The sequence below is a fragment of the Pristiophorus japonicus genome, chromosome 1, assembly GCF_044704955.1.
Source record: "Pristiophorus japonicus isolate sPriJap1 chromosome 1, sPriJap1.hap1, whole genome shotgun sequence".
Classification (NCBI taxonomy): domain Eukaryota; kingdom Metazoa; phylum Chordata; class Chondrichthyes; family Pristiophoridae; genus Pristiophorus; species Pristiophorus japonicus.
The window spans coordinates 268,729,553-268,873,731 of NC_091977.1; the positions used below are offsets into that span (position 1 = coordinate 268,729,553).

Sequence of the window (144,179 nt, forward strand, 5' to 3'; positions counted from 1 at the left end):
TTTGGTGTTCTGCAGCTCTACCCATATAGATTCCACATCATTCAAGCTAATGTCATTCCTAACTATTGTATTAATCTCCTCTTCAACCAGCAATGCTACCCCACCTCCTTTTCCTTTTATTCTATCCTTCCTGAATGTTGAATACCCCTGGATGTTGAGTTCCCAGCCCTGATCATCCTGGAGCCACATCTCCGTAATCCCAATCATATCATATTTGTTAACATCTATTTGCACAGTTAATTCATCCAGCTTATTACGGATACTCCTTGCATTAAGACACAAAGCCTTCAGGCTTGTTTTTTTAACACCCTTTGTCCTTTTAGAATTTTGTCTTGCGTTTCTCTGCCCTCCACTTTTTCTCATCTCCTTTCTGTTTTTTGCTTTTGTCTCCTTTTTGTTTCCCTCTGTCTCCTTCCATTGGTTCCCATTCCCCTGCCATATTAGTTTAACTCCTCCCCAACAGCACTAGCAAACACTCCCTCTAGGACATTGGTTCCAGTCCTGCCCAGGTGCAGACTGTCCGGTTTGTACTGGTCCCACCTCCCCCAGAACCGGTTCCAATGCCCCAGGAATTTCAATCCCTCCCTGCTGCACCACTGCTCAAGCCACGTATTCATCTGCGCTATCCTGTGATTCCTACTCTGACTAGCATATGGCACTGGTAGCAATCCCGAGATTACTACTTTTAATTTAGCTTCTAGCTCCTTAAATTCGTTTCGTAAGACCTCATCCCTTTTTTTTACCTCTGTCGTTGGTACCACTACAACTGGCTGTTCTTCCTCCCTTTTTAGAATGTCCTGCACCCGCTCCGAGACATCCTTGACCTTTGCACCAGGGAGGCAACATACCATCCTGGAGTCTCGGTTGCGGTCGCAGAAACGCCTATCTATTTCCCTAACAATTGAATCCCCTGTCACTATCGCTCTCCCACTCTTTTTCTTGCCCTCCTGTGCAGCAGAGCCAGCCACGGTGCCATGAACTTGGCTGCTGCTGCCCTCCCCTGATGAGTCATCTCCCTCAGCAGTACTCAAAGCAGTGTATCTGTTTTGCAGGGGAATGACCACAGGGGACCCCTGCACTACCTTCCTTGCACTACTCTTCCTGCTGGTCTTCCATTCCCTATCTGGCTGTGGACCCTTCTCCTGTGGTATGACCAACTCGCTACACATCTACTCACATCATTCTCAGCATCGTGGATGCTCCAGAGTGAATCCACCCTCAGCTCCAACTCCGCAACGCGGACCGTCAGGAGCTGGAGGTGGATACACTTCCTGCACATGTAGTCGTCAGGGACACTGGAGTCGTCCCTGAGTTCCCACATGGTACAGGAGGAGCATAACACGCGACCGAGCTCTTCTGCCATGAATTAACCTTTAGATAGGCAACAATAATGTTAATGTTTACTCACTGTTAAAGAGAAGAAAGAAAAACTACTCACCAATCACCAGCCAATCACTTAGCCGTTTGGCTGTGACGTCACCTTTCTGTTTCTTTTTACTTCTTTTTTGCCTTCTCCCTGTAGCTGCACAAGCTCCGCCTCACCAACCCCGGACTCGCGCTGCTCCAACTGCCCAGGAGTAAGGGGGAGGAACTGAGGGAAATCCTTATTAGTCGGGAAATTGTGTTGGGGAAATTGATGTGTTTGAAGGCCGATAAATCCCCAGGGCCTGATGGACTGCATCCCAGAGTACTTAAGGAAATAGCGGATGCATTGACAGTCATTTTCCAACATTCCATTGACTCTGGATCAGTTCCTATCGAGTGGAGGGTAGCCAATGTAACCCCACTTTTTAAAAAAGGAGGGAGAGAGAAAACAGGGAATTATAGACCGGTCAGCCTGACCTCAGTCGTGGGTAAAATGATGGAATCAATTGTTAAGGATGTCATAGCAGCGCATTTGGAAAGAGGCGACATGATAGGTCCAAGTCAGCATGGATTTGTGAAAGGGAAATCATGCTTGACAAATCTTCTGGAATTTTTTGAGGATGTTTCCAGTAGAATGGACAAGGGAGAACCAGTTGATGTGGTATATTTGGACTTTCAGAAGGCTTTCGACAAGGTCCCACACAAAAGATTAATGTGCAAAGTTAAAGCACATGGGATTGGGGGTAGTGTGCTGACATGGATTGAGAACTGGTTGTCAGACAGGAAGCAAAGAGTAGGAGTAAATGGGTACTTTTCAGAATGGCAGGCAGTGACTAGTAGGGTACCGCAAGGTTCTGTGCTGGGGCCCCAGCTGTTTACACTGTACATTAATGATTTGGACGAGGGGATTAAATGTAGTATCTCCAAATTTGCGGATGACACTAAGTTGGGTGGCATTGTGAGCTGCGAGGAGGATGCTATGAGGCTGCATAGTGACTAGGATAGTTTAGGTGAGTTGGCAAATGCATGGCAGTTGAAGTATAATGTGGATAAATGTGAGGTTGTCCACTTTGGTGGTAAAAACAGAGAGACAGACTATTATCTGAATGGTGACAGATTAGGAAAAGGGGAGGTGCAACGAGACCTGGGTGTCATGGTACATCAGTCATTGAAGGTTGGCATGCAGGTACAGCAGGCGGTTAAGAAAGCAAATGGCATGTTGACCTTCATAGCGAGGGGATTTGAGTACAGGGGCAGGGAGGTGTTGCTACAGTTGTACAGGGCCTTGGTGAGGCCACACCTGGAGTATTGTGTACAGTTCTGGTCTCCTAACTTGAGGAAGAACATTCTTGCTATTGAGGGAGTGCAGCGAAGGTTCACCAGACTGATTCCCGGGATGGCGGGACTGACCTATCAAGAAAGACTGGATCAACTGGGCTTGTATTCACCGGAGTTCAGAAGAATGAGAGGGGACCTCATAGAAACGTTTAAAATTCTGATGGGTTTAGACAGGTTAGATGCAGGAAGAATGTTCCCAATGTTGGGGAAGTCCAGAACCAGGGGTCACAGTCTAAGGATAAGGGGTAAGCCATTTAGGACCGAGATGAGGAGAAACGTCTTCACCCAGAGAGTGGTGAACCTGTGGAATTCTCTACCACAGAAAGTTGTTGAGGCCAATTCACTAAATATATTCAAAAAGGAGTTAGATGTAGTCCTTACTACTAGGGGGATCAAGGGGTAAGGTGAGAAAGCAGGAATGGGGTACTGAAGTTGCATGTTCAGCCATGAACTCATTGAATGGCGGTGCAGGCTAGAAGGGCTGAATGGCCTACTCCTGCACCTATTTTCTATGTTTGTATGATAATCTGAGTAGACTGGGTCTTTACCTGTTGGAGTTCAGAAGGATGAGGGGTGATCTTATGGAAACATTTAAAATAATGAAAAGGGATAGACAAGATAGAGGCGGAGAGGTTGTTTCCACTGGTCGGGGAGACTAGAACTAGGGGGCACAGCCTCAAAATTTGGGGGAGCCAATTTAAAACCGAGTTGAGAAGGAATTTCTTCTCCCAGAGGGTTGTGAATCTGTGGAATTCTCTGCCCAAGGAAGCTGTTGAGGCTAGCTCATTGAATGTATTCAAATCACAGATAGATAGATTTTTAACCAATAAGGGAATTAAGGGTTATGGGGAGCGGGCGGATAAGTGGAGCTGAGTCCACGGCCAGATCAGCCATGATCTTGTTAAATGGCGGAGCAGGCTGGAGGGGCTAGATGGCCTACTCCTGTCCCTAATTCTTATGTTCTTATGTTCAACTGTGTCAAAGGCTGCAGACAGGTCCAGAAGGACAAGGAGAGATAGTTTACCTTTGTCACAGTCACAAAGGATGTAATATGACTTTGATGAGAGCAGTTTCGGTACTGTGGCAGGGGCGAAAGCCAGATTGGAGGGATTCAAACATTGAGTTCATGGAACGGTGATCACGGATTTGGGAGGCAACACGTTCAAGTACTTTGGACAGGAAAGGGAGGTTGGAGGTGGGGCGATAGCTATTCAGCAAAGTGGGGTCAAGGATTGTTTTTTTGAGAGGGGTGATGACAGCAGATTTGAAGGCGAGGGGAACAGTACCCGAGGACAGAGAACAGTTAACAATGTCGGCTAACATGGGAGCCAGAAAAGAAAGTTGGGTGGTCATCAGTTTCGTGGGAATAGGGTCAAAAGAGCAGGAAGTGGGTCTCATGGATAAGATGAGTTTGGAGAGATTAAGAGGGGAGATCAAAGAGAAACTAGAAAAAGATACAAGTTCAGGGCTAGGGTAGATGGGAGCGTTAGATGAAGTTTGGCCCTGTGGGCTAGGTGAAGGAATTAAATGCCATGAGGGTTTCTGCCTCCACCACCCTTTCAGGCAGAGTGTTTCAGACCCCCACCTACCACTTACTTTAAATCTATGCCCCCTGGTTATTGACCCCTCTGCTTAGGGGAATAGGTCCTTTTTAATCCACTCTATCTCGGCCCCTCATAATTTTATACACCTCAATTAGGTTTCCCCTCATCCTTCTCTGTTCCAAAGAAAACAACCCCAGCCTAACCAATCTTTCCTCATAACTAAAATACTCCAGTCCAGGCAGCATCCTCGTAAATCTCCTCTGTACCCTCTCCAGTGCAATCACATCTTTCCTGGAATGTGGTGACCAGAACTGCACGCAGTACTCCAGCTGTGGCACAACTAGTTCAAGCATAACCTCTCTGCTCTTATATTCTATGCCTCGGCTAATAAAGGCAAGTATTCTGTATGCTTTCTTAACCACCTTATCTACCTGCCCTGCTACCTTCAGGGATCTGTGGATATGCACTCCAAGGTCCCTCTACACTTCTCAGTGTCCTACCACTTATTGTGTATTCCCTTTCCTTGTTATCCTTCCCAAATGCATTACCTTACACTTCTCCAGATTGAATTCCATTTGACGAGTTGATTGATATCTTCCTACAGTCAACAGCTTGCTTCTTCATCATCAACCACATGGCCAATTTTTGTATCATCTTCAAACTTCTAAATCATGCCCCCTACATTCAAGTCCAAATCATGGTTATGCACTACAAAAGACAAGGGACCTAGTACTGAGCCCTGCGGAACCCCACTGGAAATAGCCTTCCAGTCATCGAAACACCCATTGATCATTACCCTTTACTTCCTGCCTCTGAGCCAATTTGCCACTTTGCCTTGGATCCCATGGGTTTTTACTTTCGTGACCAGTCTGCCATGTGGAACCCTATCAAAAGCATTGCTAAAATCCATATACACTACATCAAACACACTACCCACTCGTTACTGCCTCAAAAAATGCAATCAATTTAGTCAGACATAACACTCCCTTAACAAATGCCTGCTGACTGTCCTTGATTAATCCATGTCTTTCTAAATGAAGATTTATCCTGTTCCTCAGAATGTTTTCCAATAATTTTTCCATCACCGAGGTTAGGTTGACTGGCCTGTAATTACTCGGTCTATCCATTCCTCCCTTATTAAACAATGGTATAACACTAGCAGTCCTCTAGCACCACACCTGCAGCCAGAGAGCATTGGAAAATGATGGTCAGAGCCTCTGCTATTATCTCTCTCGCTTCTCTCAACAGCCTGGGATACATTTAATTTGGGCCTGGGAATCTATCTACTTTCAATGATACTAAACCCCTTAATACTTCCTCTCTCACTATGTTTATTTCATCTAATATTTCACACTCCTCCTCCCCGATTTCTTTTTTGTTAAAACAAAGGATGATGCAGACACAGAAACAGAAACTTACAGCACAGAAGGCGGCCATTCAGCCCATCATATCCGCGTTGGCCGACAAAGAGCTGCACGGCCCTTGGTCAGCAGCCCTAAAGGTTACATATAAGAACATAAGAAATAGGAACAGGAGTAGGCCATACGGCCCCTCGAGCCTGCTCCGCCATTCAATACGATAATGGCTGATCTGATCATAGACTCAGCTCCACTTCCCCGCCCGCTCCCCATAACCTCTTATCATTTAAGAAACTGTCTAATTCTGTCTTAAATTTATTCAATGTCTCAGCTTCCACAGGTCTTTGAAGCAGCGAATTTCAGATTTACATCCCTCAGAACAAATTTCTCCTCACCTCTGTTTTAATCTATGAACAATGACAGAAAGGCAAAGAGCACCCAACCCAACCAGTCCACCTCACACAACTGCGACACCCCTTAAACTGAAACATTCTACACTCCACCCCAACTGGAGCCATGTGATCTCCTGGGAGAGGCAAAAACCAGGTAAAAACCCAGGCCAATTTAGGGAGAACAAATCTGGGAAAATTCCTCTCCAACCTATCCATGCGATCAAAACTAGTCCAGATCATCACGTTGGCCATATTCTTTCTATTCCCTGCAGCTTTAAGTGCCCATCCAACCATCTCTTAAAAGTGGTGAAGGTTTCTGCATCCACCACTCTTCCAGGCAACGAGCTCCAGATCCCCACAACCCTCTGCATAAAGAAACCACCCCTCAAATCCCCTCTAACCGTTCCACCAACCACCTTAAAACTATGGCTCATGGTTATAGACCCCTCCACCAATACGCCCTTACTATCCATTATGTCCAGGCCTCTCAATATTTTGAGATCTCCTCTCAACCTCCTGTTCCAATGAGAACAAACCCAGCCTATTCAATCTATCCTCATAACTAAGATTCTCCATTCCAGGCAACATCCTAGTAAATCTCTTTGCACCCTCTCCAGTGCATGTCATTCTTATACCTGGGGACTGGGAGAAATTTAGAACTCAGCAGAGGAGGACAATGGGTTTGATTAGGGCAGGGAAAATAGAGTACGAGAGGAAGCTTGCAGGGAACATTAAGATGGACTGCAAAAGCTTCTATAGATACGTAAAGAGAAAAAGGTTAGTAAAGACAAACATAGGTCCCCTGCAGTCAGAATCAGGGGAAGTCATAATGGGGAACAAAGAAATGGCAGACCAATTGAACAAGTACTTTGGTTCGGTATTCACTAAGGAGACGACAAACAACCTTCCGGATATAAAAGGGGTCAGAGGGTCTAGTAAGGAGGAGGAACTGAGGGAAATCCTTATTAGTCGGGAAATTGTGTTGGGGAAATTGATGAGATTGAAGGCCGATAAATCCCCAGGGCCTGATGGTCTGCATCCCAGAGTACTTAAGAAGGTGGCCTTGGAAATAGCGGATGCATTGACAGTCATTTTCCAACATTTCATAGACTCTGAATCAGTTCCTATGGAGTGGAGGGTAGCCAATGTAACCCCATTTTTTAAAAAAGGAGGGAGAGAGAAAACAGGGAATTATAGACCGGTCAGCCTGACATCGGTAGTGGGTAAAATGATGGAATCAATTATTAAGGATGTCATAGCAGCGCATTTGGAAAGAGGTGACATGATAGGTCCAAGTCAGCATGGATTTCTGAAAGGGAAATCATGCTTGACAAATCTTCTGGTTGGCAGACAGGAAGCAAAGAGTAGGAGTAAATGGGTACTTTTCAGAATGGCAGGCAGTGACTAGTGGGGTACCGCAAGGTTCTGTGCTGGGGCCCCAGCTGTTTACATTGTACATTAATGATTTAGACGAGGGGATTAAATGTAGTATCGCCAAATTTGCGGATGACACTAAGTTGGGTGACAGTAAGAGCTGCGAGGAGGATGCTATGAGTCTGCAGAGTGACTTGGATAGGTTAGGTGAGTGGGCAAATGCATGGCTGATGAAGTATAATGTGGATAAATGTGAGGTTATCCACTTTGGTGGTAAAAACAGAGAGACAGACTATTATCTGAATGATGACAGATTAGGAAAAGGAGAGGTGCAACGAGACCTGAGTGTCATGGTACATCAGTCATTGAAGGTTGGCATGCAGGTACAGCAGGCGGTTAAGAAAGCAAATGGCATATTGGCCTTCATAGCGAGGGGATTTGAGTACAGGGGCAGGGAGGTGTTACTACAGTTGTACAGGGCCTTGGTGAGGCCACACCTGGAGTATTGTGTACAGTTTTGGTCTCCTAACTTGAGGAAGGACATTCTTGCTATTGAGGGAGTGCAGCGAAGGTTCACCAGACTGATTCCCGGGATGGCGGGGCTGACATATCAAGAAAGACTGGATCAACTGGACTTGTATTCACTGGAGTTCAGAAGAATGAGAGGGGATCTCATAGAAACGTTTAAAATTCTGACGGGTTTTGACAGGTTAGATGCAGGAAGAATGTTCCCAATGTTGGGGAGGTCCAGAACCAGGGATCACAGTCTAAGGGTAAGGGGTAAGCCATTTAGGACCGAGATGAGGAGAAACTTCTTCACCCAGAGTGGTGAACCTGTGGAATTCTCTACCACATGAAGTTGTTGAGGCCAATTCACTAAATATATTCAAAAAGGAGTTAGATGTAGTCCTTACTACTAGGGAGATCAAGGGGTATGGCGAGAAAGCAGGAATGGGGTACTTAAGTTGCATGTTCAGCCATGAACTCATTGAATGGCGGTGCAGGCTCCTGCACCTATTTTCTATGTTTCTATGTCGATAATACAGCGACCAGAACTGCATGCAGTACTCCCGCTGTGGCCTAACCAAAGTATTATACAATTTAAGCATAATCTCCATGCTATTATATTCTATGCCTCGGCCAATAAAGGCAAGCATTCCATATGCCTTCTGAACCACCTGTCCTGCTACTTTCAGGGGATCTGTGGACCAATGGTGGAGCTTTTGAGGCGTGGCCTATTCAGTTGGAGCTCTGTTGCTGTGAGAGAAGGAACTCCCTGCTGTTGCTCCTGCCTGGAAAGCCTGTTGTGAGCCCTGTGAAACAGCCCATGAAGAGGAGGAGGAGGCTTTCTACATTCCAATCCATCCAGAGGGAGAGGAGGAGAGCGGAATATTCAACAACCTTTAATACTGCTGCAGAGAGTTGGAGAGAGGGGGAAAAAGATCAGCAACTATCCAGTGTGGAAGGAGGGAGAAACTTCATCAACCAAAGGTGGGTGTGTTTTGGTGCATTCCCCTAAAGACTTTGTTATATCGGTGGGGGGAGGAAAGAAGACTTGCTAGAGGGCCGGAACATCGCGGGGGGTGTGTGTGTGTGGAAATGTGTGGAGGTCTTGCTTACAGCTAGGCCCCACACACCACTGAAGCACCACTCCCCCATTGCCTAGCCTGGGATAGCTGGAGCGACCTGGCTGAAGAACTATTAATCACCTATTTAACCTCGTTGGGAGTGTGTGCCTGGGTGGCTCCAGCTGTCCCAGGTGAAGACATCTTCTCCCCCCTACCCGAAGACCATCGACAAAGACTGTGTTTGTTTTTCCATCATCTGGGGAGTGCACCCCAAGAAAAACACCCACCCATCGCTGTGAGGGGAGACCTCCCCTCACAGCTTCCCTCTTTCCCACCCCCTCTCGCTTTCTTTCACTCACTCTGTCTCTCCCCTCTCTCTCTGAGAGCCCCTTTCCTCCTAATTGAAAAACCAATTAAGACAACTGAGCAGAGGGAGCAAGGCCCCTCCCCAATTGTCAACTAGGGGAGAGGTGTGCCTCTTTTCGAGCTCCCTCTGTTCAAACACCAACGAGGCCATTTGAGACCATTAAGGCCTGTGACTTTGGGGTGGGTGTAGCCCTTAAAGGGACCCCGTGATGGCGACCCCATCCACGCCGGTGGCAGGGCCAGCTAAGACGTATGCGCAGGCGGCATCCACATCCACAGCGCCTCCTGCTGCCCTGCCACTGTTCAGACTCATAACAAAAAAACACAGGGTCAAGAGCTACACTCACCCCACAATGAGCATCGAGGAGTGCGTGCGGGCGATGGCTGGAGTAGTCGGCCCCTCGGCCATTGTCGCAGCCTCCAAGATGTCTGGGAAGGCTGCATTCTTCCTGGAGTCGGAGCGGGCGGTGTCCCTGGCCCTTGAAAAGGGGCTCACAGTGGGTGGGACGTTCCTGCTGGTGGCCCCACTCGAGGCCACCGCGCAGAGGGTCATCCTTTCTAACGTCCCGCCCTTTGTTCCTGCTGGGCTCCTCCTCCCTCACCTACACCAATTGGGGGAGGTAAGGTCAGGGATCAACCCCATACCGCTTGGCCTCAGGGAGAGCAGCCTGCGCCATGTGTTCTCCTTCCACCGCGGGAGGAGACGACAGAGGGATCATTTAATGTGGTGCACGAGGGGGCTGCCTACCGCGTCTTCTGGACGTCGGACGGCGTGCGGTGCCATGCCTGTAGGGAGGTGGGGCATGTTCGTAAGAGCTGCCCCGCCTCCAAGGCCGCCAAACCACCGAGGACGGCCAAGGCTGGCGCCGCCGCCACCCCTCCCCCTAGTAGTGTCCGCGTGCCGGGAGCTGTGGGTGCGCGGGCATCGTCGGGGGCCTTTGTTTTCATGGCGGGGGGGGGAGGGAGAGCGTCCGATCGGAAGGAGGGCGTGGAGGAAGGCGAAACATCTCGAGGCGGGTCCCCTCAGTGCGCCAGACAATTTGATCCCCGCGCTCAGCCCAACCCTGTCACCGGTGAGCGCGGGGTGCCCTGAGCCCGTGCCCTTGATCAATATCACAGAGGGGCTCGGGCGCGGGCAAGATAAGAAAAAGGGGGAGTGGAGCGGGAGGCCTCGGCAGACATGCAGGTCTCCCTGCCTCCGCGCACCCCCAGGAACAAAAGGAGGCGCCGCTCCAATGAGGCGGAGGGGGAACAACATCCCTCCGCGGAGGAGTCGGTGCCCACCGCGTGTCCCGCGTCCCCCACCAGCGCCCCCAAACTGCGCTGCAGGCAAGAGGAGTCTGTCCCCGGGGAGGGTGAGACAGTTGAGGCTGCCCAGCCTCTGCCTCCCGGGGATGGCGTGAAAGATCTGCCTGTCGTGGGGGGCGTGGGGCCAGCGGAGGCCGAACCTGAGCCCGCCCAGCTATTAACCAACTTCCCCCGGGAGTCGCTCGGCCCGGAAGAAACAAAATATGTTAACAATTTTAATGATTCTGTCCACGCTGGGCCGGGGGGTGGCGGCGGGGAGGGGGAAGAACAACAACCCTCGCCCCCTACTTTGGAGCTGGGGGACTTGGAGGATCTGGAACATTTCTTTGGCCAGGTCTCTCCGTGTTCCCCGGTTCCTGGGGTGGAGGAGGAACCCCTTCCGCTGTCGCTTCCTGACCCAGCACCGCTTTTAAAAGAGCCCAGTGGGGACTCCTCTGCCGACGATCCTGGGGGTGGGATCGGGGCAGAGCCAGGGCCGGATGGAGCGGCCGGGCCGTTTGCCGTACCTCGTGCGGTCGACAGGCCGGCTGCTGGCGGCGACCTCCCGGAGGGGGACGGGGACTCGGTGGGGGACGAGGGAGAAGATCTCGAGTCCATCGCCAGGGAGGCGGTGGATCTCCTCGTGCCCGCCGCTGAGTCCCCCCTCATTTCTGCAAAGGAACTCCGGGACTTTTTGGTCCAGAGCCAGGGTCGCCGCAACCAAGCCCATCTGGCCCTGGAAAGATGGTCCGAGCCGGGGCTGCTCATCGCGTTCGTCCGCGCCGCCTCTAAAACCATGGCCGCGGGCGGGCCCTTATCAAAGGCGCAAGGCCTTGAGCTGCGCCGGCTCAAAAGGTTCCTCGCTGGGCTGCTGAAGGAGTGGAGGTCAACAAACGACTCCACTCCTCCCCCGCAATAGGTTAGGTAGAGGTTGCACTCAGCTTTTGTCATGAAGATAACCATAGCCAGCCTCAACATCAACGGCGGCAGAGAGGCACACCGTAGATTTAACAATTTTTCGCTCCTGCGGGAGGGGAAATATGCGGTGTGCTTCCTGCAAGAAACCCACACCGTTCCGGGAGACGACGCCACGTGGCTCCTGGAATGGCAAGGAGAGGTCCGCATGAGCCACCTCACTACTACTTCTTGTGGGGTGGCCATGTTGTTGGCCCTGCATTTTCAGCCGCAGATCTTGGGGGTCAAGGAGCCCGTGCCAGGCCGCTTGCTGCACGTCACGGTTCGCCTGGGGGACGTGCCGCTCCATCTCGTGAACGTGTACGCCACTCAGCCCGGCCCGCAGCAGACGCGCTTCTTCGAAGAAGTGTCCGCTCTTCTTGGCTCCGTCGACGTCGGCGACTGCATTGGCCTCGGGGGGGGGGGGGGGGCGGATTTTAACTGCATCCTCGAGGCGAGGGACCGCTCCGGTGCCCCGCAGAGCATGACGGCGATGGAGAAGTTGAGGGACCTGGTCGGGTCCTTCGACTTGGTGGACGTCTGGCGAAATCTCCATCCCGACTCCAGCGCCTTTACTTGGGTAAGGCCTGGAGTAGGATGGTCCAGAGTCGACCGCCTTTACGTGTCTCGGGCGTACGTTTCCTGCGTCCCGGCGGCCTCCATGCGGCCGGTGCCGTGTTCGGACCACCACCTGGTGTGGTCGGAGCTCGCTTCGCTCCGCGCGAGGACGGGGTCCGCGTACTGGCACTTTAACAACCGGCTGCTGGAGGACATGCGGTTCCAGGACTCGTTCCGTCATTTCTGGGCCGACTGGAGAAGGATGCAGGGGGGCTTCCCCTCCTTGAGGCTATGGTGGGACGTGGGCAAGACTCACGTCCGCGTCTTCTGTCAAGAGTACGCGAGGGGGTCGACCAAGAGGTGGGCGGCCAGGGTCGGCCGCCTAGAAAAAGAGGTGCTCGACCTGGAGTCCCGTCTCGGTCAAATCGTCGAGGACCCGGCCCTGCGGACGGTGTACGAAGCGAAGAAGGCCGCGCTGAAGGACCTGCAGCTCGTCAGGTCCCGAGGCGCGTTTGTGAGGTCGTGGATCCGGTTCCTGCGGGATCTGGACCGCGGCTCCCCCTTCTTCGACTCGCTGGAAAAAAGACAGAGTGTCCGTAAGCAGCTCTTGACGCTGTTGGCCGATGACGGCTCTCTCGTCTCGGATCCGGAGGGCGTCAACAACAGGGCCCGTGAATATTACAGGGCTCTGTTCTCTCCGGAGCCGTCCAGCGAGGAAGCGCGTAGAGTTTTGTGGGAGGACCTGCCGAAGGTCAGCCCGGAGGGCGCCGAAAATCTGGAAGCTCCACTTAGCCTGGCGGAGCTGACCGGCGCCCTCGACCGGCTCTCGAGGGGAAAATCCCCGGGGCTGGACGGGCTGACCGCGGAGTTCCACAGGGCGTTCTGGGACGTCCTAGGGGGCGACTACGCGCGGGTCCTGGGGGAAAGTCTGGCAACCGGGGAGATGCCCCTCTCTTGGCGCAGGGCAGTCATCGTCCTGCTGCCTAAGAAGGGCGATCTCCGCCTCCTTAAGAACTGGCGCCCAGTCTCCCTCCTCAGCACGGACTACAAAATCTTCGCCAGGGCGATGTCTGCTTGCCTTGGCGCCGTGCTGGACCACATGATCCACCCCGACCAGTCCGACACGGTCCCGGGCCGGACAATCCACGATAACATCCATCTGGTCCGGGACCTCATCCATCATTCCCAGGAGGCTGGTCTGTCGGTCGCCTTCCTATCTCTCGACCAAGAGAAGGCGTTCGACAGGGTGGATCACGACTATCTGCTCAGAACTCTGCGCGCTTTCGGGTTCGGGACGCATTTCGTCGCCCGGATCTGACTTTTGTACACCGCCACGGAGTGTCTGATTAAGGTTAACGGGTCCTTGACGGCGCCCCTTGGCTTTGGGAGAGGGGTGCGCCAGGGATGCCCCATGTCCGGCCAGTTATATGCCATCTGCGTGAATCCTTTCCTGCGCCTCCTGCGGACGAGGTTGACGGGAGTGGCTCTGCAAGGGCCGGGCGTGGAGGTCGTCCTCTCGGCTTACGCCGATGACGTGCTCCTCGCGGTAGAGGATCCCGCTGACCTGCGGAGGATGCGTGAATGCCAGGAGATTTACTCGGCCGCATCCTCTGCCAGGATCAACTGGGAGAAATGTTCCGGACTCCTGGTGGGCGGACTCCCTGCCGGAGGAGCTCAGGCCTTTTGCCTGGAGTACGACCCATCTCCTCTATCTGGGAGTCTACCTTAGCCCCGACGAGGAAGCCTGGCTGGCAAACTGGCAAGAGCTGGAGGCCAAGGTCGCCGCCGCCTAGGGCGCTGGACAGGACTGCTCCGAGTGCTGTCCTACAGGGGTCGAGCGCTAGTCATAAACCAGCTGGTGGCCGCCATGTTGTGGTACCGGCTGGTCACTTTGACCCCTCCCCCTGCGTTTGTCACCAAGATACAGAAGAAGCTGGCGGACTACTTGTGGAACAACAGGAAGCACTGGGTCTCTGCCGCGGTCTTGAGTCTCCCGCTTGGGGAGGGCGGTCAGTCGTTGGTGTGCGTCAGCACCCAGCTCGCGACTTTCCGTCTTCAGACCCTGCAGAGATACCTTTACGTCGAGCCCCCTCCTAGGTGGCGTGCTCTGGCGACGTATTTCCGCTAGCAGCACGGCCTCAACTACGACACGCAGCTCCTGTTTGTGAGCTTGGGGGGCGTCAGGACCGCCTTCCAGGAGCTGCCTGTCTTTTACAAGGAACTCACCAGGGTCTGGAACAAAGTTTCCACCAAGCGCAGCTCTCCACCGGCTGGAGTGGCGGCTGTCCTGCAGGAACTGCTGCTTGGGAATCAATACCTCCACGACCAAGGTTTTAGGTGGCGGTCGGACGATAGGGCTGTGGCTGGTGAGGTGACCAGGGTCAGGGACCTTCTCGATGGCGGAGGAGCGGGCTGGATGGTGCCAGACACGCTGGCGCGGTGCCTAAATTCCACCAACGTCCGCCGCGCGGCCGATGCCATCGAGTCGCTAAAAACAGCTCTGGGCCCAGTCCGGACGGAATTACTCATCGGCGCCAAACCCCGGAACCTCCCTCGGGAGCCGGCGCCTCACAACTTGAGCCGCCTCGAGAAAATCCCCTCCGTGCCTTTCAGTTCCACGCAGAGGGGGTTCCTGTACGGGCTGCTCCTGCACACTCTCAACTTTGCCATCCTCGCCTGCCGTCCGGACACGCCATGGCGTACCATCTTGTCGTCCGGAGGAGGTGGGGGTCCCCGATGGAGGGCACTCTACGTGGGAGTCCTCCCACTATTTATCGGGGACTTGGCCTGGAGGGTGGTGCACGGAGCAGTTCTGTGCAATAAATTTTTAAGCCGGTTCACGGGCTCTCAGGCCGCCTGCAATTTCTGCTATTTGGATGAGTCCGTGTTCCATGTTTTTATTGAATGCACGAGGTTGCAGCCCGTTATTATTTAAAGGGGCTGCTCCTGAAATTCTGGCTGCACTTCAGTCCCACACTCCTGATCTTTGGGCATCCTGTGCGGAGGGGCGCGGGTAGGTCCGAGGGCCTCATCGTAGGACTGCTCCTGGGCACGGCCAAGGATGCCATCAGCCGGTCCAGGCAGCGGGCGGTCGTTCAACCTGACTGCCTGCCTCTCTTCCGCGCGTACATCCGCGCCAGGGTATCCTTGGAGATGGAGCACGCGGTGTCCACCGGTACACTCGCGGCCTTCCGCGAGAGGTGGGCCCTGGAGGGACTAGTCACGCTCTTCATTATCAACCACACAGCCAATTTTAGTGTTGTCTGCAAGCTTCTTAATCATACTCCCTATATTCAAATCTAAATCATTGATGTATACCACAAAAAGCAAGGGACCCAGTACTGAGCCCTGCGGAACCCCACTGGAAACATCCTTCGTCACAAAAACATCCATCAATCATGTTTGCTTCCTACCTTCAAGCCAATTTTGGATCCAACTTGCCACTTTGCCCTGTATCCCATGGGCTTTAACCTTCATGATCAATCTACCACATGGGACCTTATCAAAAGCCTTGCTAAAGTCCATATATATACTACATCGTACACACTACTCTTGGTTACCTCCTCAAAAAATTCAATCAGGTTAGTCAAACACGATCATCCCTTAACAAATCTGTGCTGACTGTCCCTAATTAATCGTCTTTCCAAATGTAGTTTTATCCTGTCTTTCAGGATTTTTTCCAATAATTTTCCCACCACAGAAGTTAGGCTGACAGGCCTGTAATTACTCGGCCTATCCCAGACAGATGCAAAGTATTCATTAAGAACCATGCCCACATTTCTACCTCCACACAGAGACCATAAAGGTAACCTAATATGCCCTACTCTATTAGTTATTCTCATGCTCTTAATGTATTTATAAAACATCTTTGGGTTTGCCCTGATTTTACTTGCCAATATATTTTCATGCCCTCTCTTCGCTTTCCTAATTTCACCCCTGCACTTGCGTTTCTGTAGTATGGAGCCCACTGTTTCGGTCATCAGCTTCGCTTTTTTTCTGTATCCTACCCTGTTTGTCCCTGGACATCCAGGGGGCTCTGGATTTGTTAGTTCCACTCTTTTTCTTTAAGGGCAAGTGCTCTGAACCCTCAGGATCTCCTCCTTGAATGCCTCCTACTGCTCGGACAGTGATTTACCTTCAAGTAGCTATTTCCAGTCCACTTTGGCTACATCACATCTGAGCTTAGTAAAATTAGCTTTTCCCCAAATTAGAACTTTTATTCCTGATCTTTCTTTATCCTTTTTCTTAACTACCCTTAAATCGAACTGAATTATGATCACGACCAGCAGAATGCTCTCCCACTGATATCTTTTTCACCTGCCCAGCTTCATTCCCTAAAACTAACCCACTCACTCTCTTGTTGGGCTTGCTATGTACTGGCTAAAAAAGTTCATCTGAATGCATTTTAAAGAATCTTGCTCCCTCTATACCTTTCACACTATTATCCCAGTTAATATTATTACTGCCATACGGTTTTTGCACTTCAGAAATTTGCCCACATATTTGCTCTTCTAGCTCCCTCTGACTGTTTAGGGTCTAGAAGTACTCCCCCAGCAGTGTGATTGCTCCTTTTCTGTTCAGTTCAATCCATATGACCTCATTTGATAACCCTTCTAACATATCATCCCTTCTCATGGCTATAATTGTTTACTTAATCAATATTGCAACCCCCTCCTTTTTTATCCACCTATCTCATCTGAAAACCCTGAAACCAGGAATGTGGAGTTGCCATTCCTGCCCTTCTTTCAGCCATGTCTCAGTAATAGCTATATCATACTCCGTGTCTATCTGTGATGCCATGAGTGTTTACTGAAATGTTTTCACAAAACAATGTTTTATTTTCTAATACAATCAATGACACGCCTTTATGTATTCTTGAACAATTTTATCACCTATGCAATATAAAAAGAATTCCATTCCAGTACAATAAAAGTACAGCAGTTATCATGGGCGACTTTAATCTACATATAGATTGGGCTAACCAAACTGGTAGCAAGACGGTGGAAGAGGACTTCCTGGAGTGTATTAGGGATGGCTTTCTGGGCCATTATGTCAAGGAACCAACTAGAGGGCTGGCCATCCTAGACTGGGTGATGTGTAATGAGAAAGGACTAATTAGCAATCTTGCTGTGCGAGGCCCCTTGGGGAAGAGTGACCATAATATGGTAGAATTCTTTATTAAGATGGAGAGTGACACAGTTAATTGAGAGACTTGGGTCCTGAACTTAAGGAAAGGTAACTTCGATGGCATGAGACATGAATTGGCTAAAATAGACTGGCGAGTGATGCATAAAGGGTTGACGGTTGATAGGCAATGGCAAACATTTAAAGATCACATGGATGAACTTCAATTGTACATCCCTGTCTGGAGTAAAAATAAAACGGGGAAGGTGTTTCAACCGTGACTAACAAGGGAAATTAAGGATAGTGTTAAATCCAAGGAAGAGGCATATAAATTGGCCAGAAAAAGCAGCAAACCGGAGGACTGGGAGAAATTTAGAATTCAGCAGCGGAGGACAAAGGGTTTAATTAGGAGGAGGGGGAAAAGAGAGTATGAGAGGAAGCTTGCTGGGAACATAAAAACTGACTGCAAAAGCTTCGATGGATATGTGAAGAGAAAGAGATTAGTGAAGACAAACATAGATCCCTTCCAGTCAGAATCAGGTGAATTTATCAATGGGGAACAAAGAAATGGCAGACCAATTGAACAAATACTTTGGTTCTGTCTTCACGAAGGATGACACAAATAACCTTCCGGAAATACTTGGGGATCGAGAGTCTAGTGAGAAGGAGGAACTGAAGGAAATCCTTATTAGTCAGGAAATTGTGTTAGGGAAATTGATGGGATTGAAGGCCAATAAATCCCCAGGGCCTGATCGTCTGTATCCCAAAGTACTTAAGAAGGTGTCCCGAGAAATAGTGGATGCACTGGTGATCATTTTCCAGCAGTCTATCGACTCTGGATCAGTTCCTATGGACTGGAGGGTAGCAAATGTAACACCACTTTTTAAGAAAGGAGGGAGAGAGAAAACAGGGAATTATAGACCGGTTAGCCCGCCATCAGTAGTGGAGGAAATGTTGGAATCAATTATTAAAGATGAATTAGCAGCGCATTTGGAAAGTAGTGACAGGATTGGTCCAAGTCAGCATGGATTTATGAAAGGGAAATCATGCTTGACAAATCTTCTAGAATTTTTTGAGGATGTAACTAGTAGCGTAGACAAGGGAGAACCAGTGGATGTGGTGTATTTGGACTTTCAAAAGGCTTTTGACAAAGTCCCACACAAGAGATTAGTGTGCAAAATTAAAGCACATGGTATTGGGGGTGATGTATTGACATGGATAGAGAAACATAGAAAATAGGTGCAGGAGTAGGCCATTCAGCCCTTCGAGTCTGCACTGCCATTCAATGAGTTCATAGCTGAACATGCAACTTCAGTACCCCATTCCTGCTTTCTCGCCATACCCCTTGATCCCCCTAGTAGTAAGGACCACATCTAACTCCTTTTTGAATATATTTAGTGAATTGGCCTCAACAACTTTCTGTGGTAGAGAATTCCACAGGTTCACTATTCTTTGGGTGAAGAAGTTTCTCCTCATCTCGGTCCTAAATGGCTTACCCCTTATCCTTAGACTGTGACCCCTGGTTCTGGACTTCCCCGACATTGGGAACATTCTTCCTGCATCTAACCTGTCTAAACCCGTCAGAATTTTAAACGTTTCTATGAGACCTCCTCTTTCTCCTGAACTCCAGTGAATACATGCCTAGTTGATCCAGTCTTTCTTGATATGTCAGCCCCGCCATCCCGGGAATCAGTCTGGTGAACCTTCGCTGCACTCCCTCAATAGCAAGAATGTCCTTCCTCAAGTTAGGAGACCAGAACGGTACACAATACTCCAGGTGTGGCCTCACCAAGGCCCTGTAGTAACACATCCCTGCCCTTGTACTCAAATCCCCTCGCTATGAAGGCCAACATGCCATTTGCCTTCTTAACCGCCTGCTGTACCTGCATGCCAACCTTCAATGACTGATGTACCATGACACCCAGGTCTCGTTGCACCTCCCCTTTTCCTAATCTGTCACCAATCAGATAATAGTCTGTCTCTCTATTTTTACCACCAAAGTGGATAACCTCACATTTATCCACATTATACTTCATCTGCCATGCATTTACCCACTCACCTAACCTATCCAAGTCACTCTGCAGACTCATAGCATCCTCCTCGCAGCTCACACTGCCACCCAACTTAGTGTCATCCGCAAATTTGGAGATACTACATTTAATCAATCCCCTTGTCTAAATCATTAATGCACAATGTAAACAGCTGGGGCCCCAGCACAGAACCTTGCGGTACCCCACTAGTCACTGCCTGCCATTCTGAAAAGTACCCATTTACTCCTACTCTTTGCTTCCTGTCTGCCAACCAGTTCTCAATCCACGTCAGCACACTACCCCCAATCCCATGTGCTTTAACTTTGCACATTAATCTCTTGTGTGGGACCTTGTCGAAAGCCTTCCGAAAGTCCAAATACACCACATCAACTGGTTATCCCTTGTCCACTCTACTGGAAACATCCTCAAAAAATTCCAGAAGATTTGTCAAGCATGGTTGTCAAGAACTGGTTGGCAGACAAGTAGCAGAGAGACGGGATAAATGGGTCCTTTTCAGAATGGCAGGCAGTGACTAGTGGGGTGCAGCAGGGCTCAGTGCTGGGACCTCAGCTATTTATAATATACATCAATGATTTAGATGAAGGAATTGAGCGTAATATCGCCAAGTTTGCAGATGACACTAAGCTGGGTGGTGGTGTGAGCTGTGAAGAGGATGCCAAGAGGCTGCAGGGTGACTTGGACAGGTTAGCTGAGTGAGCAAATGCATGGTAGATGCAATGTAATTTGGATAAATATGAGGTTATCCATTTTGGTGGCAAAAACACAAAGACAGATTATTCTATGAATGGCGGCAGATTAGGAAAAGGGGAGGTGCAACGAAATCTGGGTGTCATGGTACATCAGTCATTGAAAGTTGTCATGCAGGTACAGCAGGCAGTGAAGGCGGCAAATGGCATGTTGGCCTTCATAGCTAGGGGATTTGAGCAGGGAGGTCTTACTGCAGTTGTACAGGGCCTTGGTGAGGCCTCACCTGGAATATTGTGTTCAATTTTGGTCTCCTAATCTGAGGAAGGACGTTCTTGCTATTGAGGGAGTGCAGCGAAGGTTCACCAGACTAATTCCCGGGATGGCAGGACTGACATATGAGGAGAGACTGGATCGACTGGGCCTGTATTCACTGGAGTTTAGAAGGATGAGAGGGGATCTCACAGAAACATAAAATTCTGATGAGACTCGACAGGTTAGATGCAGGAAGAATGTTCCTGATGTTGGGGAAGTCCAGAAGCAGGGGACACAGTCTAAGGATAAGGGGTAAGCCATTTAGGACCGAGATGAGAAGAAACTTCTTCACTCAGAGAGTTGTTAACCTGTGGAATTCTCTATGCAGAGAGTTGTTGATGCCAGTTCATTGGATATATTCAAGAGGGAGTTAGATATGGCCCTTACTGCTAAAGGGATCAAGGGGTATGGAGAGAAAGCAGGAAAGCGGTATGGAGGTGAATGATCTTATTGAATGGTGGTGCAGGCTTGAAGGGCTGAATGGCCTACTCCGGCACCTATTTTCTATACATTAAAGATTACTGAAGCAAATTAAATACATAAACCTAGAAACCAGCCAATTTTTAATCAAAGTTTAACTGTTGCTATGAACATACATAACCTTAACAAAAACATGGTCAAAATTGGAACAGTCATTAACACCAATTTAACCAGAGTTCTTTTTGTTCAACTTAAAACTCGATATGAATGCAGTTTTCATTACTGGGCTGCTGTTAATTGTAAAGACCTGCATAAGAAATCGTGCAAAAGAAATTCCATATTAAAAATAACATTGGAAGTAACTTCATTGACCCCATTTAGAAACCTCAATGTAAACTATCAAAACAGTGCTCAGTGTAAAATCAGTGTACAACATTATGCTACGGAGTCCCCAGCAACATCGGGAGATGTGAAACATGAACAAGAAACAGGGGCGCACACACACACACCTCCACTGCACCATGCTGCACTGCAGACAGAAGCCAAAGCAGTCCAGCTGCCTGGTATTGAGACAGTCTACACTCTGGTGGCCTACTTCATTGGAGCTGGTGAATTCGACTTGCCAGCACCAGTGCCTGAGCAGCAGTTCAAGCCCATTTGTAACTTCTGAAAATATAGTTAGTTCACTCTGCCCCGCTGCTGGCAGAGCTACCGAAGTTGTAGGCTCTTAATAAATTTAGATTTGCCGCAAGTGTTGAATTTTATTACCCAAAGTATGAACAATTAGCATGAATACGATCACAAGTCACACAGTTAATACTGCCACAAACAGTGACTCTTATTCTTGGATCAGTGTTGAAATTAACACAGACAAGATAGCATAGGGAACATCTTTTGATAATTCTGGGGAAATCCAAATGTCCCTGGAAACTTTAGCTGAAAATATTCCAGCTAAAGTTTGAATCATGGGCCCTTATGTTACAAATCCTTTGCACTTCATCAGAGAGAAACCGGATGTGGATGGCAGATGTGTTAATATTCACTCCATCTAACTTTGTACTAACTCTTAAACAAAACCTAAGGTTTTAATATTTTATTTCAAACGTACTCATTGTACAACATGAAAACCAAAATTGTGTGCGCGCGCACACATATACTCACACACCAATATATCTTGAATATTTCTGCAATGATCTTTACTTAACAAATCAGCGCCCCTGGGGTCCAACAGGGAATTAAGTGGCCAGATATGGAAAAACACACTGTTCTTCAGTGAGACAGCACAGCCTGTGACCAACTGTGATTGTGTCAGTAAAATGGTCAAAGTACACAACAAATAAGTCAACAAGCAGACCTGTGATTTTTATAGTCTGATGACACAGACATTCTAGCAGCAGCTCGATATTTCACACATGCTCAAACATTTCTTTACATATGAAACACTTGTCTCACTGACCAAACACTGAGCAACCTGAATTCTATGAATATTTTTCAAATTAAGTATTTACTACTTTTACAATCCCTGATTCATGTGCAAGATATTTATATGCCCTTACAGGTGAATATGCACCAACACTGAGTAGAATATGAGAGTACATTCACTTTGCCTCATACCCAGTTAAGCCTAACTTTATTCAAATGGAATCCACCATTTATTTAATGAGAGTGTTAGAAGACAAACAAATTGTAAGAGCTGGACCAGCTGGATATAACACACCATTCTGGAAATCTCTTCTCCAGAGCAATCAGATCTGCTGTCCTTTGATCTTCTCCAAATAAGTAATGAGAAGCTACAGCAATAGTAACCATGGCGTCCGGTGTCGGCTCAAGAGTCTGAAAAACACAATGTGGTGAAGGGAATGAATATTGGAGGTTATGAAGTTACTGAATTATTTTATTAACCAAAACAATAAAAAATATTAAGAAAAATACTTTAGAAATTGTACGGACTCATTAATAGAATTCTTTGTACTAGTTGTGAAGAGCTCTGCAAAATGTTTGATGCTGCATACAATATCCTCCATTTTGTACCACATCTGGACTGAAACCATTTTGGATTCTGTTGAACAAACCCACTTACTGTTTTTCTAATTAATTAACCAGTCATATGGACCACTGTATTTTTATAATCCACTTATACACCATACTTGCTTGGAATGGGCCCCTCTGCTAATGCCTAGCAATCTGTGACACAGGAGCTGATGGTGCATGCCATCTACCTTTACGCACAGCACTCTCTAGTTCACAGTTAAACAAAGGACATTTATTTAAAATCTCCACTATTTATAAAAAGGGTAATTATACCTAGCCGAGTATGCAACCACTAGTTCAATCGCATTGTTTTGCCAGCCTCCCCCCCTCCCATTGCCATCTAGTGGCAGGATGGTGTTCAGCTATGTTGAACAGTCTGTCAACACTCGGATTAGGTTTGCATAATTTGGGCAAGGGCCATTGCCACCATACCCAAACACAGCAGGAGTAGAGTGGTAGAAAGGAAAAAAAGGAGAACCAGATATAAAAGGGCCAAGTGCACTGTAGAAAATTGTTGCACAAGTTCATCATAAAGGCAACTAGGAAGATGACTGGAACGGGAAGAAAGGTGGAAGCTGTGATCTCAAGTCCATTCACTGCAACACCATTTCAAATCACACAAAAAAAACCGCAGATAACAAAATATACAGTTCAGTGTAGGGTTTTCTATTTGAAATAATTCTAATCCAAAGTCACGTCTTATCAGAGCTCATCATCAATGCAGCCGAACTGATGCCACTGCCTGCGGTGAAAACGGCGCACCTCCGAGCTGGGCGCCTGTTTTTTGCGCCGAAAACTGCGCCTAAAAAAAAGTCCGATATTCTCGAGCTCCTTGGAGCTCGATGTCTGCTTGGCAGCAGGGGGCGGAGCTTAACACTCACGCCGATTTTCTAAGCAGCAGGGGGCGGGTACAATTTAAATTAGCCTTCGTGGTGCCGGCAACCCTGTGCGTGCGCGTTGGAGCATGCGCACACGCGCAGTCTCACACAAACATTGGCACTCGGCCATTTTTAAAAATACTGCAGAAAAAGTGAAGATTTGTTTCTTGGACCCCTGCAAAGGCTTGTAATTTTATTATTTTTGATATTTCTGTGTGTGAGGGAGTGCTTTTAGCAGCACTGCTGAATAAATCACCTGCTGAAATCAGTGAGTTCAGCTTTTCACTGCTAAACTTGCAGAACCGGTGCTGCATTGGTGCATGCAAATTAATGACTGTGTGTTTGGAGAAATAAGAGTGCCAATTCAACTTTGCAATGGATCAACATCCACCAAGAACAAAGAATTTCTTGCATGAGGAAGTAGAGATATTAGTCAACGTAATTGAGCAGAGATGGCAGGAGCTAGATACCAGCAACAGAGGTCGCATAAAAGTGCCACCAAAAGAAATGAAGAAACGCTGGAACCAAGCTGCAGAAGATTACTGCGCAGTGGTGCATACCAGGAGATCTGGAAGCCAGTGTAAAAGGAAATGGCACAACCTTGGTCAAGTAGTTAGTGTAAGTAATATTTCCCATTTTTAATTTAATTGTAATTGTAACCTGGCTATCTGTATGTCCCACCTTGCAGACTGACACACTCTGTAAAAAGTTATATTTTACTCTTTGCAGAAGAAATTGGCCCACAACAAAAGGGAGGCAACTCGGACAGGAGGAGGCGTGCCCAATCTGCATCCACTGACACCCTTGGAACAAAGGGTAGCTGCTATGATGAGTCGTACATGGAGAAAAGCAATCGGTACAGCACAAGCTGGGCCCGCACACGAGGAAGAGGGTAAGTCCTGAAAATGCATCATGGCCCTTTAAATCAACCTGCTGCCTGGCCTGCTATGTGTGAGAGTACTCATGCCACCCATCCGGCCCCCTCCCTTGCTGTTAAGCATTTGACTGTTCTGATGTATTTTGCAGAACATGATGATGATGATGACGATGATGACGATGATGATGCTGCCAACCCTGAGGATCCTGAGGGTACAGAACAAGAACCAGTACAACCAGCTGCGGACGATCCAGACTGGATGATGGCAGCGATGACTGAAATGTCTGCAGGGGAGAGCTTCCAATTTAATGTTTATGAGCCCCCATCAAGGGGCATCAGAGTTTCAACCCCTAGCATAGGTCCTTCGTTCCACCTTCCATGCTTTCGCTTCTGATGTTGCGGGTCCCAGTGGTGCTGCTGGTATAATGCAGCATTCTACAGTCAGTGCACTACCGTCCCAGCCTGCGCCTTCCTCTCACATAGGTTCTGGTTCCACCGACTATGGTTTTGATTCCGACGCTTCGGGTCCCAGTGTTGCTGCTGATATCATGGAGCAGTTTACACCCATTCGTCCAACATCCCAGCCCACGGCTCGCACTCGAGTGCTGTCGTCTGGAACACCGAGCGTCCTACTGTTCCAGCCCGAGCCTCTCCCTCTAGTTCTGCCGTCTGCAACACAGAGCATCCCACCATTCCAGCCCGAGCCTCTCCCTCCAGTTCTGCCATCTGGAACACAGAGCGTCCCACCGTGCGCCTCCCTGTGTAGTGGTGCCGCTTGCAACACCGAGCATCCCACCGTCCGTGCCCGCGCCTCCCAGTGTAGTGGTGCCACAAGGCAGACCCAGGCAGAGGAGAAGGAGATTGGAGACACGCTCTCCTGAGATGCAGCGTGCAACAGATGCGACTCAGGTTGTGGCATTGGGTATGGAGACCAATGAGCTTACCCGATCACTCATCGGTGGCGTCAGTGCAGTGGGTGAAGAGTTGACGGTCCTGACGGGGGAAATAGCAGTAATGACACGGGAACTTAGGGAGGGAATGTCCGAGGGAGTGCAATCGACAGCACAGGCCGTCAGGGAGGGCATGCAAGTGTCGGCACAGGCCATCTTGGTGGGCCTGGTTGAGGTAGCTGCTGCAATAAGGGCACATAGCCCAGCCAATCAAATGACACCCCCATGAGGAAGTGAACATTCACTGAGATGCGGATGAGACATGGTTGCAGCCTTTCTTTGCTGCTTTTGTTCTTGTTCTTGATGTAGCTGTAGTAGTGTTTTTCAAATTGAAATTGTTTTATAAGTTTTGTAACTTTACAACTTAAGGGATCTTATGGTTTTTAAGTGATCTTATATAGTGTAAATGCTCTCACATTTTTTTGTATCTTATTTAATTTTGCACCTAAAAAGTGATCCTGAAGTTTAAGTGTTCTTCAGAGTGTAAGATTTTTCACAATGAAACTGTTTAAGTTTTGTAACTTTACAACATACAAGTGATCTCAGGATTTTCAAATGATCTTATAGTGTAAATGCTCTCACATTCTGTAAATTATTTAATTTTGCATCTAAAAAGTGATCTTGAAGTGTAAGTGATCTTAGAGTGTAAAATTTTTCACATAGAAAGTGTTTTGTAACTTTACAAGTTTATAAGTGATCTTAAAGTTTTTAAGTGATCTTCAAGAATCATATTAAAAAGTATAGTTTGATACAACAAATATTTTATTAGAGTGACGTTAACTTTTCAATGAAATATTTTTTCATTAAAACTGTTTCATGTTTCATTAACACAACACAACGTAGGAACAACTGCAAAGAATAAACATGTCCATATGCAAAAGTGGTCGCAGAGCCCTCAGGCATCAGTAGTTGAAGCGTTCATGGATGAGCTGCTGGCGCAAGTCTCGAGCAATCGTTAAAGGGGCACGATGGACGGCCCTCCTCCGACCTCATGCTCTGGCATCAGGCACTTGCATGCTTTCTTGATTGTCGTTATCATCCACATCCTGTTCTTCCGTAATACTATCATCATGCACTGGACCCTCACGTCGGTCTTCGGGTTCCACTACCAGCTCCTGCTGCCTCATGATGGCTAAGTTATGAAGCATGCAGCACACAACAGTGAAGTGACTGACAATCTGAGGAGAGTATTGCAACCGTCCTCCGGAATGGTCCAGGCATCGGAATCGCTGTTTCAATATGCCAATGGTCCTCTCAATGATGCTGCGTGTCGCAATGTGCGCCATGTTGTATTGACGGTCAGCTTCTGTCCGTGTCACGCGTAGGGGCGTCATGAGCCAGGTGGTCAGGCCGTACCCTTTGTCTCCCAGTAGCCAGCTCTGCCCTTCTGGCTGCTGCTCAAACATGTCAGATATAACGCTGTCGCGTAGGATGAATGCATCGTGGGTGCTGCCAGGGTATCTCGCATCGACTGACATGATGCGCTGCTTGCCGTCACACACGAGCTGCACATTGATAGAGTGGAAACCTTTCCTATTCCGGTACTGCTCAGATTCCTCCACAGGTGCTCGCAAGGCTATGTGGGTACAATCAATGCAGCCCTGTACCTTTGGGAAGCCGGCAATCCTGAAGAAGCCCACAGCCCTCTCATGAATTGCTTGTGCGGTCATTGGGAAATTGATGAAGTCATTCCTTTCCGCATACAGTGCAGCCGTGACCTGGTAAACAGAGGCATGTATTGCACGTTGAGAGATGGCGCACACATCTCCAGTTGGAGCCTGAAACGATCCCGAGGCATAGAAAGAAAGTGCAGCTGTTACCTTCACTTCAACAGACAAGGCAGTTGGCGTTCTGCTTCTGGGCTGCAAATCTGCTCTCACCATATCACAGATCTCAGTGACAACTTCTCTGCGAAAACGCAGCCTTTTCACACAATCAGCCTCGCTCATGTCCAGGTACGAGCGCCTGGTTCGATATTGTCGACGTGGGTAAGGTCTCCTGCCCATCAACCTACGGGCTACAACGTTCCTGGTGCGGTGAGCTCCAATCAATTCTCTTCTATGCAGTGAATTGATGACAAACCATTGCATAATACGTGGTGTTGACAATGCAGCACCCATTCTGCAAATTTAAATATAAAACTGTCTATGTGGCTGCCTCTCCCTGTCCAAATGGCCTCAGTCCCCCTCACAGCTCGAAGGCTGCTGCTGTATCTTTGGCTGCCGGCCAGCCACTGACGCCGCCCCCTAAAGCGTGGCCGAATGGCCTCAAGAACCTTAATGAGCTGCGTGTGTCCTGCGTTGATTCTTCGGCTGCCGGCCAGCCACTGACGCCGTTGATATCTCATGGCCAAATGGCCTCGGGTCCGTCCGGTGCTGCTTCTTCGCGGCCAGCCACGAAGAGAATGAAGGCCTGCCTCAAGCACTGCAGCTCAGCTCGAAGCTTGCTGCCGCTGCCGTCGAGACACTGACGCCACACCCCTGCCTGTCTCCAACATGAAAGGCCTGCCTGAAGCACTTTCACACAGGTAGGAACATGGTTTATTTAATCTTTTCTTTGCTTATAAATTTTTATTCAGGTTGGATTTATTTGCATAATATTTGTATAAGTATAACTAAGGATTGATTGTAGAATTTAATGACTTCCCTTCCCACCCCCCACCTCGTTCCCTACGCCTAATTTGTAACTTGCGCCTGATTTTTTAAAGTGTAGACAAGGTTTTTTCAAGCGTACAAAAATCTTCACTTACTCCATTCTAAGTTAGTTTGGAGTAAGTTTTCACTCACGAAACTTTGAAATCAGGCGTAAGTGGCCGGACACGCCCCCTTTTGAAAAAAAAATTCTGTTCTAAAGTGAAACTGTTCTACCTGACTAGAACTGGAGGAAACTAAATGTGGAGAATTCCAATTTCTAAGATACTCCGTTCTACACCAGTTGCTCCTAAAAATCAGGAGCAAATCATGTGGAAACTTGGGGCCACAGTGTTGCTATGTAGCATTATGTCCTATGCCTTTTCCAGTTTTTTTAACTTCATACGGAAAGACAACACATGCAGGCTACTTGGATAAATTGGCTTACCTGGATCTCCAACCAAAATTGCCATGGTGGAGCCTGTAGTCCATGGGAATAGAAGACAAAATAATCCCCATCACTACTGTACAAGGAAGTCCCATCCCCAATAGATGACCCGATTATGAAAGATCCTTCCAGTGGTCGAATGTATAGTGTCATGTGACTGGGACCTGGGCACAGGAGAAAGGTGGGACACTCAGGGGCATGAACAGAAAGCAGTATTTGGTTAATAGTCACATAACTACAACATGAACATAATGCTCTCTTCAAATACTCTCCCAATCTCACTTTGCTTTTTGCACAAGACAGGTTGTGCAGATTTAACATCTTTATCTTCACCAGCAACTACTTAAAGCAACATTTAAAGTCCCCTTCAGCATATTAAAACAAATATATCTGGAATACAACTTAATATCATGTGTTTGCTGCTTACGACAAAGGAGGAGCAGAAACAAAACCATTTGTGACTTACATCTTTCTCTCAACCAATTTAGTAAAAGCAGACACGTGGCAAAGCTTTACAATTTAAAACAAATATTTTGATAATCACGGTCTTAAATATTCAAAATTGCAGTACACAGGTCAGCCATGAGGTGGTGCTGTACAGCAGACTAAAATTCATGGAGATGGCAGGGAAATGCATCTTACAAAGAGCACATTAATTTGCAAATTAAAAAACTGGCGATGTGGTTATGACTAAATCTGACTGTTTGGTTCAGAGAAACACTGAATGTTACTGTGTGTGTGTGTGAAGCCATTCACAAAGTGCACCAAGAAACTTAGGTGAAGCCTCATGTTTTGTCCTTTGTTGTTGCTACGTTTGTTAAAAACAGACCTTCTGTGAACACGAGTGATCTGCCAGAGGCAACAGTTTATTAGTTTGTACTCGATGCAAAAGCTAAAATTCTGAATTTGTCATACCCGTCAGTTCAAAGGTCAATTTCATAGACTGCAAAGGCATCTTATACTTGGAAATCAGTTTGAATGCAACAGGTGTCTTGGGTGAAATTTCCGATGCGGGCAGATACCAGTTTTTCCTAGAAAACAATAAAAACCAGTTAACAAACTTGAGAAAATTTCTTCAAAGCTAAAAATACAGGCAGCATTGTCAGATGGCTTTACCAGAAATAACTGCTGTTGCTCAACAGTGATAATCCATTTACTGCAACAGCTCTTTTGCCTGCTCTGTGCAAAGTATGCTAATTTCAGTGATGGGCTGCAAACATTTGGCCCCTGTGCCGTAACCAAGGTTAAAAATCAGCCCGAGGTTTCCATTCATAAACCAAGGCTTGCCGGTGATGTTCCCCATGGTCAAATAATCTGCTGACATTTAACGTATAATCTCTCACTCTCTGAAAAAGGTAGTTTTACGCCCAAATTACCATTTTCACTGTTTTTAGGCCTAACTTTCGGCCTTTACGTGGGCGCATCGGTAAAGTTGGCGTTGCACGAGGATTCGCAGCACAAACCGAGTTTCGGCAACTTTAGCCCGGGGCCGGTAGCGCTGCGAGAGAGGCCTTGGGAGGGGGAAAAACAAAATTGCAAAAAACATTCACAAAACCCCACTAAATCGCTGAAAAATAATTAAAAAATAAAAATTTTAACTTACCTTTTTGCAGGTCAGTAGTCTGGGTGTGGCGCAAGGGTCGGGAGTGGCAAAAACACGGTCGCGCACCCCTCCCTGGCAATATGTGGAAGTGCCGCTGCAAAGAGGTGCCTGAGGATCCCACCGACCGTGTTTGTGCCGCGGAGGGTCGAATCGTGGTGAAAACCCGGTCGCAAAGTCGGCAAAAATCCAGGCCAAAGTGTGGACAACAGAGAATAGCCTGTCCCAACAAGACCCAACACTTCCAAGAGAGGGGAGAAAATTGGGTGGGAGGAGACACAAATCCTCACCTGATAAAGTTGTTTATAGGTAGAAACCAAGGAAATCCACAAAAAGGTGCATTCTCGCATGAACTTCTTATTGTATGGTTTATTTCCGGTATATGTGGAGTAACGTGGGACATAAGGGTGTAATCAAATCCATTAATCCATATCCCAGAATCTCTCTTGATTATTTCCCCATTAAGATCATGGAATGTCCTTGTTGTATGCTGAAGTGGAAAGAGGGAGAGAAAAGACATTGGGCAAGTGACAAATAAACAGTAGATGTGTCAAAAATCCAATTTCGTATCAAATACCATATTACAAGTCAAACTTTCCCCAATTTCACCTTCAACATGCCTTCTCATTGTCCAAACAAAAAAAGGCCGAATCTTGTTGGTAAAATAACAGCGTGTTAATGACGCACATCATTTATAAAAGTGCAAATCGGCCAGCAAGTTCATGGGATAGAGTGAGATGGCATGAGTTGCGAATCTCCAGCAGGTGCTGGTCAATTTACGTCGCTCCACCGATTGCTTCTCACAAACCACATCTCGCCCTGAGTCTTCTCGTTATTTAACAACTTGCTGGATTTGCATATTAATTGCGCATTGAACTTGGCGCAGAAAGTTAGGACATGATTAAGAACTCAAGTACCCTTTTAACGACGTGATAATTGTTAACGCAATGCCAATCCACTTCTCTAGCCCAGAAGGGGAACAATTTAAATTACTCACTCATTCCTGCACGCAGTAAATTGTTTAGAGATTTTAAAAATTAAAAATGTTATTTAAAAATTTTTTTTTAATTTTTCCTTTGTCTCTTCCTGTACCTGCTTTGATGCTAATTCATCCTCCTTCTCAGTCCTTCCTCAGGTTATTTCTCAATCCCCTAATCTCACAGGTTAAGGAGATACCCCGTTGGTCCCGTCATTCACTGAGCTCCCAGATGCCTGGTTGCCCCACGCTGCACCATTATCAGCTTGCACTTCCAGCAACTTACTGGGCAAAAACATTTTGAGTTGAAGGACGAGGGAAAAATTCTAACTAACTGGGCACACTGCACGATGTCCTGCTCCAGAAAATTCCGGCCCAATGTGGTTAAGGTACAAAATAGCTTTCTTCAGTGAATTTAAAAGTGTTCTTGTTAAACTAAATGTACAGGCCCTAAACTTAATGATTATAAAGTTGTATCCTATCCCCTTGTACACAAACTATCACCTATACATTTATTAGTTCACCTTTATCGCACAGTTGGGCTAGATCTCGAGATCATTCAAAAGATGGCATCATCCCAAGGAGCAGTACCTTCAGCACCAAGTTTCTCATGCTCTCCAAAAAAAACGTTAAAAAAAAACTGAGTACATTTTGTCTCCCCCGCCGGACACTAATCTGGCAGAGTGGATTGTCCACCCAATGTAGATCTTCATTCCATTGCGGGCAGGCAGGTGGGGAATTTGTTCTGCCAGATTACTGCCCAAATGGTGGGGAAGACAAAGATTTACCCTGTATTCCAGGGATTCGAGCACAAATAAAAAAAAAATCTAGGCCGACACTCCAGTGCAGTGCTGAGGGAGCACTGCACGTTTGGAGGTTCCATCTTTCAGATGAGACATTAAACTGGGGCCCCGACTGCTCTCTGACGTAAAAGATCCCATTGCATTAATTTGAAGAGGAGTAGGGGAGTTCTCCCCAGTGTCCTGGGGCCAATATTTATCCCTCAATCAACATAAGAAAAACAGATTATCCGGTCATTATCGCTCTGCTATTTGTGGGAGCTTGCTGTGCGCAAATTGGTGCTGCGTTTCCTATATTACAACAGTGACTACATTCCAAAAGTACTTAGTTGGCTGTAAAGCGCTTTGAGACATCCGGTGGTCGTGAAAGGCGCTATATAAATCCAAGATTTTTTTTCCCCCTTTACTGTCCACTGTTATGCAAATCATCAGGGATAGTTTAAGACGGATTTCCCTTTAAACAACAGGACTTCCACAACATAGGCCCCAAGTTTCCACATGCTACAAAATGGGTGCCCCTCCGAGCCGGAAAAAAAACGCGCGATTCTGGAGCGCCCTGCAGCTCCATGGCAGCTTGGCGTGGCGCCCAGGGGGCGGAGCCTACCACTCGCGCCGATTTTGTAAGTGGGAGGGGGCGGGTACCATTTAAATTAGTTTTTTCCTGCCGGCAACACTGCGCATGCGCGTTGGAGCGTTCGCGCACGCGCAGTGTGAAGGAAACATTGGCACTCGGCCATTTTTGTAGTTCTTTGTAGCTGTTTAATTTTTGAACATTTTTTAATAAAAGCACATTGCCATCAGCACATCAGCACTGAGGCTTCTTGCAGCAGTGAGAAGGTGCAGCAGTGAGAAGGTGCAGGAAGCCTCAGAAGTTGAGGCAGCCTCCCCCTGCCCCCTGCCGTCGGGAATGGCTGCTCAACTTGAGGCTTCCTGCAGCCTTCTCACTGTCTCCTTCCCCCACCGCCCGCCGTCTGGAACGGCTTCCTCCTCCCTCCTCCCCCCCTGCCGTCGGGAACGAACAGCTGCCTCAACTTGAGGCTTCCTGCAGCATTCTCCCTGGCTGAAGCACTTTCACACAGGTAGGAAGATGGTTTATTTAATCTTTTCTTTGCTTATAAATTTTTATTCAGGTTGGATTTATTTGTATAAGTATAAGTAAGGATTTATTGTAGAATTTAATGGCTTCCCTTCCCCCCCCCCCCCCTCGTTCTGGACGCCTAATTTGTAACCTGCACCTGATTTTTTAATGTGTAGAACGGGTTTTTTCAGTTCTACAAAAATCTTCACTTGCTCCATTCTAAGTTAGTTTGGAGTACGTTTTCACTGTGGAAACTTTCAAATCAGGCGTCAGTGGCCGGACACGCCCCCTTTTGAAGAAAAAATTCTGTTCCAAAGTGAAACTGTTCTAACTGACTAGAACTGCAGAAAAAAAAATGTGGAGAATTGCGATTTCTAAGATAGTCCGTTCTCCACCAGTTGCTCCTAAATCAGGCGCAAATCATGTGGAAACTTGGGCCCATAGGGAGGAGATTCCACTGATGCTTCTACCCTGTGTTAGTATTCTCTAATCCAATGTTGCAGGCCCAATGTAAGCCATTCTCTACCTCCATTTTAAATTGTTAAGGCTCAACAAACCTGCACCTATCTTTCCCACAAAAAACACATATGGGAGTTAATCCAAAGTGTTATGGGCATATCAAGGGGCGATGCTAGAAAACAAATAAATGTTAATTTTCTACCCGATTTCCACCCACCCATCCTCCTCATCAATAGCCAACTTACCAAGTCTGCTGACCTGAACAGACAAGTCCTATTGGGATGAATGGTTGCTAATGTAATTATCTTTCCAGACGTATGCAGGTAGTCTCTTCAACTCTAACACTATAATTCAAAACTAAGAATGTTAGAAATTAGAGGTACCTAAAATGTATATGATTATGCAAATGAAATTGTGATGTGAATAATACTGTATTTAAATGATTGTATTAATGCTCGAGACTAATAAGGGGTTAATGTATAAGTTATGTTTTACTGGAACTGCTTAAGTTTTGTTTTCCTGGAAAATGAGTATCAGATAAGAGACTCTAGCCTTGGGAGGACCGGGCTGGATGTTTTAAGTGGAAGAGAGTCCTCAGCCTGCCGTAAGGCTGGTTAAATTGGTTAAATACCCCGATGGGTGGAATATAACAGGAGGGTGGGCCTTTTTCCATGGCTTAAACAAAGAACCTTTACACAATTGGACACCTTGTTTTAAGGGGAAACCTCTACAGGTTAAATAGCCTTGTCAATATTCTACCCCAGGTCCACCCCATGAAAGAAAGACCTGAAAAGCCTCTAGCGCAGACAGTGGAGTGAGGACTTCAGAGAGTGGATCTAAGGCTTGCTGTAGCACTTTTGGGCAGTTCAGAAAGGATTCCAGAGAGTGGATCTAATGCTGACTTTGGTCTAACACTCTTGGGTAGTACAGGATGAGAGAGGAAGGCAGCAGCTGTTTGCGCATGCCACCCATCTGTCCAATCGGGGCCGGTATTTCGCTACTTGTCATGGTCATATGTTTTTGTTGCATAACTAATGTGTTATATTCCGTCTTAATCTCCGATTAAACGCAATATACCCACCATATTGGTTTGCACTCGATCCTAATTTTTTGAAAGACCAGAGATAAGTTAATCTCAACAAGTGATTACCAGAACTTAAATCCCTTAAATGCCATTGAGAAATAAGAGAAGCATGTCCAACATGAGCTCACTAAACGGCTTAATGGTAAAGGCATTGCCGAGTACAGTATACAGGACAAAGACTCTGGCCAGCAGTTCCAAGATTTGATTCTCGTTTGTAGCGAGTTTTCTGGCTCCATGCTAAATACTGCTTCTTGCAGCCTGCTCTCACAGCTAGTGAGGGAACTTTACCGGGAGGCAGGACCATCCCAACCTTCCCCAAGGCGAGAAATAGATCTTTTCACTAGTCAGAATAGATTGATTTTACTGTCACAGGGGAAAGCTGGGATAATTTACCAGTGTCTCGGAAATGAACCACTGTACAAATTACCCGTTAAAACGGGTCATTTCTACTTTGAACCCACTTTGTTCTGTCTTCCTAGGTGTTAGCCTTGGCTCAGAGGATAGCACTCTCGTCTCAGAGTCAGGGGGTTGTGGACATAATCAGATACTTGAGCACATAATCCAGGCTGACACTCCAGTGCAGTTACGGAGGGAGTGCTGCGCTGTTGGAGGTGCTGCCTTTCAGTTAAACCAAGGCCCTTTCACGTAGACATAAAAGATCCCAGGGCACTATTTTGAAGAGCAGGGGAGTTCTCCCCGGTGTCCTGGCCAATACTTATCCCTCAACCAACGTCAATAAAAACAAATTATCTGACCATTTTCTCATTGCTGCTTGTGGGACTTTGCTGTGTGCAAATAGGCTGCCGCGCTTCCTACAATATAAAAGGCACTACACCAAGCAACTAAATTGTAATAATCTGAATGCCTCTTACCTGAAGACTGATTCGCTTGGGGTGTGGTCCAGCAGGGTCAGATGCATATGGAAAGAATGCACCACTACACACAAGAGTGGCTGAAACCAAAAACACAGTCCCTAAACCCAACAGAGTCCATTTTGTACTTCTGCACAGATAAATCAGACTCACCTGGAAAAAGATATTTAGTGAGTAAACAGTCGAAAACTTAAGACAGCATATAATTTTGGCTGAACATATAAAATCCCAATGGAAAATTAAAGAAGCCCAGGTAGAGGAGGGGTGAGGGGTGGGGAAGTAATAACCTGCCCAATATCCCACTCCCGATAACATGCCAATACACAGAGATTGGGCAAGGACAGGATGTTGATGCTCGAACGTGGTGAATAATCTACTGCCATTCACTCTCTAGACTTGCATATGGGAAAGATTGGCCCCTTGGGAAATATACCAGAGGGCTCCCGGCGCCCACTGTATTGCACCCAAACAGGAGTATTGCACTTTTAACTCATGCTTGTTAAATATATAATTGGTCATCTACATAAATTACAGGAATCGCTTTGGTTTTATCAATTAAAAAAGTGAGGGGCAAAGAGAAAACTAGGGGATGGGGAATGAATAATGCAGGGAGGAACCCTACCTCCCGCCAACCAATGATCAAACAGAGCAGCAAACAAGTTTATCCAGAGGATATCACAAACAACTGTATACATTTAAGGGATAACTGGGCAAGTACACAAGGGACAAAAGAATAGGATATGTTGATATGGCGAGATGAAGCAAGGTGGGCGGAGGCTGATGTGGAGCATAAACACCTGTTGGCAGAATGACCCATTTATATGCTGTAAAGTTCTATGTAAAGATCCATTTTACTTTCCTAAATTATAGTTTACACTATGCAGCAGTGACAGTGTGTGGAGCAGAGCTTTGGCAGCTGCAAAGGTATGTGAAGAACTGAAATTTTAATCAAAACATCACTGTTCCTTTAAGTGTTATTTATTAACTTTCATTTTAGTCCATCAAAACACAATGCACACTTCTCCTTTGCCCCTTTAAACCTCCTCCAAACGCATTTGAATGCAATGAAACATGACCACTTACAAAATAAGTCGTTACAATAATCGTGCATGCTGCAATAATAGCAGCCAGTACAACATCAGGCGGTATTTCAGTACCACTACGACCTAGGATGGGGGCGAACATTTCAAATGCACCCCAAAACAGATACATGGTCAGCAAATGAGGAATAAGCAGGCCCAGAAAATAAATTGACGTCAGCTTCAACGTAGCACCTAGGTCATACAAAAATACAGAAAACCATCAATATTTGAACAAATATTTTGCATTGGTCTTCACAGTAGAAGACATTAAAAACATCCCAATAATGGATAATCGAGGGGCTATAGGAAGGGAGGAACTTAAAACCATCACTATTACTAAAGGAAAAGTACTCAGCATTTAATGGGACTAAAGGTAGACAAGTCCCCTGGACATGATGGCCTGCATCCCAGGGTCTTAAAAGAAATGGCTGCAGAGATAGTGGATGCATTGGTTGTAATCTACCAAAGTTCCCTGGATTCTGGAGAGGTCCCAGCGGATTGGAAAACCGCAAATGTAACGCCCCTATTTTAAAAAGGCAGAAAGCAGGAAACTATAGACCAGTTAGCTTAACATCTGTCATTGGGAAAATGCTGGATCCATTATTAAGGAGACAGTAGCAGGACATTTGAAAAGCATAATGCAGTCAGGCAGAGTCAGCATGGTTTTATGAAAGGGAAATCATGTTTGACAAATTTGCTGGAGTTCTTTGAGGATGTAACAAGCAGGGTGGATAAAGGGGAACCAGTGGATGTGGTGTATTTGGATTTCTAGAAGGCATTCGATAAGGCGCCACATAAAAGGTTACTGCACAAGGTAAAAAGCTCACAGGGTTGGGGCTAATATATTAGCATGGATAGCAGACTGGCGAACGAGAGTTGGGATAAATGGGTCATTTTCCAGTTGGCAAACAGTAACTAGTGGGGTGCCACAAAGATCGGTGCTGGGACCTCAACTATTTACAATCAATATTAATGAAGGGACTGAGTGTAATGTAGCTAAGTTTGCAGATGATACAAAGATAGGTGGGAAAGCAAGTTGCAAGGATGACACAAACAATCTGCAAAGGGATATAGACAGGCTAAGTGAGTGGGCAAACATTTGGCAGATGGAGTATAATGTGGGAAAGTGTGAGGTTATTCACTTTGGCAGGAAAAATAAAAAAGCTAATTATTTAAATGGAGATTACAAAATGCTGCAGTACAGAGGGACCTGGTGCATGAAACACACAAACGTTAGTATGCATGTACAGCAATTAATCAGGAAGGCAAATGGAATGTTGACCTTTATTGCAAAGGGGAAGGAGTATAAAAACAGGAAAGTACTGCTGCAACTGTACAGGGTATTGGTGAGACCACACCTAGAGTACTGCGTACAGTTTTGGTCTCCTTATTTCAGGAGGATATACTTGCATTGGAGGCAGTTCAGAGAAGGTTCACTTGGTTGATTCCTGAGATGAAGGGGTTGATTTATGAAGATAGGTTTAGCAGATTGGGCCTATACTCATTGGAGTTTAGAAGAATGAGAGGTGATCTTATTGAAACATACAAGATACTGAGAGGGCTCGACAAGGTAGAGTCAGAGAGGATGTTTCCTCTTGTGGGGGAATCTAGAACTAGGGGGCATAGTTTAAGAATAAGGAGTCACCCATTTACAACTGAGGAAGAGAAATTTCTTCTGAGGGTCATAAATCTGTGGAATTCTCTGTGTTGTGGAGGCTGGTTCATTGAATATATTTAAAGGTGGAGATAGACAGATTTTTGAAAGATAAGGCAGTGAAGGGTTATGAGGAGCAGGCAGGGAAGTGGAGCTGAGCCGAGCAGGCAGGGAAGTGGAGCTGAGCCCAAGATCAGTTCAGCCATGATCTTATAGAATGGTAGAGCAGGCTCGAGAATGGCTTACACCGGCAGGAAGTGAAAGACAAATAAAGAAGAGAGAGCACGGGAGACAAGCAGAGATAGATACAGGAAGAGAGAATTTTTAATTGTAAGTAATACAATAGGTCAGCTAGGAAGGTACAGAAAGGGAGAAGTGTGATCAAAGTATTTCTTGAACGATTGCTGTGTATTTATTTATTCTCACCTTTTAACGCAAGTTTACCTTTTTGTTTCAGCTCCGTCCCAATCAGTAATCTCACAACCAGAGGGAAAGCCACCCACAGTCCAGGCACATAAGCTGAGCACAGGCCTCGTTGGGTAAGGTAAACCAAAGTACAGCACCAGATTGTTAGTGAAACGTCAAAATACAGTTCCGCTAGATAAAACGCGTTCATGTTCTGTACACAAACAAAATTATAATTTAGTAATAGGTATGCCAACAATATGAGGTTTGATGTCTTCGCAGCCTAATCTAGCGATTCAGGGAACTATACAAGATGCTTTTGACAGCAACATCTCTATTTGCTGCTATAACGGAGGGGAGATTATCCCACCACCACCCTCTTCTCCCCAAGGGGTTTTACTTCAAGTTATGAAAAATTACTACAGTGCTGCAAATCCAGTGTCAAACAGAGGAAAAATTGGGAAAACAGTTCTAATAATTGAATTAAGTCAGATATGAAGCTCTTAATCCCTATATGGGCAATAAATGTGGCCTTGCCAGTGTTGTCCACATCCAGAGACAACTTTTTTTTAATATATACAAAAATGATGCAACATGATATCAATAAACCAGCTTGCTTATGGGCCAGATTAAAGAAGTTATACATATAGAAACAGAAAATAGATGCAGGAGTAGGCCATTCGGCCCTTCAAGCCTGCACCACCATTCAATAAGATCATGGCTGATCAGTCACCTCAGTACCCTTTTCCTGCTTTCTCTCCACACCACTTGATCCCTTTAGCCATAAGGGCCATATCTAACTCACTCTTGAATATATCTAGAGTGAAGAAGTTTCTCCTCATCTGGGTCCTAAATGGTTTACCCCTCATCCTTAGACCGTGTCCCCTGGTTCTGGACTTCCCCAACATCAGGAATATTCTTCCTGCATCTAACCTGTCCAGTCCCGTCAGAATTTTATATGTTTCTATGAGACCCCTCTCATCCTTATAAACTCCAGTGTATAAAGGCCCAGTCGATCCAGTCTCTCCTCATATGTCAGTCCTGCCATCCCGGGAATCAGTCTGGTGAACCTTCGCTGCACTCCCTCAAGAGCAAGAACATCCTTCCTCAGATTAGGAGACCAAAACTGAACACAATATTTCAGGTGAGGCCTCACCAAGGCCCTGTACAACTGCAGTAAGATGTCCCTGCTCCTAAACTCAAATCCCCTAGCTATGAAGGCCAACATACCATTTGCCTTCTTCACCGCTGCTGCACCTGCATGGCAACTTTCAATGACTGATGTACCATGACACCCAAGTCTCGTTGCACCTCCCCTTTTCCGAATCTGCCGCCATTCAGATAATATTCTGCCTTCACATTTTTGCCACCAAAATGGATAACCTCACATTTATCCACATTATACTGCATCTGCCATGCATTTGCCCACTCACCTAACCTGTCCAAGTCACCTGCAGCCTCTTAGCATCCTCCTCACAGCTTAGTATTATCTGCAAACTTGGAGATATTACACGCAATTCCTTCATCTAAATCATTGATGTATACTGAAAATAGCTGGGGTACCAGCACTGAGCCCTGCGGAACCCCACTAGTCACTGCCTGCCATTCTGAAAAGGACCCGTTTATCCCGACTCTCTACTTCCTGTCTGCCAACCAGTTCTCTATCCACGTCAATACATTACTCCCAATACCACGTGCTTTTATTTTGCACAACAATCTCTTGTGTGGGACCTTGTTGAAAGCTTTTCAAAAGTCCAAATACACCACATCCACTGGTTCTCCCTTATCTACTCCTAGTTACATCCTCAAAAAATTTTAGATTTGTCAAGCATGATTTCCCTTTCATAAATCCATGCTGACTTCGACCGATCCAGTTACTGCTTTCCAAACGTGCTGCTATTTCATCTTTAATAATTGATTCCAACATTTTCCCCACTACCGATGTTGGGCTAACTAGTCCACAATTCCACGTTTTCTCTCTCCCTCCTTTTTAAAAAAAGTGGTGTTACATGAGCTACCCTCCAGTCCATAGGAACTGATCCAGAGTCGATAAGACTATTGAAAAATGATCACCAATGCATCCACTATTTCTAGGGTCAAGTACTCCTTAAGTACTCTGGGATGCAGACTATCAGGCCCTGGGGATTTATCGGCCTTCAATCCCATCAATTTCCCTAACACAATTTCCTGACTAATAAGGATTTCCTTCAGTTCCTCCTTCTCACTAGATCCTGTCCCCTAGTATTTCCGGAAGGTTATTCGTGTCTTCCTTCGTGACGACAGAACCAAAATATTTGTTCAATTGGTCTGCCATTTCTGTTCCTAATTATAAATTCACCTGATTCAGATTGCAAGGGACCTACGTTTGTCTTCACTAATCTCTTTTTTTCCACATATCTATAGAAGCTTTTGCAGTCAGTTTTTATGTTCCCAGCAAGCTTCCTCTCATACTCTATTTTCCCCCTCCTAATTAAACACTTTGTCCTCCTCTGCTGGATTCTAAATTTCTCCCAGTCCTCAGGTTTGCTGCTTTTTCTGGCCCATTTATATGCCTCTTTCTTGGATTTAACACTATCCCTAATTTCTCGTTAGCCACAGTTGAGCCACTTTCCCAGTTTTATTTTTACTCCTGACAGGGATGTACAATTGTTGAAGTTCATCCATGTGATATTTAAATGTCTGCCATTGCCGATCCACAGTCAACCCTTGAAGTATCATTCGCCAGTCTATTCTAGCCAATTCACGCCTCATACCATCAAAGTTACCTTTCCTCAAGTTCAGGACCCTAGTTTCTGAATTAACTGTGTCACTCTCCATCTTAATAAAGAATTCTACCATATTCCCCAAGGGGCCTCGCACAAGATTGCTAATTAGTCCTTTCTCATTACACAACACCCAGTCTAGGATTGCCAGCTCTCGAGTTGGTTCCTCGACATATTGGTCCAGAAAACCATCCCGAATGCACTCTCGGAAATCCTCCTCCACTGTATTGCTACCAGTTTGGTTAGTCCAATCTATATGTAGATTAAAGTCGCACATGATAACTGCTGTACCTTTATTGCACGCATCCCTAATTTCTTGTTTGATGCTGTCCCCAACTTCACTACTACTGTTTGGTGGTCTGTACATAACTCCCCCTATCGTTTTCTGCCCTTTGATATTCCGCAGCTCTAACCATACAGATTCCACATCATCCAAGCTAATGTCCTTCCTTAGTATGGCATTAATTTCCTCTTTAACCAGCAACACTATCCCATCTCCTTTTCCTTTCTGTCTTTCCTTCCTGAATGTTGAATACCCCCGGATGTTGAATTCCCAGCCTTGGTCACCCTGGAGCCATGTCTCTATAATCCCAATTATATCATATCATATTCGTTAATAGCTGCCTGCGCAGTTAATTCGTCCACCTTATTACAAATACTCCTCACTGAGGCACAGAGCCTTCAGGTTTGTCTTTTTAACACACTTTGTCCCTTTAGAATTTTGCTGTAATGTGGCCCTTTTTGATTTTTGCCTCGAGTTTCTTTGCCCTCCACTTTTACTTTTTCTCCTTTCTATCTTTTGCTTCTGCCCCCATTCTACTTCCCTCTGTCTCCCTGCATAAGTTCCCATCCCCCTGTCATATTAGTTTAACTCCTCCCAAACAGCACTAGCAAACACTCCCCCGAGGACATTGGTTCCGGTCCTGCCCAGGTGCAGACCGTCCGGTTTGTACTGGTCCCACCTCCCCCAGAACTGGTTCTAATGTCCAAGGAATTTGAATCCCTCCCTCCTGCACCACTCCTCAAGCCACATATTCATCTTAGCTATCCTGCTATTTCTACTCTGACTAGCACGTGGCACTGGTAGCAATCCTGAGATTACTACCTTTGAGGTCCTGCTTTTTAATATAACTCCTAGCTCCCTAAATTCAGCTTGTAGGACCGCATCCCGTTTTTTACCTATATTGTTGATACATATATGCACCACGACAACTGACTGTTCACCCTCCCCCTCCAAAATGTCCTGCAGCCGCTCCGAGACATTCTTGACCCTTGCACCAGGGAGGCAACATACCATCCTGGAGTCTCGGTTGCAACCGCAGAAACGCCTATCTATTCCCCTTACAATAGAATCCCCTACCACTATCGCTCTCCCACTCTTTTTCCTGCTCTCCTGTGCAACAGAGCCACCCTTGGTGCCATTAACTTGGCTGCTGCTGCCCTCCCCTGATGAGTCATTCCCCCCAACAGTACCAAAAATGGTGTATCTGTTTTGCAAGGGGATGACCACAGGAGATCCCTGCACTACCTTCCTGCCACTGCTCTTCCTGCTGGTCACCCATTCCCTCTCTGCCTGCGGTGTGACCAACTCAATAAATGTGCTATTCACGACATCCTCAGCATCACGGATGCTCCAGAGTGAATCCATGCGCAGCTCCAGTGCCGCAATGCGGTCCGTCAGGAGCTGCAGCAGGACACACTTCTTGCACATGTAGTTGTCAGGGACACTGGTAGTGTCCCTGATTTCCCACATAGCACAGGAGGAGCATGGCACGGCGCTGTGTTCAACTGGCATGACTTAACCCTTAAATTACTTAATTTGGCAATGACAAAGGTTTCCTACTGATGAGAAAAATTTACTCACCAATCAGCCAGCCAATCACTTACCCTCTTGGCTGTGACGTCACACCTCGATTACTTTTTGCTTCTTTGTTTACTATCCGCCTCTGCTGCAGCTGCAGCTAGCTGCTCCCTCTCTGCCGCTGCTCGCTCTCAACCGCCGCCCTTGTAGTCCTGCTCACCCGCCGACCTCCTCTCACGATACTGCTCCCTCTCTGCCGCTGCCCTTTGTAGTCCCGCTCACCTGCCGACCTCCTCTCATGATGCTGCTCCCTCTCTGCCACTGCTCGCTCTCTTCCACCGCCCTTTGTAGTCCCGCTCACCCGCAGACCTCCTCTCATGATGCTGCTCTCTCTAGAAAATCTAGAAAACTAGCAAAATCTGACCAATAGGTTCTTTTTAAAAAAAAACAAAGGGCTGAAACTTAACTCCCAAAAATGGGTGGGTTAGGGTTGTGTCAGAGGTTGAAAGGCAAAAAATATGAAACAGGAACTCAACGTGCCCACTTCTGGTTTTAACAGGCGGGACAAGGGGTGGGCGACCAATCCCCTCGCAGAAAAGATTGGTCATTTAAATATTATATTGAGGCTGCCCGTCTTCATTTTAACAGTCATTCTACTTTTAAAATTCATTTCGGCCAGGTTTCCCAGGCCACAGGAAACTCAGCAGCTGCAAGAAAGCGAGAAGAGATGAATCCATAAGGTAAATGCCTGTACAGTACAGCACTGCAAGTGGGCCAAGAGCAGCAGGAGTGCTTCCTCCAGGCCTAAAAAGCTGCCCAGTAAACCCCAAGCCCTCCGACACTGGTATGTTGGAGTATCACCTTACCACAGAGAGCAGGTACTGGGGTTGGTGGTCAGTCAGCGTTCACTGCTCCCGAGAGAAAAGGCACAAGTCTAAAAAGCTCAAGTTTCTTCATAACTGAAGATCAGCCTCACGGCTCTTCTCCACAGTACCTTCAATACACCTTGTGTATTGGTGACCGGAAATGGACACAGTACACAAGATGTGATCTGACCAGAGTTCTATACAGTCTGCGGAAATCAGTTCTGGTCAGGTTGCCCTTGCTACTTAAACAGGAACTTTCAACCTATTCCTTAGCAGTCCACCCAGCACTGAACTGAAAACCCTGGCTTGGTCGTAAAAACACTCAAACTATGCATGTCAAAAAGAGGTTACAAATTGCACCCTTTTCTCCTCCTCCCTCCACAACTGGCTTCTGCAACATGAAGAAGTCATGAGAGAATTATACATCACTAAGCTCCACAAATGGAATCGTCACACGCTCTAGTACTAGATCAGCCACCAAAGCTTTGAGGAAGGAAGGGCGCTGGAGGAGGAGGACGAAGAAAGATAATATTAGTCAGGCATCAACATCAGATCAGCTATGATCTTATTGAATGGCGGAGCATGGCCTACTCGTGCTTCTATTTCTTATATATCTGACAAGACGTGGAATATAAACAAACGTAAAAAGAATATACTTACTCCATAGTAAAGATTTTTTGCAAGCGTGTGAATCAGTATGAGCTTAGCAAGGGCTATTGAGCCATATAAAACGATGGAAACGTAGAAGTGGGTGTACCAAGACATCGCATGTCCAGTTAAAGACACGAATACTGCTACAATAAGGATTGTTACAAAAATGATAAACCAGCAGATTATTGTGACACCGATTCCATAAAGGAGATCCCTCATGTAGTGAGAGCCTGTAAATAATCACACCAGTTACACGCCGCAGGATAAACAAAGATAACTGCTGTCAGTTTAGGACCCAATCAGGTATTAACAACAACATATATTTATATAGCACCTTTAACATAGTTTAAAAACCATCCCCAGGTTTGCAGCATTATCAGCCAAAATTTGACACGGAGTCACAGAGATATCAGGACAGGTTTTAATTTTTAAAAAGAGGCGAGTGAGATTAGGGCAGGAAATTATAGAGAGTTTGGAGCCTAGGCAGTTGAAGACACAGGTGCCAATGATAGAGTGATGAAAATCAGGGATGCACAAGAGATCAGAATCAGAGGAACGTAGAGATAGTCGGGGGTGGGGGGAGGGTTGTCGGGCTGGCTGAGGTTATGGAAATAAGGAGGGGCGAGGCCCTAGAGGGATTTGAAAACAAGGATGAGAATTTTAAAATTGAGGTTTTGCTGGACCGGGGGCCAATGTAGGTCAGCGAGCAAATTGGTGAGAGTTAGGATACAGGCAGTAGAGTTTTGGATGACCGAGTTTAAAACCTTTCTAGTAATTTTCTCATATCTCCTTTCCATTTCACTGGAGACTCTGCACAGCAAGAGTCAGCAATCTATTCCATTACAACCCAGCCCATTCTGGACTTCATCTCAAAGACCACCATGTGCACTTCCCATCAGGAATCATCAGATAGTGATCAGAAATGGGAACATTGGCACATTTTAATCTTCCATATTGAGCCAGTAGTGCCTACACTGCTACCTTCGTTGAGACCAGCTAATGCAGCACAGGCCAGGTAACCCATGGTCTATAATTGCTCAATACCATCCCAAGAATACATTTACCCATTGCACCTCAGTGGAGCTCCAGAACTATCCATTTTACCAAAGCAACATCAGTGTTCCATTCTAATTCTCAGAAAAAGTGTTTATATTTAGACACATTAGCTGTTCTAAACATTGAAGAATAGGCATCAGTTGTTAAAATATGCATCAAAATAATTTGGCTCAAATTTCCCCCTCAAAACACAAACCTACAATGTTAATGTGCCTGTAACCTAACTGCGGGATATTGTCTCAACGCTTAAAAAGAGAACAAATCTACACTTTTCTACACTTCCCTCCTCCCCTCCCCCTCAAGATCATGGAATCTTATCCCTATTAAATGAAAACATTTCTGTGGGATGCAATGCAATCAAGTGGTAACACAATGCTTTGGAATTTGGTGCCGATATCTTGATACTATTGCCTTCATAATCCTAAACGCCCACTCGATAACAGGCAATTAAAGAGGAAAAAAAAAAGATTTGTATTTATATAGTGCCTAGTCACATCTCAAACTTGTCAAAGTCCTTCACATACAATAGGTTATTTTGAAGTGCTACGATTACCTACGTTATTTGGGAAAGTGGCCACTTTATACAAAACATAATCTATCAGTGAAACTAAAGACCAGTTAATTTGTTATCGGTGATGTTGGTTGAGGGAGAAATATTGGGCACACGAGCAGAAATTCCTGCTCTTCCTGGAATAGTGATGTAGGATCTTTAAAGTCCAACTGAAACACAACGGCAAACAGTTGCAGACTCAGCTGAAAATCTCAAATGAAGGACAGCACCTCTGACTATGCAAAACATCAGTTATTGGCCAAGATTATATGCTCAAGTCCTGGAGTGAGGCTTGAACCTCCAACCTTCTGACCAAGGGAGAGAATACAACCAACAGAGCCAAGCTACAAGATGAGCCAATTGTTCTTTGCAATGTTATTTTAAACCCAACGGTACTTTACTTCCTTAAAAGCTGAACATTTTTAGAATTAAAAAGCCACCCATGCAAAAAAAAAAAATCGGTTAACATTTTGATTAGACTTACCATGATTTATTGATGTCGAGAATTTTTTTCCTAAGTGGAGAACAGCTGCCACAGCCACTAAATAGTTTATTATAACACCAATCCGTTGTGGGTAGGCCACAACAAACAATCCAAGTACATCAAAAAACACCATGGTACCATGGCGATACTGCGTTGAGTCAGCCAGCTCCACAGACGTTGCCAGGTACTGCAGTACAGCCAGTATATTGTCACCTACAAATACCACAAGACAGTTAAAAATAATTTTTTTTAATTACTTACTTTCACATTCTGATTCCTCTCGTGTATTTAATGAATAAACTGCTACAATGATTAGACCGTAGAAAATCAGCTGTGCATGCAAATAGGGATTTAAGTGCAAGGATTCGGCAAAAACATCGACAGCAAAAATATAAACTTTTGGACTTTAAGTCTTGGACATTGCTTTTAACTTGGCTGTTACTGCAAAAGGGCAGACAGCATGACATGAGACAGGTCATAACATGTTCCACAGAAATACACATCAGGTAGGCAGGAAAACATCACAGGAAGGAACCTAATGGAGGACACTTTTGTCATGTAATGGGAACTCTTCAGGAAGATTGGTCAGTGCTCAAGACAAAGGAAGCTTTTCGACCACCCAGTTTTGTTGGAGCCTTATCCCCAGGAACAGGACAGTTGACAAAGACACCATCCGAAAAGGTGTTTCATTTGCTCTTTCAGTTGGACTGTCTCAGGCGAAGGACTAACTTTTGGTGCGAGAAGCAATATTTTTGCAGGTATGAGAGGCAGTTTTGGCTGCCATCTCTCTCTCTCTCCTCTTCTATGCTTGCTTGCTTCGTTCAACGCCCCCAAAGACCGAGCAGTCCATCTGGGACGGAGAAAAGAAGCACCATCTACGAGCAAAGAGCCTCGCTCATCGGGAGAAGCAGCGAGTAAGCCAGGAGTAGTAATTGGTGAGCATTTATCCCAGCCCATACATCTTTATGACCACCGCATAGTGTGAAGGGGTGTCGAGTGTCTCAACCAAGCCTTAGGGGTTTAGTGGAGAGGTTTTTTTCTGCACGGATCATAGGTGTACGCATTCTGTTGGACAGATTCGGTGGTGCACTTTTGAATCCGAGCAGGGATGTTTTAGTCATGGGTACTTCACGTTAGGGGCCTGTTCAGACGGGCCAGGGTTGTGTGTTGTACTGTTTGTTTGTTTTACACCACCAGTGTGTTTACACCACTGGGTGCAGGTGTGCGCTTTTACTTGAATAAGAGCATTGTGACGGTAGAGACCGAAAGATTTGGCTATAACTGTGTATTTCTGTTCACTACTATAATTCTGGTATCTAGAACTGTTGTAAGAGGGGTGGGGTGGGGTTTGAAACCACCAAGGGCAAAACCACTTACATAAGCTTACACAAGTAATCATCAATTGGCTTAGTTTTGCAGATATTGGAGACAAAAAATGGCAGAGAAACCACCTAAAGTCAAAAATGGCAGAGGAACCACAGTCAGCTGTGGCTCAGGGGGTAGCACACTCAGAAGGTTGTGGGTTCAAATCCCACTCCAGGGACTTGAGCACATAAATTTAGGCTGATAATGCAGTGCTGCACATGATTTATTGAGGTTGGGAATTTTCAGATGAGATGTTAAACCGAGGTCCCGTCTGCACTCTCAAAAGATCTCATGGCACTATTTCGAAGAGCAGGGGAGTTAACCCTGGTGGCCTGGCCAATATTTATCCCTCAATCAACATTACAAAAACAGACATTCCTGTTTAGTGGCCTGCAAATTGGCTGCCGCATTTCCCCACATTGCAACAGTGACTACGCTCCAAAAAGTACTTCATTGGCTGTAAAGAGCTTTGAGAGGTCCAGTGGTCGTAAAAGGCGCTGTATAAATCAAAGTCTTTCTAAAGATTAACGAAAAATTCTAGTATCACTAAAATGTAGTTTTCTCTAAATTGGCATGAACTCGCAATGCTTTTTTAAAAAAAGTTAATCCAGTTTAACAGATTGGGGAGGGTCAGGGGACATGAGTTTAAACTATGGAAGAGTTGAAATAGACTGTATATTAGGCGGTTCATCTAATCCCAGAGCATAGTGAGCCTCTAGAATACACGGCTGGCTGGTGCAGACTCTCTGCATTGCCTTCAATAGGGAGCTGGCCCGGTTCCTGACTGGGGCAGAGATTGCATCATATAGAAGGCAAGTGTCTTTATAGTTGGAACTTGGCCCATGTGATCTACTGGGCTGGCTTTGATTGCCTGAGGGGGTTGGTCAGGATTTTTACTGAGTATTTTTCCCCTTAGTGGCTCGGAGTCTTTTTGCCTTTCCCAGGAAATTACATGGCTGCAGAGAAAGGAGTATTTAGCCATGATAGTCCAGCCGTCATGGTGTGGGGTAGGCTTGATGGATCTTTTCTTGCCCGTCATTTTCGCATATTTGTAAGTCATCATTTATAGCTCTCCAACTGCTACATCAACAATCAGTATTTCAAAAGCAGCCCAAGCAGAAACATTTCAACAAGCTCTCTTGCAGATAACCCACTTCTCTGAACAGTTGCTGTTGCCTACATTTCACGAGATTGCAAAAGTTTGCACGATCTGGGGACAACATTCCCATGTGTCAAAATTGGTAAGCGTCCACTTTCTAAACCAGTAGTTAGAAACATAGAAACATAGAAACATAGAAAATAGGTGCAGGAGTAGGCCATTCGGCCCTTCTAGCCTGCACCGCCATTCAATGAGTTCATGGCTGAACATGCAACTTCAGTACCCCATTCCTGCTTTCTCACCATACCCCTTGATTCCCCTAGTAGTAAGGACTTCATCTAACTCCTTTTTGAATATATTTAGTGAATTGGCCTCAACAACTTTCTGTGGTAGAGAATTCCACAGGTTCACCACTCTCTGGGTGAAGAAATTCCTCCTCATCTCGGTCCTAAATGGCTTCCCCCTTATCCTTAGACTGTGTCCCCTGGTTCTGGACTTCCCCAACATTGGGAACATTCTTCCTGCATCTAACCTGTCTAACCCCGTCTGTAATTCCCTGTTTTCTCTCTCCCTCCTTTTTTAAAAAGTGGGGTAACATTGGCTACCCTCCACTCCATAGGAACTGATCCAGAGTCAATGGAATGTTGGAAAATGACTGTCAATGCATCCACTATTTCCAAGGCCACCTCCTTAAGTACTCTGGGATGCAGTCCATCAGGCCCTGGGGATTTATCGGCCTTCAATCCCATCAATTTCCCCAACACAATTTCCCGACTAATAAGGATTTCCCTCAGTTCCTCCTCCTTACTAGACCCTCTGACCCCTTTTATATCCGGAAGGTTGTTTGTTCAATTGGTCCGCCATTTCTTTGTTCCCCGTTATGACTTCCCCTGATTCTGACTGCAGGGGACCTACGTTTGTCTTTACTAACCTTTTTCTCTTTACATATCTATAGAAACTTTTGCAATCCGTCTTAATGTTCCCTGCAAGCTTCTTCTCGTACTCCATTTTCCCTGCCCTAATCAAACCCTTTGTCCTCCTCTGCTGAGTTCTAAATTTCTCCCAGACCCCGGGTTCTCTGCTATTTCTGGCCAATTTGTATGCCACTTCCTTGGCTTTAATGCTATCCCTGATTTCCCTTGATAGCCACGGTTGAGCCACCTTCCCCCTTTTTTATTTTTACGACAGACAGGAATGTACAATTGTTGTAGTTCATCCATGCGGTCTCTAAATGTCTGCCATTGCCCATCCACAGTCAACCCCTTCAGTATCATTCGCCAATCTATCCTAGCCAATTCACGCCTCATACCTTCAAAGTTACCCTTCTTTAAGTTCTGGACCATGGTCTCTGAATTAACTGTTTCATTCTCCATCCTAATGCAGAATTCCACCATATTATGGTCACTCTTCCCCAAGGGGCCTCACACAACGAGATTGCTAATTAATCCTCTCTCATTACACAACACCCAGTCTAAGATGGCCTCCCCCCTAGTTGGTTCCTCGACATATTGGTCTAAAAAACCATCCCTTATGCACTCCAGGAAATCCTCCTCTACCGTATTGCTTCCAGTTTGGTTAACCCAATCTATGTGCATATTAAAGTCACCCATTATAACTGCTGCACCTTTATTGCACGCACCCCTAATTTCATGTTTGATGCCCTCCCCAACATCACTACTACTGTTTGGAGGTCTGTACACAACTCCCACTAACATTTTTTGTCCTTTGGTATTCTGCAGCTCTACCCATATAGATTCCACATCATCCAAGCTAATGTCCTTCCGAACTATTGCCTTAATTTGCTCCTTAACCAGCAATGCTACCCCACCTCCTTTTCCTTTTATTCTATCTTTCCTGAATGTTGAATACCCCTGGATGTTGAGTTCCCAGCCCTGATCATCCTGGAGCCACGTCTCCGTAATCCCAATCACATCATATTTGTTAACATCTATTTGCACAGTTAATTCATCCACTTTATTGCGGATACTCCTTGCATTAAGACACAAAGCCTTCAGGCTTGTTCTTTTAACACCCTTTGTCCTTTTAGAATTTTGCTGTACAGTGGCCCTTTTTGTTCTTTGCCTTGGGTTTCTCTGCCCTCCACTTTTCCTCATCTCCTTTCTGTCTTTTGCTTTTGCCTCCTTTTTGTTTCCCTCTGTCTCCCTGCATTGGTTCCCATCCCCCTGCCATATTAGTTTAAATCCTCCCCAACAGCACTAGCAAACACTCCCCCTAGGACATTGGTTCCGGTCCTGCCCAGGTGCAGACCGTCCGGTTTGTACTGGTCCCACCTCCCCCAGAACCGGTTCCAATGCCCCAGGAATTTGAATCCCTCCCTGTTGCACCACTGCTCAAGCCACGTATTCATCTGCGCTATCCTGCGATTCCTACTCTTGACTATCACGTGGCACTGGTAGCAATCCCGAGATTACTACTTTTGAGGTCCTACTTTTTAATTTAGCTCCTAGCTCCTTAAATTCGTTTCGTAGGACCTCATCCCTCTTTTTACCCATGTCGTTGGTACCAATGTGCACCACGACAACTGGCTGTTCTCCCTCCCTTTTTAGAATGTCCTGCACCCGCTCAGAGACATCCTTGACCCTTGCACCAGGGAGGCAACATACCATCCTGGAGTCTCGGTTGCGGCCGCAGAAACGCATATTTATTCCCCTCACCATTGAATCCCCAATCACTATTGCTCTCCCACTCTTTTTCCTGCCCTCCTGTGCAGCAGAGCCAGCCACGGTGCCATGAACTTGGCTGCTGCTGCCCTCCCCTGATGAGTCATCCCCCTCAACAGTACCCAAAGCAGTGTATCTGTTTTGCAGGGGGATGACCACAGGGAACTCCTGCACTACCTTCCTTGCACTGCTCTTCCTGTTGGTCTTCCATTCCCTATCTGGCTGTGGACCCTTTCCCTGTGGTACGACCAACTCGCTACACGTGATACTCACGTCATTCTCAGCATCGTGGATGCTCCAGAGTGAATCCACCCTCAGCTCCAACTCCGCAACGCGGTCTGTCAGGAGCTGGAGGCGGATACACTTCCCGCACACGTAATCGTCAGGGACACCGGAAGTGTCCCTGAGTTCCCACATGGTACAGGAGGAGCATAACACCCAACCGAGCTCTCCTGCCATGATTTAACCCTTATATACACTTAAATTGGCAACAACAGTGTTAAAAGTTACTCACTGATATAGAAGAGAAAAAAGAAAAACTACTCACCAATCACTTACCCTCTTGGCTGTGACGTCACCTTTTGATTTCTTTCTACTTCTTTTTTGCCTTCTCCCTGTAGCTGCACAAGTCACTCCTTTTATAGGCCTCTCCACGCACCTCCTCGACACTGCTCCCGACTGCCGCCGACGCTGGGCCCCGGACTCCCTGCTGTGCCTTTTATAGGCCTCTCCACATACCTCCTCGACGCTGCTCCCGACTGCCGCCGACGCTGGGCCCCGGACTCCCTGCTGTGCCTTTTATAGGCCTCTCCACGTACCTCCTCGACGCTGCTCCCGACTGCCGCCGACTCTGGGCCCCGGACTCCCTGCTGTGCCTTTTATAGGCCTCACCACGCACCTCCTCGACGCTGCTCCCGACTGCCACCGACGCTTTAACCCTCAGTGGAAAGTTTAAATTTACTATGTGGCAAGTAGTTATAACAATAGCCTAAACAAGTACACCTAGCCAGGTGTCTCACAACTGCAGAGATTTTGCAATGGATGAAAGACTGGTTTGGGGCCAGGAGGTGCAGTGGATTTCTTGGCTGTCCTGCGACTTCTGGAACCTGGCTTTGAACCAAACACAACCCAACGTAACAGGCTACCGATGGTAAAGTCCACATCAGAGAACTCCATAAAAAAGGGCAGTGTCACATTGTTGAGCCGCTTTATTATACATCTATTCCATGGTATTTGGGACCAGAGGGTACTTGGGGCAAAATACGAATAAAATGTTCATTCTCCCAGCAAGGAGTACTTGTAGAGTACAGAAATCAATGCAATATTAAATGGCTGACTACAATACAATGAATTGTTGGCAGTTTTTAACATTAAAAATTTGAATTACTTTTGTAATCTGAGCAAATTATTTTAAGACATTGTTTTTTTGGCAAAAAAATTACTTCTATTATTTTCTCCTGCAGGTACAGGGTCAGTGTCAGAAGTGGAATACTGAGTGAATTTTCATATTGTATATGTAAAAATTCTATAATTGGTGTTGTACAATTTAATGGCAATATTCCATCATATTCCAGTGAGAATTATCAGCGAATATTCTTCTTACATTATTTGCAATTTACAAACATATTTTAGTGTACAGCCTTGGAAGTGTCAAGTAGTGACTGGTCATTACTATTACCTTGGAGTGTTTAAGATTATTTTTTGAGTCATGTATGCATAGAATTTATCATGGAGCAAATATAACTATAACTATTCGCTTTAATTATGAGGAAAGACTGCAGAAACTGGTGCTCTTGGCATTAGACGAAGAATGCTTGGTAATCTGATAAGAGGTATCAAAATAATTTTGATAAGTAGAGAAAAACTGGTCGGAGAGTTAGTTAATGACAAGAAGGCATAAATTGATCACAAAGAGATCAATGGAACAGATTATTTTTTTTAAACATTTTTATATAATCAGGTTAAGGCATGAAACGCCCTGCCAGAAAGTGGTGGAAGCACAAGTCACAACAGCTTTTAAAAGAGAAGTGAATAAATATTTATTTTTTAAATGGGGAAAGGGCAGTGAAATTGTAAGCACTTCCAAAGAGCCAATGCAGGCACAATGTGCCAAAAACTTCCTCCCGTGCTGTATTTTTCCCCTTAGTGGCTCGGAGTCTTTTTGCCTCTCCCAGGAAATTACATGGCTGCAGGGAAAGGAGTATTTAGCCTTGATAGTCCATTAGTTAAGCTAGTTTGTTATGATTACACTAGGAAGGGGCTAATTGAGTCCAAAGATCCTCAATAATTAGAAAGTGCCCAACTGCACAACATAGAATGGAACCAAATGCCAAACTAACTTATCAGTTTAGAGATTAATTGCAACGGATGGCATGATAAATGAATATCGTTTCATCATAAGAGTTACATATTTTGAAAAGTTTGGTTAAAAAACATACACCGTGTTTACGGTTCTATAGGAGATTACATGATACTGACCAGCCCTCTTAATGGAGTCGAGAGGAATTCGATCTGCTGTGTCATACTTTGTATGATAAATATAACCATTTTCAATGAAAGCCAGATCTATTCCTGTAAAAGAACACACATCATAAGAGGCTCCCAAGCAAATTAGGGACACAATCTCTCAGAATACATAATGCATCAGTTGGAAAAAAACACACAGAAACCTATTAACAGTACAACCTCAATGAACCATATTGCCATCATCTGTTAAAATTCTCATTGGGGTCAGGTTTCGGCCAACGGCACAGTCGGAATCACGTCTTACTTTTAATTCTAGGTATTCGGGTGACTGTTTTAAAGTACAGCAGATGAGAAAAGAAATCATCACCACATTACGTTGTTGAATAGTAAAAACCTGAATGTTCATTTCACTGATAATGAAGCTGCATAACAATTTTACAAGGCAAGTCCAGGTAAACTCATTGAATGAACGCAACAATAAAATGATCATTGAGGTTCTGCCTTTCATTTCATCTGTTTACAGAATCCATCAGTGGGGAGGAAGGGAACGGAAGCGATCACAAGAACAGGAGTAGGCCATTTGACCCTCGAGCCTGCTCCGCCATTTAATAAGATCATGGCTGATCTGATCATGGACTCGGTTCCAGTTTCCTGCCTGCTCCCCATAACCTTTTACTCCCCTTATCGCTCAAAAAATTTTCTATCTCCGCCTTAAATATATTCAATGACCCAGCCTCCACAGCTCTCTGGGGCGGAGAATTCCACAGATTTACAAACCTAAGAAATTCCTCCTCATTTCAGTTTTAAATGGGCGGCCCCTTATTCGAAGACTATGCCCCCTAGTTTTAGTTTCCCCTATGAGTGGAAATATACTCTGCATCCAACTTGTCCAGACCTCTCATTATCTTATATGTTTTGATCAGATCACACTTCATTCTTCTGAACTCCAATGAGTATAGACCCAACCTACCTTCATAAGTCAACCCCCTCATAAGAACACAAGAAATAGGAACAGGAGTAGGCCATAAGGCCCCTCGAGCCTGCACCGCCATTCAAGATCATGGTAGATCTGATCATGGGCTCAGCTCCACTTCCCTGCCCGCTCCCCATAACCCCTTATCTTTTAAGAAACTGTCTATTTCTGTCTTAAATTTATTCAAAGTCCCAGCTTCCGCAGCTCTCTGAGGCAGCGGATTCCAAGATTTACAACCCTCAGAAGAAATTTCTCCTCATCTCAGTTTTAAATGGGCGGCCCCTTATTCGAAGATCGTGCCCTCTAGTTCTGGACTCCCCCATCAGTGGAAATATCCTCTCTGCATCCACTTCGTCAAGCTTCCTCAATGGGGTCAAGTTTCAGCCCGAGTTGCTCCTATTTTTTTGGAGCAACGAGTTTAGAGTGGAGTATCTTAGAAATTGCAATTCTCAGCATTTAGTTTGCTCCAGTTCTAGTGAGTTAGAACAGTTTCATTTTGGAACAGATTTTTTTTCCAAAAGGGGGCGTGTCCAGCCACTTACACCTGTTTTGCAAGTTTAGGCAGCGAAAACTTAATCCAAACTAACTTAGAATGGAGTAAGTGTAGATTTTTGTATGCTCAGAAAAACCTTGCCTACACTAAGAAGTCAGGCATAGGGAACGAGATGGGGGGAAAGAGGGAGGGAGGGAAGGAAGTTGAAACACGTCACTTTTACAAATAAAGAGCCATCATCAATAATGAGATAAATAAATCAATAAATCAACCCCAAAAAAAAATCAATAAAAAATTAAGTTTCTACTCACAGTGCAGCACTGGGAGCCGTCCAACAGCATGCTGGGACGTCCCCCCACCCAGTGTCTCTCTCTCTCTGCGTCAGTGTTTCTGACAGGAAGAGGAAGGGATGGGGGGGGGGGAAGAAAAAAAAAGAGCGGCAGGCAGTGGACCTGAACCGGAGTGGCAGCTGAAGCTCAAGACAAGGGAGGTCCAGTCCGATCTTCGCCACCCCAGTGAGCCCATTCAGCCAGGGCTAGGGGTGGCATGCTTCGGGCCCATCCCACACAGCCTCAGCAGCCTGGAGCTACTGCACATGCATGCACACTCAAGCGCGGATGTGCAGAAGTCCCGGCACTGTTTTCAGCGACGGATCCTGGCTCCGCCCCCCACAGCTTGTGCTGCGCCAAGGGCCTGGAACGTTCCAGCAGCGGGGAGAATACCGAGGCAAGTTTGTTGTTCTAAAAATTCGGCGCAGCTCACGGAGTTGCGCCGTTCTAAGCATGGGGGCAAACTTGGGCCCATAATCTTATATGTTTTGATAAGATCACCTCTCATTCTTCTGAATTTCAATGAGTAGAGGCCCAACCTATCAACCTTTCCTCATAAGTAAACCCTCTCATCTCCGGAATCAACCTAGTGAACCTCCCCTGAACTGCCTCCAAAACAAGTATATCCTTTCGTAAATATGGAAACCAAAACTGCACATGGTATTCAAGGTGTGGCCTCACCAATACCTTACATAGCTGTAGCATGACTTCCCTGCTTTTATACTCCATTCCTTTTGCAATAAAGGCCAAGATACCATTGGCCTTCCTAATCACTTGCTGTACCGGCATACTATGTTATATATGTGTAAACTTGTAAATGCCTTGTGTAGCTCATTTCCTGGAGTCCAGCACCTGTACTTCAGGAGGCCTCACAGGCTGGAGAGGCACTCTGGAGACCTGCATAAAAGACTATGGTCACACTTTACTTTGAGCTCAAGAGTCTAGTCAGGCTCTTTATTCATACATAACTGGTGACGAGATACAGATGACAAACCCAACGACGCAGAGAACAGTGGGCATCCTGAAGAAATTTTCGGAGGGAGATCATTGGGAAATCGTCGTGGAGTGACTCGACCAATACTTCGTGGCCAATGAGCTGGAAGGAGAAGCGAACGCTGCCAAACAAAGGGCGATTCTCCTCGCCGTCTGCGGGGCACCAACCTCATGAAAAATCTGCTTGCTCCAGCGAAACCCACAGAGAAATCGTACAATGATCTGAAGGCCAGGAAGTGGCGAGTTATGTTGCCGAGCTGAGACGCCATACAGGACATTGTGAATTTGAAGGACATTTGGAGCACATGCTCAGGGACTTTTTCGTACTTGGCATCGGCCATGAAGTGATACTTCGCATTTTTTGACTGTAGATACCCCAACCTTGAGTGAAGCCATAGCGATAGCCCAGGCGTTCATTGTAAATACTAAACAAATCTCTCAGCACACAAGTGCTGCTACAAGTACCGTGAACAAATTGATGTTTCCAAATCACAACATACAGGGCAGGCCCCACATGCCTGCAGCTGCACGTCCGCAGATGTCTCAGAGTCCACCATCAAGGGTGATGAATGCAAGGCCATTAACACCTTGTTGGCTCTGCGGGGGTGATCATCATTTCCATTCATGCCGCTTCAAAGGCTATGTTTGCAAGGGCTGTGGAACAATGGGGCACCTCCAATGTATGTGCAGGCAAGCTGCAAATCCTGCTAATCGTGCAAACCACCATGTTGCAGAGGAGGACAGATCCATGGCGGATCACGACAAATCAGAGCCTCAGACCGAGGAGGCAGAGGTATATGGGGTACACACATTTACCACAGTGTCCCCCAATAATGCTGAAGGTTGAATTAAATGGCAGCAAGGCCACAAAGCCAGTCCTGACTCCCATTCGCACTAAACTGAGAACTTACACAAAGGAACTGATTCCCGTAATCGGCAGTGCTACTGTAAAGGTCTCCTACGATGGAGCAGTGCACAAGCTACCACTCTGGATGGTACCGGGCGATAGTCCCACGCTACTCGGCAGGAGCTGGCTGGGAAAGATACGCTGGAACAGGGACGACGTCCGTGCGCTCTCGTCCGTTAATGACACTTCATGTGCCCGGGTCTTAAACAAGTTCCCCTCGCTGTTCGAACCAGGCATCGGGAAGTTCCAAGGAGCAAAAGTGCAGATCCATTTGATTCTGGGGGCGCGACCCATCAATCACAAGGCGATAGCAGTACCGTACATGATGAGAGAGAGAGAGGGGGTGGAGATCAAGCTGGATCGACTGCAACGAGAGGGCATCGTTTCGCCGATCGAATTGAAGGAGTGGGCCAGTCCTCAAGGGAGATGGCACCGTCAGAATCTGTGGCGATTACAAAGTAACTATCAATCGTTTCTCCCTGCAGGATCAATACCCACTACCAAAGGAAGACGACCTGTTTGCGAAGCTGGCGGGAGGAACGACATTCACGAAGCTGGACTTAACCTCGGCCGACATGATACGGGAGCTGGAGGAATCATCAAAGGGCCTCACCTGCATCAACACGCACAAAGGGCTCTTCAATTACAATAGATGTACGTTTGGAATTCGATCAGCGGTGGCGATATTCTAGAGAAACATGGAAAGCTTACTGAAGTTGGTCCCGCGCACAGTGATCTTCCAGGACGACATCTTGGTCACAGGTCGGGACACAGTCGAGCATCTGCAGAACCTGGAGGTTCTTAGTCGACTCAACCGTGTGGGGCTCAGGTTAAAACGTTTGAACTGCATTTTCCTGGCGCCTCAAGTGGCGTTCCTGAGGAGAAGGATCGCGGTGGCCGGCATCAGGCCCATCGATTCGAAGGCGGAAGCAATCGAGAATGCACCGAGTCCACAGAACGTGACGGAGCTGCTGTCGTTTCTAGGACTCCTGAAGTACTTTGGTAACTTCTTACCGGGTCTCAGCACACTGTTAGAACCATTGCATGCCTTACTGCATAAAAGGAGACGAATGGGTTTGGGGTAAAAGCCAAGAAAATGCCTTTGTAAAAGCTAGAAAATTGTTATGCTCAAACAAATTGCTTGTGTTGTATGATCCACGTAAACGTTTGGTACTAGCATGTGATGTGTCGTCGTACAGGGTCGGGTGTGTATTGCAACAAGCTAATCAATCTGGGAAATTGCAACCGGTTGCTTATGCATCCAGAAGTCTGTCTACAGCTGAGATAGCCTACAGCATGATTGAAAAAAGAAGCATTAGCATATGGGGTAAAGAAAATGCATCACTATCTGTTTGGGCTTAAATCTGAACTGGGAACTGACCATAAGCCACTGATAGCCCTTTCTTCCGAAAGTAAGGGGATAAATACGAATGCACGGCCCGCATCCAGAGATGGGCGCTCACAATGTCCACATACAACTACGCCATCCGCTACAGGCCAGGCACAGAAAACTGTGCCGATTACCCACCACGGAAATGGCACCATCCACAGATTTAGTCATGGTAACAGAAGCATTAACGTGTGAGCAATCACCCGTCACAGTCCGACAGATTAGAACCTGGACGAGCCAGGACCCATTACTGTTCCGAGTAAAAAATTGTGTGCTTCACGGGAGCTGGTCCAGTGTCCCATTGGAAATGCAGGAAGAGATAAAGCAGTACCAGTGGCGCAAAGATGAAATGTTTATATAGGCAGACTGCCTTCTGTGGGGTAATCGGGTAGTGGTTCCCAAGAAGGGCAGGGACACGTTCAGCAGTGATCTCCACAGTACTCACCCAGGCATTGTAATGATGAAAGTGATAGCCAGATCTCACGTGGTGGTGGCCCGGTATCGATGCGGACTTAAGAGTCCTGCACAGATGTAACACATGCTCGCAGTTAAGCAATGCACCCAGGGAGGCGCCACTAAGTTTATGGTCTTGGCTCTCCAAACCGTGGTCCAGGGTCCATGTCGACTATGCAGGCCTGTTTTCGGGTAAAATGTTCCTAGTGGTTGTAGATGCATACTCCAAATGGATTGAATGAAAGATAATGTCGGCAAGCACGTCCGTTGCCACCACTGAAAGCCTGCGGGCCATGTTTGCCACGCACGGCCTGCCTGATGTCCTTGTGAGTGACAACGGGCCATGTTTCATCAGTGCCGAGTTCAAAGAGTTCATGACCTGTAATAGGATCAAACATGTTACATGTGCCCCGTTCAAACCAGCATCCAATAGTCAGGCAGAGAGAGCAGTGCAAACTATCAAGCAGAGCTTGAATAGGGTAACTGAAGGCTCACTGCAGACTCGCCTATCCCGAGTCCTGCTTAGCTACCGCACGAGACCCCACTCGCTCACTGGGATTCCACCCGCTGATTAGGCTCTCGTTAGTTCACCCTGATCTACATGAACAGGTGGAGAGCAGACGGCTTCAACAAAGTACATAGCGCAAATGTGTCACGCGAAATTGAAATCAATGATCCTGTATCTGTGTTGAACTATGGACAAGATCCCAAGTAGCTTTCCGGCACTGTTGTGGCCAAAGAGAGGAGTAGGGTGTTTCGGGTCAAACTTTCAAACGGACTCATCCACCGGAAACACTTGGACCAAATCAAACTCAGATTCACGGACTATCCAGAACAACCCACATTGGACCCTACTTTATTTGACCTCGCAACATACCTACCAGTGGCAACCGACAACGCGGTTGACCACGAAGCAGAACCTATCGCCCGCAGCAGCCCAGCAGGACTCACCACACCAGGCAGCCCAGCAAGGCCAGCTGCACTGCAGCCCAGCGAGGGCCCAACAAACGGTTCACCAAAACCAGCATTTGCACCAAGACGATCAACCAGGGCAAGAAAGGCCCCAGATCGACTCACCTTGTAAATAGTTACACTATTGACTTTTGGGGATTGAGGAGGGGGGGTGGCGGGGAAGAAGAGTGTTGTTATTTTTATAAACCCGTAAATACCTTGTGTAGCCACCAGAGGGCTCATCCCCTGGAGTCCCAAGGGATCCCACAATCCCTTGGGAGCACTGGTACTTAAGGAGGCCTCACAGGCTGGAGGCGCACTCTGGAGACCTGCAATAAAAGACTACGGTCACACTTTACTTTGAGCTCACAGTATCCAGTCAGACTCTTTATTCATACATAACACTATCCTTTTGTGTTTCATGCACAAGTACCCCCAGGTCCCACTGTACTGTGGCACTTTGCAATCTTTCTCCATTCAAATAATAACTTGCTCTTCGTTTCTTTCTGCCAAAGTGCATGACCTCACACTTTTCAAAATTATACTCCATCTGCCAAATTTTTACCTAATCACTTAGCCTGTCTGTGACCTGTTGCAGATTTTGTGTGTCCTCCTCACACATTGCTGATGATACAAAGATGGGAGGAAAAGCAAACTTGGCTACGTTACACTCGGTCCCTTCTTCCAAGTCGTTAATATCGATTGTAAATAGTTGGGGTCCCAGCACTGATCCCTGCGGCACCCTACTAGTTACTGATTGCCAACCAGAGAATGAACCGTTTATCCTGACTCTCTGTTCTCTGTTAGCCAATCCTCTATCCTTGCTAATATATTACCTCCAACCCCCTGAATTTTTATCTTGTGCAGTAACCTTTTATGTGGCACCTTGTCAAATCATCTCTGGAATCAACCAAGTGAACCTTCTCTGAACATCCTCCAAGGCTAGTATATCCTTCCTTACAGTTGCAGCAGGGCATTCTCGGGGGGGGGGGGAAGAGAGAAGAGGGTGAACAGCCAGAGATCGTGGTCCATAACGGTACCAATGACATAGAGGGATGAGGTCTTGCAGGCAAAGTTGAAAGAGCAAGGAGATATTGAAAAGCAGGACCTCAAAAAAAGGTAGTAATCTCCGGATTACTCCCGGTGCCACAAGTGAGTACAGAAATAAGAGGATAGAGCAGATGAATGCATGGCTGGAGAGATGATGCAGGAGGGAGGGCTTTAGATTCCTGAGGCATTGGGACTGCTTCTGGGAGAGGTGGGACCTGTACAAGCCGGACGGTTTGCACCTCAACAGAGCCGGGACCAACATCCTCACGGAGGCGGTTTGCTAGTGCTGTTGGGGAGGGTTTAAACGAGCTTGGCAGGGGGATGGGAACCTGAGAATGGATTCAGTAGGGAGGGGAGTAAAGCTGGAATTGGAAAGCAAAAATGTAGAAAGTGAATTTGAAGGCAGAGGAAACAAAGGCTTGAAAGTAGTCAACAAGGAGGTCTGGCGGTACTAAATGGTGTATTTTTCAATGCAAGCAGTATAGCGAATAAAGCAGATGAGCTGAGAGCACAGGTAGACACTTGGTAGTATGATATTATAGCTATTACAGAGACATGGCTAAAAGAGGGGCAGGTATGGCAGCTCAACATTTCTGGTTACAGGATCTTCAGACGAGATAGAAAGGGGGGTAAAAAGGAAGGGGGGGGGTCACGGTATTGATTAAAGAAATTATTACAACTGTGAGGAGGGATGATACGTTAGAGGGATTATCAAACGAGGCCACATGGGTTGAACTGAAAAACAAAAAAGGGCCGATCACACTGCTTGGAGTGTATTATAGACCCCCAAACCTTGAGAGGGAGCTAGAAGAGCAAATATGTAGGCAAATTTCTGAGAAGTGCAAAAACTATAGGGCAGTAATAGTGGGGTATTTCAACTAGCCTAATATTAACTGGGACAAAATTAGTGTGAATGATAATAGAGAGTGCGGAATTCCTAAAATGCATTCAAGAAAACATTTTTAGCCAGTATGCAGCAAGCCCAACACGGGAGGGAGCAGTTCTGGATTTAGTTTCATGGAATAAAGCTGGGCAGATGGAAGGGGTATCAGTCGGAGAACATTTAAATGCTAGTAACATAGGGCCCAAGTTTCGGTTGGAGTTGCTCCTATTTTTTTGGAGCAACTAGTTTAGTTTGGAGTATCTTAGAAATCGCAATTCTCGGCATTTAGTTTGCTCCAGTTCGAGTGAGTTAGTTTAGTTTTGTTTTAGTTGAGTTTTTTCTTCCCGAAAAAGGGGCGTTACCAGCCACATAAGCCTGTTTTGCAAGTTTAGGCAGCGAAAAGTTACTCCAAACTAACTTAGAACGGAGCAAGTGTCGACTTTTGTACACTCAGAAAAACCTTGCGCACACTTTAGAATTCGGCGCAGGTAGCCAGAGATGGGGGGGGGGGGGGGGAGGGCAGTTAGGGGATTTTCCAAAGCATTAAACACTTCACTTTATCCAATAAAGAGCCATCATGAATAATAAATGATAAATAAAATCAATAAATCAACCAATAAAAACATTTAAAGTTTCTACTCACCTACTGCAGCACCTATCCGTTCGGGAGCACTGGGAGCCCTCCAACAGCCTGCCGAAGAGCTGGTCCGGTGGGTCCCGCTGCCGAGGAGGTGTTCGGGCGGGGCCCGCCACCAGGGAGGAGTTCGGGCGGGCCCCGCACTGAGGAGGCAAGGGCAGTGGCGACGAGGCGAGGGACGGTGAGGCAGGCAGGCCACTTGGCCTGGGATGGGGCTGCGAACATCGCGACGTCCCTTCGGCCAGGGATAGGGTCACCTGGAGACAGGGCGCACTGGGAGGGTCAGAAGCTACTGCCCACGCGCGCAGCTGCTAGCACTCTTTCGGTGCAGGGTTGTAGCTCCGCCCCCAGCTGCTTGTGCGGAGTTGTGCGGACTGCTAAACTGGCCTGCTGAACACCGAGGATTGCGAGGTAAGTTTTAGGCGCGCTTTTAATTCTACAAAATAGGCGGGCCTCTCGGAGGTGCGCCGTTCTGCCGAAACTTGCGCTCAATGAAACACGGAAATTTACAGCGCAGGAGGCCATTTCGGCCCATTGTATTCGCACCGGCCAACAAAGAGCCACAGGGTCCTCGGTCAGCAGCCCTGAAGATTACATATAAACCTATGAACAGTGAACAATGGTGGAAAGGTAAAGGGCACCCAGCCCAACCAGTCCGCCCCACATAACTACGACATCCCTTACACTAAAACATTCTACATTCCACCCCAACCGGAACCATGTGATCTCCTGGGAGAGGCAAAATCCAGATAAAAACCCAGGCCAATTGGGGAAAAAAAATCTGAAAAAATTCCTCTACGGCCCATCCAGGCGATCTAAACTAATCCAAGAGATTACCCTGGCCGTATTCGATTCCCTGCAGTACGTACCGTCGTATCTGTGCTAGCCAACGAGGTTATCCAGTTTAATCCCAATCACCAGCTCTAGGTCTGTAACCCTGCAGGCGATGGCACCTTAAGTGCCCATCCAAGCACCTTTTGTATATGGTGAGGGTTTCTGCATCCACCACCCTGCCAGACAGTGAGTGCCAGACGCCCACAACCCTGTGAAGAAGCCCCCCCTCAAATTCTCTCTGTACCTTCCAGCAACCACTTTAAAACTATACCCCCTCGTAACAGACCCCTCCACCAATGGAAATAGGCCTTTGCTATCCACTATATCCAAGTCCCTCAAAATTTTGTACACCTCAAATGGAGGTCTCCTCTCAGCCTCCTCTGTTCCAATGAGAACAAACACAACCTATCTAACCTGTCCTCATAACTAAGATTCTCCATTCCAGGCAGCATCCTAGTAAATCTCCTCTGCACTAGAGGGTGCGATCACTTCCTTCCTATAATACAGCGACCAGAGCTGCACACAGTACTCCAGCTGTGACCTAACCAGAGTATTATACAATTTAAGCATAACCTCCCTGCTCTTGTATTCGATGCCTCGGCCAATAAAAGCAAGCATTCAGTATGCCTTCTTATCCACCTGGCCTGCTACTTTCAGGGATCTGTGGACAAGCACGCCAAGGTCCCTTTGTTCACCTACACTATTAAATGGCCTTCCACTTAATGTGTATACCCTTTCCTTTTTAGCCCACCCAAAGTGCATCACCTCACACTTCTCTGAATTAAATTCCATTTGCCACTGCTCTGCCCACCTGACCAGTAGATTGATATCCTCCTGCAGCCTCTTCCTCTTCATTATCAACCACACAGCCAAATTTAGTGTCGTCTGCAAACTTCTTAATCATACTCCCTATATTTGAATCTAAATCATTGATATATACACCACAAAAAGCAAGGGACCCAGTACTGAGCCCTGCAGAACCCCACTGGAAACATCCTTCCAGTCACAAAAACATCCATCAATCATTACCCTTTGCTTCCTACCTCTAAGCCAATTTTGGATCCAACTTGCCACTTTGCCCTGGATCTCATGGGCTTTAATCTTCATGACTAGTCTACCATGTGGGACCTTCTCAAAAGCTTTGTTCAAGTCCATATATACTACATCATACGCACTACCCTCATCGACCCATTGGTTACCTCCTCAAAAAATTCAATCAGGTTAGTCGAATACGATCTTCCCTTAACAAATCCATGCTGACTGTCTCTTATTAATCCTTGCCTTTCCAAATGTAGATTTATCTTGTCTTTCAGGATTTTTTCCAATAATTTCCCCACCACTGAGGTTAGGCTGACAAACCTGTAATTACTCAACCTATCCCTTTCTCCCTTCTTAAATAAGGGTACCACATTAGCAGTCCTCCAGTCCTTCGGCACCATGATCAAATCCAAAGAGGACTGGAAAATAATGGTCAAAGCCTCTGCTATTTCCTCTTTTATTTCGCTCAGTAGCCTGGGATGCATTTCATCCAGGCCTGGGGACTTAACCACTTTCAAAGCTGCTAAACCCCTTAATACTTCCTCTCTCACTATGTTTATTTCATCCAGAATTTCACACACCACCTCGATAGCAGTATCTGCATTGCCCCTTTCCTTTGTGAAAACAGACGCAAAATATTCATTAAGAACCATACCAACATCTTCCGCCTCCAAAGATTACACTCATGGTCTCTAATAGGCCCTAACCCTTATCCTCTTGCCCTTAATATATTTGTAGAACATCTTTGGGGTATCCTTAATTTTACTAGCCAAGAATTTTTCATGCTCTCTCTCAGCATTCCAAATATCCTTTTTAAATTTTGTCTCTTAACTTTCTATATTCTGCCAAAGATTCTATAGTATTTAGCCGTCGGTATGGGACATAAGCTTCCCTTTTTTCTTTATCCTCCCTTGCAAGTCCCCAGACATCCAGGGGGCTATAGAATTGTTATTCACAACCTTTTTCTTCAAAGGCACATGTTTGGCCGGAGCCTTCCGGATCTCCTCCTTGAATGTCAGAACAGTGGGAGGCACTGGTTTAACCACAAGTAGTTTTTTCCAGCCCACTGTGGCCAAGTCACTCCTCAACTTAGCAACGTTAGCTTTTCCCCAATTTGGGACTTTTATTCCAGGCTTATCCTTGTCCTTATCCGTAACCAACTTGAATCTGACTGAATTATGGTCACTGGCACCCAAGTGTTCTCCCTTCAACCTGCCCAGCTTCATTCCCCAAAACCAAGTCCAAAACCGCCCCCTCTCGTGGTGGGCTTGTTATATACTGACTAAAAAAGTTCCCTTGAATGCATTTTAAGAATTCTGCACCTTCTATACCCTTCACACTATATTTGTCCCAATCAATATTTGGACAGTTAAAATCCCCTACTATTACTACCCGATGATTTTTGGACTTCACAGCAATTTGCCTATATATTTGCTCCTCTATCTCCCTCCCACTGTTTGGGATCTATAATACACACCCAGCAGTGTGATCGCCCCTTTTTTATTTTTCAATTCGACCCATATGATGATCCCTCTAACACATCATCCCTCCTCACCATTGTAATAGTTTCTTTAATCAATACCGCGACCCCCCCCGCCAGTCTTGCCTAAAAATCCTGAAACAAGGAATATTGATCTGCTAAACCTGCCCCTCTTTCAGCAATGTCCATGTCATGGCTATAATGTCACACTCCCAAGTATCTACCTGTGCGTTTAGCTCATCCGCCATAATAGTGACCATAATTCAGTCAGATTTAAGGTAGTTATGGAAAAGGACAAGGATAGTCCAGGAATAAAAGTTCTAAATTGGGGAAAAGCCAACTGTGCTAAGCCGAGAAGTGATTTGACCATAGTGGACTGGAAACAGCTACTTGAAGGTAAATCAGTATCGGAGCAGTGGGAGGCATTCAACGAGGAGATCCATAGGGTTCAGGTCAAATATGTAACCTTAAAGAAAAAGGGAGGGACTAACAAATCTAGAGCCCCCTGGATGTCGAGGGACATACAGGGTAGGAGAAAAAAAGAGGCTTATGACAGATACAGAGGGCTGAATACTGCAAAATCTCTAGGAGGAGTATAGAAAGTCCAGGGGTGAAATTAAGATATTAGGAAAGCAGACAGCATGAAAAATTCTTGGCAAGTAAAATCAAGGAAAACCCAAAGATGTTTCACAAATATATTAAGAGCAAGAGGATAACTAAAGAAAGGGGTAGGACCTATTAGAGACCATGAGGGTAATATGTGTGTGGCGGCAGAAGATGTGGGTTTGGTTCTTAATGAATATTTTGTGTCTGTTTCCACAAAAGAGAGGGGCGATGCAGACACTACTATCGAGGAGAAGAAATGTGAAATATTAGATGAATTAAACATAGAGAGGAGGTATTAATGGGTTTAGCAGCTTTGAAAGTGGATAAATCCCCAGGCCCGAGTGAAATGTATCCCAGGCTGCTCAGTGAAGCAAAAGAGGAAATAGCAGAGGCTTTCACAATCCTCTCTGGCTTCAGATGTGGTGCCAGAGGACTGCTAATGTAGTACCTTTGTTTAAGAAGGGAGAAAGGATAGACCGAGTAATTACAGGCCAGTCAGCCTAACCTCAGTGGTGGGAAAATTATTGGAAAAAATTCTGAAGGACAGAATGAATATAGAAAGACACAGATCAATCAAGGACAGTCAGCATGGATTTGTTAAGGGAAGGTCGTATCTGACTAACTTGATTGAATTTTTTGAGGAGGTAACCAGGAGGGTCGATGAAGGCAAAGTATATGATGTAGTGTGTATGGATTTTAGCAAAGATTTTGATAAGGTCCCACATGGCAGACTGGTCACAAAAGTAAAAGCACCCGAGATCCAGGGCAAAGTGGCAAGTTGGATCCAAAATTGGCTTGGAGGCAGGAAGCAAAGTTTAATGGTTGATGGGTGTTTTTGCGACTGGAAGGATGTTTCCAGTGGAGCTCCGCAGGGCTCAGTACTAGGTCCCTTACTTTTTGCGCTATATATCAATGATCTAGACTTGACTATAGGGGGTATGATTAAGAAGTTTGCAGACGATACTAAAATCGGCTGTGTGATTGATAATGAAGAAGAAAGCTGCGGAATGGAAGAAGATATCAATCGACTGGTCAGGTGGGCAGAACAGTGGCAAATTGAATTTAATCCAGAGAAGTGTGAAGTAATGCATTTTGGGAGGGCCAACAAGAAAAAGGAACACATTAAATGGTAGGATACTGAGAAGTGTAGAGAAACAAAGAGACCTTGGAGTGCATGTCCACAGATCCCTAAAAGTAGGCCAGGTAGATAAGGTGGTTAAGAAGGCATATGGAATGCTTGCCTTTATTAGCCAAGGCATAGAATACAAGAACAGGGGCGGGGAGGGGGGAGGGGGGTTATGCTTGAACTGTATAAAACACTTTTTAGGCCACAGCTGGAGTACTGCGTGCAGTTCTGGTCAGCGCATTACAGGAAGGACGTGATTGCACTAGAGAGGGTACAGAGGAGATTTACGAGGATGTTGCCGGGAGTGGAGAATCTAAGCTATGAGGACAGATTAGATAGGCTGGATTTGTTATAATTGGAACAGAGGAGGCTGAGTGGAGACCTCATTGAGGTGTATAAAATTATGAGAGGCCTGTTTCCCTTAGCAGAGGGGGTCAACAACCAGGAGGCATAAATGTAAAATAATTGGTAGAAGGTTGAGGGGATTTGAGTGGAAATTTTTTCAGGCAGAGGGTTGTGCGGGTCTGGAACTCACTGCCTGAAAGGATGGTAGAGGCAGGAACCCTCACCACATTTAAAAAGTACTTGGATGTGCACGTGAAGTGCCGTAACCTTCAGGGTTATGGACCTAGAGCTGGAAAGTGGGATTAGGCTGGATAGCCTCTTGCTGGCCAGCATGGACACAATGGGCCGAAATGGCCTCCTTTCGTGCTGTAATTCTATGACTTCTCTACTTCCTTACAATAAAGGCCAAAATTCCATTTGCCTTCCTGATTACTTGCTGTACCTGCATACTAACTTTGTGCTTCACGCACAAGGACCCCCAGGTCCCGCTGTACTGAATCACCTCCATTATGATAGCGGAACCTTGGTGCCTATATCCCTTCTCAGACCTTAGTATTGATTTTGTGCCAAAATTGAGTTTTTAAAAAATTAAAGAGAGTTAATAGAGAGCCTTTTTCCACAGTTCTGGGTACTTTTTTTGGGCAGAGTATTTACTCTCCTATAAATGGCACACACCCTCAATTTTCTTAACACCAAGTCCTGTACCTTTGGTGTGTAGAGAGTGGGCAACCAGATTTCACTGCCAATGCCTTCTTTGGATAGCCATCAGAAGGCGCACAACAGCCACTCAGCAACGACACGTCTATCTGAATTTATATTCTCCCACCAAGAGAAGCCAGAGCTTCCACGCGGAATGGCTCAGATCATGAATGGAGCACAGTGGAAACTGAAGCTTGTGGCCTTCCACTCCCTGGCATTCAGTCTTAGTACATTAATGTGAAGTGACAAACCTGCTGCACTTCCTGAGCAGAATCGCAGTATAGGCCACGAGCCTGATCTAAAATTGGCCTCCATTTGATCTATGGCTGGAGCAATAAAGAGGAATTTTCTCACTCGGGGTCCATTTTATCACAAATTACCCATTCCTTAGAAGGAGGAACTAGTACGCTTTAAATTTATTTCTATCATTTATTGCCTTCCAGTTCTAACCTTCATCACATTCCTACTTATCAATATGGCTTTCACAGACCTAGTGGATTCTCTATCACTGAAATACTACAATTTTAAAATGATTGACAAAGAACTTGATGGTTAAGGAAAATGTGGCACTCCTTTAGAAATTAACAAGAATCTCCCAGTGCAAGAATGTAGATGTATGCCACACTACTTGTATGTCTATAAGAACACTGAAATTCAGTGATCAAACATTGCAAGTTTCTACCAACGTTGATTTGAAGATTTCCAGCTGAGCTGATCTTAATTTCAAGCAAATACCCTTTGAGAAGATTAGTAATGCATCTTGCACTTGATCTCCAGTAGTCTTGGTTAACCCTTGTCACTGGATCAAGACCTAGCTCTGTTAAGCCCGTGTGGTGGCTGGTGTGCAACGGCCACCCCACATTAAAAGAATCCACGCATAGGCATTTTCCACCCTTCAATATGTAGTTCGGGACCTAGAATGTCAGGTCCCTCATTGAAACACCAATGAACTCATCCCTTTTTGTGTGGAAGCGCATCATCCTCGATACGAGGGACTCCTAATACTAATGCAAAGTACCTTGATTCAACATTAAGCATCCCCAAATGTTTTTTTTTTTAAAGTGGTGTATTTGTGAAATGAACGTAGTTTGAAAGCTAAAATTGAACTCGGAATATTTAATAAATTCAGGAATCCCTAGTCGAAATTGTAGTCAATTTACTAAAAAAAAACACCAGTAAAGAAACACTGTACCTGGAATATTGCCATAGTCCCGATAGATTCGGAAATCTGTGTCAGAGGGAATGACCCCACTCTGAAATACTTCCTGACCAACAACGGATGCAAAAGGATGTTTGGCTGCACGAACATATGCTTGAACCAACCAAGGATTTTCAGGACCTTCAGGGAGGTAAAAACAGAACTTTAAGATCACAAAAATGTTTTAAAAATCATTCCAGCAAGCAAACTGGGAGTGAATTGCTCCAGAATTTGCTTCCGGTTTGGGCCGAATGGCCTCCTTCTGTCATGTATAATACTATGAAGGGCTTAACCCATCAGGTGCTGAGGCTGGGGGAGGCGGAAGGGGAAGGAAGGGCAGGGGTGGGGTTCAGCTTTTTGGCAACCACTTTGCTACAATTATGCTTAAATGCACCTCAAACAATTTGCACATTTTTAATATTTTCTATTCTATTATACTGTTTCCAGCAAGTCCCTCTCAAAAAACACCAAATACATGCTGGCAGTGCTGTTAACTCCGTATCAAATTCATAGTATACCACTACACAATTGGTGTAACTCAAAGCAGTTAGATCATCATCTGAAGAACATTACACAATATTATTGTTGCTATAGAACCAGATCTGCAGACAATGTTATAGGTCACAATGTGAAGTTTTGTTTGATACATTTACGCTACAATATTAAAATAAAGTGTCAGTGCAAAGCAGTTTCACTTCACACCAATGCTAAAGTTTTGTGGAAATCTGGATTTATGTCCTAATTTGACTGGCATAAAGTGGAGTAAAACTCCTTCCTCTCACGTTGCTTCATTCTAAAGTCAGGTCACAAGCCCAACTCCAGATTTGCACACAAATTTTACCAGTGGTGTGAAGCGAAACTATTCCACACAAACACCACTTTTGTAGTGTAAATGCAACCCAAGAGACACCATTACAAACACCACAGCAACCAGCCATGGCTCATGCAGCTCCAACATAACACCAGAAACGCAGGGTAGGTTTTCTCCCGACATTGGAATCGATTTAAAATGCCAAAATCAGCGTTAGTAGTGCAGTAAAGGTCTCAAATGGTTTCAGTAGATTTACTGACCTGGTAATGCCGATGGTCACTCTTTGAGGAGCCTACCGCCAGGCAGCCAAAGCACTGACCTGTTCAGGTGGTAGGCCCCTTTTAATATGTAAATCAGGGTCCCATGATCGTGCACAGGACCCCGCGCATCCATTTTAGGATAGAAATGATCGGTCCATACAGCATTTTATCCAATCCGTCTAGGCTGAACTCACTAGGTCCCCAAAGTGAAAGCGCATGGTGTTACTCAGTCGCCTTGTATGATTTTATTTATTTAGCCAATAGGAAGGGTATTGGGGTGGGATGCTTTTGTTGACAGCTGCCACCTTCCAAAATAGATCTTTCAGCAGTTTCTGCATAGAACAGTCACAGATTCAACATTATGTAGCTTTTTATGTAGCTTCTTTACAACAAAACAGTTCCAAAACATTCCAGAGACATGCGAGTAACCAAACAAGTTGAAGAGATGGGTTTTGAGGAGGTTTTTGAAAATAAATAAAATGAGAGGTTTAAGAAGGGAATTCCAGAAGGTAGTTCTGCCACCAATTGTGAGGAGGGTGGTGCAAAAGAGGCCAGAATCAGGAGGTGGTTATAGGGCTGCAGGAGGTTGCAAATATAGAGTGGGGTGAACCCATGGACAGACTTAAAGACAAGAAAAGAACTGTAAATTTAAGGTGGCGGGGCCAGGAAGCCAAGGTAGGGTCGTACGGACCGGGTGAGGAACTATTGCGACTTAGTGCAAGACAGAACACACATGCAGCCAAGTTTCGGACAAGTGGAGAGTTTACAGAGGGAAGATGATAGAAGGACAACAAAGACAGCATTGGAGTCGTCGAGTCTAGAGGTGATGGATGCACATAAAAGGGTTCAGTGGAAGAAGATATGACTCATCCAAGAGTGGAAGACAAGACCAGCCTGCTCACAAATAGACTAACAGTAAAGATGACAGTAGATTATTTTTTTCCACTGCAGTTCCACTAGGTTTTCCCACATCCATTGGAGTACTGGTTTGGTATTAAAATTATCAGTACTCAAAACTTATTTTTTGAATCACTCCCCTTAATTCACTGGTGCAGAAATTGAGGCCACATCCAGTGCCGGCTGAATTCTAAGCCTGCCAAAAACACATACTGCAATATGAAAATAAAACATACTTGCTCAGTTAGCCAGAGGTCCCATATTCACTGCGGCTGCTTTTATGCTATATGGAGCACGTCCCAAAAGATGGCTGCAATCCAAAGGGAAACCTGCCGAAGGCCAGTCACCAGTAAAAGCCAGCATTAAAAAGTCTTTCCAGCTACTGGCTTTAGAGAATTCTATTTGTAAAGTCCTGTCCCCTCAGTACAAATTCACATGAGGCATGTAGTGAAGTCAAGGTCACTCTGGACCTGCATCTTTTATTTCACAGCTCTGGAATGCTGCACTTGCCCGAGACCTGTGCTTATATACCTGTCTTTTGCAAGTGCACCCCCGGTGGCAAGGTATGCTGGTGGTTACAGGTCATATCTTATTACAGTCATGTATAGCATGTTGGGATACAGTTATATATAATAATGTAAGATACATGACACTATTAGGTTTACCTTCAAGTTGCCACCAGCTCCTCAAGGTCCTGGCTTTGGAAATAGACTACATGAATGAGGATGAAAAAAGAAATGCAAGTAGCAGCAAGTTTTGAAATGCTCCTCTTGCCCACAATTTGCCTTCCTGATTTCTAATTAAAACAGAGCACATACAACAACCATTGTATAATAACCAGTTTCCACCACAAACAAAACAATGGGTTACCTGACTGAAAAACAAGCTCCTTCCCTCCTACACCAGCAGCTTCGAGGTTAATAAATGCCCTTATGAGCTTAGCCCAAGGGTGCTGTGTAATAAATCCATGGCTTGCCTGCCAAAAAATAAAACAAGCACAGGATGGTACATTCAAGGTCAGAAAGGTTAAGGCGGTGTTACTTTGGTGTTGTCGATATTCAACATATTGGTCCACGTTATAAACTTACTTGCAAAATATTCTCTTCTGCTCCATTGAAAACAAATATGACTGCGTGTTGCAGGGGAGTAGATGATTTAGACAGTGCATTCAGAACTTCCAGCATAACTGCACAACTGACTGCATCATCACTGGCACCTGTCAAAAACAAGCAACTCTTCAGATTGCACTGGAGAGGGTACAGAGGAGATTTACGAGGATGTTGCCTGGACTGGAGAATTTTAGCTATGAGGAAAGATTGGATAGGCTGGGGTTGTTTTCTTTGGAACAGAGGAGGCAGAGGGGAGACCTTATTGTGGTGTATAAAATTATGAGGGGCTTCGAGTGGATAGGAAGGACCTATTTCCCTTAGCAGAGCAGTCAACAACCAGTGGGCATTGATTTAAATTAATTGGTAGGAGGTTGAGAGGGGATTTGAGGGGAAATTTCTTCACCCAGAGGGTGGTTGGCAGTCTGGAACTCACTGCCTGAAAGGGTGGTAGAGGCAGAAACTCTCACCACATTTAAAAAGTGCCGTAACGTACAGGGCTACAGATCAAGAGCTGGAAATTGGGATTAGGCTAGATAGCTTTGTTGGCCGGCGCAGACACGATGGACTGAAATGGCTTCTTCTGTGCTGTAAATTTCTATCATTCTACATGGATCATTGGCATTTATACTTTTAATACAAATTAACCCAGACAAAAGCAAGACTTCCTCTGTATTGACAGCTGCTGGGATTCCAGGAGTCCTTGAAAAAATGTTTTAATTAAAAATGAAACTAAACTAGTTACACAAAAGAATCTTGAAAACTGATGCAGATTTATATTTAATGTTTTAAGTTTCTCCGAATACATGCCCCACGGAAACCTACATAGTTTAAAAAAAAGTTAGTTAATGTGATTGGATCTGAAATTGGTATAAAGAGTCACAATTCTGAAGAATCATCATCATAGGCAGTCCCTCGGAATCAAGGATGACTTGCTTCTGCACTAGAAATGAGTTCTCAGGTGACTGAAGGGTCCAATGCGAGACCTAGTCCCTGTCACAGGTGGGGCAAACGGTGGTTGAAGGAACAGGTTGGTGGGGTGCCTGGGTTGTCGCGTGCTCCTTCCGCTGTCGAAATGTGAGGAACTCAGAAAATATATCTTCTATATCCTAACCTGCTGTTTGTACCCCATGTTCCCACACTCCAAAAGTACTTAATTGGCTGTAAAGCGCTTCGAGACATGCGGTGCACTATATAAACACAAGTCTTTTTCATTTATCCCTTGGAAGAATCTATCTGGTCTTTTACTCACCATCTACCTTATATGGCTATTTTATAATTAAATATCTTTTCTGTGTGATTATAATACTGTAGTGAGCTTCAACATTGTTGATTTGTCCATGGTAACCATGGCATCCACACACCCAATCAGATCGTTGGAAAAAAGTTCAATCGGTTTCCAGCTTTCACGGCAGTTCCGCAAAACAACAACTCCTACTTAGATTTATATAGCACCTTTAAAAGTGGAAAAACATCCCAAGGTTCTTCCACGTCAGAAATTTTCCCCCCCCTCCCTCCACCAACTGTTTCATTTCTGGTTTCACCTCCAAACACTGAGACCCCATCCCCAGTTCCTCTGCTACCATCTAGTTGCATCTGATATTTCAGGAGTACAGTCAACTGCAGATGCCCAGGTCTCCCTCTGTCAGCTATACATCCATAATGTGGACAATCTTAGGTTTCAATGGGGTCTTTGGCCCACTAAAACTATCGTCGGATGCTGCCTTCAAGATATGGGAACTGGCTTTAGTAACGTTAACATGGGGAGACGGTCCCATGTGCTCCATTTTATGGTAGAGCCCAGCATGCCTGCAGAGACCAGAAACCCAATTTTATGGGGCTATGAGGAGCGTGTGAGGTAATGGAATTAATGAAATGGGATAAAGGACTGTGTTAGTAACAGAAGTGCCTAAAGACATGAATTTTGTCATTGATACCCCTAAAAGATTGTATTCCTTCAATTCATACAAGCCTTGTATTAAACGGAAGGCCATTTGAGTATTGCGACATTAAAAGGAGCTTTATTTCTTTAGCGAGTCAGTCGAGCAATCCTGACCCTCTTCCACAGTAGCTGGAGAGGCAGACACAAAAACTCTTCCACACGCTGCCCAAGATACTGTGTCAGGCTATAGTACCAGTACGTACACCCTGAAATACCAATTGCAACTAGATTGCAAAATATAGGAACACAGTACAGATTACTGATTATTCAGAGAGTAGGGCGAAAGGAAAATAGTCATTTTACCTGGACTGTTGGCCACTGAATCAAAATGGCAGTTTGCAAGCACTGCATGCTTTGCTCCATCTTTTGGTTCCAGCTTCACGACAATATTAGTAATATTATGATAGTAACTGCTGAAACCTCCCAGAAAGTCAATGCTGAAGGAGCCACTTGGTCTCTGGATATCTACTGCTATGCTATGTGCTGCTGCACTTCCTTCTTGGATTTTCTGGATCTGTTTTAGCAGGTAGTTGACAGTCAGGATTTCATTGGCAGGGCTCCCAGCAGGCCTGGGCCCAAAATCAGTGATGTGCTGGAGATGTTTCCTAAAAAAGACAATGAAGGTTTTGTCGCCTTATTAAACAAGAGTTTTATTCGGAGCACTTTTTGAATCGACATCAACCTTTAGCCTCTTGCCCATGAACCTCAACTGCACATTCAAATAGATTTCCAGCAGCCTAGATCTTTCAGTAACCACCATCATATATATCCAGAATTGATGCAGATTTCAGCTCACTGCATTATGCCCCGATTTCAGAAGAGAACCACTTATTGCACTAGTGTGGATTTTACATTCCCCAAAATCAGCACTTCTGAGCAATTTACTGCCATTCATACTGAATCATGAGCAAAAGTGTGAAGGAGTCAAAGACTTGTACATCCCATTAGTCTGGGCTGAACCCACTGCATCATACAAGACATTTCCCCACCCTTTAAATTCTCGATCATACAGAATTACTCTTCTTTTTTAAAATCCTTAAATTGGAAACTGGCTGAAAAAAAAATTAAGACCCTTTTTTTCTCCCTCCCCAATCTTCCCCCAAGGTAGTGACTCACACTGGGAGATAGCTCAGAAGATACCATGCACATATGACTGGTCTTCATACTTGAGCCTCAACAAACAATTCAATTGCTAAAGTCATCACAGTTGAGCCAGTGTCCACATATATGCATTTTCCATCAATGATCACTTGAGAGCAATCAGGAGTGGGAACTCTGCTGCACCACAACTGCAGGCTCACACAGTTTTCTGGTCTCAGCTAAACAGAGGAGCAGCAACCAAATGGAAGCTCAGCTTGTGTTCTTAAGCCTTGGTGTGGGGCTCAAACGCTCAACCTTCTGATCAAAATGGAAACAGTACTAGGTACCACAACATTTCCAAGTAGTTCCAGAAGCAGTGAACCTTTACTAAAGAACAGAATTATAGAAATTTACAGCACAGAAGGCGGCAATTCGGCCCATTGTGTCCGTGCCGGCCGCCAAAGAGCTACCCAGTCTAATCCCACTTTCCAGCTTAGTCCGTAGCCTTGGTTACAGCACTTCAAGTGCACATCCAAGTAATTTTAAAAAATGTGATGAGGGTTGCTGCCTCAACCACCCTTTCAGGCAATGAGTTCCAGACCCCCACAACCCTCTGGGTGAATAAATTTCCCCTCAAGTCCCCTCTAAACATCCTACCAATTACTTTAAATCTATGCACCCTGGTTATTGACCCCTCTGCTAGGGGAAATAGTGGATAGGAAGGACCTATGTAGGCCATTTATAATTTTATACACCTCAATTAGGTCTCCCCTTAGCTTCCTCTGTTCCAAAGAAAACGACCCCAGCCTATCCAATCTCCTCATAACTAAAATTCTCATAAATCTCCTCTGACACCTCTCTAGTGCAATCACATCTTTCCTGTAATGTGGTGACCAGAACTGCACGCAGTACGCGAGCTGTGGCCTAACTAGTGTTTTATACAGTTCAAGCATAACCTCCCTGCTCTTATATTCTATGCCTCGGCTAATAAAGGCAAGCATTCCATATGCCTTTTTAACCACCTTATCTACCTGTCCTGCTATCTTCAGGGATCTGTGGACATGCACTCCAAGGTTCCTCTGATCCTACCATTTTTGTATATTTCCTTGCCTGGTTATCCTTCCCCAAATGCATTACCTCACACTTCTATGGATTGAATTCCATTTGCCACTGTTCTGCTCACCTGACCAGTTCATTTATATCTTCCTGCAGTCGACAGCTGTCTTCATTATCAATCACACGGCCAATTTTTGTATCATCTGCAAACTTCTTAATCATATCCCCTACATTCAGGATATACACCACAAAAAGCAAGGGACCTAGTACTGAGCCCTGCGGAACCCTACTGGAAACATCCTTCCAGTCACAAAAACATCCATCCTACCTCGGAGCCAATTTTGGATCCCATGGGCTTTTACTTTTGTGACCATGTGGGATCATGTCAAAAGCCTTGCTAAAATCCATATACACATCAAATGCACTGCCCTCATCGACCCTCGTGGTTACCTCCTCAAAAAATTCAATCAAGTTAGTCAGACACGACCTTCCCATAACAAATCCATGCTGACTTTCTAAATGAAGATTTATCCTGTCATCAGAATTTTTTCCAATAATTTTCCCCAACACCGAGGTTAGGCTGACTGGCCTGTAATTACTCGGTCTGTCCCTCTCTCCCTTCTGAAACAAAGGTACCACATTAGGGGGTACTGAAGTTTCATGTTCAGCCATGAACTCATTGAATGGCGGTGCAGGCTAGAAGGGCTGAATGGCCTGCTCCTGCACCTATTTTCTATGTTTCTATGTCATCCTCCAGCACCACACCTGTAGCCAGAAAGGATTGGAAAATGAGCCAATACAAACTAAGAATGCTTGCTAGCAACTAGAAACTACCATTTAGTCATTGCCTCACTGTGTAATCACTGTTGTTCATATCTTAGAATTCATTATAATTAAAGCAAATAGATGCATTAGGCTGAAATAAAACTTAATATTCAAACAGTTCACAGCCTGTATACTAATTGCTGCCGTAATCTTGCTCCATTTGGTTCTGCCCAACTGAAACCGATTGTCAGATACTAATTAAGGTGATTTCTATATATGTTCAAACTCAAATTAATGTTCAGGTGACCATTTACAGATCCAGGTTGGACTCTGCCTATGGCCTCTCTTCCACGGTCTTGTGGCTCTGGAGAAGCAGCACGAGAGGAGCTGGAGGCCATTCATGACCGGTGGGCTGAGGATTGGAGGGTGTTGTGTATGCATGCTTGTTTACTGTGTGATGTCTGTAACACGATATGCAACATTGAATGTACCCTTGTTCTGTACACACCTTACCGGTACACTAGAGGGTGCTGTTGCTGGAGACCCATGGGTTGCCAGTATAAAAGGGAACTCACAGCTTGTTGTTCGGCACTCAGGAGCTGGAATAAAAGACTGCAGGTCTGCAGAGTTGAAGCACCATACCCTGCATCGTGGAGTCATTAATAAAGATGCCTACATACACTACAACTGGCGACGGGAATACGGGATCACGAACTACACGCTCAACATGTCTAACCTCAGCAACTTTCAGCAATTTACGGAGGGGGAAGATTGGGATGCTTTTGTGGAAAGATTGGAACACTTCTTTATAGCCAACAGGGTCAGGGACACACCTGCCACACTACCGAACAAACGCAGGGCCATCCTGCTCAGCAGTTGTGGGCCCACCATCTACGGTCTCGTCAGGGACTTACTAGCCCCGGAGAAGACAACCACCAAGAGCTATGAGGAACTTGTAACAATCATACAGGAACAATTAAAACCAAAAGAAAGCATTCTCACAGCCAGGCACCGGTTCTACACTTACCGGCGACCTGAGGGCCAAGAAATTGCCAAGTATGCTGCACACTTAAGAAGACTAGTTGCACCACGTGAGTTTGGCGACCACCTTAATGAAGCACTAAGGGACATATTTGTCATCGGAATCGGCCACGAAGGCCTCCAACACAAATTGCTCTCAGCTGACACTACGGTCACGCTGCAGAAAGCAATTCAAGTGAGCCAGGCCGACATGGTTTCGGCCAGCGACTCCAGGTGAATACTGACCCAGGATTCTAAACCGGCGAGCGCAGTGCACCACATGGACACTTCTAAAGGCAGAAATGCTGCCCCGAGTCCCGCAACCCTGAGTCCGCCACATGGGGCAAACTGAATGGCTCAGTGCTGGCGCTGTGGCCCAGTGCCGCTACAAAGACTATGCATGCAAAGGCTGCAAAGAAAAAGAGCACCTTCAGAGAATGTGCAGAAAAGGCTGTACTCACTGTGTCTCGGATGAGTTGGCTAATCACCGGGGCTCCGACACAGATGAAGATGAAGCTGCTCTAACCCTGGGAGAGGAGTATGGAATCTTTACCTGCTCCACCGGAAGTTCTCCGTGGATGATGGAAGTGGACATCGACGGGGTCCCAGTCTCCATGGAGATCGACACAGGCGCGAGCCAGTCTGTGATGAGCCAAAAGACCTTTGAAAAAATATGGAGGAATCCTGCCACTCGACCAAAACTGTCCCCTGTCCAGGCAAAGCTGCTCACCTACACCAAAGGTAAAATCCAAAGCGTTGGCAGTGTAGACGTCCAGGTCTCCCAGGGCGGCGTGTTGCACAAACTCCCCCTGTGGATTGTAGCCGGCGACAGACCCACGCTGCTGGGCAGGAATTGGATGAACCGGGTCCACATCAGGCGAAGTGGTGCTGTGGAAGAAAAGACCACCACAGCCTGTCTGCAGCAAGACCACAGAATGACTACAGCACCACAAGCATGTGGAAGAAAAGACCACCACAAAATGGCTGCTACTTGGTGAGCAGCAGACCTGCATTCAAAATGCGAGGCAACATGGAGGAGCATCATGTGACATCGAGCGGCCAATCGGATTTGAAAGCTCCCTTAAAGGAGACCAGTAACCAAAAAAATTTAAAAGGGAAGTTCCAACTATTTGAGTGCACGGACTTTAAAGCTAAAGATGCAATTAAATGGTGCAAGTATGAAAATGTATGCAATGTAACCATGAATTGTGATGCTGGTTTAACTAATGTGACTAATGAGATGAATGCAGGTGTCAGTAAGGTTAAGAAAAAGTTTATTATGCTTAACAATAATGATAGAGATTGTGAAGTGCCGAATGTAACCATGTCTGTTGAAACCAGGACACCCAAAAGTGATGCTAGTGCTAGAATGTATAAAGCAGGCTCGACTATGAGATCAGAGCCAAGGTGTCATGTATACCGGTGGGACTCTGCCAAAGGACAATGGGTCCTACAGGGACCATGCTAATGCCAATGGAATCCCCCTGTGGGAGACCCCCAGGTCCAGCAGGCTACCTGACCATGTAGCCTGGACCTTTGGAACGAACATGATGCCCCTTGCAGGACACACACATACAGGCAGTGGGAGCAGACCCACGACAGGGACAGTGGTCAATGGGCAGCCCAGCCACCACCAATAGCAATTGGCACCAGACCAGCCCTACAGCCCCTGGCCACCACCAGGAGCATGAGGCCAATATCCTCCAGCTTCCCTGGAAAGACCTGACCCTCATCCCCATTGGTGGACAAGGAGCCCACCTAGTGTTGTTGCCCTGCCCACCACCCCACAACCACCCACATCACAGTGTATACACACCACCCACTGCTGCCGTGGCTACCTCCCCGAGGGATCCCACAACAGTGACACCCACATGGTCTGTGTGTGAGAGAGGGGAAATGTACGAGGCCAGCCTCAAGCACATGGGTCACACCTGGCAACCACACAACCCTCACCACAACCTCCCCTAGCCCATCACACTGATCACCCCCCCGGAGTATTGTTGTGTATGCATGCCTGTTTACTGTGTGATGTCTGTAACACTGTATGCAACATTGAATGTACACACCTTACCGGTACACTAGAGGGTGCTGGTGCTGTTGCTGGAGACCCAAGGGTTGCCTGCACACGGCAGGAAACCCAGTATAAAAGGGAACTCACAGCTTGTTGTTTACACTCAGGAGCTGGAATAAAAGACTGCAGGTCTGCAGAGTTTAAGCACCAGACCCTGCCTTTAGTAATGACTCCACAAGGAGCCTACATACACCACATAGAGCATACTAGGTTTGCCAGGGACATTCCCCGGATTTAATTTAGTTCCTTACTAGTTGTCGAGTCTTATGTGCAACTATTTAAAATAAAGGTTGTTAAAAAAACAATTGCCACACTGCACAGCATAACCTGCATTTTTCGTCCTGGCTACTTCGCTGTGCTCCCACCCCGTGCATCCCGGGATTCGGTTTAGAAAATATGATCACCCGAGACCACGCTTCAGAAAGTCCTTCACTGGCTGTGAGGCGCCGAGGTAGTGAAAGGCACTATAGAAATGCAAGTCTGCCTTCTACAGTGTCAGCTGTGGCTGAGTGGGTAGTACTCGTGCCTCTGAGTCAGTGGGTTGTGTGTTCAAGTCCAACTCCAGGGACTTGAGCACAAGACGCGGACACTCCAGTGCAGTACTGAGGGACTGCTGCAGTGTCAGAGGTGCTGTCTTACGGATGAGATGTGAAACAGGGGTCCCGTCTGCTCCCTCAAGTGGACGTAAAAGATCCCAGGGCACTATTTCGAAGAAGAGCTGGGGAGTTATTTATCCTGCAACCAACATAACAAAAAAAAGATAATTGGTCATCATCACATTACTGTTTGTGGGACCTTGCTGTGAGAAAATCAGCTGACTGATTTCCTACATTACAACAGTGACTACACTCCAAAAGTACTTCATTGGCGGTAAAACGCTTTGAAAGGTCCGATGGTCGTGAAAGACGCTATATATTCACTGAAGCGTACGAGAGTCTGGGCCTCACATTAAACATCAGTAAGACAAAGATCCTCTACCAACCTGCCCCCGCCACACAGTATTGCTTCCCGGTTATCAAGATCCACGATGAGACCTTGGACCAGATGGATCACTTCCCATACCTTGGGAGCCTGCCATCAACAAGGGCAGACATCAATGACGAATTCCAACACCGCCTTCAGTGTACCAGTGCAGCACTTGGCTGCCTGAGGAAAAGATTGTTCGAAGATCAGGATCTCAAACCCAGCACCAAGCTCATGGTCTACAGAGCAGTAGTGATATCCACTCTCCTATATGCTTCAGAGACATGGACATGGACATGGACATGGACTATGGTACATCTCAAAGCACTGGAGAAGCACCACCAATGCTGCCTCTGCAAATTCATTGGCAGGATAGGCGCACCAACGTCAGCGTTCTCTCTCAGGCCAACATCCCCAGCATGGAGGCATTGACCACGCTCCAATGGACAGGCCATATTGACATCAGGCATGCGGACAGATGTCCGAAACAAGCACTCTACTGTGAGCTACATCACGGCAGGCGAGTCCCAGGAGAGCAGAGAAAACACTTCAAGGATATCCTCAAGGTAATCCCTGGCCCAAGAGCACTCAAAGTGGTGGAGGAGCATCAGAGAATACGCCGAACACCTTGAGTCTCTTTGCCGGGAGCATGCAGAAGCTAAGTACAAACAACCGAAGGGGTGCACAGGCAACCCAAGCCCCCCCCCCACACGTCCCTTCAACCAGTATCTGCCCCACCTGTGCCAGAGACTGCAGTTCCTGTATTGGACTGTTCAATCACCTGAGAACTCGTGTTAGTGTGGAAGCAAGTCCTCCTCCACTCCGAGGGACTGTCGATGAAGAAGATATAAATGTAAGTCTTTCTACCCATAAACAGATGGAGCATTGGTTTTACAAACGGCCTGCTCTCCTGGGGATGTGAAAGCCAGATGCCACCCTCCCTCCCGCCCGCGCAGTGAAGGCTTACCTTGCCGTGTGGGCACTGAAGCCGGCCTGCTCAGCGCCGGGCCCCGCCGGTCCCAACAGTAGCAGCTGCCGCAGCGACAGCTGGATCAGTGCCCAGAGCAGCAGCAAGTGGGCGGCGGCCAGCAGCACGGCGGCCGCCTCCGGCACCTCTCCCCGCGCCTTGGCCACGTCCCGGCCTTCGCTGGACGGTGGTGGTGGTGGTGGTTGAGGCTGGGCTTCCGCTCGACTCTTTGCTCTTTTAAGACGCTCCTTAAAACCGCGGATCCGCACCCCGCGGCCCGGCTCCGGCTCCAGCTCCGGCTCCGGCTCCGGCCTGTCCTTCGCGACCGCCGCCATTGGAGCCCAAGCAACAACGGCCGCAGCAGCGCGTGCGCCCCTGCCCCTGTCCCTGCCTCCCGCCCTCCTCCTGATGCTGCTGCAGCAGGTTGCAATCATTCCTGGGCAAGGCTGCACCTCTTTATTACTATAATGCAGCCCGCCCTCTTTGTCCAGCATACACACACACACACACAAAACCCCAGGGCTCCATTTGCAAACCCTATTTGTTCCTTAAAGTATACAAAAAATGTAATTGCAAATCCAAACAACAACTTTTATTTATATAGCGCCTTTAATGTAGTAAAATATCCCAAGGTGCTTCACAGCAGTGTTATAAAACAAAACAGATATATTTGCCACCGAGCCACGTGAGAAGAAATTGCGGTAGATGACCAAAAGCTTGTTTAAAGAGGTAGGTTTTAAGGAGCGTCTTAAAGGAGGAAAGAGAGGCAGAGAGGTACAGGGAGGGAGTACAGAGCTTTGGGTCCAGGCAGCTGAAGACACAGCCACCAATGGTTGAGCAGTTATAATCAGGGATGTTCAAGAGGGCAGAAGTTGAGGAGCGCAACGCTCTTTCAAAAAAATCACTTGCTACAATCACGTAACTTTGCAGCAAAGTCGTCGCCCAATTAAATTTGTGGTTTCATAGGTTAATAAGAACATAAGAAATAGGAACAGGAGTAGGCTATACGGCCCCTCGAGCCTGCTCCTCTGTTCAATAAGATCATGGCTGATCTGATCACGGACTCAGCTCCACTTCCCTGCCCGCTCCCCATAACCCCTTATCATTTAAGAAACTGTCTATTTCTATCTTCAATTTATTCAATGTCCCAGCTTCCACAGCTCTCTGAGGCAGCAAATTCCACAGATTTACAACCCTCAGAGAAGAAATTTCTCCTCATCTCAGTTTTAAATGGGCGACCCCTTATTCTAAGATCGTGCCTTCTAGTTCTAGTCTCCCCCATCAGTGGAAACATCCTCTCTGCATCCACCTTGTCAAGCCCCCTCATAATCTTATACGTTTCGATAAGATCACCTCTCATTCTTCTGAATTCCAATGAGTAGAGGCCCAACCTACTCAACCTTTCCTCATAAGTCAACCCCCTCATCCCCGGAATCAAACTACTGAACCTTCTCTGAACTGCCTCCAAAGCAAGTATATCCTTTCGTAAATATGGAAACCAAACCTGCATGCAGTATTCCAGGTGTGGCCTCACCAATACCCTGTACAGCTGTAGCAAGACTTCCCTGCTTTTATACTCCATCCCCTGTGCAATAAAGGCCAAGATTCCTGATCCCTTGCTGTAGCTGCATTATATCCTTTTGTGTTTCATACACAAGTACCCCAGATCCCGCTGTGCTGCGGCACTTTGAAAATCTTTATCCATTTAAATAATAACTTGCTCTTTGATTTTTTTCTGCCAAAGTGCATGACCTGACACTTTCCAATATTATACTCCATCTGCCAAATTTTTGCCCACTCACTTAGCCTTTCTATGTCCTTTTGCAGATTTTTTGTGTCCTCCTACACATTGCTTTTCCTCCCATCTTTGTATCGTCAGCAAACTTGGCTATGTTACACTCAGTCCCTTCTTCCAAGTCGTTAATATAGATTGTAAATAGTTGCGGTCCCAGCACTGATCCCTGCAGCACCCCACTGGTTACTGGTTGCCAATCAGAGAATGAACCATTTATCCCGACTCTCTGTTAGTTAGCCAATCCTCTATCCATGCTAATATATTACCCACAACCCCGTGAACTTTTATCTTGTGCAGCACAGAAACAGGTCGTTCGGCCCAACCAGTCTATGCTCCCGTCTCCTCCCGTCTTTCCTCATCTAACTCTTATCAGCATAACCCTCTATTCCCTTCTCCCCTCAGATGCTTGTCTAGCCTCCCCTTAAGTGCATCTATACAATTCGCTTCAACCACTCCCGATGGTAGTGAGTCCCACATTCTCACCACTCTCTGAGGGATAATTATTGGGATAAGAGGGATTTCACATTGCTGTTTGTGCGAAAAGTGACCGTCATATTTGCCTGCACAACAGTGACTGCGTTTCAGATATAATTCATTCGTAGTGACTCTCGTCATTTCCATTTTTATATTTGTTTTACCAGGTGATAATAACATTCACTTCTTCTGTGTTTCATCCACATTCTTACTAAGGTAGGGTAGCACAAAAAAGTCTGAAATGTCAGGCATATGCTAGGATAATATCACAACACTTACAAACATGAAGCAAGAAGTGGAAACACAAGTATCGTGAGTTACTGCAGATGGCAAAAATACAGGATTTATGGGGAAGAACAACCGGCCATTTCATGCTTATCCATATCCATACATGTGTTGTCTGTTATTTATGGGTGTGATTTTTTTTAAAGACAGTTCCTAAGTCTCTTTCACAATGTACATAAAGCTCACAAAGTTAAGTTCTGATGCAACAGGCTATTTGTACCAGCTAGTTAATTCTGCCGTAAAAATCTTACAATCCCCCAATTCAGCACCTAACTTCATCCAGGGTTTTTACTTCCATTACCCTACCATTCGTGCTCAAACTCAACCTGTTTTGTCTTTAGATGCTCTAATAATGACTCCACGAGACAATGTGTTGTGACCTTAGTCCATTTAATGTAACTCCAGAGTAAGGATCACATGGTGGCCTGCTTTTTATACTACACACCTGTACAGGTAACCTACAAGTCTCCCACAGCAGTGCCCTCTGGTGGCATACCTTGTAATAGTACAAGCAGTAACCACGTAGGATATATGACATCACTCTTCCCCCAAGTCCTTAGTGCAAATCGCCTTTGCATTGACTGTGATCTGGACTTAAGCTCTATCTGGTTGACCCTTGAGGCTCACTTGGGTGAGTTGGTGGTGTTTCGTTGGCAGTCGAGTTGCTGGTGGTTTCTATTTGTGCGTCCATGAACATTCCATTCCCTCCATCCCAGGCACCCCCCACCTCCCCCCACACATACAGATTGTGCCGTTGGCTCATTACATTCAAGTCCAAAAAAAAATTTGCATTTACAGTATTGCATTCGTGGTACTGTGGTGAGGTAAGTACATTTGAATGGTGAGGTACATTCTTGGAATATACTTGGAGTCAGTGCTGGGGTCAGCACCGGTGCATGAGGACAAACTAGTGCCAGAGCTGCTGGATGGTGTCCAGGTAGTCTGGTGGCGGTGCCCAGTGCTGGCAGTGGGAACCCGGTTTGCTCAACTTGCCTGCTCTCAGGGCTTTTGCCGTTGCTTCTAGCGTCGGGCAGGTTCACAGATGCCTGTGACCTCCCTGGCCTCTTCTTGCTGTTCCCTGAGGAACAGTCGTCTAGCAGTGCACAGGGAACTGCTGACTCGCTTGCTTGGGCATTATTTGGGATCCTGACTGGTCCCAATCCCATTTGGGAGAACCGTTGCAGGTGACCCTTCGTTCCCGGGTGTAGCCTTGATGGTGATAGGGTCTGGGGGCTGCGCCTTAGAGCAGTTTGCTCTTTCAGGCTCGTGACAGTTGGTGCCATCGGGTGCCTGAAAGGTGGAGCCGATCGGAGGCAGTGTATCGATACTGTTGCTGTTGCCCTCTTGAGATCGCTGCTCTGCAGCTTGTATACATTAGCTGCTTGTGGCCACACTCCGTGGTGCATCACTCTGGTCCCAGGGACGCAGGCTACAGCATTGGGTAGCTCGCTGGACCGGTGTGCTCCCGGTGGGTGTTTGCCCGCTGCATTCACTGTATGCAGTTGAAATCCTACATCGCTCAACATTTCCTTGCTTATTGCATGTACACAACTCTGATCATCAATTACACATTTTACATCTAACTCACAGCTGCTGTTACATTGATTGAGAATGTGGAACTGTCCCTTTAAGTGTGGTGAGTTGTAGGCCTCCTTTAAGAGAGCCTTGCTTTCTTTACCCCAATCCTCTTCTTCGCTTGGTACCACGTGTTGCTCCATCAGCGCTGCACCTCGTGGTCCGGCCGCCGCCATCTTTTTCTTCAGCGCCTCACCTCGTGGTTTGGGCGCCATCTTTTTTTGATCCACGATGTCGACAGCTGTGATCCTCTTCTCCCCGGGTTCCGCCTGGGAAGTCGCCTCTGGGTCCGATTTTCTTCCTCCGGAGTCCTGCCACTGGAGCCTGAAAGGTGCGTTCAGGTCGTCTCAGCGGATCATCTCCACGCAGTCGTGCTGAACGGTCTGTGCCTCGGGTGCTGTGCTGGTCTGCTCTCTGGTGCCGGATCCAACCTCAGGTGGGGGTTTGCTTTGCCTCTGAGCGCGGGGGACATCGATCGCTGGAGGGATGAAATCTTCTCAGCTCCAGTGGATCTTCTCCATCCACCTTCCGGATAGCGTTGGTCCATCACCTGCAACAATCCACAGGGGTAACTTGTGCACCGTACCATCATGGAGTACCTTTACATCCGCACTATCAACGACTGGGATAAGTTCATCGGTGTAGGTGCGCAGCTTTCCCTGAACCGGGACCAACTTGGGTCATTCAACCTGATTGTCCCATAGCTTCTCAAAGGCTTCTTGATTCATTACTGACTGGCTCGCCCCCGTGTCCACTTCCATGAAAACTGAAAAGCCATTTATCTCGACTTCCATCCTCAGCGGGGAACACTCGGTGGTGCAGGTAAACATGCCATATACCTCATCGTGGGGCTGAGCTGCCTCTCTGCCTATCGTTTCATAATCTGTGTTTGATTCATGGCCACTGCAGACTCTTCATCAACACAGTGAGTCATATTCTTTTACACATTCGCTGGAGGGGGCCCTTTGTGCTGCAGCCTTTACACACACAGTCTTGAAAACGGCACTGGTGAGCCCTGTGATTCCCTCCGCAACACCAGCATGGAGCTACTCGGTTAGCCCCTCTCGGCGGACTCTGAGTTAAGGGACTCAGGAGCCTGTTCTCTCTCCCCTGAGGAGATTCACATTCTACAGTCCAGCCTCTAAAAGGCGCCATTCTGTGCACAGTATCTGCCGGGTTTGAGCCCTGAGGATGAGTCACCTGCCTAGAGCCGCAGGTCCAGGTCATGAATGCTTGGCTCATGGAGATGGCCTTCTGCAGTGTGACTGTGCTATCCGCAGATAGTAATTTATGAAGAAGGCCCTCATGGCCGATTCCGATGACAAAGATATCCTGCAGCGCTTCGGTGAGATGGTCGCCGAAATCACACTGTGAGGTCTGCAACATATTTCGCGATTTCTTGGCCTTCGGGCCGCTGGTGTGTATAAAACCGGTGTCAGGCTGTGAGGATGCTCTCTTTGGGCTTAAGTTGTTCTTGATTCAGTGTTACAAGGTCCTCTTACGTCTTGATCGTCGTCTTCACTGGTGTCAGCAAGTCCCTGATGAGGCCATAGACGGTGGGCCTTCAAATGGTTAGCAGGATAGATCTGCGCTTATCAGCCAGTATGGCCGGATTGTTTGCTGTGAAAAAATGGTCGAGACTCTCCACAAAGGCGTCCCAATCATCACCATCGGCGAACTGCTGCAACGTACTAAGGTTAGCCATTTTCGCGTGAAGGTCCGTAATCTCGTCGCCAATTGTTATGTCTTCAGATGCTCTAATAATGACTCCACGAGACAATGTGTTGTGCTTCAACTGTAGTGTCCTTAGTCCATTTAATGTAACTCCAGAGTGAAACATAGAAACATAGAAAATAGGTGCAGGAGTAGGCCATTCGGCCCTTCGAGCCTGCACCACCATTCAATAAGATCATGGCTGATCATTCACCTCAGTACTCCTTTCGTGCTTTCTCTCCATACCCCTTGGTCCCTTTAGCCGCAAGGCCATATCTAACTCCCTCTTGAATATATCCAATGAACTGGCATCAACAACTCTCTGCAGTAGGGAATTCCACAGATTAACAACTCTCTCAGTGAAGAAGTTTCTCCTCATCTCAGTCCTAAATGGCTTACCCCTTATCCTTAGACTGTGTCCCCTGGTTCTGGACTTCCCCAACATCGGGAAGATTCTTCCTGCATCTAACCTGTCCAGTCCCGTCAGAATTTTATATGTTTCTATGAGATCCCCTCTCATCCTTCTAAACTCCAGTGAATACAGGCCCAGTCGATCCAGTCTCTCCTCATATGTCAGTCCTGCCATCCCGGAAATCAGTCTGGTGAACCTTCGCTGCACTCCCTCAATAGCAAGAACATCCTCCCTCAGATTAGAAGACCAAAACTGAACACGCCAGGGCCCTGTACAACTGCAGTAAGACCCCCCTGCTCCTATATGCAAATCCCTTAGCTCTGAAGACCAACAAACCATTTGCCTTCTTCACCGCCTGCTGTACCTGCATGCCAACTTTCAATGACTGATGTACCATGACACCCAGGTCTCGTTGCACCTCCCCTTTTCCCAATCTCCGCCATTCAGATAATATTCTGCCTTTGTGTTTTTGCCCCCAAAGTGGATAACCTCGCATTTATCCACATTATACTGCATCTGCCATGCATTTGCCCACTCACCTAACCTGTCCAAGTCACCCTGCAGCCTCTTAGTGTCCTCCTCACAGCTCACACCGCCACCCAGCTTAATGTCATCTGCAAATCTGGAGATATTACACTTAATTCCTTCATCTAAATCATTAATGTATATTGTAAATAGCTGGGGTCCCAGCACTGAGCCCTGCGGCACCCCACTAGTCACTGCCTGCCATTCTGAAAAGGATCCGTTTATCCCGACTCTCTGCTTCCTGTCTGCCAGTTCTCTATCCACGTCAGTACATTACCCCCAATATCATGTGCTTTAATTTTGCACACCAATCTCTTGTGTGGGACCTTGTCAAAAGCCTTTTGAAAGTCCAAATATACCACATCCACTGGTTCTTCCTTGTCCACTCTACTAGTTACATCCTCAAAAAATTCTAGAAGATTTGTCAAGCATGATTTCCCCTTCATAAATCCATGCTGACTTGGACCGATCCTATCACTGCTTTCCAAATGCGCTGCTATTTCATCTTTAATAATTGATTCCAACATTTTCCCCACTACCGATATCAGGCTAACCAATCTATAATTCCGTGTTTTTTCTCTCACTCCTTTTTTAAAAAGTGGTGTTACATTAGCTACCCTCCATTCCATTGGAACTGATCCAGAGTCGATACTGTTGGAAAATGATCACCAATGCAGCCACTATTTCTAGGGCCACTTCCTTAAGTACTCTGGGATGCAGACTATCAAGCCCCGGGGATTTATCCCATCAATTTCCCTAACACAATTTCCCGCCAAATAAGGATTTCCTTCAGTTCCTCCTTCTCACTAGACCCTCGGTCCCCCAGTATTTCCGGAAGGTTATTGTGTCTTCCTTCGTGAAGACAGAACCAAAGTATTTGTTCAACTGGTCTGCCATTTCTTTGTTCCCCATTATAAATTCACCTGAATCTGACTGCAAGGGACCTACGTTTGTCTTCACTAATCTTTTTCTCTTCACATATCTATAGAAGCTTATGCCGTCAGTTTTTATGTTCCCAGCAAGCTTCCTCTCTATTTTCCCCCTCCTAATTAAACCCTTTGTCCTCCTCTGCTGAATTCTAAATTTCTCCCAGTCCTCAGGTTTGCTGCTTTTTCTGGCCAATTTATATGACTCTTCCTTGGATTTAACACTATCCTTAATTTCCCTTGTTAGCCACGGTTGAGCCACCTTCCCCGTTTTATTTTTACTCCAGACAGGGATGTACAATTGTTGAAGTTCATCCATGTGACCTTTAATTGTTTGCCATTGCCTATCCACTGTCAACTCTTTAAGTATCGTTTGCCAGTCTATTCTAGCCAATTCACGTCTCATACCATCGAAGTTACCTTTCCTTAAGTTCAGGACCATAGTCTCTGAATTAACTGTGTCACTCTCTATCTTAATAAAGAATTCTACCATATTATGGTCACTCTTCAACAAGGGGCCTCGCACAACAAGATTGCTAATTAGTCCTTTCTCATTACACTTCATTCAGTCTCGGATGGCCAGCCCTCTAGTTGGTTCCTCGACATATTGATCTTGAAAACCATGCCTAATACACTTTAGCAAATCCTCCTCCACCGCATTGCTACTAGTTTGGTTAGCTCAATCAATATAAAGGATCACACATGGTGGCCTGTCCTTTATACTAGGCGTGGCACACCTGTACAGGTAACCTGCAAGTCTCCCACAGCAGTGTCCTCTGGTGGCACACCTTGTCATAGTACAAGCAGTAACCATGTAGGATACATGACACAACCTTTTCTGTTCCACGTGATAAAGTCCCTTCAAATTTGTCTCTTTTCAAGGCTGAAGAGTCCAAGATTTTTTTTAACCTATTCTCAAAACTCAGTCTTCTGCTACTAGGAATCATGGCCTTGCACCACCTTCAGGGCTCGAAGACCACTGAGGACTGGAGTTAAGGTGCATTCTGACAAGAGCCCTATATATCTTCACCAAGATGGCCTCAGACTTAAATTCTGTTGACTTGGCAATTTCGCTCAGCATACTGTTTGCTGCTGAAAAATCACAGAATATGGTCAGTATTAAGTACACAATTGCCCCGAGATCTCTTTCAGCCTCTTACAGTGTCAGGCTGTCAGCTGTGGCTCAGTTGATAACACTCTCACCTCTGAGTCAGAGGTTGTGGGTTCAAGTCCCACTCCAGAGACTTGAGCACAGAAATCTCAGTTGACACTCCAGTGTGGTGCAGGGGGAGCCCTCCATTGTCAGATGAGACATTAAACTGAGACCTCATCTGCCCTCACAGGTGGATGTAAAAGATCCCAATGCACAATTTCAAAGAAGAGCATGAATGTTCTCTCTGGTGCCCTGGCCAATATTTATCCCTCAATCAACATCACCAAAAAAACAGATTGGGGGGAAAATTGCGATCAGGCAGGCTTCCTTCCTTCCGACCCGAAAAAAATCTACAAAACTACCTGTTGGTCCCGGAGGAATGTAGGATTCCGGTTGGAGGCCTTCATTCGCTGCGCAGCGTATGAGGACCTGTCTTTCATGTACGAATGAATCTGCTGGAATCACGTGGGCCTGGACCACCAAATCACGATCTAGTATTCTCATTGATAATAATGGGAACTCCGTTTGTACGGGTTCCCGTTACTATCAATGAGAAACCCCCGAAAACACTGAAACACAGCACAATAAATAAAATAAACACCTTACATATTTAAAATTAATTGAAATTGAATGTAATTAAGAGCTAGACTTTCCATTAGTTTTGCCGCTACCACCCACTTACCACCCATTTAACCACGGAGATAAAGTATTACACCCACTTACCACCCATTTAACCACGGAGATAAAGTATTACGCCCACTTATCACCCATTTTCCTTAAAAATGGAAACTAACGCCCATTTATCGCCCATTTATTGCTAGCGTTAGTTTCGGCATAAAGTTAACGCCGAGAATTAATTTTTTTAAATTATGACATCAACAGAGCTGACTTTAGCCCAGCAGTATGGAAGCCACTTTGTAAATCAGAGGACTTTTCATATAAAAGGCTGCTTTAAGTTCTGGGAGATTTGATTTAATCTGTGAGAGCTTTTAAAGTGATTTTAAAATCTGAGCAACCATCCAATCATATTGTGGTCGATTTGAATTTTTTATATGAGTTTTTGGGAGGACAATTTATTATTTCTGAACAATACATATAATAGTAATTGTAATGGGGCCTGTAATTTCTCAGCCAGTATTGATGACTACTCACATGCTGCAGACTAGAGATGGGAGAAGGTATATTGAAGAGTATTATGTGCCCAAAGAGGTGGCAGACTGATGATGAGGAGGAGAACTTACACCTGACGCACTTACAGGGATAAGCGGTCATACCTAAACTTGTCCGAGAACACATGCCTTAGGAGACTGTGCTTCTGAAAGGAGGTCATCAGTGAGATATGCCAGCTCATTAAGGGAGATCTGCAGCACTGTCCTTTGAGGTCAAGGTTACTGCAGCACTTTCCTTCCATGCATCGGGCTCCTTTCAGGCCTCAGCTGGCGACATTTGCACTATCTCTCAGCACGCCACACATTGCTGCATTCAACAGGTGACTGAAGCCCTTTATGCTCGAAGGATGGACTTTATAAGCTTCCCTATGACCAGGGAGGCACAGACTGAGGGGCCCCCGGGTTTCTCGAGAATAGCAAACGTTCCCAAGGTGCAGGGAGCAATAGACTGTACGTACATTGCCCTAGGAGCACCTTTTCAGGATGCAGGGATGTTTCAGAACCAAAAGGGATTCCACTCCGAATGTGCAGCTCGTTGTCAACCACAAGCAAATAATCATGGCAGTAAATGCAAAATTTCTAGCGAGCATCCATGATGCGCACATCTTGCAAGAGAGCACGGTCTCTGACCTGTTTAAAAGTCAGCCACAAGGTCACGGTTGGATGCTGGGGGATAAAGGATATGGCCTTGCCAGCTGACTCATGACTCCCCTGCGTAAGCCCCAGACAAAAGCCAAGAAGTGATACAACGAAAGCCACAGAGCCACATGTAATATCATCAAAAAGACAATTGGAGTGCTTAAGCAGCACTTCAGATGCTTGGACCACTCAGGAGGCGAATTACAATACCACCCTGAGCAGGTCGCTCAATTCATTGTAGTGTGCTGCATGCTGCATAACTTGACTATCAGGACATGGTCGAAGAGGACATGGCCGCTGGAAAACTTGTAGAAAGGGCTGCAGGTTCCTCCTCCACCTCTTCACTAACCTCAGTGGAGAAGAGGACCTGCAGCAAGACAGGCGACCCCCGTGCCTCCTCACCTCGCGAGACGACTACTATAGCAGGATTCTGGGGCACCTGGGGTTCCTGCAAGGCCTGCACCTGTACTATCTGCTGTGCTAGAAAACATAAATGAGGCAATTAGAAGAGAAGGGGGTGCTAGGGTCACATGGGAATGCCTACGCTACACAGGCATATGCACAAGAGCAACACTACTGCTATAAATATACTGACAGACATCACATATAATTAACATCATGATAGTATATAATCTGTGTTGCATTACAATGATATTTCATGATCCCATCATTAATTACATAACATTACACCAATCATATATTATACGGAAATACGGTATCAAATTACTTTAATTCACCCAATGGTTTATACTTTATTCACGTGGCATGAGAACGGGTTCAGATGCTGCATGGGTGGCCGACCAGTTGTGGACTCCCACCAATGCCAATACCCACTCTTTAAGATCAGGCAGGGCGCAAAGCTCAGCTTGGCTGCCACCCGTACGCTGCTGCTCGGCCCTATTCTTCGAAAGTTTCTTCTGCAAAGGTGACAAGAGCATGGCATGGCATGGCATAAGATCATTGCTAGGTATTTTTACAGATAAAACAGATAGCAGATTACTGCCAAATATCATTATTATTAATAATAATATTACACAACACAACACACAGACAATCCACAATTAGTCAGCCCATGCTAGTCCACCGTTAACCTTATACATATCACATGCATGGTTATATCTACCGTCTGCGAATAACTTGAATAAGATCGAGGTCTGGATTAAATGATTACCGGTCTAACCACAATACATCAGATCTGCATTTAAATTCATCATTGCATCATTACAATTACAATTATATAAATAAATATAAATAAATTTACTACTTACTCTGCCTGACCCAACAAGATCATTCCAGCGCTTCCGACACTGGTTGGCTCCTTCACCTCATCAGCATTAGCAGACATGACCTCTGCAATCTCGGTCCGAATCCTTTGATAAACCCAGGAGGGGGTTCCTCACACCCACCCCGGGTCAGTTGTGCCCACCGATTCTCCACCTCTGCCACTAAGGCAGCATTGACCTCCTTGCTAAAGCGCTTTGCGTACCTCCGTCCTCCCATTTCTACCCCTTCCGCCACTCCTTCCTCCTCCTTGCTCATCCTTCTTTCCATGAAAGATTCAATTGGATCCATTATTAGATTAGATTAGAAAGATTATAATTTCAAATAATTCAGAAATTAATTGCTGAAATTTGCTGAAAATTGCTTAAAAATAACCCAATACTCCACACAAATAACCAAATACTCCACACACCACACTACCAGCTTTCTCCTCTCTCCTCTTTCACTCTCTTCTACGCATGTGCAGATGACCCCTAACCACCAGAAATGCGGGAAAAGACCGTTACTATGGATGCCGGCCTTGCACGACTGAAAAAACTGCCAACGCCCATTTCACATCGCTATGGCTAATGCCCAAATTAAAAAGTGGAAATTAGCGGGTTTGAAAATGGGCGATATTCCGGCGATCACAAAAGATAATATAAACGCTAAAGCTGAAAATACCGTCCACTTATGGGCAATCTGAAGACTAATGCAAAGTCTAGCCTTCAGGCGTTCGGGCTAGACGTCCCCAAAACCCCTCAACGCCCGATGTCCGCTGGGAAGAACCGCTAATGCTCGGTGAGTAACACTGGCGAGAATTTCCATTTTTATGTTTAAAGTAATTTAAACTAATCGCCCGGCGAGAAAATGGCCATTGCACATTCATTGTCGGCAGTTTTCTTAGCAGTTAAGTGGAAAGTTAGTAACATGAATGCCAGAATGGACAGTAAGTACTAAAATTTAGTCCGGGACTGTGGTTGGGCCAAGGGAGGGGGGAAAACATTTTTTTTTTTTAATTTAAAAAAAAATAAATAAAAACGTACAAAGTATTCCCAAGACAGTTTTAAACTTAATCGTAGTTTTAAAATTAAAAAATAAATAAATAAAGAACCTTTAACTTACCTTTCTTTGCCGGGTACTCACCTACCGCCCTGTTTAAGCAGCTTTTAAAGGGCGGTTTTCTCGGCGATCTGGACATCGGCAGTTGAGGTCAAACTGGTGGTTGCTCCCGGTGTTGCAAGTGGGAGGTTTGGTCCCGGTGGTCGTGGTCAGATGTGGGCGATACCAAAGAAAAAACTTAAGTGGAAACTTTCGGCTGCAGGTAAAACAGCTGTACCGCCGAGAAAAATCGACCTGAATGTTTTAGAAAAAATATTTTTCAGAATGTTTTTTTTTTAATATGTTTTAATAGGATTAAAAATAAACTTACCTTAATGGACAGGGTTTTTAATATAAAAATGATTGATTAAGTTTAATTTTTCTATGTTTTAAAAGTATTATGCTGGTAAAAGTAAGCTATAAGCATGCTTTTAGTAGGCGTAAAAGTTTGAAGGATATTCAACTGGACAAGAGTTGGGCAGCTCACCCAATCTCTGCCACGTGGACGTCTTTCCTGCGGGGATGCACAGAATCGGTCTGAAGAAATTTTGACAGATTGGAAAAGCCGGTTCTTGCCGCATGTGCATTGCGTGCCGAGAACCGGCTTTTGCGAGGTCTTACCGGGTGCGTGCACACTTCGTACGCACCCGGCATGGCCGCAATTTTCGGCCCATTATCTGGTCATTATCACATTGCTGTCTGAGGGAGCTTGCTGTGTGCACATTGGCTGCCACGTTTTCCACATTACAACAGTGACGACACATTAAAAGTACTTCACTGCCTGAAAAGTGCTTTGGGACATCCTGATGTCTAAATGAAAGTCTTTCTTTTCTCTCATCTAGCTAATTCAACACCATTCATTGTGTATGTGTAATTGGAATGCTGCTATGCTCCCAGTTGATTTGCTGGCAGATACTGAGTAAAATGTTACACAATAAGATCTTATATAAACTTGTCTTTCTGTCGTTAGTCAGGGTGTGTCACTGAAGGAAGAATGTTCACTTGCTTAACCAGTTTCTTAATTGCATTTCTGAAAGGTGTAAATTTACATGCTGGGCAAGCTGAACACATGGAACATATTTTGACGAATAATTAACTATATCTGATAAAATTTTGTTTGGATTTACAATGTTACAAGTAACTGCAGTGTACGTAATTGTTGACAGCTGTTGGTGTATATTGTTAAAATATTCTTGCCAGTTTTGAAAATTGGCATCCTGAAAGCTGAGGCTAGTTTTGGACTGTTAAGGTCCTTTAATATATGACAGTATGTGCATACACTGAGCAGTCAATGCAGCATGCTCCAGCCAGCAGCAAATTAAGACACCTCCTCAGAAGTTAGTTGAAATTATTCAAAATGACTGCTATAATGATTGCAACTTAATCAATGTTACTGAACATGGGGTGGGTGTGATTTTCAACTACTGCCCACCCCTTTCTCATATGACCAATAGTCGGCTGGCTGTTGAAAATCAGGGAGTGGCGGTGGGGTGGGGGGGGAATTTGGCTGCCCCATTGATTGCCCGCCTGATGCAATTGTCGGATGGACCTGTAAAGGGCATCCAGCAGATTAAATCTGCAAATTGGGGTCCTATGCCCCGATCGGGGTTATCCGGTACAAGCGATCAAAGTGAACACGTCGCCTATTTATACGAAGTGGTGAGCAGCCTAACCAGGGACCGCTGGAGGCAGCTCCGCAAATGGCCCAGGACATTTTTTTCCATTTCATCTTTTGGTGGGGCCAGTATAGAATCAATTTCCGGAAGTACGCCATTTCGGCCCATCGTGTCCGCGCCAGCTGACCAAGAGCTACCCAGCCTAATCCCACTTTCCAGCTCTTGGTCTGTAGCCCTGTAGGTTGCGGCACTTCAAGTGCACATCCAACTATTTTTTAAATGTGGTGAGGGTTTCTGCCTTTACCAGCCTTTCAGGCAGTAAGTTCCAGACTCCGACCTCCCTCTGGGTGAAGAAATTTACCCTCAAATCCTGTAAGGGGTCTTAAGAGAAGTAGCAGCAGGGATTGTGGATGCATTGGTTGTAATTTACCAAAATTCCCTTGATTCTGGCGAGGTCCCAGCAGATTGGAAAACTGCAAATGTAACGCCCCTATTTAAAAAAGGAGGCAGGCAAAAAGTAAGAAGCTATAGACCAGTTAGCCTAACATCTGTGGTTGGGAAAATGTTGGAGTCCATTATTAAGGAAGCAGTAGCAGAACATTTGGAAAAGCATAATTCAGTCAGGCAGAGTCAGCATGGATTTATGAAGGGGAAGTCATGTTTGACAAATTTGCTGGAATTCTTTGAGGATGTAACGAACAAGGTGGATAAAGGGGAACCAGTGGATGTGGTGTATTTGGACTTCCAGAAGACATTTGACAAGGTGCCACATAAAAGGTTACTGCACAAGATAAAAGTTCACGGGGTTGGGGGTAATATATTAGCATGGATAGAGGATTGGCTAACTAACAGAAAACAGAGAATTGGGATAGATGGTTCATTCTCGGGCTGGCAATCAGTAACTAATGGGGTGCTGCAGGGATCAGTGCTGGGACCCCAACTAATTACAATCTATATTAACGACTTGGAAGAAGGGACTGAGTGTAACATAGCCAAGTTTGGTGACGATACAAAGATGGGAGGAAAAGCAATGTGTGAGGAGGACACAAAAAATCTTCAAAAGGACATAGACAAGGCTAAGTGAGTGGGCAAAAATTTGGTAGATGGAGTATAATGTTGGAAAGTGTGAGGTCATGCACTTTGGCAGAAACAATCCAAGAGCAAGTGATTATTTAAATGGAGAAAGATGGCAAAGTGAGACCTGGGGGTATTTGGGCATGAAACACAAAAGGATAGTATACAAATCAGGAAGGCCAATGGAATCTTGGCCTTTATTGCAAAGGGGATGGAGTATAAAAGCAGGGAAGTCTTGCTACAGCTATATAAGGTATTGGTGAGGCCATACCTGGAATACTGCGTGCAGTTTTGGTTTCCATATTTACGAAAGGATATACTTGCTTTGGAGGCAGTTCAGAGAAGGTTCACTAGGTTGATTTCGGGGATGATGGGGTTGACTTATGAGGAAAGGTTGAGTAGGTTGGGCCTCTACTCATTGGAATTCAGAAGAATGAGGGGTGATCTTATCGAAATGTATAAGATTATGAGGGGGCTTGACAAGGTGGATGCAGAGAGGATGTTTCCACTGATGGGGGAGACTAGAACTAGAGGGCATGATCTTCGAATAGAGGGCCGCCCATTTAAAACTGAGATGAGGAGGAATTTCTTCTCCCAGAGGGTTGTAAATCTATGGAACTCACTGCCTCAGAAAGCTGTGGAAGCTGGGACATTGAATAAATTTAAGACAGAAATAGACAGTTTCTTAAACGATAAGGGGATAAGGGGTTATGGGAAGCATCAGCCATGATCTTATTGAATGGTGGAGCAGGCTTGAGCGGCCATATGACCTTCTTCTGTTCCTATTTCTTATATTCTTATAAAAGATTGTCACTAAAGTGGATACTGAAGGTAGTGAATTGATCTGACACATGGTCCAGATTGTAGGGCTTATCAGTATTAGGAGGTTCTGAGGAATCGGGAGTTCCTCTACCTTACGGTAGGGATTGTAATATATCGTAAATTGACAGATTGTATGTAAAACTCGCTTATGTATGTAAAGCACACTTATACACTCACTTACAATGGGTTTTAAGAAGGGGAAGCAGCAAAGCTTGATGGTTAATGAACCATCCATTATGTTAACCTTAGTACAGACGGATGGATACTTACATTCAGTACAGAATAACATCCACCAAGGACAGGAGGGAGTCAATAGTCTAGAAACATAGATTGTAGCAGCATCTGAATCTGATGAGAACGAGAACATTTTGACTAGAGCTCTCTTGGGAAAGGGATAAGAAAGTAGGTGTTTGGGAACAGGAAAGCAAACCGTGGGAAACAAGGTTAATTCACATGAGGAACTGAGGCAAAGTTGACACCAGTGAACAACACATTCCGGAAGGGTGACATGTGATGGGAGATGGACAGGTAGGGGGAACCACTCCGAGCCAGTCTGATAAGGGTCAACAAATCAATAGCAGTAGGCCAATCGGTGGTTTTGTAGGAGGTTCGCACACCTTGGAAACTGTATAACTGTAGATGTTAAACCTCTGTTCTTAGAAGGTTCATCCGTGAACTCTTCCCCCTGCATGCTTGAATAAAGACCAGTTGAACCAAGGTTTCGTCTGAGTGATTCTGTGGTCGCTATACAGGCGAGGATACGGGCGGGTGTCGATTCCTTATATCAGGGAGTCCACCTTGAAGAAGAGAAGGCTTCTTTTTACCCCAACAATTGGCGCTGCGAGCAGAGTACAGACATTCCGACCCGGATGATGTGGCAGCTATTGCAGTGAATATTCTTTTTTGTACCACCTGCAGAGCTGTAGCATTGATGGGAAAGGAGGTAATCTGTATAAAGAACTAAGTAATAGCGAAACACAGAAGGACGAAAACCGAGGTAGGATAGTGTATGTCCTGAAGTGTGATGGGTGACACGGTAATATCAGGGAGAAGCCTGTATTGTTCATGCGCGGTGCAAACAAGAAGGAATACAACTTAAAGGGGTGGTGGTTGCCGACCCCAGGATCCTTAGAGAAAAATGGCCAGTGGGATGGAATGAAGACCAGGGGAGTCTCTGCTATATGGACCAGAAGGGTCTCATGTATAAATGCTAGCAGGAAAGAAGTTGCCGAGGAACCAGATTAGGGAAGCAATCAGTATTGTTAGTCCGGCCAGACGTTAGAGGAGGCCAAGGGCTGGGAAACAATAAATGGAATCTGGTAGAGGGGTAGACATACCCAGACGAGAAATGGCATGCAAGGATAAGTTGCTGAAAAATAAAACCGACACAGAAGTTTCAGCTTTTGTGCCGAGAAAGAGAAAGAGAAAGATAAACTGCGTTGACTGAAAAATTGGTGTGAATGTCTGACTTTAAATGAAAATATTTGTGTGGAAGTTTTCTTGGCTGTGGAATATTTGAGGTGGGAGTTAATGAATTTTTCATTTGTCTGAAAGCCGGTCTTGTAAAAGAGAAATGATTGTCTGTACATCTGTTTTAGCTCCTCCACTTTTTGGAAATGAAATGCACAAAGAATGGGGTTGTTTAACAAAAGATAAAATTTCAACCTTGAAGTTACAGTTGCTAAAAGAAAAACAAATTGAACGTTTTAATTGAAGTGCAAAAAATTGCGATTGTCTTATGTAGTTTAAATTAATAATTTCGTCGGCTCTGTATTGTGTTAATAACATATTGGCTATGAAAAGGATATTGGTTTAATTAGATTATTGAGGGTAATTAACCAATAAAAACCGGACTTTCATTGTGGCCATGGTGAAGTTTCGGTTTTGTTTTAAAGTGTGAATATGAAACTTTCACCACATTGGAAAAGAGATAAAAGACACTATGTTGATAATAATTTTTGCTAAGAAAAATAAAAATTGGCGTTTGGTTGTTTGGAAAATGTATTTTAAATTACGGGAAAGTTTCTACTTCAGTAAAGGAGATTTAAATTTCGGTTTTAAAAACTTTTAAAAAATGATCGAGATGAATTGCGAGCACTTGTCTCTCATATCGGGAAAGGTTTTTAAAAAAGAATTACGCAAAGTCACGTAATGACATCATGCCTTTCTACAAACCTGCAAAGGAGTTAACCCTTTCCACTGACAGCTGTTTTATTGAGTTCACCAAACAACTTTAGCTTCGCTGCATGAAATTTTAAAAAATACTGGACATTAATAGTTTGGGTTTCTTATTTGGAAGTGAATGTTTTCCCATGTGCCAGAAGGAAAATAAATAAATTGTAACGGTTATAAAGAATATGGAAAGAGTGAAGTAACATATCTAGGATACATCAAGGGAAAAGACAAATGCCCAAAGACAGAAAGAAGGCCAAGGCCAGGGACCATGAAAGGGATCAGGCAGGTACAAGAGCTATTCAACTACTGCCGAAATTTTATCCCCGAATATGCCGAAATGGCCCAACCTATACAGGACCTGGTCAAAGGGGGAAAACCCTCCCAAGAGCCAGTGTACTGAGGCCCTGATGAGGAAACAGCATTTGTAAAGTAAAAACAAGCTCTCACAAGTGCTCCAGCTCTGGGATTACCCGACCAGAATAGACCCTTCCACATCTATACGTACCACAGTAAAGATCATTATTACATACCCAGCATATCTTAGTAGAATTGCTTAACACAGGAAGGCTAAAAACGGTATCCGACACACGAAGGGCTAGGTGGGAAGCTCTTACCCCACAACGGGACGGTAACAATTACGGAGGGGGAGGAGCATCAGTGTAGTCCGACAGGGGAAGACAAGGGAAGTAGTCAGGCGAGTGAAACCCCGCTTGAGGAGGCAGACATGGATCTATACGTAGATGGGTCCCGGCGCTATATCAACGGGACACCACGGACGGGATGGGCAGTGGTAGATAGCAGCGGACAGATTAGAAGGGAAGGACGGCTAGAAGGGGGCCTATCGGCTCAAGTGGCTAAATTGGCGGCTCTCACCTTGGCTCTGAGGATGGCCAAGGGAAAAAGAGTAAACATCTATACAGACAGTCAGTATGCTTTTGGAGTAGCGCATGATTATATGATAGCCTGGAGTAGACGGGGATACATGACCTCAGGAGGAGGGCCAATTAAACAAGAGGATATCAGTGGAAGCCTCCCTCCTACCCCAAGAATGTGCGATGGGCAGACGAGGCAGCCAAGCGGGTGGCGGAGACAGGTACACTGGCCGGGGAAGCCCAGGTCGGAGCATGTACAATCAGGCCTGAGGAAGTAAACATGCTTAAGGTACAAGGAGAAGCCACTCCACAGGAAAAGAGGGGTGGAAGCAGAGAGACGCCCAACAAGGGATCGGCGGGGTATGGAGGAAAGACGGGAATGTGGTGGCCCCAGAATGCATCCGGGGAGCCTACTAAATAGCACGGGTATAGAAACATAGAAAATGGGTGCAGGAGTAGGCCATTCGGCCCTTCTAGCCTGCACCGCCATTCAATGAGTTCATGGCTGAACAGTCAACTTCAGTACCCCATTTCTGCTTTTTCGCCATACCCCTTGATCCCCCTAGTAGTAAGGACCTCATCTAACTCCTTTTTGAATATATTTAGTGAATTGGCCTCAACAACTTTCTGTGGTAGAGAATTCCACAGGTTCACCACTCTCTGGGTGAAGAAGTTCCTCCGCATCTCGGTCCTAAATGGCTTACCCCTTATCCTTATACTGTGACCTCTGGTTCTGGACTTCCCCAACATTGGGAACATTCTTCCTGCATCGAACCTGTCTAACCCCGTCAGAATTTTAAATGTTTCTATGAGGTCCCCTCTCATTCTTCTGAACTCCAGTGAATACAAGCCCAGTTGATCCAGTCTTTCTTGATAGGTCAGTCCCGCCATCCCGGGAATCAGTCTGGTGAACCTTCGCCGCACTCCCTCAATAGCAAGAATGTCCTTCCTCAGGTTAGGAGACCAAAACTGTACACAATACTTCAGGTGTGGCCTCACCAATGCCCTGTACAACTGTAGCAACACCTCCCTGCCCCTGTACTCAAATCCCCTTGCTATGAAGGCCAACATGCCATTTGCTTTCTTAACCGCCTGCTGCACCTGCATGCCAACCTTCAATGACTGATGTACCATGACACCCAGGTCTCTTTGCACCTCCCCTTTTCCTAACCTGTCACCATTCAGATAATAGTCTGTCTCTCTGTTTTTACCACCAAAGTGGATAACCTCACATTTATCCACATTATACTTCATCTGCCATGCATTTGCCCACTCACCTAACCTATCCAAGTCGCTCTGCAGCCTCACAGCATCCTCCTCGCAGCTCACACTGCCACCCAACTTAGTGTCATCCGCAAATTTGGAGATACTACATTTAATCCCCTCATCTAAATCATTAATGTACAGTGTAAACAGCTGGGGCCCCAGCACAGAACCTTGCGGTACCCCACTAGTCACTGCCTGCCATTCTGAAAAGTACCCATTTACTCCTACTCTTTGCTTCCTGTCTGACAACCAGTTCTCAATCCATGTCAGTACACTACCCCCAATCGCATGTGCTCTAACTTTGCACATCAATCTCTTGTGTGGGACCTTGTCGAACGCCTTCTGAAAGTCCAAATATACACATCAACTGGTTCTCCCTTGTCCACTCTACTGGAAACATCCTCAAAAAATTCCAGAAGATTTGTCAAGCATGATTTCCCTTTCACAAATCCATGCTGACTTGGACCTATCATGTCACCTCTTTCCAAATGCACTGCTATGACATCCTTAATAATTGATTCCATCATTTTACCCACTACCGATGTCAGGCTGACCGGTCTATAATTCCCTGTTTTCTCTCTCCCTCCTTTTTTAAAAAGTGGGGTAACATTGGCTACCCTCCACTCCATAGCAACTGATCCAGAGTCAATGGAATGTTGGAAAATGACTGTCAATGCATCCACTATTTCCAAGGCCACCTCCTTAAGTACTCTGGGATGCAGTCCATCAGGCCCTGGGGATTTATCGGCCTTCAATCCCATCAATTTCCCCAACACAATTTCCCGACTAATAAGGATTTCCCTCAGTTCCTCCTCCTTACTAGACCCCCCGACCCCTTTTATAACCGGAAGGTTGTTCGTGTCCTCTTTCGTGAATACCGAACCAAAGTACTTGTTCAATTGGTCCGCCATTTCTTTGTTCCCCGTTATGACTTCCCCTGATTCTGACTGCAGGGGACCTACGTTTGTCTTTACTAACCTTTTTCTCTTTACATATCTATAGAAACTTTTGCAATCCGTCTTAATGTTCCCTGCAAGCTTCTTCTCATACTCCATTTTCCCTGCCCTAATCAAACCCTTTGTCCTCCTCTGCTGAGTTCTAAATTTCTCCCAGTCCCCAGGTTCGCTGCTATTTCTGGCCAATTTGTATGCCACTTCCTTGGCTTTAATACTATCCCTGATTTCCCTTGATAGCCACGGTTGAGCCACCTTCCCTTTTTTATTTCTATGCCAGACAGGAATGTACAATTGTTGTAGTTCATCCATGCAGTCTCTAAATGTCTGCCATTGCCCATCCACAGTCAACCCCTTAAGTATCATTCGCCAATCCATCCCAGCCAATTCACGCCTCATACCTTCAAAGTTAGCCTTCTTTAAGTTCTGGACCATGGTCTCTGAATTAACTGTTTCATTCTCCATCCCAATGCAGAATTCCACCATATTATGGTCACTCTTCCCCAAGGGGCCTCGCACAACGAGATTGCTAATTAATCCTCTCTCATTACATAACACCCAGTCTAAGATGGCCTCCCCCCTAGTTGGTTCCTCGACATATTGGTCTAAAAAACCATCCCTTATGCACTCCAGAAAATCCTCCTCCACCGTATTGCTTCCAGTTTGGTTAGCCCAATCTATGTGCATATTAAAGTCACCCATTATAACTGCTGCACCTTTATTGCACGCACCCCTAATTTCCTGTTTGATGCCCTCCCCAACATCACTGCTACTGTTTGGAGGTCTGTACACAACTCCCACTAACGTTTTTTGCCCTTTGGTGTTCTGCAGCTCTACCCATATAGATGTCCATACAGGTAGAACCAACATGATAAGCTCGAAGTCCAGATGTTGGTGATGGAAGGGAATGGGTGATCCTGGGAAAACTTACAGGTAGATTTTACTGGACCGTTACCCAGGGGAAGACATACTGCCTAGTTATAATAGACCAGTTTACAAAGTGAGTAGTCGCTTTCGCCACTCGAAATTGTTCATCAGAAACTGTGGCCAGGATCCGAGCAGAGGAAATAATACCCCGATGGGGAATGCCACTACAGCTGGACTCAGATCAAAGTACACACTTCACAGGGAAGGTGATGAAACAGGCCTGCACTTTACTAGGGATCGGGCAAAAATTCCATAACCCATACCATCTGGAATCCTCCGGATTGGTGGAATGACCTTAAAAGCGGCCCTAGCCAAAGCAATCGAGGAGACTGCAAAGGGATGGGCAGAGATGTTACCCGGAGTACTGATGAAGCTCAGGGCAACCCCTAGTTGGACGGTAAAACTGACACCCTTTGAACTAATGACCGGAAGGGCTATGAGGTTGCCAGAAGTCTTGGTTACAGGAAGCGAGGAAGTCGGACCCTATAAAGACAGGATACAGAGATTTGTGATGGAACTCTGTAAGCAGTTACATGACTTAAAAGCACAGGCTAGAGATCAACAAGTAATCAACGACTTAGAGAACGACACTAAAGAACAGAAGGTCCAAATACCCCAAGGCAGTCAGGTGATGGTGAGAATGGTAAGTGTCATGTTTGCAACCTTCATATAACTGTAACCTTTATGTAACAACACTGTACATTTTATACACCTGAGTAATGCACACCTTGACTATAGGGGGTGAACTTGTGGGAGACACTCCTCACCTGGTCATCCAGGTATATAAAAGGAGGTCCCACGCAGTGCCAAACTGAAGCACATTGTTGGTGCTCCTGCGTTAGGGTTGTGAATGGTTTTGGGGGGACTGTCAAGAACGGGCTTTCAATCGGGCGCGGAATCTGCTTTGTTCTAACAAGCTGTTGACCCTGTACAACCCCTGTAGGAAACTGGTTTTAACGTGTGATGCATCAACCTATGGGGTTGGGTGCATGTTGCAGCAGAGTAATGATGAGGGCCAACTCCAACCTGTGGCTTATGCCTCCAGGCCGCTCTCCCAGGCAGAACGGGAAATGGGATGGTTGAAAAGGAAGCACTCGCATGTGTCTACGGGGTGAAAAAGATACAGCAGTACCTTTTCGGCAGAAGGTTCGAGTTAGAAACGGACCACAAACCGTTAACATCCCTGTTGTCCGACAGCAAGGCTGTCAATGCCAATGCGTCAGCTCGCATACAGCGGTGGGCCCTCACGCTGGCTGCGTATGACGACACCATACGGCACCGGCCAGGCACCGAAAATTGCGCTCAGCAGGCTCCCACTGGCGACCACCGAGGGGGCGTCGGAACAAAACTCGGAGATGGTCATGGCCGTTGAGGCTTTCGACACCACAGGCTCCCCCATCACAGCCCGCCAGATCAAAATCTGGACCAACAGAGATCCCCTCCTATCCCTGATAAAGAAATGTGTCCTGACTGGGGATTGGGCGCCCGCACAAGGAGCGTGTCCCGAGGAGGTCAAGCCGTTTCACAGATGGATGGACGAGCTCTCCATCCAAGCCGACTGCCTGCTATGGGGCAGCCGGGTAGTCATGCTCCAGAAAGGAAGGGAAGCATTCATCAGGGAACTCCACAGCGAGCACCCTGGCATCGTGCTAATGAAGGCCATTGCCCGGTCACATGTACGGTGGAATTGACTCAGACCTGGAACACTGGGTTCGCAGGTGCACGACGTGTTCTCAGCTGGGAAATGCCCCCAGGGAGGCCCCACTCAGCCCCTGGCCCTGGCCCACCAGGCCATGGTCACGTATTCACGTAGGCTACGTGGGCCCGTTCATGGGAAAAATTTTCCTGATTGTAGCCGATGCATACGCGAAATGGATCGAGTGCATCATATTGAATTCGTGCACAACATCCACCACCGTGGAAAGTCTGCGTACGGTCTTTGCGACCCACGGCTTGCCGGACATCCTGGTTAGCGATAACGGCCCGTGTTTCACTAGCTATGAATTCCAAAAGTTTATGTCGGGTAATGGTATCAAACACGTCAGGACAGCACCATTATGGTCCAAATCATAAAACAGGGCATGCTCCGGATTTAAGGACCCTCCCTTCAGTACCGCCTATCGCGCCTCCTGCTGGCCTATAGGTCCCGCCCGCATTCGCTCATGGGAGTCCCGCCCGCGGAACTACTCATGAAACGCACGCTTAAAACGTGGCTGTCCCTCATTCATCCTGCCCTGTCCGACATTGTTGAGGGCAAGCGCCAGTCTCAAATCGAGTGCCATGATCGCAACTCAGTGGGGAGATGCATAGAAATTGATGACCTTGTATTTGTTCTCAATCATGCTTTGGGATCCAAGTGGCTTGAGGGTACTGTAATTGGCAAAGAGGGGAATAGGGTCATAGTGGTCACAGAAACATAGAAACATAGAAAATAGGTGCAGGAGCAGGCCATTCAGCCCTTCTAGCCTGCACCGCCATTCAATGAGTTCATGGCTGAACATGAAACTTCAGTACCCCCTTCCTGCTTTCTCGCCATAACCCTTGATCCCCCGAGTAGTAAGGACTTCATCTAACTCCCTTTTGAATATATTTAGTGAATTGGCCTCAACTACTTTCTGTGGTAGAGAATTCCACAGGTTCACCACTCTCTTGGTGAAGAAGTTTCTCCTCATCTCGGTCCTAAATGGCTTACCCCTTATCCTCAGACTGTGACCCCTGGTTCTGGACTTCCCCAACATTGGGAACATTCTTCCTGCATCGAACCTGTCTAAACGCGTCAGAATTTTAAACGTTTCTATGAGGTCCCCTCTCATTCTTCTGAACTCCAGTGAATACAAGCCCAGTTGATCCAGTCTTTCTTGATAGGTCAGTCCCGCCATCCCGGGAATCAGTCTGGTGAATCTTCGCTGCACTCCCTCAATAGCAAGAATGTCCTTCCTCAAGTTAGGAGACCAAAACTGTACACGATACTCCAGGTGTGGCCTCACCAAGGCCCTGTACAACTGTAGCAACACCTCCCTGCCCCTGTATTCAAATCCCCTCGCTATGAAGGCCAACATGCCATTTGCTTTCTTAACCGCCTGCTGTACCTGCATGCTAACCTTCAATGACTGATGTACCATGACACCCAGGTCTCGTTGCACCTTCCCTTTTCCTAATCTGTCACCATTCAGATAATAGTCTGTCTCTCTGTTTTTACCACCAAAGTGGATAACCTCACATTTATCCACATTATACTTCATCTGCCATGCATTTGCCCACTCTCCTAACCTATCCAAGTCACTCTGCAGCCTCATAGCATCCTCCTCGCAGCTCACACTGCCACCCAACTTAGTGTCATCCGCAAATTTGGAGATACTGCATTTAATCCCCTCGTCTAAATCATTAATGTACAATGTAAACAGCTGGGGCCCCAGCACAGAACCTTGCGGCACCCCACTAGTCACTGCCTGCCATTCTGAAAAGTACCCGTTTACTCCTACTCTTTGCTTCCTGTCTGACAATCAGTTCTCAATCCACGTCAGCACACTACCCCCAATCCCATGTGCTTTAACTTTGCACATTAATCTCTTGTGTGGGACCTTGTCGAAAGCCTTCTGAAAGTCCAAATATACCACATCAACTGGTTCTCCTTTGTCCACTTTACTGGAAACATCCTCAAAAAATTCCAGAAGATTTGTCAAGCATGATTTCCCTTTCACAAATCCATGCTGACTTGGACCTATCATGTCACCATTTTCCAGATGCACTGCTATGACATCCTTAATAATTGATTCCATCATTTTACCCACTACTGAGGTCAGGCTGACCGGTCTATAATTCCGTGTTTCCTCTCTCCCTCCTTTTTTAAAAAGTGGGGTTACATTGGCTACCCTCCACTCCATCGGAACTGATCCAGAGTCAATGGAATGTTGGAAAATGACTGTCAATGCATCCGCTATTTCCAAGGCCACCTCCTTAAGTACTCTGGGATGCAGTCCATCAGACCCTGGGGATTTATCGGCCTTCAATCCCATCAATTTCCCCAACACAATTTCCCGACTAATAAAGATTTCCCTCAGTTCCCCCTCCTTACTAGACCCTCTGACCCCTTTTATATCCGGAAGGTTGTTTGTATCCTCCTTAGTGAATACCGAACCAAAGTACTTGTTCAATTGGTCCGCCATTTCTTTGTTCCCCGTTATGACTTCCCCTGATTCTGACTGCAGGGGACCTACGTTTGTCTTTACTAACCTTTTTCTCTTTACATACCTATAGAAACTTTTGCAATCCACCTTAATGTTCCCTGCAAGCTTCTTCTCGTACTCCATTTTCCCTGCCCTAATCAAACCCTTTGTCCTCCTCTGCTGAGTTCTAAATTTCTCCCAGTCCCCAGGTTCGCTGCTATTTCTGGCCAATTTGTATGCCACTTCCTTGGCTTTAATACTATCCCTGATTTCCCTAGATAGCCGCGGTTGAGCCACCTTCCCTTTTTTATTTTTACGCCAGACAGGAATGTACAATTGTTGTAATTCATCCATGCGGTCTCTAAATGTCTGCCATTGCCCATCCACAGTCAACCCCCTAAGTATCATTCGCCAATCTATCCTAGCCAATTCACGCCTCATACCTTCAAAGTTACCCTTCTTTAAGTTCTGGACCATGGTCTCTGAATTAACTGTTTCATTCTCCATCCTAATGCAGAATTCCACCATATTATGGTCACTCTTCCCCAAGGGGCCTCGCACAATGAGATTGCTAATTAATCCTCTCTCATTACACAACACCCAGTCTAAGATGGCCTCCCCCCTAGTTGGTTCCTCAACATATTGGTCTAGAAAACCATCCCTTATGCACTCCAGGAAATCCTCCTCCACCGTATTGCTTCCAGTTTGGCTAGCCCAATCTATGTGCATATTAAAGTCACCCATTATAACTGCTACACCTTTATTGCATGCACCCCTAACTTCCTGTTTGATGCCCTCCCCAACATCCCTATTACTGTTTGGAGGTCTGTACACAACTCCCACTAACGTTTTTTGCCCTTTGGTGTTCTGCAGCTCTACCCATATAGATTCCACATCATCCAAGCTAATGTCTTTCCTAACTATTGCATTAATCTCCTCTTTAACCAACAATGCTACCCCACCTCCTTTTCCTTTTATTCTATCCTTCCTGAATGTTGAATACCCCTGAATGTTGAGTTCCCAGCCCTGATCATCCTGGAGCCACGTCTCCGTAATCCCAATCACATCATATTTATTAACATCTATTTGCACAATTAATTCATCCACCTTATTGCGGATACTCCTTGCATTAAGACACAAAGCCTTCAGGCTTGTTTTTTTAACACCCTTTGTCCTTTTAGAATTTTGCTGTACAGTGTCCCTTTTTGTTCTTTGCCTTGGGTTTCTCCGCCCTCCACTTTTCCTCATCTCCTTTCTGTCTTTTGCTTTTGCCTCCTTTTTGTTTCCCTCTGTCTCCCTGCATTGGTTCCCATCCCCCTGCCATATTAGTTTAAATCCTCCCCAACAGCACTAGCAAACACTCCCCCTAGGACATTGGTTCCGGTCCTGCCCAGGTGCAGACCGTCCGGTTTGTACTGGTCCCACCTCCCCCAGAACCGGTCCCAATGCCCCAGGAATTTGAATCCCTCCCTGCTGCACCACTGCTCAAGCCACGTATTCATCTGCGCTATCCTGCGATTCTTACTCTGACTATCACGTGGCACTGGTAGCAATCCCGAGATTACTACTTTTGAGGTCCTACTTTTTAATTTAGCTCCTCGCTCCTTAAATTCGTTTCGTAGGACCTCATCCCTTTTTTTTACCTATGTCGTTGGTACCAATGTGCACCACGACAACTGGCTGTTCTCCCTCCCATTTCAGAATGTCCTGCACCCGCTCCGAGACATCCTTGACCCTTGCACCAGGGAGGCAACATACCATCCTGGAGTCTCGGTCGCGGCCGCAGAAACGCCTATCTATTCCCCTCACCATTGAATCCCCTATCACTATTGCTGTCCCACTCTTTTTCTTGCCCTCCTGTGCAGCAGAGCCAGCCACGGTGCCATGAACTTGGCTGCTGCTGCCCTCCCCTGATGAGTCATCCCCCTCAACAGTACTCAAAACAGTGTATCTGTTTTGCAGGGGGATGACCACAGGGGACCCCTGCACTACCTTCCTTGCACTACTCTTCCTGCTGGTCTTCCATTCCCTAGCTGGCTGTGGACCCTTTCCCTGCGGTAAGACCAACTCACTACACGTGATACTCACGTCATTCTCAGCATCGTGGATGCTCCAGAGTGAATCCACCCTCAGCTCCAATTCCGCAACGCAGAGTAACAATGGGCAGATATGCCGCAAACACATGCAGCAAGTAAAGAAAAGGTTCAGCATGGACACTGAGGAACCTGAAGAAGAGCATGAGATGTCACCCACACCACTGCCAGCGAACGAGCAACAAGGACATTCACCAGCATGCACAGTCCCTGCGGTCAGCCCGGACAGGCCGGAATCGCCTCAGGCGACAGAGATGCATGCCGAGGCCCAACCACCAGAGCCCCAACTGCGGCGCTCCACGAGAGAGCGTCGACCGCCTGAAAGACTCAATCTTTGACCCAAAGAGGTTGGGGAGAGATGATGTCATGTTTGTAACGTTCACATAACTGTAACCTTTATGTAACAACACTGTACACTGTATACACCTGAGTAATACACACCTTGACCCCAGGGGGTGAAATTGTGGGAGACACTCCTCACCTGGTCATCCAGGTATATAAAGGGAAGTCCCACGCAGGGTCAGCACTTCTTGGTCCTGGGAATAAAGGTTCAGGTCACGTCGTGACCTTGTCTGCAGTACATGCCTTGCGTGATTCTATAAGTAAGGTGTAAGGACACTACAGTAAGTGACACATGCGCCTGGGTAGTTATAAGGAAACACTTGCCGAAGACTTGCCGAAAACATAGTCGCTAACTAACCGGTGACGACCGGGAAATAATTATTTTTTGCAAGATTCTGGTGCTCGTGGGAACAACATGAGGTAACTCATCCTCATACCGAGGACAACTGGCTGAGGGACAGCAAGGCCTGTATTACAGGGACTCAGGCGACATTAGTTTTTATAAAGAATCCGGAACGCTGACGGTGATAGTTGGAGCAACAGTGGACTTAAATTGCAGCGTTGGACTAACAGGCATAAGACAACATAGCGAGGGGTCGGATCGACAATGGGGATGGGCCAATATTGCGGGACTAATAATTTTGGTGAATGAGTTTGCGGTGTGTTTTGCAATCAGGAGGGGGGGGGACAAAGATACTGCACCCGGAAAGGGGGGGGGGGGGCTGCAGATAAGGTGCATGCCAAATTTCACTCAATTCTCCGGAGTACCCCAGCAAGGGAAGGATGAGTGGAAGTTATGCCCACACTCCCAATGTGCAGACACCTATGAATGGTGTTGGAGGGTCATTCCCCGAGACACACCCCCAGCGCCACCACCGTGTCCAACTATGAACACTGATGCAAAAGGGGGATTGGTAATAAGGCAGACCAAGGATAAGATACACTTCGGGGTACGTCAGCGAATAATTGCTGTATTCCTAAATTTAACAGACTGTGGGTCAGCTTCTGTGGGTCAAACACTATAAGCCTGTATAGAAACCTGACCCTGTGATCACTTGAAGGTCCTGAATCAGAGGGTCAGGTAAAAAGCAGGATCGGCGAAAAAGAGGGATACTAGAAAGTGCGGGATACGCGGCAGGAGTTAAGGTGGTAAACACTATAGACCTGCACATGATAGATGATCGAGTCGATGCCCTAACCTTACAGGGATTGTTGGATAGGGATGAGGATAATGAAAGGGTACAGGCACAACTGGGTAGTGGCATGGAGAGGGAATTGTAACAAGTAGCCTACATGTTGCAAGACCATGCCAGAACTATTGGAATGGCAGAGCGGAAAGAAACTTGAGCAGAAACATACAGATAGAAATAGTTTGCACAGGATACGGAGCATAGTTACTCAGTGGTATACAACATAACCTCGAGCAACTCCAAAATGGAAAGGTGCCGATTGAATAACGCTTGATGTATTTACCAACTGGACCTTGAATAAAAACATGACTCATGCATGTGAGGCGCGGAGAAACAGTCATGCTTGTGTCCCAAAGATCAGATGTGTAACCGGACATTTAAATATAATAGATTTTGTACTATCAATACCACAGTATGATGTGACAAAGGGAGATCCCCTATACCAAACAGACAATATCGGGGAAATAAGAAATCAAACTCACATGCATTACCAAGACCTATCCAGATATGTAATTAAAGAGAACAACAGTACTAAGAGTCTCAGCATAGATGATTGTTATAAAAATAACCGAGTTGTTTTATGTCGAGATCCACTACGAATGATCAAAGATGATTGTGGATATGACCAAATTGACGGGTGTACCTTGAGTGTCACCCTCCCAGCACGGGACTACGAAAGTACCTTGTTCCACGAGGAAATGGGGAATGGTGTGTGAGCACCACGGCGACTGAGATGATGGGCACAAATAAAGGAGGAGATACCTCATGTGCCATCATGAATACTGACTTCTGCTTTACCCCGCTTGACGAGACACATATAAATGGGTACGTTATAAACCCTGAACTGAAAGAAGAAACCATCAATGGGACAACGATAGACAATATCTGAGAAGGGTATGAGAAGGCCATCGGGCCACAAGGAAAACCGATACCCGAACTGAATGAGGAACAAACTCGACTGGAGCAGGATATTTGGAGGCAAAGACTGAAGTATGTAGACCTGATGGAAGCCATAGACAAACTGCGAAAGGACAATGAGGAAATGCTGGACTCAATGTTCAAGTGCATCCATGGATATGGATAGTGTCATATGTACTGGTTATAGTGCAAGAGATCAGATTGGTCATCTTGCTATTGTTAGCCTGTAAAAAGTGTAACCGACGTAAGAGACAGGTCATAGCATGAACTATAGTTAAAACATTGAATAAAGGGAAATTAGGCAGTCCTGACGAAAGGACTTATCTTGTATAACCTTGATAGGAAAGCCGACAGGTGGGTCATGCAGTTTGGGAACTAGTGCTACCCAAGCGAAAGGACAATCCTGGAGGCTCACCCATGAGGAATTAATTGGGAAATGGCCTATCTTGATCATGTAGCCAAGGGCCATAAGGGGGGATTGTAAGGGGTATAGAAGAATTGTAAGGGGCTAAAATATGGTCACTAAAGTGGATACTGAAGGTAGTTAATTTGTCTGACACATGGTCCAGATTGTAGGGTTTATCAGTATTAGGAGGTTCTGAGGAATCAGGAGTTCCTCTACCTTACTGTAGGGATTGTAATATATCGTAAATTGACAGATTGTATTTAAAACTCGCTTATGTATGTAAAGCACACTTATACACTCGCTTACAATGGATTTAAAGAAGGGGAAGCAGCAAAGCTTGCTATGCAGCAAAGCTTGATGGTTAATGAACCATCCGTTGTGTTAACCTTAGTACAGACGGATGGAAACTTACATTCAGTACAGAACAACATCCACCAAGGACAGGAGGGAGTCAACAGTCTAGAAACATAGATTGTAGCAGCATCTGAACATTTTGACTGGAGTTCTCTTGGGAAAGGGATAAGAAAGCAGGTGTTTGGGAACAGGATAGCAAACCCTGGGAAACAAGGTTAATTCACATGAGGAACTGAGGCAAAGTTGACACCAGTGAACAACACATTCCGGAAGGGTGACGTGTGATGGGAGATGGACAGGTGGGGGGAACCACTCCGAGCCAGTCTGATAAGGGTCAACAAATCAATGTAACTTCGCTGCTAGCAGTAGGCCAATCGGTGGTTTTGTAGGAGGGTTGCAGACCTTGGAAACTGTATAACTGTAGATGTAAAACCTCTGTTCTTCGAAGGTTTATCCGTGAACTATTCCCCTACATGCTTGAATAAAGACCGGTTGAACCAAGGTTTCGTTTGAGTGATTCTGTGGTCGCTGTACAGGCGAGGATACGGGCGGGTGTCGATTTCCTTATATCAGGGAGTCCACCTTGAAGAAGAGAAGGCTTCTTTTTACCCCAACAAATCCCCCCTAAACCTCCCCATAATTACTTTAAATCTATGCCCCCTGGTTATTGACCCCTCTGCCAAGGGAAACAGGTCCTTCCTATGCACTCTATCCAGGCCCCTCATAATTTTACACACCTCAATCAGGTCTCCCCTCAGCCTCCTCTATTTCAAAGAAAATAGATCCAGCCTCTCCAATCGTTCCTCATATCCAAAATTCTCCAGTTCAGGCAACATTCTTGTAAATCTTCTCTGCACCTTTTCTAGTGCAATCACATATTTCCTGTAATGTGGTGACCAGAACTGCATGCAGTACTCCAGCTGTGGCCTAACCAGTATTTTATACAGTTCAAGCATAATCTTCTTGCTCTTGTATTCCATGTCTTGACTAATAAAGGCAAGCATTCCATATGCCTTGTTATCCAGCTTATCTACCTGGACTGCTACCTTCAGGGATCTGTGTACCTGCACTCCAAGGTCCCTTTGTTCCTCTACATTTTTCAGTGTCACACCATTTAATGTGTATTCCCTTGCCTTGTTAGACCACCCCAAATGCATTACCTCACACTTAACCGGATTGAATTCCATTTGCCACTGTTCTGTCCAGCTGACTAGTACTTTGATATCTTCCTGCAGTCCGCAGCTTTCTTCTTCATTATCAACCACACAGCCTATTTTAGTGTCATCTGCAAACTTCTTAATCATACCTCCAACATTCAAGTCCAAATCATTGATAAATACCACAAAATGCACGGGACCCAGCACTGAGCCCTGAGGAACCCCACTGGATACCGCCTTCCAGTCACAAAAACACCCATCAACCATTAACCGTTGCTTCCTGCCTCTGAGCTAATTTTGGATCCAACTTGACACTTTGCCCTGGATCACATGGGCTTTTACTTTTGTGACCAGTCTACCATGTGGGACCTTATATCATAGGCAGTCCCTCGAAATCGAGGAAGACTTGCTTCCACTCTAAAAGTGAGTTCTCAGATGGCTGTACAGTCCAATGCGGGAGTTATAGTCTCTGTCACAGGTGGGGCAGACCATGGTTGAAGGAAAGGGTGGGTGGGGAGCTTGGTTTGCCGCACGCTCCTTCCGCTGTCTGCACTTGATTTCTGCATGCTCTCGGTGACGAGACTCAAGGTGCTCAACGCCTGGATGCTCTTCCTCCATTTTGAGCGGTCTTGGGTGAGGGATTCCTAGGTGCCGGTGGGGATGTTGCATTTTATCCAAGAGGCTTTGAGGGTGTCCTTGAAACATTTCCTCTGCCCAACTGGGGTTTGCTTGCCATGTAGGAGTTCCTTATCAAAAGCTCTGCTAAAATCCATATACACTTACATCATAAGCACTGCCCTCATCGATCCTCCTGGTTACCTCCTCGAAAAATTCAATCAAGTTAGTCAGACACGACCTTCCCTTAACAAATTCATGCTGACTGTCCTTGATTAATACGTGTCTTTCCAAATGAATATTTATCCTGTCCCTCAGGAATTTTTCCAATAATTTTCCCACCACTGAGATTAGGTTGACAGGCCTGTAATTACTCGGTCTATCCCTTTCTACCTTTTAAAAAAAAAGGTGCAACATTAGCAGTCCTGCAGTCCTCGGGCACCACACCTGTAGCAACAGAGGATTGGAAAATGATGGTCAGAGCCTCTGCTATTTCCTCTTCTACTTTTCTTAACAGCCTGGCATACATTTCATCCGGGCCTGTGGATGTATCCACTTTTAAAGCTGCTAAGCCCCTTAATACTTCCTCTCTCTCTACGTTTATCTCGTCTAATATCTCACACTCCTCCTCACTGCATGACAGCATCGTCCCTCTCTTTTGTGAAGGAAGAGCAGGCGTGCTACTCCCGGGCCTACAATAAAACACCGGCCTGCTACCAGACCGTCTAAAAGCCCCCCGCCTCCTCTGCCCCACCCCCAACCCAACCCAGGACACGACTTGCTGGCCCACTCAGCGTAGGAGCTAGCCGACTTCGTGTCCTCCCACAACTGATGAACTGCAGCAGGGCCATCTGTTTGCAGCCCACAGCTGACTGGCAGCATTTAAATGAGGCCTGAAGCTGCTGGTCCACATTTTGTAAGTAGCAGCTTTGGAAAAGGCAAATTGATCGTTTGTTCAAAGCTTTGTTTTAAGCCACACCTCATATTTTTGTTTTGCAAGACAGTCAATTCCACAAGGGGAAAAAATATCTAATCCCAGCAACAGACTGGTCAACCAGGATCACCAGAAATGCTTGGCTTGCTTAGGTTATTTATATACACACACGGGATATGGTGTCTGCATATCACACACAGGGTACAGTGTCTGTATATCACACACATGGGGTACAGTGTCTATATATCACACACATGGGATATCACACACATGGGTATGGTATCTGTATATCATAAACACGGTACAGTAACTGTAAATCACACACGGGGTACGGAATCTGTATCTCACACACGGGGTATGGTATCTGTATATCACACACATGGGGTACGGTGTCTATATCACACATGGGTTACAGTATCTGTATATCACACACGGTACGGTGTCTGTATATCACACATGAGGTACGATGTCTATGTCACACACGCGGCGTATGGTGTCTGTATATCACACACAGGGTACAGTGTCTGTATCACACACAAAGTACATTGTCTATATATCGCACATGGGGTATGGTATCTGTACATCACACACGGGGTACGGTATCTGGATCTCATACACAGGGTACAGTATCTGTATATCACACACAGGGTACAGTATCTGTATATCACACACACTGCGTACAGTATCTGTATATTCACACAAACAGGGTACGGTATCTATATCGCACACAGGGTACAGTATCTGTATATCACACAGAGTACGGTATCTGTATATCTCACACACATGGTACGGAATCTGTAGATAACACATGATGTACGGAAGCTGTATATTACACGAGGTATGTTATCTGTATGTCACACATGGTGTATAGTGTCTGTATATTCACACACATAATGTACAGTATCTGTATATCACATACGGGGGGTACGGCGTCTATATCACACCCAAGATACGATATCTGTCTATCACACAAACAGGGTACGGTGTCTGTATGTCACACACAGGGTACGGTGTCTGTATATCACACACAGGGTACGGTATCTGTATATCATACACACAGGGTACAGTATCTGTACATCACACACACACGGGGTATAGTGCTTGTATATCACACAAACTGGGTACAGTATCAGTATATCACTCACAGGGTACGGTATCTGTATATCACACACAGGGTACAGTATCTGTACATCACACACGAGGTATGGTATCTGTATATCACACACAGAGTACGGTATCCGTATATCACACACACAGGGTACGGAATCGGTACATCACACACACAGGGTACGGAATCTATATCACACACGGAGTACGGTATCTGGATATCACACACATGGTGTATGGTGTCTGTATATCACACACACGGTACAGTATCTGCATATCACACACACTGGGTATGGTATCTATATTTACACACACACAGTACGGTATCTGTATATCACACACACAGGGTACAGAATCTGTATATCACACACACAGGGTACAGTATCTGTACATCACACACACACGGGGTATAGTGCTTGTATATCACACAAACTGGGTACAGTATCAGTATATCACTCACAGGGTACGGTATCTGTATATCACACACAGGGTACAGTATCTGTACATCACACACGAGGTATGGTATCTGTATATCACACACAGAGTACGGTATCCGTATATCACACACACAGGGTACGGAATCGGTACATCACACACACAGGGTACGGAATCTATATAACACACGGAGTACGGTATCTGGATATCACACACATGGTGTATGGTGTCTGTATATCACACACACGGTACAGTATCTGCTTATCACACACACTGGGTATGGTATCTGTATATTTACACACACACAGTACGGTATCTGTATATCACACACACAGGGTACAGAATCTGTATATCACACACGACGTAGGGAAGCTGTATATTACACGAGGTACACTATCTCTGTGTCACACATGGTGTACAGTGTCTGTATATTCACACACACAATGTACGGTATCTGCATATCACACATACGGGGTACGGCGTCTCTATCCCATACAGGGTACGGTATCTGTATATCACACACACGGGGTGCGGTATCTGTATATCACACACGGGGTACGGTGTCTGTATATCACACACACTGGGTACGGTATCTGTACATCACACACACGGGGTATGGTGCTGGTATATCACACAGAGAGTATGCTATCTGTATATCACACACAGGGTTGGTATTTGTAAAATCACACACACTGATACGGTATCTGTATTTCATACAAAGGGTACAGTGTCTGTATATCACACACAGAGTACAGTATCTGGATATTACACACGGGGTACAGTGTCTTAATATCACACACGGGGAACGGTATCTGTATATCACACATAGATTACGGTGTCTGTATGTCACACATGAGGTACGGTTTCTCTTTGTCACACATGGTATACAGTGCCTGTATATTCACACACACACGGTACGGTATCTGTACATCACATGCGGGGTATGGTATCTGTATATCACACACGGGGTACGGTATCTGTATATCACAAACAGGGTACATTGTCTGTATATCACACACAGGATATAGTTTTTGTAAAATCACACACAGAGGGTACAGTGTATGTATATCACACACGGGGTATGATGTCTCTATTTCACATGCGGGGTACGGCGTCTGCAAAGCACATACGGAGTACAGTATATGTATATCACACGTGATGTACAGTGTCTGTATATTCACAGACAATGTACGGTATCTGCATATCACACACACAGGGTATGGTATCTGTACATCACACACGTGGTATGGTGTCTATATCGCACACACTGTGTACGGTATTTGTATGTCACACATGGCGTACAGTATCTGAATATACACACACAGGGTACGGTATCTATATCACACACATGGGGTACGTTATTTGTATATCACACACAAGATACGGAATCTGTATATCGCACACGAGGTACGGTATCTGTAGATCACACGTGGTGTACAGTGTTTGTATATCACGCATACATGCGGGGTATGGTATTTGTATATCACTTACCAGGTATGGTATTTGTGTATCGCACACACGGGGTGTGGTATCTGTATATCACACATGCGGTACGGTATCTGTATATCACACACTGGGTACGGTATCTGTATATCACACACGGGGTCTTCATCATAGGCAGTTCCTCAGAGTCGAGGAAGACTTGCTTCCACTCTTAGCATGAGTTCTTAGGTGATTGTACAGTCTAATACGAGAACCACAGTATCTGTCACAGGTGGGACAGATAGTCATTGAGGGAAAGGGTGGGCAGGGAGCCTGGTTTGCCGTACGCTCCTTCCGCTGCCTGCGCTTGATTTCTGCATGCTCTCGGCAACGATACTCGAGGAGCTCAGCGCCCTCCCGAATGCACTTCCTCCACTGAGGGCGGTCTATGGCCAGGGACTCCCAGGTGTCAGTCGGGATGTTGCACTTTATCAGGGAGGCTTTGAGGGTGTCCTTGTAACGTTTCCTCTGCCCACCTTTGGTTCGTTTGCCGTGGACGAGTTCCGAGTAGAGCGCTTGCTTTGGGAGTCTCGTGTCTGGCATGTGAACTATGTGACCTGCCCAGCAGAGCTGATCAAGTGTGGTCAGTGCTTCAATGCTGGGGATGTTGGCCCGGATGAAAATGCTAATGTTTGTGCGTCTGTCCTCCCAGGGGATTTGCAGGATAGAAAACATAGAAAAATAGGTGCAGGAGTAGGCCATTCGGCCCTTCGAGCCTGCACCGCCATTCAATAAGATCATGGCTGATCATTCCTTCAGTACCCCTTTCCTGCTTTCTCTCCATACCCCTTGATCCCCTTAACTGTAAGAGCCATATCTAACTCCCTCTTGAATATATCCAGTGAACTGGCATCAATAACTCTCTGCGGCAGGGAATTCCACAGGTTAACAACTCTGAGTGAAGAAGTTTCTCCTCATCTCAGTCCTAAATGGCTTACACCTTATCCTAAGACTATGTCCCCTGGTTCTGGATTTCCCCAACATCTGGAACATTCTTCCTGCATCTAACCTGACCAGTCCCGTCAGAATCTTATATGTTTCTATGAGATCCCCTCTCATCCTTCTAAACTCCAGTGAATAAAGGCCCAGTTGATCCAGTCTCTCCTCATATGACAGCCCAGCCATCCCTGGAATCAATCTGGTGAACCTTCGCTGCACTCCCTCGATAGCAAGAACATCCTTCCTCAGACTAAGAGACCAAAACTGAACACAATATTCCAGGTGAGGCCTCACCAAGGCCCTATACAACTGCAGTAAGACCTCCCTGCTTCTATATTCAAATCCCCTAGCTATGAAGGCCAACATACCATTTGCCTTCTTTACCGCCTGCTGTATCTGCGTGCCCACTTTCAGTGACTGATGAACCATGACACCCAGGTCTCGTTGCACCTCCCCTTTTCCTAGTCTGCCGCCATTCAGATAATATTCTGCCATCGTGTTTTTGCCCCCAAAATGGATAACCTCACATTTATCCACATTATACTGCATCTGCCATGCATTTGCCCACTCACCTAACCTGTCCAAGTCACCCTGCAGCCTCTTGGCGTCCTCCTCACAGCTCACTCCGCCACCCAGTTTAGTGTCATCTGCGGAGACATCCCTGGTGGTATTTCTCCAGCGACTTGAGGTATCTACTGTACATGGTCCACGTCTCTGAGCCATACAGGAGGGCGGGTATTACTACAGCCCTGTAGACCATGAGCTTGGTGAAATTTTGAGGGACTGGTCTTCAAACACTCTTTTCCTCAGACGGCCGAAGGCTGCACTGACGCACTGGAGGCAGTGTTGGATCACGTCGTCAATGCCTGCTCTTGTTGATAGGAGGCTCCCGAGATATGGGAAATGGTCCACATTGTCCAGGATCACGCCGTGGATCTTGATGTCTGGGGGGCAGTGCTGTGCAGCGAGGACAGGCTGGTGGAGGACCTATGTCTTACTAATGTTTAGTGTAAGGCCCATGCTTTCACACGCCTCGGTAAATACGTCGACTATGTCCTGGAGTTCAGCCTGTGCGTGTGCACAGACGCAGGTGTCGTCCGCGAACTGTAGCTCTACAACAGAGGTTGGAGTGGTCTTGGACCTGGCCTGGAGACGGCACAGGTCGAACAGCTTCCCACTGGTTCTGTATGTTAACTCCACTCCAGCGGGGAGCTTATTAACTGTGAGGTGGCAGCGAGGAAGATTGAGAAGAGAGTTGGGGCGATGATGCAGCCCTGCTTGACCCCGGTCCGGACATGAATTGGGTCTGTGATGGATCCGTCGGTAAGGATCACGGCTTGCATGTCATCGTGGAGCAGGCGGAGGATGGTGACATACTTTTGGGGGCATCTGAAATGGAGGAGGACGCTCCATAGACGCTCGCGGTTGATATAGAAACATGGAAACATAGAAAATAGGTGCAGGAGTAGGCCATTCGGCCCTTCTAGCCTGCACCGCCATTCAATGAGTTCATGGCTGAACATGTCACTTCAGTACCCCATTCCTGCTTTCTCGCCATACTCCTTGATCCCCCTAGTAGTAAGCACTTCATCTAACTCCTTTTTGAATATATTTAGTGAATTGGCCTCCACAACTTTCTGTGGTAGAGAATTCCACAGGTTCACCACTCTCTGGGTGAAAAAGTTTCTCCTCATCTCGGTCCTAAATGGATTACCCCTTATTCTTAGACTGTGACCCCTGGTTCTGGACTTCCCCAACATTGGGAACATTCTTCCTGCATCTAACCTGTCTGAACCCATCAGAATTTTAAACGTTTCTATGAGGTCCCCTCTCATTCTTCTGAACTCCAGTGAATACAAGCCCAGTTGATCCAGTCTTTCTTGATAGGTCTGTCCCGCCATCCCGGGAATCAGTCTGGTGAACCTTCGCTGCACTCCCTCAATAGCAAGAATGTCCTTCCTCAAGTTAGGAGACCAAAACTGTACACAATACTCCAGGTGTGGCCTCACCAATGCCCTGTACAACTGTAGTAACACCTCCCTGCCCCTGTATTCAAATCCCCTCGCTATGAAGGCCAACATGCCATTTGCTTTCTTAACCGCCTGCTGTACCTGCATGTCAACCTTCAATGACTGATGTACCATGACACCCAGGTCTTGTTGCACCTCCCCTTTTCCTAATCTGTCACCATTCAGATAATAGTCTGTCTCTCTGTTTTTACCACCAAAGTGGATAACCTCACATTTATCCACATTATACTTCATCTGCCATGCATTTTCCCACTCACCTAACCTATCCAAGTCACTCTGCAGCCTCATAGCATCCTCCTCGCAGCTCACAGTGCCACCTAACTTAGTGTCATCCGCAAATTTGGAGATACGACATTTAATCCCCTCGTCTAAATCATTAATGTACAATGTAAACAGCTGGGGCCCCAGCACAGAACCTTGCGGTACCCCACGAGTCACTGCCTGCCATTCTGAAAAGTCCCTATTTACTCCTACTCTTTGCTTCCTGTCTGACAACCAGTTCTCAATCCATGTCAGCACACTACCCCCAATCCCATGTGCTTTAACTTTGCACATTAATCTCTTGTGTGGGACCTTGTCGAAAGCCTTCTGAAAGTCCAAATATACCACATCAACTGGTTCTCCCTTGTCCACTCTACTGGAAACATCCTCAAAAAATTCCAGAAGATTTGTCAAGCATGATTTCCCTTTCACAAATCCATGCTGACTTGGACCTATCATGTCACCTCTTTCCAAATGCGCTGCTATGACATCCTTAATAATTGATTCCATCATTTTACCCACTACTGAGGTCAGGCTGACCGGTCTATAATTCCGTGTTTTCTCTCTCCCTCCTTTTTTAAAAAGTGGGGTTACATTGGCTACCCTCCACTCCATAGGAACTGATCCAGAGTCAATGGAATGTTGGAAAATGACTGTCAATGCATCCGCTATTTCCAAGCCCACCTCCTTAAGTACTCTGGGATGCAGTCCATCAGGCCCTGGGGATTTATCGGCCTTCAAGCCCATCAATTTCCCCAACACAATTTCCCGACTTATAAGGATTTCCCTCAGTTCCTCCTCCTTACTAGACCCTCTGACCCCTTTTATATCCGGAAGGTTGTTTGTGTCCTCCTTAGTGAATACCGAACCAAAGTACTTGTTCAATTGGTCTGCCATTTCTTTGTTCCCCGTTATGACTTCCCCTGATTCTGACTGCAGGGGACCTACGTTTGTCTTCACTAACCTTTTTCTCTTCACATATCTATAGAAACTTTTGCAATCCGTCTTAATGTTCCCTGTAAGCTTCCTCTCGTACTCTATTTTCCCTGCCCTAATCAAACCCTTTGTCCTCCTCTGCTGAGTTCTAAATTTCTCCCAGTCCCCGGGTTCGCTGCTATTTCTGGCCAATTTGTATGCCACTTCCTTGGCTTTAATACTATCCCTGATTTCCCTTGATAGCCACGGTTGAGCCACCTTCCCTTTTTTATTTTTACGCCAGACAGGAATGTACAGACAGTGTCAAAGGCCTTTGTCAGGTCGAAGAAGCCCATGTATAAGGGCTGGTGCTGTTCCCTGCATTTTTCCCGCAGCTGTTGCGCTGCAAAAATCATGTCCGCTGTGCACCGGAGGGACCGAAATCTGCATTGTGACTCCGGGAGGAGCTCCTCAGCCACGGGGAGAAGACAGTTGAGGAGGACTCTTGCGACGACTTTCCCAGTGGTTGATAGCAGGGAGATTCCTCTGTAGTTGTCGCAGTCGGACTTGTCCCCTTTTTTAAAGATGGTCACGATCACTGCATCTAAGATCTCCCGGCGTGCTCTCCTCCCTCCAGATGAGAGAGATGAGGTCGAGTATTCGTGCCAGTAGTGACTCTCCACCATACTTCAGTGCCTCAGCTGGGATTCCATCCGCTCCCGTAGCCTTATTGTTTTTTAGCTGTCTTATGGCCTTTTCTACCTCGTGCAGTGTTGGGGTCTCACTGAGGTGGTGACGGGTAGCATGCTGTGGGATGGAGTTGAGAACACTCGAGTCAAAGGCAGAGTCTCAATTGAGGAGATCTTCGAAGTGTTCCTTCCAGCGGGCCCTGACTGCCTCGGTGTCCTTGATGAGTTTTTCCCCGTTCTTGGCCATGAGTGGGGTGGGGCCTTGGGAGTTTGGACCGTATGTGGCCTTGACTGTGGTGAAGAATCCTCGCACATCATGGCTGTCGGCCAGCTGCTGTATCTCCTGTGCTTTCTCCATCCACCACCTGTTCTTTAGGTCCCGGGTTTTTTGTAGGACCTTAGCCTTTAGCCGTCTGTAATGCTGCTTTGCTGCTCCCGATTGGGTTGCTGTTTAAGGCTCAGAAATGCCCAGCGCTTACGATCTATTCATTCTTGAATCTCCTGATCATTCTCATCAAACCAGTCCTGGTGTTTCCTGGTTGAGTGACCAAGCGTCTCCTTGCAGACACTGGTTATGGAGGCCTGGAGGGCAGACCAAACACTATGGACATTCTGCATCTCGGGGTCATCAAGGCACGCCCGGTTAGCTGTGAGGTGCTGACTGTAAAGGGCTCTCTTAGCTGGGTCCTTAAGTGCCCCGGCATTGACTTTTTTGCGGCACTGCTCCTGCTGCCGTCACCGTTTTGGGGCTATGTTGATGTCAATGATGGATCGGATTAGGCGGTGGTCCATCCAGCAGTCATCGGCTCATGTCATGGCGCGGGTGATACGCACATCCTTACAATCCCTGGCTCGGACGATGACATAGTCGAGCGGGTGCCAGTGTTTGGAGTGAAGATGTTGCCACGATACCTTGTATTTGTCCCTCTGGCGGAACAAGGTGGTGGTGATGACAGGTTCATGCTCTAGACATTTTGTCAGGAGTAGGGTACCGCTGGAGTTGGTTTTCCCCACCCCCTCTCTGTCAATCAAGTCTCCCCAGAGGTCTGTGTCCTTATCAACCCTGGTGTTGAAGTCACCGAAGAGGATCAGTTTGTCGCCCGCGGGGACGCAGGTCAGGGACTTTGAGAGGTTGGAGTAAAAACCCTCTTTTGGCCACATCTGTTGCATCGAGTGTTGGGGCGTAAGCACTGATGACTGTGGTGCTCTGGTTCTGGGATAGGGTGAATCGAAGTGTCATGAGGCCTTCATTAGTCCCGCAGGGGGAGTCTTTGGGGTGGTCAACCAGCTCGTTTTTGATGGCGAAGCCGACTCCATGGAGGCGGCATTCTGCCTTTGGTTTCTGTTTCCAGAAGATGGTGTAACCTCCACCTTGTTACTTGAGCTGGCCTTCCCCTGCCCGCCGGGTCTCGCTTAGGGCTGCGACGTCGATATCAAAGCGTCTAAGTTCCCGGGCAACTATGGCGGTGCGGCGTTCCGGTCTGTCGCTGTTGGGATTGTCCATGAGGGTCCTGACGTTCCAGGTCCCGAACTTCATGTTAGAGAAGTGGAAGATGCCTGTGCGTGATTTCTTTTAACGTGGGGTGGTCATTGCACGCCGGCTACCACACGGGCTTAACTGAGCGAGGTATGTTATCTGACTGTCACACATGGTGTACAGAGTCTGTATATTGAGACACATAGGGTACGGTATCAGTTTCTCACACACGGGGTACAGTATCTGCATGTCACGCACAGGGTATGGTATCTATATCACGTGGGGTACAATATCTGAATATCACACACAGGGTATGGTATCTGCATATCACACACAGGTTACGGTATCTGTATATCACAAACACAAGGTACGCTAGCTTTATATCACACACAGTGATAGTGCAATCAAGCAGACACAACATGGATTCATGAAGGGGAAATCATGTTTAACTAATTTACTAGAATGCTTTGAGGATATAACGAGCATGGTGGATAGAGGTGTACCGATGGATGTGGTGTATTTAGATTTCCAAAAGGCATTCGATAAGGTGCCACACAAAAGGTTACTGCAGAAGATAGAGGTACGCGGAGTCAGAGGAAATGTATTAGCATGGATCGAGAATTGGCTGGCTAACAGAAAGCAGAGAGTCAGGATAAATGGGTCCTTTTCGGGTTGGAAATCGGTGGTTAGTGGTGTGCCACAGGGATCGGTGCTGGGACGACAACTGTTTACAATATACATAGATGACCTGGAAGAGGGGACGGAGTGTAGTGTAACAAAATTTGATGATGACACAAAGATTAGTGGGAAAGCGGGTTGTGTCGAGGACACAGAGAGGCTGCAAAGAGATTTGGATAGGTGAAGCGAATGGGCTAAGGTTTGGCAGATGGAATACAATGTCGGAAATTTAAAAAAGGAGGGAGAGAGAAAACAGGGAATTATAGATCGGTCAGCCTGACCTCAGTAGTGGGTAAAATGATGGAATCAATTATTCAAGATGTCATAGCAGCGCATTTGGAAAATGGTGACATGATAGGTCCAAGTCAGCATGGATTTGTGAAAGGGAAATCATGCTTGACAAATCTTCTGGAATTTTTTGAGGATGTTTCCAGTAAAGTGGACAAAGGAGAACCAGTTGATGTGGTATATTTGGACTTTCAGAAGGCTTTCGACAAGGTCCCACACAAGAGATTAATGTGCAAAGTTAAAGCACATGGGATTGGGGGTAGTGTGCTGACGTGGATTGAGAACTGGTTGTCAGACAGGAAGCAAAGAGTAGGAGTAAATGGGTACTTTTCAGAATGGCAGGCAGTGACTAGTGGGGTACCGCAAGGTTCTGTGCTGGGGCCCCAGCTGTTTACATTGTACATTAATGATTTAGACGAGGGGATTAAATGCAGTATCTCCAAATTTGCGGATGACACTAAGTTGGGTGGCAGTGTGAGCTGCGAGGAGGATGCTATGAGGCTGCAGAGTGACTTGGATAGGTTAGGTGAGTGGGCAAATGCATGGCAGATGAAGTATAATGTGGATAAATGTGAGGTTATCCACTTTGGTGGTAAAAACAGAGAGACAGACTATTATCTGAATGGTGACAGATTAGGAAAAGGGGAGGTGCAACGAGACCTGGGTGTCATGGTACATCAGTCATTGAAGGCTGGCATGCAGGTACAGCAGGCGGTTAAGAAAGCAAATGGCATGTTGGCCTTCATAGCGAGGGGATTTGAGTACAGGGGCAGGGAGGTGTTGCTACAGTTGTACAGGGCCTTGGTGAGGCCACACCTGGAGTATTGTGTACAGTTTTAGTCTCTTAACTTGAGGAAGGACATTCTTGCTATTGAGGGAGTGCAGCGAAGATTCACCAGACTGATTCCCGGGATGGTGGGACTGACCTATCAAGAAAGACTGGATCAACTGGGCTTGTATCCACTGGAGTTCAGAAGAATGAGAGGAGACCTCATAGAAACGTTTAAAATTCTGATGGGTTTAGACAGGTTAGATGCAGGAAGAATGTTCCCAATGTTGGGGAAGTCCAGAACCAGGGGTCACAGTCTGAGGATAAGGGGTAAGCCATTTAGGACCGAGATAAGGAGAAACTTCTTCACTCAGAGAGTGGTGAACCTGTGGAATTCTCTACCACAGAAAGTAGTTGAGGCCAATTCACTAAGTATATTCAAAAGGGAGTTAGATGAAGTCCTTACTACTAGGGGGATCAAGGGGTATGGCGAGAAAGCAGGAAGGGGGTACTGAAGTTGCATATTCAGTCATGAACTCATTGAATGGCGGTGCAGGCTCGAAGGGCCGAATGGCCTACTCCTGCACCTATTTTCTATGTTTCTATGGTACGGTATATGTATATCACACGAGGTATGGTATCTGTATGCAACACGTGGTGTGCAGTGTCTGTATATTCACACACACAATGTACAATATCTGTATATCACATGCGGGGTACGGTATCTGTATATAACACACAGGGTATGGTATCTGTATATCACACACAGGGTACGGTATCTGTATATCACACAAACGGGGTACGGTGTCTGTATATCACACATGGGTTCTGGTATCTGTATTTCACACGAGGTACGGTATTTGTATGTCACACACAGGGTATGGTATCGGTATATCACACATGGGTTACGGTATCTGCATATCACACACAGGGTACAGTATCTTTATATCGCACACTGGGTACGGTATGCGTATATCACACATTGGGTACGATATCTGTATATCACACACTAGGTATGGTATCTGTATATCACACAGGGTTATGGTATCTGTATATATCACATTCTGTGCAGTGTCTGTATATTCACACACATAAGGTACGGTATCTGTATATCACACCCGCGGTCTACGGTGACTGTATATCACACATGGGGCACGCTGTCTATATCACACACAGGATACGGTATCTGTATATTACACACGAGGTATGGTATCTCTATATCACATGGGCTACGGTATCTGTATATCACACATGGGGTACGGTACCTCTACATCACACACAGGGTGTGGTATCTGTATATCAGACACCCGGAGTATGGTGTCTGTATATCACACACGGCGTACGGCATCTATATATCACACACACATGGTACGATATGTATATATCACACACGGTGTATGGTGTCTGTTTATCACACGGGGTACGGTGTCTGTATATCACACACAAGGTACGGTATATGTATATCACACATGGTGTACGGTATCTGTATATCACACAGTGTATCGTGTCTGTATATTACATACGGGGTATGGTATCTGTATATCACACGCGGGGTACGGTATCTGTATATCACACACTGGGTACGGTGTCTGTATATCACACACACAGGGTACAGTATCTGTATATCACACACGGGGTATGGTATCTGCCTATCACACACTGGGTGGGATATCTGTATATCACATGGGCTACTTTATCTATATCGCACACTGGGAATGGTATCTGTATATCACGCACAGGGTACGGTATTTGTATATCACACGCAGGGTACGGTAGCTGTATATCACACACTGGGTATGGTACCTGTAAATCACACACGGTGTATGGTATCTGTATATCACACATTTTGTACAGTGTCTGTATATTCACACGCACAGGGTACGGTGTCTGTATATCACACACGTGGTACACTGTCTGTATCACACACAGGATACGGTATCTGTATCTCACACACCGGGTATGGTATCTGTAGATCACACACAGGGTGTAGTATCTGTAGATCAGACACGCGGGGTACGGTGTCTGTATTTCACACACGGGCTACGGTATCTATGTATCACACACATATGGTACGATATCTATATATCACGCACGGTGCATGGTGTCTTCTTATCACGCGGGGTATGGTGTCTGTGTATCACATACGGGGTACGGTATATGTATATCACACGTGGAGTACGGTAGCTGTATATCACACACACAGGGTACAGTATCTGTATATCACACACGATATACGTTATCTGTATATTGTATCAAGTCGCTGGAGATATATCACCAACGATGTCTCCGCAAGATCCTGCAACAACATCAGTGTCCTCGACCAGGCTAACATCCCCAGTATTGAAGCACTAGCCACACTTGATCAGCTTCGCTGGGCAGGCCACATAGTTCGCATGCCAGATACAAGACTCCCTAAGCAAATGCTTTATGCGGAGCTCCTTCATGGTAAACGAGCCAAAGGAGGACAGTGGAAACGTTATAAGGACACCCTCAAAGCCTCCCTGATAAAGTGTGACATCACCACTGACACCTGGGAGACCCTGGCTGAAGAGTCACAATGCAAAGATCATGAAGAGGCCAAGCGCAGGCAGCAGACGGAACGCGCAGCAAACCAGCCCCACCGACCCCTTCCCTCGACGAATGTATGCCCCACCTGAAACAGGGTCTGTGGCTCTCGTATCGGACTGTTCAGTAATCAAAGTACTCACTTTGGAAGTGGAAGCAAGTCCTTCTCGATTCCGAGGGACTGCCTATGATGATGATCACACACGGTGTATAGTATCTGTATATCACACACAGGGTACGGTATCTGTACATCACACACAGGGTACGGTAGCGGTACATCACACACACAGGGTATGGTATCTGTATATCACACACAGGGTACAGAATCTGTATATCACACACAGGGTACGGTATCTGTATGCCACACACGGGGTACGGAATCTGTATATCACACACGGGGTACACTGTCTACATCACACACAGGGTACATGGTGTACAGTATCTGTATATTCAGACACATAGGGCACGGTGTCTGTATATAACACGTGGGAAACGGTGTCTGCATATCACACACGGGGTGTGGTATCTGTGTATCACATACGGAGTACGGTATCTGTATATCAGACACGGGGTAAGGTATCTGTATATCACACACACTAGAATCTCCACTTTTTTTTGCATGCTGAACGCGCAATTAACGCCCATTTAACCGCTGAAATGACGTATAATGGCCATATATCGCCCATTTTGGCTCAAAATGGAAACGGATGGGCTTTTTTTAGGAAACTTATCACCGAGCCTGCCCACTTTTTTGGGGCAGAATCAGCAAAATTTCAATGCCCAGATTATCGCCCAGCGTTACTTTGCTCAGAGAATTAACGCCGAGATTCAATATGAACGCCCGGCCACTGTTTTTTGTCATAAAGAGCATATTTACCCAAACTAGCGGCCATGGAGATCGCCCATTGTCAATTTCACTATCTCGCACACATATCGCCCAGAATATTGCTCACTCAAAAAAACGCCCACTAAAAGTGGAACGAGCTGGAACGAATGCCAGCGGTGTGGCTGGCATTTGTTAAATCCCACTCTTACGTGAAGAACTGATATCGGAAAGATTTGCCTGAAAGAGCGCTGAAGTGAGTGACAACGCTGACACACTGCTGTGTGTATGCGGCTCAGACATCAGTGGTGACCATCAGCTTGGTGCCAGTTAAAGTTTACGTTGATTAATGTAAAGTTATATTTAACCCTTTCATGGTAAGGAATCACGAGTGTGTAACGGTCCAGCTATCTGAGACAATGCGCAACAAGGTTATGTTCAATAACAAAAGTTTAAGACCAACGTTGGTCTGAAATCATAAGTAACACAGCCAATAACACCCAACCCCCGCCCACACCCCACCTTTTCCACCATTGACATAAATCACATGTTCAACATGTCCAGCAACACAGAATACAAAGGCAAAGCAGGAGCGTGGTCCCGAGCCCCCTTACATTGCAACAAATTGCATACACCCAGATAGAGATATAACACAACCATCACCTGCGCACATGCACCACACTTTCCTTTCCCCTCTCCTTCTGCTCCCCACCTCTACAGCTCCTTAGGCGGAGCCTCATTGGGGGGGGAAAGGCGGCAGATGCATTGGTTGAACCGGTACGGGAGCGGAGGGTGCCGAGGGGGCAACATTCCCTGATGCAGAAGCAGGATCTTGTTCATAGAAACATAGAAAATAGGTGCAGGAGTAGGCCATTCGGCCCTTCGAGCCTGCACCGCCATTCAATAAGATCATGGCTGATCATTCCCTCAGTACCCCTTTCCTGCTTTCTCTCCATACCCCTTGATCTCCTTTGTCGTAAGGGGCATATCTAACTCCCTCTTGAATATATCCAATGAACTGGCATCGACAACACACTGCGGCAGGGAATTCCACAGGTTAATAACTCTCTGAGTGAAGAAGTTTCTCCTCATCTCAGTCCTAATTGGCCTACCCCTTATCCTAAGACTATGTCCCCTGGTTCTGGACTTCCCCAACATCGGGAACATTCTTCCAGCATCTAACCTGTCAAGTCCCATCAGAATCTTATACGTTTCTATGAGATCCCCTCTCATCCTTCTAAACCCCAGCGAATAAAGGCCCAGTTGATCCAGTCTCTCCTCATATGACAGCCCAGCCATCCCTGGAATCAGTCTGGTGAACCTTTGCTGCACTCTCTCGATAGCAAGAACGTCCTTCCTCAGATTAGGAGGCCAATATTCCAGGTGAGGCCTCACTAAGGCCTTGTACAACTGCAGTAAGACCTCCCTGCTCCTATACTCAAATCCCCTAGCTATGAAGGCGAACATACCATTTGCCTACTTTACCACCTGCTGTACCTGCATGCCCACTTTCAGTGACTATGTACCATGACACCCAGGTCTCGTTGCACCTCCCCTTTTCCTAATCTGCCACCATCCAGATAATATTCTGCCTTCGTGTTTTTGCCCCCAAAATGGATAACCTCACATTTATCCACATTATACTGCATCTGCCATGCATTTGCCCACTCACCTAACCTGTTCAAGTCACCCTGCAGTCTTTTAGCGTCCTCCTCACAGCTCACACCGCCACCCAGTTTAGTGTCATCTGCAAACTTAGAGATATTACACTCAATTCCTTCATCTAAATCGTTAATGTATATTTCAAAGAGCTGGGGTCCCAGCACTGAGCCCTCCACTAGTCACTGCCTCCCATTCCGAAAAGGACCCATTTATCCCGACTCTCTGCTTCCTGTCTGCCAACCAGTTCTCTTATCCACGTCAGTACATTACCCCCAATACCATGTGCTTTGATTTTACACACCAATCTTTTGTGCGGGACCCTGACAAAAGCCTTTTGAAAGTCCAAATACACCACATCCACTGGTTCTCCCTTGTCCACTCTACTAGTTACATCCTCAAAAAATTCCAGAAGATTCGTCAAGCATGATTTCCCTTTCATAAATCCATGCTGACTTGGACCGATTCTGTCACTGCTTTCCAAATGCGCTGCTATTTCATCCTTACTGATTGATTCCAAAATTTTACCCACAACTGATGTCAGGCTAACCGGTCGATAATTACCCGTTTTCTCTCTCCCTCCTTTTTTAAAAAGTGGTGTTACATTAGCTACCTTCCAGTCCATAGGAACTGATCCAGAGTCGATAGACTGTTGGAAAATGATCACCAATGCATCCACTATTTCTAGGGCCACTTCCTTATGTACTCTGGGATGCAGACTATCAGGCCCCAGGAGATTTATTGCCCTTCAATCCCATTCAATTTCCTTCACACAATTTCCTGCCTAATAAGGATATCCTTCAGTTCCTCCTTCTCACTAGACCTACTGTCCCAGAATACAATAGGCAGGTTATTTGTGTCTTCCTTCGTGAAGACAGAACCAAAGTATTTGTTCAATTGGTCTGCCATTTCTTTGTTCCCCATTATAAATTCACCTGAATCCGACTGCAAGGGACCTACGTTTGTCTTCACTAATCTTTTTATCTTCACATATTTATCGAAGCTTTTGCTGTCAGTTTTTATGTTCCCTGCAAGCTTCCTCTCGTACTCTATTTTCCCCTTCTTAATTAAACCTTTAGTCTTCCTCCGTTGAATTCTAAATTTCTCCCAGTCCTCAGGTTTGTTGCTTTTTCTAGCCAACTTACATGCCTCTTCCTTGGCTTTAACACTATCCTTAATTTCTCCTGTTAGCCATGGCTGATCCACCTTCCCCGTTTTATTTTTACTCCTGACAGGGATGTAGAATTGCTGAATTTCATCCATGTGATCTTTAAATGTTTGCCATTACTTATCCACCATCAACCCTTTAAGTATCCCTTGCCAGTGTATTCTAGCCAATTCACGCCTCATACCGTCGAAGTTACCTTTCCTTAAGTTCAGGACCCTAGTTTCTGAATTAACTGTGTCACTGTCCATCTTAATAAAGAATTCTACCATGTTATGGTCACTCTTCCCCAAGGGGCCTCGCACAACAAGAGTGCTAATTAGTCCCTTCTGATTACACATCACCCAGTCGAGGATGCCCAGCTCTCTAGTTGGTTCCTCGACATATTGGTCTAGAAAACCATCCCAAATACACTCCAGGAAATCCTCCTCCACCGCATTACTACCAGTTTGGTTAGCCCAATCAATATGTAAATTAAAGTCACCCATGATAACTGCTGTACCTTTATTGCATGCATCCCTAATTTCTTGTTTGATGCTGTCCCCAACCTCACTACTACTGTTTGGTGGTCTGTACACAACTCCCACTAGCATTTTCTGCCCTTGGAATTCTGCAGCTCCACCCAGACAGATTCCACATCATCCAAGCTAATGTCCCTCCTTACTATTGCATTAATTTCCTCTTTAACCAGCAACGCCACCCCGCCTCCTTTTCCTTTCTGTCTATCCTTCCTAAATGCTGAATACCCCTGGATGTTGAGTTCCCAGCCTTGGTCACCCTGGAGCCATGTCTCCGTGATGCCAATTACATCATACCCATTAATTGCTATCTGTGCAGTTAATTTGTCCACCTTATTCCAAATACTCCTCGCATTGAAGCACAGAGCCTTCAGGCTTGTCTTTCTAACACACTTTGCTCCTTTAGAATTTTGCTGTAATGTGGCCCTTTTTGTTTTTTGCCTTGGATTTCTCTGCCCTGCCATTTTACTATTCTCCTTTCTATCTTTTGCTTCTGACTCCATTTTCTTTCCCTCTGTCTCCCTGCATCGGTTCCCATCCCCCTGCCATATTAGTTTAACTCCTCCCCAACAGCACTAGCAAACACTCCCCCTGGAACATTGGTTCCAGTCCTGCCCAGGTGCAGAACGTCCGGTTTGTACTAGTCCCACCTCCCCCAGAACTGGTTCCAATGCCCCAGGAATTTGAATCCCTCCCTTCTGCACCACTGCTCAAACCACGTATTTATCTGAGCTATCCTGCGATTCCTACTCTGACTAGCACAAGGCACTGGTAGAAATCCTGAGATTACTACTTTTGAGGGCCTACTTTTTAATTTAACTCCTAACTCCCTAAATTCGTCTCGGAGGACCTCATCCCGTTTTTTACCTATATCGTTGGTACCTATATGCACCATGACAACTGGCTGTTCACCCTCCCTTTTCAGAATGTCCTGCACCTGCTCCATGACATCATTGACCCTTGCACTAGGGAGGCAACATTCCATCCTGGAGTCTCGGTTGCAGCCGCAGAAACGCCTATCTATTCCCCTTACAATCGAATCCCCTATCACTATTGCTCTCCCACTCTTTTTTCTGCCCTCCTGTGCAGCAGAGCCAGTCACGGTGCCATTAAACTGGCTGCTGCTGCTCTCCCCTGATGAGTCATCCCCCTCAACAGTACCCAAAGTGGTGTATCTGTTTTGCAGGAGGATGACCGCAGGGGATCCCTGCACTACCTTCCTTGCTCTGCTCTTCCTGTTGGTCACCCATTCACTATCTGGCTGTGGACCCTTAACCTGCAGTAAGACCAACTCACTATCTGTGCTATTCACGTCATTCTCAGCATCATGGATGCTCCAGAGTGAATCCACCCGCAGCTCCAGCTCCGCAATGCGGTCCATCAGGAGCTGGAGGCGGATACACTTCCCGCACACCTAGTCGTCAGGGACACCAGAGGCAACCCTGACTTCCCACATAGTACAGGAGAAGCAGAACATGTGTCCGAGCTCTCCTGCCATGACTTAACCCTTTGATAAATTTAATTTGGCAACAGCAATGCTAAATGTTACTTACTGATTATATAGAAAAGAAAAAAGAAAAGCTACTTACCCCCTTGGCTGTGACGTCACTTTTCGATTTCTTTCTACTTCTTTTTTGCCTCCCTGCTGCAGCTGCACCGGTAGGCCTCCTGGACGACTGCTGGGCCTTTATAGGCCGTCCAGACGTTCCCGGACTCCTGCTGCTCGCACTCCCACCTCCTGGACGACTGCTGGGGCTTTATAGGCTGCTCCGACATCCCCGGACTCCTTGCTCTCATCTGTCGTTCAGAGTGGTGCTGCGGAATCTAGCGATGGAGTGCCATGCTCTGGGACACTGGGGGGCCTGTGGCAGCAGTGTTCCTGGCTATCGCATCCAGGGACTCCACCATGTGTGAAATGTACTCGGTCATGGTGGCCAGCTGTTGGGAAATGCCCCCCCCCAATGCTTTGATGAGCTGGTCATCAATGTCTACAGTTCTCCTGGACAACTCTCCGCTGTCATGTCGCGCTCGTGGAACAGACCTGCCACGTCCACGAGATCTCCTTGGCGTCGGCTCCATCTTGGGGACAAATGGGGTGCCCTGTGGAGAGGTGCTTGGGGCCGGTACCTCCAGAGTGGAGGCGGGAATGACTGAAGGACCAATAGATGGCCTTGAGATGGAATGGCTTCTGGAGCGTGGCGATGCAGGTTCCTCGAAGTCTGCGCTCTCATCCGTGGAGAACAGACCCAGCGGATCGACGGGCGACAATCAGAACTCCTCAGCACCAGATGTAGGATCATCCACCGACTCCTGCCCTGTGCCCTCACCTTCTGGCCTCTGTGGCCTTGCCTGGGGCTGCGCTGCTGCCTGAGCTGCAAGACACAATTGAGGTTATTAGAGAAGTGGTGCTAGGGTGACCAGTTGAGTCCAGCGCTACACACAGCATATGCACGACAAAAGCACCACCACTCTCAAAATCATCACAGACATCACATTTCATGACCATCAACGCATTGTGCATTGCAATGATTTTCATTCGGCTAGCATTATTTCTATGACACTTTTAGAAATCATCTATCATATATGATTGTTTGGATATGAGTGGGTGTGGCATCTATTGACTTTACATCACGCAATGGTGTAAGCTTTACTCACATGGCATCACTTCAGAGTTTGCAGATACGTCCGTGGCTGTTTCCCCACGAGTGCGAGCGCTCACTCCTCCATCTCTGTGATGTCGCTGATGCCTGGTGGCCCCCCATCTGTTCGCCTCTGCATGGACCTCATCATCAATAGCTTCTTCTGTAAAAGGTGACAGGATGACATGGTATGAGATCATTGCGTGATATCATTGCTAGGTACTGACACAGAGACTGATACAACACATAACCGACAGCTGTAATCATGATTATGATGATTATTATCATTCTTTACCTAAAGACGTACACTGTGACTGCAGGCTTTGAGTAAAACATTCCCGGTAAAAGTGCAGGACCTCACATCTGCTGATAGTCACTCATGACTGTTATAAATCAAATTATATAAATACATAAATACATGTAAATCAATGTAATACTTATTCTTGCTGATTCCACAAGGTCATTCCATCGTTTGCGGCATTGGTTGCTGTCAGCATACTACTGTAACCCTTATACAATTGTAACCCTCAGGTAACCACTACATACTGTACATACTTAGTAAAAATGCACACCTTGACCACAGGGGGTGTACTTGTGGGAGACACTCCTTACCTGGAGATTCAGGTATATAAGGGGAGGTCCCTCGCAGGGTCAGCACTCCTTGGTGCAGGTAATAAAGGTGAAGGTCACAGAGTGACTGTGTCTGCAGTACGTGCCTCGTGTGATTATGTTTAAGAGTTAAAGACTCAACACCTGGCGACGGGAATCACCGAACCCAGAGGATGGCCACCGGTAGCTCAGAGGAACGTTACTGTGTGGGTGAAGACTGGGACGATTTTGTGGAGAGACTCCAGCAGACCTTTGTCACGAAGGACTGGCTGGGAGAGGATGCGGCTGACAAGCGGAGGGCGCATCTACTAACAAGCTGCGGGACAAAAACGTATGCGCTGATGAAGGACCTGCTCGCACCCCACAAACCGGCCAACAAGTCTTTTGAAGAGCTCAGCCAGCTGATCAGCGAACATTTAAAACCGGCGAGCAGCATACACATGGCCCGGCACCGGTTCTACACACACCGACGTCGGGAAGGGCAAAACATCTCGGACTTCGTGGCAGACTTGCGGCGCTTGGCCAGCCTCTAAGTTCTCAGACGCCTGCAGGGGGGAGATGTTAAGGGATTTTTTCATTGAGGGCATTAGCCATGCCGGGATCTTTAGGAAGCTCGTAGAGACCAAGGACTTAACTTTAGAATGGGCAGCATTGATAGCTCAAACTTTCATAGTGGGCGAAGAAGAGACCAAGCTAATTTACGTGAGTAGCCCTGGGTCCAACATGGCGACAGACCAAGGAATTAACGTGCTAGACGCGGCTCAAGATCTCGCAGTCAGGCAAAGGCATTTTGAAACTGCAGCAGTCAGACAAAACATTTTGTAACTGCCCAAGCTAAAACCGACACTAAGGTGGGCCCCCGACAGGGACAATGGAGAGGGGAGCGGCAATTCACGCCATCAACGGCACCGTTAACACCCACCATCAGAGTGCTTAGAAACAACCAAGGGAACAATCAGAGAGGAATGCCTGCGAACAGTTCTTTTGTGAATGATCTCAGCCAATGCTGGAGATGTGGGGGCAGACATTATGCGAAAAGCTGCAAATTTCAGCAGTTCGTCTGTAGGAATTGTAATGCCAGAGGACATTTGGCTATGGTTTGCAAACAGCCGGTAGCGAGGCTAATCTATGAAACAGAGGAATGAGGCGAGGGGCTTGCAGTGCAGGACAATGTCTGGGGTAAAGCCATGGATGCTGAAGTTCAGCGGGTTCATGTGGTTGACGTCCACAGCTCATACACCAAAACGCCACCCATGATTATGAAAGTTTTATTGAATGGCATCCCGGTGCGCATGGAGCTGGACACGGGAGCTAGCTAGTCCCTCATGAGTGCACAACAATTTGAGAAACTATAGCCACACAGAGCCAGCAGGCCCAAACTGGAACGAATTAATACGCGGCTACAGATGTACACCCAAGAGATCATTCCAGTGCGAGGCAGTGCAAACGTGGTGGTAACACACAATGGGTCACAGAACCGGCTGCCACTCTGGATTGTTCCAGGAAATGGCCCCGCGCTTTTGGGAAGGAGCTAGCTAGCTGAGATGAACTGGAAATGGGGGGATGTGCACACCATTTCATCTGTGGAGCAAAGCTCATACTCACAGGTACTACAAAAATTCGAGTCACTGTTTCAACCCGGTGTCGGAACGTTCAAGGGCACAAAAGTAGTTATACGCATTACCCTGGACACCAGCCCAGTGCACCACAAAGCCAGAGCGGTGCCGTACATGATGCGTGAGAAAATTGAAAGTGAACTGGACAGGCTGCTCAGAGAGGGCATAATTTCACCCGTTGAATTCAGTGACTGGGCAAATCCCATTGTTCCTGTCCTTAAAGCAGACGGCTTGGTTAGGATCTGCAGTGACTACAAAGCCACCATCAACCGGGTGTCCCTGCAGGACCAATACCCACTCCCGAGAGCGGAGGACCTTTTTGCCACATTGGCAGGTGGCAAGCTGTTCACTAAATTGGACCTCACTTCGGCCTACATGACTCAGGAACTGGCTGAAGAATCCAAGCTTCTGATCACCATCACAACGCACAAGGGTTTATTCATCTACAACAGGTGTCCTTTTGGCATCCGTTCGGCGGCAGCTATCTTTCAGAGAAACATGGAAAGCTTGCTGAAATCCATTCCCGGCACAATCGTATTCCAGGACGACATCCTAATCACGGGTCGAGACACCGAGGAACACCTCCACAACCTGGCCAACTGGACTGGGTAGGTCTGCGGCTGAAGAAGGCCAAGTGTGTGTTTTTGGCCCCAGAGGTCGAGTTTTTGGGCAGGAGGGTTGCCGCAGACGGGATCCGGCCTACCGAATCCAAAACAGAGGCGATCCGTCGTGCGCCCCGGTCCGGCAACACATTGGAGTTGCGATTGTTCCTGGGAATTTTGAACTATTTCGGGAACATCCTGCCGAACTTAAGGACATTGTTGGAGCCGTTACACGTGCTCCTGCGTAAGGGTTGTGAATGGGTTTTGGGGGGACTGTCAAGAACGGGCTTTCAACAGGGCGTGGAACCTGCTTTGTTCTAACAAACTGTTAACGTTGTATGACCCCTGTAAAAAACTAGTTTTAACATGTGATGCATCATCATACGGGGTTGGGTGTGTGTGGCAGCAGGGTAATGGAGACAGACAACTCCAACCGGTGGCTTATGCCTCCAGGTCGCTCTCCCAGGCAGAGCGTGGGTACGGCATGGTCGAAAAGGAAGCACTCGCCTGCGTTTATGGTGTGAAAAAAATGCACCAATACCTTTTCAGCAGACCGTTCAAATTAGAAACGACAAGTCATTAACTTCTCTGTTGTCCGACAGCAAGGCGGTCAATGCAAATGCGTCAGCTCACATACAGCAATGGGCTCTCACGCTGGCTGGATATGACTACACCATACGGCACCGGCCAGGCACCGAAAATTGCGCTAACGCGCTCAGCAGGCTTACCCCGGCCACCACCAAGTGGGCGGCGGAGCAAAGCGTGAGGTGGTCATGGCCGTTGAGGCTTTTGACACCGCAGGCTCCCCCATCACAGCCCGCCAGATCAAACTCTGGACCAACAGGGACCCCCTCCTATCCATGATAAAGAAATGTGTCCTGACTGGGCGCCCATGCACAGGGCGTGCTCCGAGGAGGTCAGATCATTTCAGAGACGGATGGATGAGCTCTCCATCCAAGCTGACTGCCTGCTATGGGGCAGCAGAGTGGTCATGCCCCAGAAGGGGAGGGAAGCATTCATCAGGGAACTCCACAGCGAGCACCCTGGCATCGTGTTAATGAAGGCCATTACCCAGTCACATGTATGGTGGGCGGGGATTGACTCAGACCTGGAACACTGGGTTCGCAGGTGTACGACGTGTGCCCAGCTGGGCAATGCCCCCAGGGAGGCACCGCTCAGCCTGTGGTTCTGGCCCACCAAGCCTTAGTCACGCATTCACGTGGACTATGCGGGCCCGTTCATGGGAAAAATGTTCTTGATAATTGTCCTTGCATACTCGAAATGGATCGAGTGCATCATATTAAACTCGTGCATCACCTTGGAGAGCCTGCGCACGGTTTTCGCGACCCACGGCTTACCGGACATTCTGGTCAGCGACAATGGCCCGTGTTTCACCAGCCATGAATTCCCGGAGTTTATGTCGGGCAATGGCATCAAACATGCCGGCTTCCAATGGCCAGGCGGAACGTGCGGTTCAAGTCATAAAACAGGGCGTGCTACGCATCCAAGGACCCTCTCTGCAGTACCGCTTATCGCGCCTCCTGCTGGCCTATAGGTCCTGGCTGCACTCGCTCACGGGAGTTGAACTCCTCATGAAACGTACGCTCAAAATGCAGCTGTCCCTCATCCACCCAACCCTGGCAGACATTTTTGAGGGCAAGCGCCAGTCCCAAACCGAGTGCCACGATCGTAAGTCAAAGGAGAGGTGTATAGAAATGGATGATCCGGTATTTGTACTTAACTATGCATTGGGACCCAAGTGGCTGGAGGGCACCGTAATTGGTAAAGAGGGAAACAGGGTCATAGTGGTCAGACTCAATGATGGGCAGATATGCCGCAAACACTTGGACCAAGTAAAGAAAAGGTTCAGCATAGACACCGATGAACATGAAGAAGAGCACGAGATGTCAACCACACCACTGCCAGTGGACGAGCAACAAGGACAATCACCAGCATGCACAGTCTCTGCGGCCAGCCCGGACAGGCCGGAATCACCTCAGGTGACAGAAACGCATGCCAAGGCTCAGCCACCAGAGCCTCAACTGCGGCGCTCCACGAGAGAGCGTCGACCACCTGATAGACTTAACCTTTGACACAGAGAGACGTAAGGGGGGAGGTGATGTCATGTATGTAACCAGCATACTACTGTAACCCTCAGGTAACCACTACATACTGTACATACTTACTAGAAATGCACACCTTGACCACAGGGGGTGTACTTGTGGGAGACACTTCTTACCTGGAGATCCAGGTATATAAGGGGAGGTCCCTCGCAGGGCCAGCACTCCTTGGTACAGGTAATAAAGGTGAAGGTCACAGAGTGACTGTGTCTGCAGTACGTGCCTCGCGTGATTATGTTTAAGAGTTAAGGACTCAACAC

General features: G+C 46.4%; 1 protein-coding gene across 10 annotated transcripts; it reads right to left on the bottom strand.

Moving 5' to 3' along the window:
- Positions 1 to 20,824: 20,824 nt before the first annotated feature.
- Positions 20,825 to 84,002, bottom strand: LOC139270467 (endoplasmic reticulum metallopeptidase 1). Of its 10 annotated transcripts, none has more exons than XM_070888445.1 (16): positions 83,627 to 84,002; positions 76,008 to 76,309; positions 73,745 to 73,872; positions 73,527 to 73,632; positions 70,683 to 70,829; positions 61,011 to 61,121; positions 54,316 to 54,408; positions 46,693 to 46,905; positions 44,612 to 44,832; positions 38,562 to 38,736; positions 36,465 to 36,547; positions 35,382 to 35,534; positions 30,403 to 30,602; positions 29,428 to 29,543; positions 28,513 to 28,676; positions 20,825 to 22,531 (listed from the first exon to the last, which is right to left on the bottom strand). In XM_070888445.1, the coding sequence occupies exons 1-16, from the start codon at positions 83,959 to 83,961 to the stop codon at positions 22,367 to 22,369; spliced, it is 2,712 nt and encodes a 903-aa protein (XP_070744546.1). In that variant the 5' UTR covers positions 83,962 to 84,002; the 3' UTR covers positions 20,825 to 22,366. The 10 variants fall into 10 exon arrangements, with proteins under 10 accessions (XP_070744546.1, XP_070744543.1, XP_070744544.1 ...); XM_070888442.1 differs by having other exon boundaries at positions 36,465 to 36,655; XM_070888443.1 differs by having other exon boundaries at positions 38,544 to 38,736.
- Between the last annotated feature and the right edge of the window lie 60,177 nt (positions 84,003 to 144,179).

Coding starts and splice junctions, on each gene's coding strand:
- LOC139270467 (XM_070888441.1), bottom strand. CDS start 83,961: ATGGCGGCGGTCGCGAAGGACAGGCCGGAGCCGGAGCCGGAGCTGGAG. Junction 35,535..36,464: donor TTATTGTAACGACTTATTTT/GTAAGTGGTCAT, acceptor ATCTTTTTCCAG/GTGAGTCTGATTTATCTGTG. Junction 30,603..35,381: donor CCAAGCGAATCAGTCTTCAG/GTAAGAGGCATT, acceptor TTTCCACTTCAG/CATACAACAAGGACATTCCA.